The 139,441-nt window shown below is 47.2% G+C and overlaps 10 protein-coding genes and 1 pseudogene across 25 annotated transcripts in view; 4 read left to right on the forward strand and 7 right to left on the reverse strand.

Annotated features, from left to right (window-relative positions):
• Positions 1 to 394, reverse strand: part of LOC147267347 (band 4.1-like protein 1) — an 82,512-nt gene extending 82,118 nt beyond the window's left edge. Inside the window, exon 1 of one of the 6 annotated variants that reach the window (XM_086197606.1) lies at positions 106 to 394. The gene's annotated coding sequence lies outside the window, so the exon portion shown is untranslated. The remainder of the gene's footprint in view (positions 1 to 105) is intronic. The other 5 variants (XM_086197616.1, XM_086197627.1, XM_086197636.1 and 2 more) reach the window with 5 other exon arrangements.
• Positions 395 to 24,905: 24,511 nt separating this feature from the next.
• Positions 24,906 to 32,974, forward strand: LOC147267348 (bactericidal permeability-increasing protein-like). 2 transcript variants are annotated; one of them, XM_086197689.1, is made up of 16 exons: positions 24,906 to 25,296; positions 27,010 to 27,119; positions 27,202 to 27,316; positions 27,405 to 27,536; positions 27,631 to 27,786; positions 27,901 to 27,964; positions 29,453 to 29,513; positions 29,950 to 30,041; positions 30,132 to 30,308; positions 30,382 to 30,441; positions 30,531 to 30,698; positions 30,793 to 30,860; positions 30,951 to 30,993; positions 31,067 to 31,130; positions 32,589 to 32,665; positions 32,759 to 32,974. In XM_086197689.1, exons 2-16 carry the CDS (start codon positions 27,011 to 27,013, stop codon positions 32,801 to 32,803), a joined length of 1,431 nt encoding a protein of 476 aa, XP_086053815.1. In that variant the 5' UTR covers positions 24,906 to 25,296; position 27,010; the 3' UTR covers positions 32,804 to 32,974. The 2 variants fall into 2 exon arrangements, with proteins under 2 accessions (XP_086053815.1, XP_086053807.1); XM_086197681.1 differs by having other exon boundaries at positions 27,007 to 27,119; positions 32,759 to 32,973.
• Positions 32,975 to 33,020: 46 nt separating this feature from the next.
• On the reverse strand, positions 33,021 to 39,439 carry cdk5rap1 (CDK5 regulatory subunit associated protein 1). The gene is made up of 13 exons (XM_086197671.1): positions 38,527 to 39,439; positions 38,334 to 38,437; positions 38,147 to 38,181; positions 37,960 to 38,060; positions 37,680 to 37,890; positions 37,470 to 37,590; positions 36,483 to 36,713; positions 36,254 to 36,351; positions 36,118 to 36,173; positions 35,825 to 35,955; positions 35,584 to 35,733; positions 33,733 to 33,861; positions 33,021 to 33,288 (listed from the first exon to the last, which is right to left on the reverse strand). Exons 1-13 carry the CDS (start codon positions 38,801 to 38,803, stop codon positions 33,187 to 33,189), a joined length of 1,746 nt encoding a protein of 581 aa, XP_086053797.1. The 5' UTR covers positions 38,804 to 39,439; the 3' UTR covers positions 33,021 to 33,186.
• On the forward strand, positions 38,967 to 42,717 carry ghrh (growth hormone releasing hormone). Of its 7 annotated transcripts, none has more exons than XM_086197720.1 (6): positions 38,967 to 39,573; positions 40,764 to 40,841; positions 40,983 to 41,073; positions 41,569 to 41,658; positions 42,219 to 42,323; positions 42,424 to 42,597. In XM_086197720.1, the coding sequence occupies exons 2-6, from the start codon at positions 40,802 to 40,804 to the stop codon at positions 42,554 to 42,556; spliced, it is 459 nt and encodes a 152-aa protein (XP_086053846.1). In that variant the 5' UTR covers positions 38,967 to 39,573; positions 40,764 to 40,801; the 3' UTR covers positions 42,557 to 42,597. The 7 variants fall into 7 exon arrangements, 6 of the variants coding, with proteins under 6 accessions (XP_086053846.1, XP_086053827.1, XP_086053836.1 ...); XM_086197701.1 differs by having other exon boundaries at positions 40,195 to 40,841; positions 42,424 to 42,596; XM_086197710.1 differs by having other exon boundaries at positions 40,663 to 40,841; positions 42,424 to 42,596.
• A 1,123-nt stretch (positions 42,718 to 43,840) lies between these two features.
• On the reverse strand, positions 43,841 to 58,167 carry rpn2 (ribophorin II). 2 transcript variants are annotated; one of them, XM_086197761.1, is made up of 18 exons: positions 58,047 to 58,167; positions 57,570 to 57,760; positions 57,382 to 57,477; positions 56,919 to 57,094; positions 56,698 to 56,773; positions 52,903 to 53,037; positions 51,944 to 52,120; positions 51,737 to 51,855; positions 51,140 to 51,245; positions 50,947 to 51,038; positions 50,753 to 50,867; positions 50,394 to 50,588; positions 50,224 to 50,310; positions 50,033 to 50,128; positions 48,669 to 48,744; positions 46,446 to 46,575; positions 45,849 to 45,956; positions 43,841 to 44,413 (listed from the first exon to the last, which is right to left on the reverse strand). In XM_086197761.1, the coding sequence occupies exons 1-17, from the start codon at positions 58,057 to 58,059 to the stop codon at positions 45,905 to 45,907; spliced, it is 1,932 nt and encodes a 643-aa protein (XP_086053887.1). In that variant the 5' UTR covers positions 58,060 to 58,167; the 3' UTR covers positions 43,841 to 44,413; positions 45,849 to 45,904. The 2 variants fall into 2 exon arrangements, with proteins under 2 accessions (XP_086053887.1, XP_086053896.1); XM_086197770.1 differs by lacking the exon at positions 45,849 to 45,956.
• Positions 58,168 to 58,848: 681 nt separating this feature from the next.
• Positions 58,849 to 63,959, reverse strand: mybl2b (MYB proto-oncogene like 2b). 2 transcript variants are annotated; one of them, XM_086200541.1, is made up of 15 exons: positions 63,905 to 63,959; positions 63,539 to 63,635; positions 63,340 to 63,411; positions 63,173 to 63,265; positions 62,654 to 62,874; positions 62,439 to 62,568; positions 62,278 to 62,337; positions 61,949 to 62,149; positions 61,544 to 61,816; positions 61,324 to 61,466; positions 61,148 to 61,247; positions 60,960 to 61,070; positions 59,886 to 59,999; positions 59,656 to 59,787; positions 58,849 to 59,573 (listed from the first exon to the last, which is right to left on the reverse strand). In XM_086200541.1, the coding sequence occupies exons 1-15, from the start codon at positions 63,922 to 63,924 to the stop codon at positions 59,445 to 59,447; spliced, it is 1,896 nt and encodes a 631-aa protein (XP_086056667.1). In that variant the 5' UTR covers positions 63,925 to 63,959; the 3' UTR covers positions 58,849 to 59,444. The 2 variants fall into 2 exon arrangements, with proteins under 2 accessions (XP_086056667.1, XP_086056666.1); XM_086200540.1 differs by lacking the exon at positions 63,905 to 63,959 and adding an exon at positions 63,830 to 63,881.
• A 684-nt stretch (positions 63,960 to 64,643) lies between these two features.
• LOC147267353 (uncharacterized) lies at positions 64,644 to 66,016 on the forward strand. Its single transcript, XM_086197804.1, has 2 exons — positions 64,644 to 65,014; positions 65,399 to 66,016. Exons 1-2 carry the CDS (start codon positions 64,993 to 64,995, stop codon positions 65,866 to 65,868), a joined length of 492 nt encoding a protein of 163 aa, XP_086053930.1. The 5' UTR covers positions 64,644 to 64,992; the 3' UTR covers positions 65,869 to 66,016.
• Positions 65,966 to 70,586, reverse strand: ift52 (intraflagellar transport 52 homolog (Chlamydomonas)). Its single transcript, XM_086197780.1, has 14 exons — positions 70,015 to 70,586; positions 69,847 to 69,934; positions 69,593 to 69,722; positions 69,392 to 69,467; positions 68,598 to 68,669; positions 68,382 to 68,508; positions 68,202 to 68,285; positions 68,059 to 68,127; positions 67,819 to 67,973; positions 67,655 to 67,742; positions 66,909 to 67,017; positions 66,684 to 66,829; positions 66,534 to 66,600; positions 65,966 to 66,386 (listed from the first exon to the last, which is right to left on the reverse strand). Exons 1-13 carry the CDS (start codon positions 70,131 to 70,133, stop codon positions 66,559 to 66,561), a joined length of 1,305 nt encoding a protein of 434 aa, XP_086053906.1. The 5' UTR covers positions 70,134 to 70,586; the 3' UTR covers positions 65,966 to 66,386; positions 66,534 to 66,558.
• Positions 70,587 to 70,765: 179 nt separating this feature from the next.
• On the reverse strand, positions 70,766 to 75,180 carry acot8 (acyl-CoA thioesterase 8). Its single transcript, XM_086197793.1, has 6 exons — positions 74,966 to 75,180; positions 74,548 to 74,684; positions 72,779 to 73,004; positions 72,347 to 72,504; positions 71,882 to 72,073; positions 70,766 to 71,048 (listed from the first exon to the last, which is right to left on the reverse strand). Exons 1-6 carry the CDS (start codon positions 75,163 to 75,165, stop codon positions 70,930 to 70,932), a joined length of 1,032 nt encoding a protein of 343 aa, XP_086053919.1. The 5' UTR covers positions 75,166 to 75,180; the 3' UTR covers positions 70,766 to 70,929.
• Positions 75,181 to 108,330: 33,150 nt separating this feature from the next.
• LOC147267356 (scavenger receptor cysteine-rich domain-containing group B protein-like) lies at positions 108,331 to 118,120 on the forward strand. 2 transcript variants are annotated; one of them, XM_086197818.1, is made up of 6 exons: positions 108,331 to 108,408; positions 108,549 to 108,639; positions 108,749 to 108,826; positions 110,816 to 111,121; positions 115,890 to 116,228; positions 117,233 to 118,120. In XM_086197818.1, the coding sequence occupies exons 2-6, from the start codon at positions 108,624 to 108,626 to the stop codon at positions 117,238 to 117,240; spliced, it is 747 nt and encodes a 248-aa protein (XP_086053944.1). In that variant the 5' UTR covers positions 108,331 to 108,408; positions 108,549 to 108,623; the 3' UTR covers positions 117,241 to 118,120. The 2 variants fall into 2 exon arrangements, with proteins under 2 accessions (XP_086053944.1, XP_086053951.1); XM_086197825.1 differs by having other exon boundaries at positions 108,549 to 108,600.
• A 15,770-nt stretch (positions 118,121 to 133,890) lies between these two features.
• On the reverse strand, positions 133,891 to 135,113 carry LOC147267357 (uncharacterized; annotated as a pseudogene).
• Positions 135,114 to 139,441: the final 4,328 nt, after the last annotated feature.

Raw genomic sequence — 139,441 nt, forward strand, 5'->3', positions numbered from 1 at the left:
CGCGTGCACGCGAGGAATCCCGGAGACATTCAACAAATCGTTCAACACAAGCAGCCTGTCAACCGCATGAGCAGCTGACGGGAGGGAAAGAAGACTCCAACATACCGTCCAGCCAGAAGGAATCCAGGGAGGAACATGGAGGTGCGCACCGGAGGCGTCAACCCTGCTCCCGCCGCCGCTCCGCGCCTATTCCCCGGTACAGAGCAGAGTGAGTCGGTGCTCGCCGGTGAGAGAGGGAGGAGGAGGAGAGAGAGAAAGAGGGAGGGACGTCGTCAGAGGCAGGCGGGCAGGAGGGTGTTCAGGGCCAGTGACAGCCAAACATGGCTGGTGTCATTTTTTAAAAAACGTCAACAAGTAGCCCGGCTTATCCACAGCGACCCGGAGGAGGACGACCGGGGGGTGGGGGGTCCAGTTCCCCTTTGTACCCCCCAGCAGCGCTCCTCGTCGCACGGCTTTCACCTGAGTATGAGGCTCCGGAGGGGCCGGAGAGGATGGACCGTGTGTCCACTCCGCCTGGCCAGTGACGGTCCCCCTTCAATTTGTGGCCCCATAAAAAAATCCTCTATCACTGACAGATCAATTCTTGACCACAAGATGAAAAGAGAGCTCGCTCTCCCGCTTTGATTGATGTGTTTAATTTCTATATTCGGGCCACAAATTAATTTCATAGATGGAATCTTCATCTCCCGACAGCAAAACAACTGCATCCAAAGTAAAATTAATGTCATGTGACCTCAAAACTCTGTACTGACTCAGTCACATCTGAATAACTAAACTGTGGGCAACTGAGTTATTTCTCATGGCATCTGAATTAAGAAAAATAACTAAACTGAGCAAACAAGTTGTATCTTGTGGCCATGAAATGTGGACGTGTTCTCTCTCTCCGTTGCCACTGCAGGGCTCCATTAGTGAGCGAGGGAAATGTTTTCTTCTCGTCTCTTGCTGTGAATAAAATATTAAAAGGCTCCCTCCACATCAGAGGAGCTGCTGCTATTTCATGCAGTGTCGTCAGGCACAATCCTCTTGATTTCATCACTTGTGTCCAACAGCTCTGCGTTGCTTCCTCACCTCTGCACGCACACACACACACACACACACGCGCGCACACTCACACACACACACGCACACACACACACACTCACACACACACACACACGATGAGACTCGCTGGCTCAAAGGCTGCAAATCCACGTTATCCTCAGTTGGAGACAAACTGAGAATAAGCCACCCCTGATTAGTTTGATACGTCTGAACGGCGCTGCCGTACCTGCAGAAGTACAAGTTCACCACCAGAGGCAGACGGAGGCGCACAGTGAGCATGTGCCACAACTTCTGCAGGCCCCCCCCCCCCTCCCCCACCACCATCACCACCATCACCACCACGGTCACTCAGCTGACTCCAGCTGAGTGACTGAAGATGGAAACCCTCATTACCGTCTGAGCTGACGCGCTTGAACAAGGCTCTTATTTAATCTGCCACTGGCTTGTTTCGGATATTAAACATTGTTATGTCATTTAAAGCTGTTATAATCCGGAGCTTTATATTAACGAGTGGTTTAGTCATGTGACCGCCGTGTGAATGTGGCTGGGGACGAACCCACAGTGTGAGCACCCGACAGCAGCTTGGTCAGCTCAGCTGAGCTCAACAGCTTCTTCCAGCTCGCCGCTTTCATGTTTTTTGGCCCACAACTTTGCTGCTGCGGTTCACCGCTCTGGCCTGTGAGGCCCTGGCCGCACCAGCAGGCCACTGGCCACTTCCTGTCCTGAACCAGAGCACCGTCATGCTAGCGACCAGATGGAGAAGTAGTCCAGCCTGAAGAGATGCCAGAGGCCAAAAATAGAGCTAATAGGAGGAAGACGATCGGACTGTCATTCATCTGGTGGCTCTGCTACAAACCAGAGGCTACCAGCTCTTACTGCTCTTCAGCACCTCCACCAAGCGTCACCACCTTCCACTGAGGGGGTGATGTTCACAGTAGCGTTGGTTTTTCTCTCTGTCAGCAGATGTGATGGGTCAGGGGCGTCATTTCTGAGTTCGAACCTGCTGGGGGGCAGCGTCCCTGGACGTCGTAGCTGCACTGACTCATTTACAGTTAAAAAATAGAGGAGAGTTTTCAGAGAAGTCTGACACAACTTTCACACGTTTACCTCATTCTCTCAAACTTTTGGCCACATTTCACATGTCGTCACCTTCTTAAAAGTTTTTCAGCAAACACAAAAAACTGGAGTCAAAACATTATCAGGAATAGATTTAGGCAAAAAAAATTGTCAAAAAATTACTTAGGCGATTATTTCAAGAAGGGGCGGCCCGGTGGAGCAGTGGTCCTCCCTGTGGCCCCCAGCAAGAAGGTTGTGGGTGGAGCAGTGGTCCTCACTGTGGCCCCCAGCAAGAAGGTTGTGGGTGGAGCAGTGGTCCTCACTGTGGCCCCCAGCAAGAAGGTTGTGGGTGGAGCAGTGGTCCTCCCTGTGGCCCCCAGCAAGAAGGTTGTGGGTGGAGCCCCGGCTGCAGCACGGGGTCTTTCTGGGTGAGTCTCCATGTTCTCCCTGTTCCTGCTGGGTTCTCTCTGGTACTCCAGCTTCCTCCACAGTCCAAAGACATCAAGAGGGACCAGGTTAATCCAGACTCTAAATTGACCGTAGGCGTGGCTGGGAGAGCCAATGGTTGTCTGTCTCTATGTGTTGGCCCTGCCATGGACTGGTGACCTGTCCAGGGGGAAGGCTGCTGGGATAGGCTCCACCCCCACCACCCTCAACAGGAGGAGAGGGGGAACATGGAGGGATTATTTTAAGAAGGCGATGATGTAATTTACAGAAGAGCAGTGTGGAAAAGCAGAACAATAAACTAACAAATGACGGTGCCCAGCAGCTACCGAGCCTCCGGTCCAGGTCTACCAGGTCCCTCATGATGCTGGTCAGACCTGTTTGAGTCCTGCATGTCTGACAGGTTCATCCAACATCTCCTCTACAATTAGCTTGAGCTGCGGCGACCGTGAGGGTGGTGACACCTCTCTCCTCATCACACCCATGTGAGCTGAGTGGAAATCTACTTCCTGTCTCAGATATTCAAGTTCTGCCTTTAGTTTGTCAGCCCTCCAGTCGACGCGCGTCTTTTTCACGCAGTTGCATCATGAAGACTTCTCCTCTCAGACAGTTGCATAAATCAACTGGTTTAGCGACATAAAAGTGTCTTTCTCATGTAAAAAAAAACTTATTTGGATCTCAACATGAAAAATAAACTGTACATGAGAAAATGTTGCAGTTTCTGCCTCACGGACATCCAGGACCACTTGAGTTTGACTGGAGCTCCTGATCGACCGTCGGTCTGAAGGCTGTTGACAGAAATGCTCGGGACCATTTGTCCAAGCGAGCGTGGCGTCCAAGCCAAGCGCTTGTTGATCAGCCAACAAAATGGAAAGAATTGGGTATTTGTTCTTTGAGCTGTATTTTGAGGGTCTTCTTGGGGTCGTTGGAATCAGATGTCGACAAAGCTGCTTCTGATTTCATTCCACCGGGCTTCCATCCATCTTTTTTTAACTGGACGTTCATTTTGCACAAAAAAAACCTCAAACTTTGTTTCCCTTCTCATCACCATGGAGATGTAGCAAATTCTGACATTTTTTTCCACCAGAAACTGTAACTGGCCTCCACATAGGCGGATCTTTGATGAGGGCCCTGAAGAGCCCAGGAGCTGAGTTTAAGTCATAGCGCCACCTGGTGGTGACAGGAAGTCAGATGATGAACAAAACCCCTCAACCTTGGATTACATACTTCCTTTAACACAAATCAACCTACTTCAAAGGGCTTTACAATTGAATAAGAGATTGAAAAAACATAATAGTGTCTTCGCCTTGAGCACCTTCAGGCTCAGGCCCTCATAATGTAGTAATCAGCAGCGTAGACGAGGAGACGATGAACGTTCAAAGTAGAGAAGTATTCAAAAAACTGCCTCAATTTATCATGAAACACCAACAACGAAATAATCATAAAACAGGTCAAAGTGATAGAAATCAAGCGTAAACAGATTAGAACTGTAAAATTCTGAAACACTGCATAAAAGCCAGATTGTTTGAGTGTGGAACAGCTAAAAGAGGAGAACCAGCGGATCTGAGGGGCCTGGACAACACTGTGCTGTCTTCATGCGAGGTGAGCGGCGAGCCCCTGAGTTCCTTCACGCTAAATCACAGCGGTGTGGTCCGGTCTCACCTCCCTCCGTGGAACAGAGACACACTCGTGGGAGGTACGCGCAGTGTTACGGTGGGCAGGCAGTGAGACACATTCCTGCTCTTGAAATTGCGTTTCTGGTCTTTTTATCCCTGCGTGGCTGTAGGCTCACACCTGCATCTCAGCAGAGCTGACACACTGCAGACAACCAAAACAGCTGGAACGTCACAAATCCCGGTTCCACATCATCGCCTGCGTTAACATATCACTCTTGAAAAGCATCTCTCCCAGCGCAGCTGCGAGGCCGCCCTGCCGCTGCTCCTCCAAATCGGAGCTGATAGCTCGTCAATGGACGATCCTCTCACTGGGTTGTAGCTTCATGTTAGCATCTGCTCGTGGCTGCAGGCTGTTAATCCAAGACTCCTCAGTGTGAGCTGAGATGCTGGAGATGCTGGAGATGCTGCTGCTTCCAATTAGGTTTTTAAATAGGACGGAATATCATCATTATTTCATTCGCTTCTCCTCCTTCCCCCGATGAACAGTTTTACGAGCTCAGCATGCGGTAGGTGAGTGGAAGGCTGGGAAACACTGGCGAGTATGAAGACCACACGGCAATCGCGGCGCGACAGGTGCTCACGGTCATGCTGGAGGTCGGGAATACATTTAAAACACAAATGAACTTCATGAGGCTTTGTGTTCTGCCTCATTCAACAAATGAGAAAGACATGAATCCGGGGGTCAGGGGTTTTGTGACCGACGGGATAAAAAAGGTTGATTTGGGACAGAAAAGGTTTCAGGTAGAATAAAACCTTCTGCCTCAGGCTTGAATGGAGCGCTTCAGCTGTGCACTTCAAAGTGCACCATTACATCCTCCAGCATGCATTTATGAATTGATTCCATAATTTGAGAGGACGCAGGTGTTCAGTGAGAATTCCACCCTCAATTGGAACAGTGCCGCATGGAGCTGGTACATCTGAGAGGCCATCAAACACTCAGCTGGGGGCGGGTTGGCGTCATCCGTATGTCAACTATTCTCACACTCAAAAAAACGTTGTGAGTGGGCTGCTGGTGAGATGAGGAACTCTGGACTGCTGATGAGGACGAGACTCAAGCTGGTGCAGACATTTAGGGATGATGGTGCCGCGCTCTCCGGGATGTGAAGCTGCCTCTTTAGTAATTCTGCCTGCTAGCAAACAACATCAGGAAGAGTCAGCCCAAAAGCTGCTGTGTGATGGGATGAACTAGCAGTGAGGCAAAGAACTCCCAACTGTTTCATAGCTGCTGAATAAAGAGTGGCAGACGTTTCAGTTACACTCATGGAAAAACTATGAGAGTCAATGCCTGTGTGCTACAAGCTAATAAACCACACACAGCTAGCATGGCCTGGATGTGAGCTACCATCCAATAAGACAGAGAACCACATTCATGAAGTCCACAAAGCTTTTCATCACTAGGACTTTAACTCTAGTGTTGGTCTCCATCAGCCTCAGACTAACAGACACCTCAGCCCTCAGCTGGATGCAACAAGATGCTGGTAACTGTAGATTTTTGCTTTATTGGAAGTTCATCCAACCATTGTGGGTGTGGTTTTCAGGGTATGACGACCAGCTGGCTCCAACCCCATGCTCCCTGACGTGACTCGCTGGAGCCCTCACGGTGAGCACGAAGCGGGGTTTCAGTCAGGGACATGCTGGGCCCCTAATTCAGCCCAGGAAGGAGAGCTGCAGAGGCCCTCGCTGGCGCGCGGTGCGCTCGCTATCCATCACATCCACGCCACAAAAAAGCTGACTGAGACTGATTGGGATGAAGGAGAAACGAAACCAACTGAGCCAAATAGCCAATCAGATATCAGCAAAATTAGGTCATTCTCAGGCAGCGCCACACCGACACTCACAGTCGCGTTAACACTCCGCGCACACGCGCGTGTGTGTGTGTGTGTGTGTGTGTGAGTGACAGGCTGGCCCAGCATGTTGCTTGCTCTGTGACATTATTATGTGTGCTGCTACAGTGCTGCCTTGTTAAAAGATAATCTTGTCAATTGGAAAATATTAATTATTATACACACATACATTTATTTTTTTTTAAAACGGAAAAAAACTGGAATGACCGTTCAGGCATTCTCCCACTTTTCCCAGTGGCCAGCAAGTCCCTGGTTCCAGTGTTGTTGTAGCTGCCGCTAAATATTAGCCAGTTTCATTACTTCAAGATAAGTCACAGTTTTAAAATGTAAGATGCACAGCTGAGCTCCATGTCGTCGTGCTCCCCCCTCAATCAGGAACAACAGAGCAGCCCACCATTGGCAGGCAGAGAACCGCAGCCTCCAGCTTGGTGGTGCTGGCTGCAAAGCACCCGGGGTCGCCGGATCGTCATTGCGCGTGGAACTGCAGCAGTGGCCCCTCACATGGAGCAGTTACAAGTTTCACATATTGAACACACAATCGATAATAAGAACCCACGACTTTGTTGACTCTGTTACTTTGGACACAGCGTCGTTCCTTGTTGGGAGTCTTTTTTCAGTTTCATGACCCTATTTGACACAATTGAACTCAGAATGAAACAAAGCACTTGCTGATTCTGCTGTCAGACGAACACCACTTGTCATTGTCCTGAGAGGTTTGAGGCGTCTTTCAAGCTTTTTTCAGGCGTTCACGAGCGGAGCAGTGAACCTCACAGGTGTATTTTTTGTAGTCCAACGGGACGTTAGCATCTCCAGGGGCTCCTCAACAGCTGATGGGATCGTTACATTGGATTTGGATCAAAGTTTATGGGACTTCCAAATAAATCGTCTTCACCACTTTGGTGGTTTGTTACTGCAATGCTGCGGTTACAAAGCTAACGTTATGATTCTAATGAACTACATCCCAGGCGTGGCGTTGCCACAGCAACTAGCTTCATGTTTATGACACACAAAGCTTCTAAATGCACCGCTGTCCTGGACATATCCGGAGCTGTAGAACTAAACAGTCAACTTCTTAAGCTGCAGTCACAAGCGCAGAGCTTTTTCCATACATTTAAACAACTTTGTCGCTATTTCAGGGTTTTAGGCTCATTCCTGCTCAATGCCACAGCGCCATCTGCAGGACATTTACTCTCCTACTTTAGCAGCATCTCCTTAGTTACACACAGTACCTGAGAAGATACTGCGTGTCTCCTTTGACTCTCTGATAGGCTGTAACCCATGTTTCTGTAAAACAGGCACATCCCCAACGATTGTCCTCCCTACGAGACAAAGTCTGGAGCCAAATGATGGCTTGAGGCCATCTCTCTGATTCACGTTGTTTTGAAAGGACGGGGAGGAGCGCCGGAGCATCCTGTCTCCTCCCCGTCTCATCCTTTTATCAAGCTGTCCCTCGCTGCTATCTGTCGGCCCGGACGCGCTTATTTCCCTCTCCTCATTTGTTCCACCATCACATGACCTTTTCTGGGGCAGAGGAAGCTACTGTGACTAAAAGTTAAAAAGGTTACAATTTTAAGTGCAGATGCAACACAAACAAATCTATTAGCGTCACTAAATAAGTCCACAGATGTGTATGTGTTTAATAAGTGAGCGTTTCATACATCCGATGAAAGAAGGTGTCAGAGTGATTGATGGTGACATTAAAACCCATTTTGGTCGGTCAGAAGAAGAACTGGACTGATAAATTGGCATTCAATCATCTGTGTTTCATACCCTAAATAATCAGTGAGACTTTTTGAAGAGAATTGAGCTGGTTGACGCTCAGATGTAAAGAATTAGTTCGGTCCAGCGTAAACACCCACTGAAGGAAGTTAGCTTCCCTGTGTGTGTGTGTGTGTGTGTGTGTGTGTGTGTGTGTGTGTGTGTGTGTGTCCATCCCAGGTTTTGCCTCTCATCCTAGTTAGCTCAGCACAATGAATGGTAGTGGAAGACAGGAAGTGGGCCAGTGATTCATGGATTGAGGGAAAACTACGGAGAATGAGGGCTGTATTTCTACTACATTGATGCTCCTTTGCCTGGACTCACCAAGAAGTCAGTGGTACTCTGGGGCGACACTAGATTTTAAGAGGGGGGGCTTAGCCCCCAACAGACGCACAGAGCGCACCAGCACTAAATTTCACCGAAAACAAAGCCTGAGACATTGCTTTTCAACTTTTTTGGACAGATTTAACAAAGGTCTTTACTGTGTAAACCTCTGAGGCCACCAATAGATTGGCTGATTTATTTTAGTTGTTTTTTTTTAAAAAGCACAACAACATGATTAACAATAACAAGAAAAAATAATAAAATCATCCACATATTGTTACAGCACTGTGAGCCAATGCATCATTTTTAAGTAACATGGCTGCAACCGCCAGTGACTTGGCGGGTGGGAGCATCAAAGAATGCCGTGGGTTTTCGAGGGTGGCGAATCGGTCTGTCCCTTTGCTGAGACTCTGATGCTGACACGCTTCTTTGTCAATGGACGCGGCTGTCGGACTGTGGTTCCTTAGACTCTCCTCTCCTCAGTGGCGTGTCCCCTCTCAGGCTGCACTCCTCTGCACTGACCCCTACAGGTCAACTGGGGTGTGGGAGTGAGCATTATGAGTGTGTTATTATTTCCACTGATGACAGTCACAGGTCATTGAGCGCTGCTCCCTTTTTGCAGAGCTAAAACAAGTGACAGAAATCAACATCATGCTAACAATTTGGCTTGGTGTGCTAGCCAGGTTTTTATTCATCAAAATGGGGAGCACCTGGTTCATTAATTACACGGGACTGTTAGCTGGTAGCTGTTAGCTGGAGCTAATTGTCACTACCAACAGTTATAAAGACGTCCTTTCTCCGGCTGTGTGTAGCAGGTATGCTGCAGGTACTGCAGGTGCAGCTGCGGCAGAGTGGAAGGTAACGGGGCATTAAGGAGGTTTATGAATACTTTAGGGAGGCCCCCCCCAAAGTAGACCTATCCCATGGTGGTACTACCTCTGTATGTGATAAATGCAATAATTATCCTCTGATTTAAAGTTTATTTTGTACTTTCTGATTCAAATCAAACATCTTCCCACCCGCCCGTTTATACCTTGAATTAAGAGAGGAAGGTTGTGCTTCATCAAATGAAAAGCTGTCGCAACTCAACTCTCTCAGTTTTCTGTCATCATTGGGTCGTCTAAGTAGTTATGGAGTAGTCGTAGTAGTAGTAGTAGTAGTAGTAGTAGTAGTAGTCGCTATTTACTCTTTTTATTTAGAATGAAGTTAACACTGCAACAGCAATTTATCGCCTCACAAATTTTGTGGCTGCACAGTCTAGGCAGCAGCCATATTAGCATTCATGTGGAGTTGTGTGTCGTTCCTACAAAGAAACAAATGTTATGCTGCATTTATGAGCGTCTGGCCGATAGCTGGCAAAGGAACCGGCTTCCCTCAGGGCCTAAAAGTCTGATCACCAGAATCGTGTCTTTTGGTCTTCACTGTGTTTTTGGTAAATGTATCAGAGACGGATAGCGTGTACGTTGATGGAAGCTAGTCTGACTTATTGTCATGAACCTTTTTACCAAGATGGACATAAAATAGCTTTCACTTTCATTGAAAGTGGTTCTAAATGGGTCTCAAAAAAGTGAAAACCTGAAACCAGCAGAACCCTGATTCAAGAGCACAGATCCACCTCCCGGCGCTGCTGGGAGCGTCAGAGGCGGCCCCAGCCTACCGCGGTTCATTCCTATTATTTACATTTCAACTCGTCAAAAAGCAGCCATTTCAACCTTTTCTACATGTAAGTTGGATTTTTACCACATGCTTATGGATGTTACTTAACAGCAGTAGCAGATGTGGCTGTTTTGCAAATCATTGTGCAGCCTGCAGTGTTTTGGCCATACAGGGAGGACTAACAGTGGAGCAGAGGGCATGGATGGGTGCCCAGGGCCACAGCTGCACGGCGCTGGGGCACACACAAGCCCTCACTGTGGGGCACATTGCTCCTTTTATGCCTGACACACTGAACCATTGATGGGAGGCTCCCTCATCTGTGCTGCACCAACAGATCTCAGGTCAGACCTCAGCAGGGCTTAGTGGACACAATATCTGACATGGCTCATAACAGTTGTCCCTCTGGTTCAATATGCAGAGAGTGAAATATTTGAGAGAAGAACACGGCAACCATCAAGGAGAGGCGGTGAGAGGAGGCGAGGTGAGACAGGCAGGAGGACACATGGACAGACAGTTGCAGAAAAGGGAACTTGCACACTAACTTGCAAGATAAAATTAATTTAATCACACAAAGGTGAAATACTGGAACTTTGCAAACAAACATTAGTTCATATTAGGTAGTGAACCTTCAGTAGGAACGCTGCTGAAGTAGAAACATGATATCACAAGAGAGTGTGAAGTAGAAACTCTTCTGACAATTTAAACACACTTGTGGGCGCCACCTAGTGGTACCTGACCTGGATTGTAGTTCAAGTTCGTAGTGCCAAAACCCAGCTGAAGCCACAAGACAGCGGTGACCTACAGGTCAGACAAGTGAGCTGTAATCAGGGGGTCGTTGGTTCAGTCCCCGAGGCCCTCTGAGTAGTGAGGGTGTCGACCAACAGCCCCCTGAATCGGAAGGAAAAAGACGTTAAAAGCGGCAGCTGAATGGTTACAGCAGTTGTTTCAAAGTCTGATCCTCAGTTACAGCATCTTTTTATTTCCTGGTCAACTGAGCTGCTCCTGGCCTCCCGCGTTCTCTCAAATGATGCAAAAGCATCAAAAAAGTCAAGTCCCTCTTCATGACTTCGGACCAACGCAAAACACCTAAGTATCTTTTTGTCACCAGATTACAGACTAGCATTCATCAGGATCAGATTTTATCATCCCAGGGACAAACGTGCCAAAGCAGCCTAATATTGGTGTTTTACAGCCAAGTCCACAGAAGAGTGTCCAGGAACCTGATGGCCTTGAGTGTCATGCTCATTCTCCTCCATTCCCTGAGCTTGTAAAACTCTAACAGGCAAACTATCAAGTCTGAAAGTCAATAGTCTGGATCTCTGTCTCTCTCTCTCTTTCTTTCTCTTTCTTTCTCGCTCCCTCAAACACACACACACACACACACCCACGCACAGACACACACATACACGCACACACTTATCAATGGCCCAGAGATGCCTGATTGATATTCAGAGCACCGACTGAAGCAGCGACCGCTTTACAACCTCAGTGGGAGGAAGCCTGTCGATATGAAGCTTCCTCCCAGCCACCGACGGTTCCAGGCATGGCCGTCCCTGTGAAAGCCCTCACAAACGCCTGAGTGCTTGGCATCAGTACACTGCTGTTCAGCTCATCAGCCCGTAAAAGTTCCCTTTTATTTACACAGCTTGTTCTGATGATCTGACATGATGAAGCATCAAGTTATGTTCAAATGAAATGATAACATGTATAAAATGCACCATCAGAAGATAACGCTATCATACATGCGCATCATGAAAAAGCAGACGCTCTTTAAATGTTTGTGACGTCTCTGCAGGCCTGGACGGTTGTCAGACGGAGTTACACACGGACGAGAGGCTTTGCTTCCCGTCTGTGAGACTAAATTGTGGGCTAAAAACCTCGTGAAGTGAGTGAGACAAATTTGTGCGAAAGAGCCCCTAATAACTGAGGCCCGTTATCAACCCAGTAGAGAGAAACAGGATCCTCCTGTAACTGGTTCCCAGGGGAGAACCCTGCCCCGCCCAAAACTGTGTAGCTGTGTTACAGTTCTGTTCAACATCAAGGTTAAAAATGCTGCCAGGTTGGATCGCACTAAAGCGGCACTTCACCCAGTAGTGCATTTTGCCTTTCAAGTACTCACACTCAGGTGTCACTCAGCTCTCTGGGGTGTTCCCTCACAGCCGGCCACGTGTATTTAGCGCCAAGCTAATGGAGCTCCAAAGCCATCAACTACAAACAGCAGCTAAACCTGCTGACCTCTAGAGTGCCGTGGCTGCATAGAGAAGATGTGGTTATAGCAGCTGATACACCTGGGAGTGTGGAAAAAGATGTTTTTGGACAGGTTTGCTGGTGTTAGGTGGAGCAGTGGTCCTCACTGTGGCCCCCCAGCAAGAAGGTTGTGGGTGGAGCAGTGGTCCTCATTGTGGCCCCCAGCAAGAAGGTTGTGGGTGGAGCAGTGGTCCTCACTGTGGCCCCCCAGCAAGAAGGTTGTGGGTGGAGCAGTGGTCCTCACTGTGGCCCCCATCAAGAAGGTTGTGGGTGGAGCCCCGGCTGCAGCACGGGGTCTTTCTGGGTGAGTCTCCATGTTCTCCCTGTTCCTGCTGGGTTCTCTCTGGTACTCCAGCTTCCTCCACAGTCCAAAGACATCAAGAGGGACCAGGTTAATCCAGACTCTAAATTGACCGTAGGCGTGGCTGGGAGAGCCAATGGTTGTCTGTCTCTATGTGTTGGCCCTGCCATGGACTGGTGACCTGTCCAGGGGGAAGGCTGCTGGGATAGGCTCCACCCCCACCACCCTGAACAGGAGAAGAGGGGGAACATGGAGGGATGGATGGAGGGATGGATGATGGATGGATGGATGGAGGGATGATGGATGGATGGATGGATGGAGGGATGGATGATGGAGGGAGGGATGGATGATGGATGGATGGATGGAGGGATGGATGATGGAGGGAGGGATGGATGATGGATGGATGATGGAGGGAGGGATGGATGGAGGGATGGATGATGGATGGATGCTGGTGTTAGCAGTCAGGGTGCACTAGCTTCAGTCTAGATGGACGTTGCTGTCTCTCTCCACATCTGGATATTAGCAAGTACTTGAAACTTGAGCACTGGATAACTGGACTGCTTAGGCATTTAGTTCTATACATACACACACACACACACACACACACACACACACACACACACACATATATATACACTGTGGTCCCTCACTATAACGCGGTTCACCTATCGCGGCCTTACTGTTTCGCGGATTTTTTTAGTGTAATTTTGCATGCTTTTTTTTTACAGTGTACAGTATGAATGCGCATTGTGTTCTGCGTCCTGATTGGCTAAGGGAGTACAGAACGTGTTCGGCTAGCCAGATTTACATGAATGTTCAATCGCTAGCAGTGTGACTTTGAAGTGTTGTGTGTTTGCAAGTTTTCTACTTAAAACTTAAAAGTTTAAAACTTGATTTCAGGTAGAAAACTTGCACCAAAGCCTTCAGAGGAAGAAGTCGTTACAGCAGACCAGCGCCAGGACAAAGAGGCACCGTCAGAGGAACTGGGAAATACGCGGGAGTCACTGGTAATGATTTCTGATGTGTCAAACCTCGTAGATTGATCATAAAATTAAATGTTAAAAATGTTCGGGCTTGAAAACAGGTTTTGATCTTTGGTTTCATTTCCTAATATTGTACTTATTTTTTTAAATCTGCAAAAGTTTGAACTTTGAGAGTGTTTAAATAAGAGAGAACTGTGAGAAAATGTTCATGCCTGTCTGAGAAAAGTGTATAAAAGTGTGTGGTCAGGGGTTTTACGGCCTTAAAACATGGATAATAATTGTAAAAAATAAAGCTGATTACTTCGCGGATTTCGTCTGTTGCGGTTTATTTTTAGAACGTATCCCCTGCGATAAACCAGGGCCCACTGTGTGTGTATATATATATATATGTACACAGTATATACATACATATATACTGTGTGTATATATATATATATATATACAGTATATATGTATATACTGTATATATGTATATATATACAGTATATATATATATATGAAATAAACTGTTGCCGGTTTAGAAGCACACTGAAGCAGGTACAGCTGGTACAATGCAGTACAAATACTGCACTCTCTGCCCTCTACTACGACATTACTCCTACACCATTGTGCTGCCCCCTGGATCAGCTAACCTGACTTCATCAGTGATTATCTGATCAGCTCCTAGGCCCAGCCCAGGCACCACCACCACCTGGAGTAGCAGGCCAGCTCCTAGGCCCTCCTCACTCCTGACAATGCCGCCCAAAAAGGCTGAAACTAAACAAGAGGACGAGCAAGTCTCACTGGAGCAGGTAAAGAAATGTTCACAGCTCTGCTCCAGCAGCAACAAGACAGTTTTCAATGCTTTGTCAAAATGATCCTGGACTCATTAACATGAGAAGTGCAGGATTTTAAAACCAGCGTTCAGTTTACACTAAAGGAGGTTGACGACATTAAAATCAGCCCAATGCCCTACAAGCAGATATGAAAATCTGTGACAGTCTGGTGATCGATGGCATTGCAGAGTCACCAGGTGAATCTTGGACGGAGTCTGAGGAGAAAGTGAAAAAAATCTCAGAGAAGCTGCAGTTGCAGAGAGAAACTGAGGTAGAGAGGGCACATCGCACTGGGAAACCAGCGATGGGAGAGCGGCCCGGGCCCATCGTGGTGAAAGTCTAAGACACAAAGACAGATCTGCGGTCCTTCAAAGAGCAGCGTGAGAGAAGGGAGCTGCTGCCTTCCTCAGGCATGATGAACGGATCATCTCCCCTCGCAGCAGCGCTCCCAAGCCCACCATGAACACTTCATGGCTGGGCAGAGATTCTTGCTCCAGTCTCTCTTTCACACTCCATGGCTGAAACTTCTACAAAAAAACACAAATCACAGAGCAAAGGACTAAAGATTGCACATGTCAACATAAATAGCATCAGGAATAAAATGCATGAAATTACTGAGATACTCTATCATGATAATATACAAATACTAGCAAATCTGAACACTCTTGGATCCCACATTTGAGGACAATGCTTTAACCCTAAGGGGGTACAACATAGCAAGGAGGTGGGGTTGCAGTCTTCGTTCAAGAATGCAACCTACAAAACTTAGAGAGTGCCTGATGAACTTTGAAATTGAGGTTCTCTGGCTGCAAATACCTCTTCCTCATCTAAAACCAACGTGAGTGGGCAGCTGCTACCCACCACCAAGTGCCAGTTCCAGGTACTTGGATAGGATACGTCAGATGGTGGACTACACCAGTGCTTTGGGGCAGGAAATATACTTGACAGGAGACTTTAATATTGATGGGTTCGCTCACAACTGGTCACAAAACAACACACTGTCAAGTACCACTCCTGCCTGTGGCTTCACCAGATAACAAATAAACCTACTGGGATGCGTCTTAGACGTCAGGCCACCAGACCTCAACATGGATTGGCCCGATATTCACAAATGCTCCTGAACTGTCTCACACCTTTTCAGTGTCTCCTGCTAGCAGGGATCATAACATGGTAGCCGTAGGAAGGAACGCAAAAATTTCAAAGACCGGAGCTAAAATAATTTTCAAAAGATCATATAAAATGTTTAAAACTGAATGCTTTAAAGAGGAGGTAAAGAACCTAGGCTAGGAGGAAACCTAGAATGAATGTGATCCACATGATGCTTTGAAGAAGTCTGAAGAAGTCTGAAGAAGTTTGAAGAAGTTTGAAGAAGTCTGAAGAAGTTTGAAGAAGTTTGAAGAAGTTTGAAGAAGTCTGAAGAAGTTTAAAGAAGTCGGAAGAAGTTTGAAGAAGTCGGAAGAAGTTTTGAGGCCTGGAGTTGACAGACACGCTCCTCGCAGGAAGTTCAGGGTCAGAAGGTCAGGACACCCTGGTTGATCACGAAACCAAAGAGCACTGGAAACACAGAGATCAAGCAGAGAAAACAGCTTTATGAACGGGATATGAGTCAACGATATACCGCAAATTAAGAAATGAAATAGAATAAAAAAGAAATTATACGATGAAAATAGGGTTACTGATGTTAAAAATGATAGCAAAAAGTATGGAAAACCCTGAATGAACCAATGGGCAAAAATTCTCACCAAACACCATCATTTTTAGACGTGGACGGCAGCTTCCTCACGCTACCATCAGACACTGCTTGTTATCTTAATAGATCTTTCATAACCACAGTTAAGGGTTTCAATAATAATATGCCCCCTGTTGACATTAGAAACATGTCTGACCTGTTCATAAAAAACAGAATTATGAAGGATAAACAATGTTCATTTAAATTTGATAAACTAAGCATAAAAGCAGTAGAAAATGTATTAAAAGCTTGTAAAAATAAACCTCCAGGCACTGACACCTTGATGGTAAACTATTAAAAGTGGTTGCAGAGGAAGTCGCACCTCCAATGTGTCACATTGTGAATTGAAGCTCTTCCAGCGGCCAGCGTCCACTCAGTGGAAGCCTGCTCAGACGGTTCCACGACCAAAAAACAAGAAGTTGTCTTTGTCAGGAGCAAACAGTCGTCCAGTTAGCCTTCTACCGGTCTGAAGTTAAACTATGGAATGTATAATATTTGCACAAATGACAAACTACTTGTCTAGAAATAATTCAATACCAGATCTTCACCATGCATGTCGCAAGGGTCATTCCACAACATCAGCCTGAACTCCGATGACGGACGACTGGCTGGGAGAAACAGACAGAAAGAAGAAAATTGTTGGAGCTGCGATGTTGGATTTCTCAGCAGCATTTGATCGGACTGACCACAGTTTATTGCTAGGAAAACTTGCACGTTATGGTGTGAGTGTCTTCATTGTCCTCTCTGAGAAGTTCTCTTTAATGGCTGCTGTTCTGATGAGAGTGCTGCATCGTGTGGCGCACCATGAGGGACTTGTTTGGGACCGCTAGGCAAGGCAAGGCAAGGCAATTTTATTTGTAGAGCCCGTTTTCACCACCAGTTTGTCTCCAGGCTTCATGGCATCATAACAACATCCTCTGCCCTCAGACCCTCACATCGACTGAGGAGAAACTCCATAGAAAACCTTTAACAGGGAAAAATCTGAGAAACCTCAGGGTGAGCAACAGAGGAGGATCCCTCACCCAGGACGGACAGACGTGCAGGAGATGTTGGTACAGACAAGAAAACAGTTTACAATACAAAATGTGGGAAACACGGAAATGTTAATAACAGCTGAAGAAGGAAGCTTCTGGAAGGGGAGGCAGGGAGAGCAAGCCAGCTTGATGGGGGACTGGATGGCAGACTGGTTCATGGAAGGGGAGGCAGGGAGAGCAAGCCAGCTTGATGGGGGACTGGATGGTAGACTGGTTCATGGAAGGGGAGCGCAGGCCGGTGTAACAGTAGGGAATAAGAGGGGGGGGCAATGCAGGCGGCGGTTGGGGCTCTGGTGGATCTGTGGAAACACAGAGAGACTGCGAGACACCAAGGCCAAACTACAAAGTGCAACAAGTAATGGTAGTGACAGTTCCAAAAATGTGCAGGGAGGAGAGGAGGAGAGAGGGGGAGAGGAGAGGAGAGGAGAGGAGAGGAGGGAAGGGCTCCATGTAACCTGATGTGTCCCCCAGCAGTCTAAGCCTGTAGCAGCATAGCTATCAATGGTTCAGAGCTACCTGAACCAGTCCTAACTGAAGGCTCTGTCATAGAGGAAGGTCTTAAGCCTGGACTTAAAAGTAGTCAGAGTGTCTGCCTCTCTGACCCATGGAGAGATGCTGGTTCCACAGTAGAGGAGCCTGTAACTAAAGGCTCTGCCTCCCAGTCTGTTTTTATTGATACTGGGAATCACTAACAGACCTGCATTCTGGGAGCGGAGTGCTCTGGTCGGACAGTAGGGACTAATGAGCTCTTTCAAATAGGATGGAGCTTCATCATTGAGAGCCTGATGAGTCAGCAGAAGGACTTTGAAGTCGATTCTAGATCCTACAGGAAGGAGAGAAGCTAAAGTGGAGAGATGTGTTCTCTCTTCTTAACTCCCGTCAAAACCCTCGCTGCAGCATTCTGGACCAGCTGGAGACTCTTTAGGGAGTATTTAGGACATCCTGACAGGAGAGAGTTGCAGTAGTCCAGCCGAGAAGTGATAAATGCATGCACCAGTTTTTCAGCATCACTCTGGGAAAGGATGTTCCTAATCTTAGCGATACTTCGCAGATGGAAGAAGGCGGTCCTAGTCACATGATTTATGTGGGAGCTGAAGGAAAGCTCCTGGTCAAAAATGACTCCAAGGTTCCTTGCAGTTGTACTCGAAGTTAGGGTGATGCCATCTAGAGTAGAGATCCGATTCAAGAGTGTGTCCCTGTGGTGTTTAGGTCCAAAAATGATTACCTCAGTTTTATCTGAATTGAGCATTAAGAAGTTAGAAGACATCCAGGATTTAATGTCTTTCAGGCAGTCTTGCAGATGAGTAAACTGGCTTGTGTCGTCTGGCTCCATCGACAAGTAAAGTTGTGTGTCGTCCTCATAACAGTGGAAGTTGATCGAGTGCTTCTGGATTATGTCACCTAATGGGAGCATGTAAAGAGTGAAGAGAATCGGTCCTAAAACTGAACCCTGTGGTACACCATATGTAACTCTGCTATACTCTGAATGGTCATTATTAACATTAACAAACTGAAACCTGTCTGATAAGTAGGACTTAAACCATTTTAGGGCAGGTCCTTTAATCCCAATGTCATGGTCTAGTCTCTGTAGCAGGATGCTGTGGTCGATGGTGTCAAATGCAGCACTGAGGTCCAAAAGGACAAGCACAGAGACAAGACCTCTGTCTGAAGCTGTAAGAAGATCATTAGAGACTCTGACCAGTGCTGGTTCAGTGCTATGGTGTCCCTGAATCCAGACTGGAAGGCTTCAAAGAGCTCGTTGCTGTGCAGATGTTCATGTAGCTGCTCCAGGACAACCTTCTCAAGGATCTTGGAGATGTAGGGGAGGTTGGATATCGGCCTATAGTTGGCTAACACATCTGGGTCAAGAGAAGGTTTTTAAGTAAAGGGTTGATGACAGCCACCTTAAAGGCCTGTGGCTCATAACCTGTGACTAAGGAAAGATTAATTTGATTTAATATAGAAGTGTTGACTAGAGGGAAGGCATCCTTAAGGAGGCTTGTTGGGATGGGATCCAGCAGACAAGTGGCTGACTTGGAGGAACCGACTGCAGAAGTCAAGTCTGACAGGTCGATGGGGGAGAAGCTGTCCAAGTATGCACCAAGTCTGGGAGGTGCTTCTATGGGGACTGTAGTCTGTCCTCCATTACTGGCAATCTTCGTTCTAATATTCACAATCTTTTCAGTAAAGAAAGAAAGGAAGTCTTCACTGCTGAGAGTTGGGGGATGCATGGCTCAACAGCACTATGGTTCTTGGTTTGGGTAAACAAGAACAGACGAGGGTTGAATGTATCCAAAACCAGCTGCACGGTCATTGGCTGTCATCGCAACAGCAGGAGAAACCCTCAGTTAAATCTGAAACTGAAAGAGGTACCCACTAGACAAGTGCCAGAGACCAGACAGCTGGGAGGTGCAGTGGATGAGAACCTCTTATGGAGAACACATATCAATGAAATTGGCATCTCTGTCACCCAAACCAACCAAAGGAGCAACACAGGCTTGAAGACGATCACCTCTTAACGACTGCCCAGTGGTAGGAAACAGAGCGGCTGGCGTTATCCTTGGTTGCCATTGCAGGACAAATGTTTTACAAATGCATAGAAATCTCAGCTGCTCAATGGTAAGTGAAATATTACTTTATTCCTTATTAATATTCATAAGAAATGTTTCTATATCCAAAACCCCACAAGTTCTACACAAAAAAACGATGCTACAGTAGAGAGAGTCCCAGCCACAGCAGGAGCCATGCTGCTGAGGTCCCTGTTCCCAGTAACAAGGGAGCGATGGCGGACGGCGGTCAAAGGATGTGATGCACGGAGCGACGGAGGAATGGAAGTGACTTCCTAAACACCTCCAGCAAACAATGAGAATGAAGGAATTTAAAGATACATTTTAAAAACCTGTTTCATTGTTATGAACTGAGGACTGGTTTAATAAAAATGGTTACTGGTTTACGTTATGATGACTGCATTGTTTGACTTTGTGGATGCTAGTTCTTGAGTACGGTTGTGTTGACTGCATATTGTATCTGGATATTTAACGGAGTATCTCTACGCACTGTAACTTCAAGATGAATGTCTAAAGTAGTACTGGTATTCTTTGTCAGTGGTCAAACATGTATTTTGGAGCATAATATCACTTTTGTACTTTTTGGTCTTTTTTCTAGGTTTTTATGTTTATTTTTATGTTTACTTTTAATTTTGGTTGTTGGAATGTTCTGTATATTCTGTGTGAAGAATGAGTTTAGAAACTAAAACCAAAACGCCACACTCACTTTTGGTGGCTGATCTTATTTTGACGACACATCAGGTTTCAGGCCTTTGTATTTATCTAATTGACCTCAGCTGATAGTAAAAGAGGCGGGCACCCATCACATGACAGGAGCCAACTTCTGCAGTGTGACTGACGCTTCTTTGCTGGAGACACCAGCCGTCCTCCCTTCAACACTGCATCAGGTCAGTAGGAGGAGAGGCGCTCGACTCCAGGCCTTCTCAAAATGAAAAGCATCTTTGTGTGAAGAAGAGTGGGACGGCGCCTGAGGGCCATCACACAAAACTATGAGGGGTTTCCCACCGTTTTCTTCAGGGTGATACGGTTGAACTTTTGAAGTATTAATCAATGTTTAGAAGTGCAGTATTACTGCTATCAGACGCAATACTGCGCTTACAACCACGTATCAATCCTTTATGAAGGGGAGGTGACGTGTTCAGTGGTCATGCTCATCAAAGGTTTGGTGGCTCCTCAAAGCAGCACCAGACATTTGGGGATGCTGGTTCCAGGAAGTACGGGGACCAATCACTGGCACAAACCTCCTCAGGATCTGAGAATGGCGATACTTTAGACATGAATTAAAAACAAGTCTGGATTTCACGGTTGTTGTTGTTTTTTTTTAATAATGTTCCAGTTTTGACACATATACTCATTCTAATTATGTTTACTGTTCTTTTTAATTGGCATAAGATCAATAAAATAGTTTAATCAAGCACTGTTTATTCACTGCTGTTCCGTTCGATCATTCGAATCACGTCCTTTAGGCTCAGGTATCGCCTCCAGCATCAGAGCTGCTCTCCTTTGATTCCTGTCTTAAACTTCTTCTCCTTGTGATCGTTCGGCGAGCATCCAAGCCAACGAAAACATTCCTCTTCTTTTTGTTCGGCTCCCAAAGCTTTGTGAGTTTCAGTAAATGTGATTGAAGGGTTCTCCATTTGTTAATGATGATTCCTTTATAACTTGAGTTCTAAATATTCACCATGTAGGAATGATCGAAGCGAAGTAAAATCTGGTCAACTGGACGTAAGTTTATCTTGAAGACGTTTCACCTCTTATCCGAGAGGCTTCTTCAGTTCTAGTGAAGAGTGTGGAAACTCCAGCTTATAAACCTATGTGGGAGTGGTCAGTGCTATTGTGGTGGAAACGACCCTCCCGAGACTCACCTGGCCTCCCCAAACGACAGTCGTTGTGCGGTGTCAGGGAGTTTCAGGGGTGGTCGTTAGGGGGTTTCACCGACCACTCAGATGCTAATGGGCTGTGCTGGCATCAGCCGTTCCACATGGGTCTTTCAGCTGAGCTCTTTGGGGAAGCTTTGAAAGGACTTGGTTGTAAATAGGAGAAAGTGAGGTGAGGCCTGCACGGATCTCTACATAGGGGAAACCAAACAGCCCCTCAACAAGCGCATGGCCCAACATAGAAGAGCCAACTCTGGAGGACAGGACTCAGCGGTTTTCCTCCACCTCAAGGAGGAAAGCCACTCCTTCCAGGACGACCATGTCCAAATCCTCGACAGAGAGGACAGATGGTTTGAAAGAGAAGTTAAAGAAGCCATCCACGTCAGGATAGAGAAACCATCTTTGAACAGAGGAGGTGGACTGCGACATTTCCTTTCACCTATTTACAACCAAGTCCTTTCAAAGCTTCCCCAAAGAGCTCAGCTGAAAGACCCATGTGGAACGGCTGTTGCCAGCACAGCCCATTAGCATCTGAGTGGTCGGTGAAACTCCCTAACGACCACCCCTGAAACTCCCTGACACCGCACAACGACTGTCGTTTGGGGAGGCCAGGTGAGTCTCGGGAGGGTCGTTTCCACCACAATAGCACTGACCACTCCCACACAGGTTTATAAGCTGGAGTTTCCACACTCTTCACTAGAACTGAAGAAGCCTCTCGGATGAGAGGTGAAACGTCTTCAAGATAAACTTACGTCCAGTTGACCAGATTTTACTTCGCTTCGATCTACGATGACCTGGATGAATGAGAACCTACACAGACATGTAGGAATGACGTGTACTTGCTGAGGGCTCTGGGTCTCCAGAGATTGGAACTCCTCTGCAGGCTCCATGCTTCTTGACAGATGGTGCAGTTCTGCCTTCAGCCTCGGGGGGGCAGCAGTGTTCCACCTTTGAGGGAACAACTACACATCCACAATTTATAAAGGAGGGGGCAAGACAATTAACTCTGTGTGAGTACTTCAGGACTTCCACCACCTCTGCAGAAAATCTTGCAGCCTCCAACCCCCCCCCCCCACACACACACACACACACAATTTTAGGTCAAAGGTCACTGTGGGAGGCATACAACTGCAGTATTTCTGCTTGTGTATGTTTTTAAATCTTCACCAGGAGGAACCTCACTGAGCTACGCCACCTGCACCCACACACTGATTGATCACACCTGCTGATGGCTGATGTTGGCCCATCAGTTGTCATGACGACCACATAACCAGGAACAGCCTCGCACAGAGGGTGCAGGTGAGGAGGAGACCTGGGTCATGTTCTGGAACTCCATCCCTGACAGGTGCGGCTCCAGCTGGGGCCGCGACGCTCGCTCAGGAATGTTTGGATGCTCACAGCAAACCAAGCAGGAAGCTGCAGTCGTCCACAGCGCCGCGGGTCGCTCTGACGCTGTTCAACCTACAACCTCTGGACAGAAACACAGACGGTGGCGGGGCGAACATTCACAGGCTGATTCCAAACGCTGTGTCGCAAAACTTTCCTCCTCTACTTGACGCTTCAGTCATGAGACACAAATACTTCCTTTTTCCTAACTGTGTTTGAGCAACCTGAGATCGCCCGCGGTGGCTCAACATGAACGAGGTCACGGGGGTCAAGGTCACGGCAGAACCGTCGCTGTCACCTGAGGGAGCAGGACCTTCCAGCACGTCAGTCCCCGATCACACAAGCAACCGATGTTCTTCAAAGCTGTGGAGGAAAGTCACCGTTTTCCCTTGAAGGACCCTCAGAAATCTTGGCCTCATCGTTCACGTTTTTAATGAATTTGTGAGGACAGAGAACGTCGTATAAAAAAAGACAGGAAATGAACCTGACATTTACTGTGACCTTTGTGATCATGCATCAAAGAAGTTATGTCATCAGGAATTGAGAAAACTCCTTGATGTCAGCTGCAGATATTAAACTGAGATGTTGTCAGAGTTTCAGAGAATGAAGGAAAGGTCCCTCCACGCCTGCGGGGCTCGTGACTCCTCCGGGCCGAGTCCCTCCACGCCGCTGTGGGGCCAGTGACTGCTGCACCTTTTCATGATGAGGAAGTAAAACCTGAATCTGGATGGTTTCATCAGACCGGAGCAATCTGGTAACCAGCACCCTCCTTCAGGCCACGTTCCAAGAGCAGGCTGGGCAGAAAACTGACGATCGGGAGGAAAGGGGGTGTGCCGGGCCCGGCCGGGTCCCACCTCTGACCCACGTCTGCTGCTCCTTTGCCTCACCATGTGTTGCCACTTTTGAGGTTTTTCAAGGTTCAAGGTTCAAGGTTTTTATTTGCCATTTGTGCATAAACAGACAGTCCAGGCACATTGGAAATCTTGTGCAGTATTTCTCCTCGTCGACCCAAACCCCCCCAAAAATGTCAATATACAGAATAAAAAAATATAAAGTAAAAAACTGTGAAATATACAAATATACAGAAACCTATATAAATATATACAGTGAGAGAGAGAGAGAGAGAGAGAGAGAGAGATTGTAGTATTGTTGTAGTACTGGAAAGTGCTTGCTCTTGTATTGTGAGGGGGTGAATTTGCACATTTATCCAGGAGTATTGTCCATAGTCAGTGGGGGGGGGGGGGGGGGGGGGGTCTCCCTCTGCTCTTTTCTTTCTGCTCTTTTTCATTCAGAGTTTTGAATTGTTGAAATTGTGAATTCTGGATCAAAAAGACATAACAAGGCTAAATAACTTTGATGCTGGAATCTTTACTAATGAGTTCAATCATCAATACTTAATGAAAATCCATCCATTGTCTTCCGCTTGTTCCTTTCTATTAAGGGTCGCGGGGGGGGGGGGGTGGAGCCTATCCCAGCAGCCTTCCCCCTGGACAGGTCACCAGTCCATGGCAGGGCCAACACATAGAGACAGACAACCATTGGCTCTCCCAGCCACGCCTACGGTCAATTTAGAGTCTGGATTAACCTGGTCCCTCTTGATGTCTTTGGACTGTGGAGGAAGCTGGAGTACCAGAGAGAACCCAGCAGGAACAGGGAGAACATGGAGACTCACCCAGAAAGACCCCGTGCTGCAGCCGGGGCTCCACCCACAACCTTCTTGATGGGGGCCACAGTGAGGACCACTGCTCCACCCACAACCTTCTTGCTGGGGGCCACAGGGAGGACCACTGCTCCACCCACAACCTTCTTGATGGGGGCCACAGGGAGGACCACTGCTCCACCCACAACCTTCTTGCTGGGGGCCACAGGGAGGACCACTGCTCCACCCACAACCTTCTTGATGGGGGCCACAGGGAGGACCACTGCTCCACCCACAACCTTCTTGATGGGGGCCACAGGGAGGACCACTGCTCCACCCACAACCTTCTTGCTGGGGGCCACAGGGAGGACCACTGCTCCACCGGGCAGTCTTTCAATGAAAATATGAATGCTAATTAATGCTCATGTAAGTAAAGCATGAGTATGGAAGTCGGTGGAATTGTACCTGTACTTAGCCTGACCACAGCACCTCCTGCTGGCCACTGTTACAAAATTTGAATTTTGTGTGTCTGAAACACTGCTTCCTTGTCGTTCTAAGGTATCTCAGCTGTTTAAGCCGCTCACATTTGGCCCACACGTAAAGCAGCCCTCCATATCAATGTATGACGCATCTGCCTACTTGAAACTAGACGTCACTGGAAGTAAAGAAGCAAAAAGAAGTGCCAGGTGGAGATACGATTGGATCGAAGTCGTTTTTTTGCATCACTCGGTGAGGCAACAGGGGTTTCACAGACATGTTGTGGACCAAGTGCGCGCAGAGTTGCTGACTGCGGGACATTCCCCTGCTCAGTTCCTGATTGACTAAGTGAATTAAAGACCTCGTGTCTCTTCTCCTCTTTCACTTCACTTCGAGAACATCGAGCACAGCAGGAGGAACGCCCGCTACACTGCCCTGTCAGGTAAGAGCGTCCAGAGATGGAGCACATGCATGTGGGGGGATCGTGACTCACTGACAGGCGTTGTGTTTCACAAGGATCCTGCAGGGAACAAACGGTTGTCCCCCGTTCGTCTGGCAGTCATTTCAGTCTGCTTTGACCAGTATTGCAGAGAGAATGTTAAAGTTATGGATTTTACATCCAGTATGAGAAATGATGACACACTCGCTATGATGGGAGGCTGCAGCTCTGAATTAGGTGTATTTAAAGTGTAGCTTGTGGTGGGATGTAGATTTGAAGTGAAATATTACCTCGTTTTGCAGTATCACTTGATGAACTCTTGATGTAGTCGTAGTACTGTTCAGTAAAGTAGTATTCCAAGTAAACAACTCACCCTTGGCCTCAGTAAACTTCTAGGCTGGCTAGTCAGGCCTCACTACTTCGACTGAGTCACATGCTTCACGTTACATCCCTTGTGGAGGAGGCCACGTTCACCATTCACACAACAATCAAACCTAAAACCGAAAAGAATCCTGAGAGACCAACAATTCTGGTCCATCTCTCCGCTGTGTGGGGGCAGCGTGCGATGAAGTCCCTGTGCCAGCGTCTTCAAGCCTATTGTCCTTCAAATACTCACAAATCGTCTCTAAAGCTCAGAAGGATGTTTTTCCCTCCTGCATCTCTTCTTTGGCACAAAGCCCTTCAGTGGCCACACAGAGAAAAATACAAATATTACCATTATTTTTATTTTCAGACCACCGTGTACAACTGAACTTAACTTGTGGCCTACCAGCAAGTACTTCAAGAAAGATAAAATAACTAAAGAGAGCGAAACTGACGTTTTTGAATCAGCTAGAAACTCATGATTTTACAAAGAAGTAATGCAGGAGGGCGGCCCGGTGGAGCAGTGGTCCTCCCTGTGGCCCCCAGCAAGAAGGTTGTGGGTGGAGCAGTGGTCCTCACTGTGGCCCCCAGCAGGAAGGTTGAGGGTGGAGCCCCGGCTGCAGCACGGGGTCTTTCTGGGTGAGTCTCCATGTTCTCCCTGTTCCTGCTGGGTTCTCTCTGGTACTCCAGCTTCCTCCACAGTCCAAAGACATCAAGAGGGACCAGGTTAATCCAGACTCTAAATTGACCGTAGGCGTGGCTGGGAGAGCCAATGGTTGTCTGTCTCTATGTGTTGGCCCTGCCATGGACTGGTGACCTGTCCAGGGGGAAGGCTGCTGGGATAGGCTCCACCCCCACCACCCTCAACAGGAGAAGAGGGAGAACATGGAGGTTAGGGAGGGAGGGAAATGCAGGAGTCTTTTTTTAGTTCAAGACACTTTTGAATCTCTCCATCCATTTTCTACCGCTTACCCTGATAAGGGTCGCAGGGGGTGGGGGTGGAGCCTATCCCAGCAGCCATCAGGAGAGAGGCGGGATTCACTCTGGAAGTGAATTATCACTTTAATATCAGGCCACTGAAATGAAGCTGAAACCAGACCAACCCACATTGACAGTTCACTCTCTCACAAGTCCGACCTCGCCGGGAATCAGGACGCGCCCTGACAGGTGAAAGAGGTTGCCCAACAGGAACTGAAACAAAGAGTTTAGAGGGAACCTCTGACAGACACTCAGCGGAGTGACGAAGAGGGAAGTAACCTTATATAATAACTCTCCCAGAGACAAAGGCTTTTATTCATTTCATGTGAAAATTTAAATTCCACTGGTCTCCTCTTTTTATCTTCTCTAAAGAAGAATGACGATGTTCCTGTACCTCTGGGTGGCTTGGGTGGCTTTAGCCCATGTGACCTCCGGCACCAACCCTGGAGTGAAGGTCAAGCTCACACAGAAAGGCCTTGAATATGGTAGGGTGGAAGATTTGCCATGACTCTCTTGTTTTTCAATCCCAAAACAGTTGTGGCATCAAAAGGTCTTATCTTTTACTAGGCAGACAACTTGGGATGGCCGCCATCCAGAAGAAACTCAGCACCATCCAAGTGCCCGATTTTTCCGGGCAGCAGAGAGTCTCTCCCATCGGCAAGGTCAAGTACAGCTTAACAAAGTAAGGCCACTCCCTGTCCACTCGGGGTCTCTGCTGGTAACTATGGGACAGTTTCTTTGGCCCTTGACAAACGTGCTGTTTCTTCCAGTATAAAAATCGTGGATGTGGGATTACCAGGGTCTGCGGTGACTCTGGTGCCGGGGACCGGAGTCAGGCTCTCCATCAGCAATGCCTTCATCAAAATGAACGGAAACTGGAGGGTCAAGTACCTCAGAATAATGTGAGCAACACAAAACTCCTCCGCTACCTTTTCATGAACATCTTTAAGACGTTTCCAGCTGCTGCAGCATCCCCCCCCCCTCCTCTCTCAACAGCAAGGACAGCGGCTCTTTTGAGCTGAGTGTGAACGGACTCACCATTGCTTCAAGTATTTCTGTCCAGAGTGACGAGACGGGCCGACCTGTGGTCAACACTGCTGGCTGTTCGGCCGCCGTCAGCAGCGCAAAGATCAAATTTCACGGTGGAGCCAGGTGACGGGAACCAAAACATAGAAGTGCACCATCAGGAGAGGGAATGCCCTCTGAAAACAGGATACGAGTCACCAGAGCTTCTCATCTCATTTGTCTGGTTTCTCTTTGTTTTAGCTGGCTGTACAATCTCTTCAGCAAGTTCATTGAGAAGGCTTTACGCAGTTCACTGCAGAGCAAGGTGAAGAGCCCTCGGCACACCTGGTGACCCCCCTGCCTCTCTGCTTCACCCAGCATCTCACTGTACCTGCAGACATCTTATTTAAAGCTACAGTGATTTCCACTTCCTTTTTTGGGGATGAAATATGCTCCAAAGTGTAGCTCAAAGTAGAACAGAAGTACCAAAGGATTTGACGAGGCCCACTCATGGAGCAGCTTGTAGTTTGTACACAAGCCCCGCCCCTTTGACCAATCAGGGAAGGCCAACAGCAGTGGGAGTTCATGGCTGTCAATCAATGTGTAAACACACTCGAGAAAAACTTCCCAAAACTTCCCAGACTAAACCAACCCAGCTGCCCGAAGCTGGACAAGGTTCTGACTTGCTGATGAACAAAAGGGACTATTATTAACTCACTTTAAATCAAAGTGTGCATTTAAAGGTTTGTTGTCTCTTTGTTAACTGTTGATTCATTGAGCTTAAACCCATATTGTAGAAATCTTACCGTATCAACTAGCTTAGCCAGAGAGGAGCTTCTTTTAGCCTCCATGTCCCATCACCTCTGAGGAATAGATGGCAGAGCCGTCACAGTGGTTTCACCATTTACCTCCATTTATTTTAGCTTCCAAGCTTGAAGGCGCACCAAGCGTTGTTGCCTGATATCACTTCCGTTGACGTTCGTAGGAAATACCAAAAAAGGCACAGAGCAAGTCCCCCCCCCCCCCCCCGTTTCTGTGAATGTCATAAACGTGCATTGACATGGAAAGTAGAGCTGTGCTGCTCTCGCTAAGATGAGTGAGCAAGCTCCAGCTCCAGCTCCAGCTCCAGCTCCAGCTCCAGCTCCACACACACACACACACATATCTCACTGGATGGATTTGGAAATTAATGACTTTTATCTTCACCTTTACCTACCTGTCAAGTAAGAACTATGCCAACTGTGCATGGGACAGGAAGCCGTTCTGTCGGCCGAGTTCTTGCCACCTCTGAAAGGGTTCCCAGTGTGAATGCGGGGCTTCGTTCGTTCCTTCTCAATCTCTCCTCTTCTTGCCACATATTCATCTGAGGCTCTTTTCTATGGTTGTGCCTCGGCCGATTCCCAAAGTGTAACAGTCGTTAGACGCCGTCCAGCCATCTAGCAGCTTGCTGCTGCGCTAATCAGTCGACCCTGCTTGTCCCCCAATGTATGCACGCGCCCTAAGTTGCCCCCCATCCCCAACCATCTTGTTGGTGATTGGCCGGAACGTGGTTTGTCATGTTTATGTGCACTCAGTGTATGTTTGCCGTTTGTGAGTCCTTTTTCATCGTGGACTCCTACGATTTGAGAGGAAAATGAAACCACGCTGAAACCTTGCGACAAGGCTTCGTGCACCTTTAACATTAAAACACCATTAGCCATCAGGTGCTGAGGATGGCGAGGCGTGAGCGTCTTTCAGCTTTGACAGGTGTCTTCTGCTGTCTCACACTCATTTTCCAGTGTGAAGATCATTTCTGTCTGTCTCACTGTTTCAGCTGTGTCCCCTGGTGACGGAGGCCATATCAGATTTGAACCCCAAGCTCAAGACTCTGAATGGTAAAACATTCTGTTTGTCACATTAGACTACTGTGTTTTTGTAAGCTAACGCTGAAGTTAGTGTCGCCATGGTTACCTCCACCACAGATCAGTGAGATTGCAGACACACATTTGAGAGCAATCATCTGACGCATTCTTTAGTAGTGCGACGCTGACGTCACCCTTTGAAGGAGTTACGCCACTGACCCATGACCTCAGCGTCACTGTAGCCAAGCTTACGTTTCTGTTTTCACCCTGAGGACATTTGTCGTCTTGTTGAGCTACTTGTTAGCAACCGCTGTTTTCAAACACCGATGTCTTTTATTTTTGTAGCTCAAGGTCTTAAAATATATGAAGCAGATGTGAACCAGATGTGTTTTTGTCAGGCCCTCACCTAAACCTTTGGTTCAAGCTGTTTCAGTGTTGCTGAATGTCTGCGACTGTCTCCCCCCTGCAGTGCTCGCTCCGGTGGACCGGTACGCTGAGATTGAGTACTCCATGGTGTCAGCGCCCTCCGTTTCAGCTGCTTCCATTGAGCTGAACCTTAAGGTTAATAATCATTTATCCACTGGCTAGAAGCTCAGTTCAGCTCAGTAGAAATACGTTACCCATGTTCCTCTGCATCGCTCGACTGTCCAGGGGGAATTTTACAACATCGGGAGGCACCAGGAGCCTCCGTTCTCCCCTGTGGCTTTTTCTCTGCCACCTCAGCTCAACAGCATGTTGTACATCGGCATATCAGCCTTCACTGCCAACTCTGCAGCCTTTGTCTACCACTCGGCCTCCGTCCTCAGCCTCAACGTCACCGATGACATGGTGAGCTGCGTCCTACTGGTCTGTCCTCCCGTTTCGTGGCTTCACACTGACCTGCTTGGCTGTGCCCCAACAGATTCCATCGAGTTCTCCCATCAGACTCAACACCAGAACATTCGGAGCCTTCATCCCCCAGGTGACAAGAACTTTCACAACACACTCATTCAGGAAAAGCTTCCCCCGATTGACAAGTGACAGCTGATGTGTCCCGGGAAACATTTCCAGATCAGCAAGAGTTTCCCAGGTCTGATGATGAAACTGTTGGTGAAGACGGTAAAAAATCCCAACGTCACGTTTGAACCCAACAATGTGACGGTCGGCGCGAGAGGCACAGTGACAGCTTTCGCTATTCAGCCCAACGCCACTCTTTCCCCTCTCTTTGTGCTAAACATGGTAAGTCCCACTGTCGCACTTTGTCCTGCAGATTCAAAATGGCCTCGTGTTATTTAGGACAACATTAAAAGGCCAGATCATCTCCAATGTACAGGAGAGCAGTGTCAGCGCCTCTGTGTTTGTCAATGGAACAAAGCTGGCAGGAGCTCTCACCCTCAACAAGTGAGTCAAAGAATCACTCCTTGTTCTAGCCAGTGAGGCCCAGAGGTCCATGTGAGAATCAATGTCACCAACTGTATCTAATTTGCACAGAATGCTTCTGACCCTGGGGACAAGTTACGTGGGAGACTTTCAGGTGAGAATAGCGTTCTACCTCAGGTGTGTCCCATCAGTCAACTTCTCTGACTGACCAAACTCTTCACACGCAGGTCCGATCTCTTGACAACGTCCTGAATCTGGTCCTTAGGGTGGCGGTCCTACCCCGGCTGAATGGTGAGAGCCTGACAACATTACACATTAAAGATTCATCCCAACGTCTCACAGCTACAGACGACGTCAACGGGACCCAAGAATACAAAAAAGACTGACAACATCAATCACGGTTGATTTATGGAGGCGTCGAAACGTCACAGACAATCCTGAGTGTCCAGGAAGCTCGGCCTTCGTACAAACAGCCGCTGGTTTGGCTTCCTACGGGCACAGTCGGTCTGCAGGTGGGCCAGTAAGTGTGTTGGTGTTGCGGTGGCTGGACTAGCGCCTCCTTTGGTTGGCTGGGGCATTTTTTTCAGTTTTTTTTCCTGGGCAGAGAGGAACTGGTGGTGATGGCATGACTCTCCCAGGCTCTGGTGAAACTCACAGGTGAAAAGATGCAGCTGATGAGTCCGCATGTGACGGAGAAAGCATGTGATAGTAGAAGGGGCGGAGCAACAAAGATGACAGGACGCACCACGCCTCCACAACTTCATGACAGGAGGCATTTTTACGCGACAGGGAAACCACTGATTAAGTCTTTTGATGCAGGAAAGCGTTAATGTGACAATACAGAAGAGCTTCGACTGAACACAAAGTGAAGTCAAGAATTTGCTGACTTGGCAATTCAAACGACAAGATTTCTGTCTTACATGTTTTGGAATATGTCCAGGTCATGTTTTCAAAGAACGGGCTTTCGTTTGTTGGCTGTGAGTTTTTCATGAGAGTATTTCTCCCTGGCCACTCACGGCAGTCCAGACATGAACCGGTGCTGGCAGTCCAAGAGGCTGCTGGTGCTGGGATGGATCTCTTCCAAGGTCCCAAAGGGGCCTTCTAGTTCAGCCAAGCACTCACTCGTCACCTGGTGAATGAAACTGATGCTTCTCGAGAGAACCTGCGAATTTTGAATAAATGAAATTAGAATTTTCTATCTTTATGAATTATCTTGAGAATATTGGTAATAAATAGGTATTTGGTTGAATATTCCCACTGACTGCAATTCCTTCTGGAGACTGTGCATCAATCGCCCTCTGCTGGGAAAACTAGTAGGAAAGAAAGGGGATTTTTTTTAAGGAAGCTGAGAAAAAGAGCAAAAAAACAGTGTCATGCTAGCCGTTAGCACCCAGATCTGGACTGTGGCTGGAGCCGTCTTGGCCTGGTTACTCTGGGGTCCTGCATCGAGCAGAACCTCTGAAGCAGAACCTCTGACATGTGACGTGGACGCTTCTCAGCCCGAATATAAGAAGACTTTCAACCCACTCATGCAATGGAAAAGCTAACTTGTCAGCATCAGTGTTTGATTTTTCCAAGTTTTGATGTGTAAAAAGTTTAAGGGTTTTTTTGAGTTTATGATTTACAGCAACACTGCAACCGTCCCCCAGTTACACTTTATTTTATATTACACAATGAAATAATGAAATACAACCCTGTACCTAAATAAATCCATGAATTTGTGTCTAAGGTGTGAATTCTGCTTCACAGTTCAGCTTGCCAGAGGCTACCCACTCCCCTCTCTGGGAAAGATGGCGCTTAGGAACGTCCAGCTCGACGTCCTGCAGGTCGGAAACTACAACCGTGTGTATTTGAGGTTTACTTCCTGACTTGAATGAAAACACTCTTCTTAAAAGTTGCTGTGCTGTTCTCGCCCGCAGGACTACGTGCTGATCGGGACTGATGTTGAGTTTACAGGTGAATGAAGAGTGTTGACTGGAGGCGACATCAGTTGCTGGTGGAGACTGCAGCTCACCGGTTGTCATTCCATTAAAGCAGGGGAGGGCAGCCGTGTGGATGCAGGTTGTCCTTCCAACCCAACACTTTAACAGGTGATGAACACACCTTCAGCCACAGAGGAGTGTTCATCAGTGGAAGCACCTGTGAAAGCGTTGGCATCCACACGGCTGCCCTCCCCTGCACTAAGCTGTCCATGACTTGGCCCACACTGCCGTGCCTCCACCACAATAAAACAATGACAGAAAATGAAGCAGAGAGTTGTTTTTTGAACATTTATACAAGAGTGAGGACATCAAAATAGCTGGACTTCTCAGAAATAAAGAGTTTGTTTCCCATGGTGCCACGGGTGTCAGTCATGCTGGCGTCTGAGGTCACGTGTGTGGGCGGAGTCTCTCAGGGAGCTGTGACACAGGACTTGACCTTTCAAGCTCTGGGAGGTGGCCGACAATATCTAAGAGAGAGACAGCAGACATGAAGGCACTGGTCACTGAATCCCTTCAAGACTCCGGCGGACCACTTCGACCGACCAGAATCAAGTTCCTGTGAACGAAGTCTCTCAGGTCAAACGTACGAGCACTGACGTGATTCAAGTCATGACAAACGATGTGGTCCGATGGTGCATGAATGTGTTTGAGTCACTCGTTACCAACCAGGGGAGGTTTCACTTACTCATTCCTGACTGAACCACGTATTCTGACATGCTGGTTTTTGAGAGTCTGTTTTTAGGACTTGGCCATAATTTCCTAGCTTTAATAACTTCAGTTCGATTTCAGAAAATTCCCTGCAGGTCCAATAATTGGGATTTTTAAATTCCAGGTTTTTCATCTCCATCTGAGACCTGAACATGAAAAAACAAACTGAAAGTGATGAGGATGCACCGAGAAGTGAGACGCACCTTCACCAGCACGTAGTCTCCAGCCCTGATGGCTGCAGGTCCCGGAACAGCAACATCCTCTTTAGGGAAAATTACTTTCATGTTGCCATCCGTTCTTCCACACAGATCAACAGCTGATCTTTTACTTTCCTGCATGGAATGGAAAGCAGACATCAACACTGTTGCCTTGGCAACAGGTTACAGTAACCCAGCACCCAAGGGTGGAATTCATGCTTCTGCTCATAGAAGCATTGTTACATGTGATAAATCAATTTATGGATTTCTAGAAAGAGGGACACAGTCATCCTCCTACAACCCAAAAAGAAGGACATGACCTTGTGCTCTTGTTCAGAATCATCTCACACACACACACACACACACACACACACACACACACACCCTGCAGGCCACAGCACTACCACACACAGTTGACCAAACAAGCGTAGACAAAGTCATCATCTTCTTGTGTTTCAAACAGAAGTCGCTGGGAAGAAGGAGTCGGTCTACATATCAACTTCACGGCCCCTCGAAGCGACAGCGCTCGTCCAGACGCACTCTTACGAGTTGGTCTGACATCACACTTGGTTTCCCGCCATTCCTCAGTCTGCCCAACCACAGCGTTAGACGGCCCCAACAGTAGCCCTTTTCACATCAAAACGTCGTTATGCCAATTTACCCTCCTCTGATTGTGGTGGTTTTGCCAGACCAGTCCGCCCACTCCGACAGAGTTTCGGAGCGTGCTGATGACGTAGCCTATCCAGCGGGACTTTAAAAACCACATGAAAACAAAGGGACGACACGGGAGGGATGAGAAAACCTTCCCCTGCCAGTTCCAAGTTCAAGAAACTGCCAACATTTTGGAAGATTGCCAGCTGGAGAGACACTGAGACCTGCGAGCTCCTCAGCCTCCGTGCAGACGTCACTCACCAGAACAATTCAGGAACGGGGACAGTCGGGCCAGGAACGCCGCTTCCCTCGCAACAGGGCGCAGGTTGTTTATCAACCGAAGACTTTGGACACGCCTAGCATCACGTGACGTGTTATCAGGATGTGCCACTGGGCTACACCTCCTGCTGCCGGCTGCGGCCCCCTGGGGAGAAACTGCAGCTCGCGTTCACATTATCCATCGGGCCAAAACGCCAGATACTCCGCTACGGCAATTCATAGGTCTTTGAGTCTGAAACTGCTCATGATAATGGTCGGCTAACGTGAACCGAGCGAGGAGAGTCCAATGATGTAAAAAATAAATGAACGACATCCCAGAACCAGCTAGCAAGCCGAAGCTGCCGTGCTAGCTGCAGTTAGCAAGCTGTCAAAATTAGGCACAGGCCAGCAAACCAAATGTAGCTGACGAGCGTGAGGTTAGACAGCTGGAGGGAGGTTCAGTGTTTCTCCAGCAGTTCTTCTCATCTCTCACCCTGCTGACGCTGATTGGCTAACTGGGATTCCGCCTGGGTCAGACACCAGACAAGAGACTTTCAGAACCTTAACCACTTTAACAAGATTTGGAAACTGTGCATTCATTTCTCCACATTGTAACATCAGACAACTTCTGTCTGCAGAATGTTTAGTCGTTCGTCACATTGGGAATATTTAGCACTTCCAGGAGTCCACAGGAGCATCGTTGTACTGATGCAGGCAAAAACTCCACAAATATGTTGGACAAAAGTGTATTTGATGACTTTTGAGAGAACGACAGCTAAGCTAACTAGCGGCAGCTGTCCAGTGGAGGTCTGGAGGGAAGAGAAAGGTCTCCCCCGCTGTCAGGCTGGAACTATGATGTGGCAGTTTCTAAAATGAAGGGATGTTCTGGGTGATGAATAAAGTCTCGTGTTCCTCCTTTTAAAAGTGAACGAATGGTGCAGTACTCACTCCCTCCACCAGGACAAGCTGTTTGCTGCCGATCAGAGCGGCATTGACCCGTGCAGCTTCCTGTCTGAAGACCTTGATACACTCCTCCAGCCGCCGCTGCTTCACCTCCGCTGGCACGTCGTCTTGTAGCAGGTGGAAGGCGCGCGTCTTCTACACATGACAACAGGAGGACGAGCAGATTCTTCCCATCAGAACATTTACGGGATTACAGACCAACGAGGCAGTTCCCCCGCGTACTCACCTTTCTCATACTGTAGGCAAAAAGGAAGCCCACATTGTAGCCCACCTCTCTGATGAGAGACAAGGTCTGCTGGTGGTCCTGGTCCGTCTCACCACAGAAGCCTGAGATGAAGTCGCTGCTCAGACTCACGTCTGACACACAGACAGACATGGCAGTCAGCATCAACACGCCACACACTCTACTGTCACACTACCCGAGCAAGACTGTGACTGATGGGGGTTCTCGGGTCCACCTGGCCTGCTAGGACCTATCTACCGTTCGCATTCTTCAGGGTGAAACCCAGGAGAACCTACCTGGGATGTTTCTCTTGATGTTGTGCACGAGCTCCAGGTAGGCCTCTCTGGTGTAGCTGGAAAACAGAACAGAAGCCCTTGAAGGAAAAGCTTCAAACCAGCAAAGAGCAGCAGAGGCTCTGTCGCGCTCTATTACCCACGACGCATGGCGCTCAGGACCCGGCTGCTCCCGCTCTGAGCTGGAAGATGGATCTGCTTACAAACGTTCCCTCGCTCCGCAATGAGATGCAAAACCTGGAACGAACACACGCACACACACACACGCACCCCCCCACACACACCTGGCATGTTAATACAAGACAAGCTCTTCTCAGCCATGAACGGAAAGAAGCGCCTTGCTCTTATATCTGTGTGTGAAGCAGCACCTCATCAGGAAAGTCTTTAGGGTGAGGTGAAGTGAATCGGATCCTCATATCCGGGTCAACAAGTGAGACCCGGTCCAGCAGGGCGGAGAAGCGCAGACCTCCTTGTTTGGTCCGATAGACAGTGTTGAAACCACGGCTCAGCTTGGTCGGAGCAGCGCCACAGAACTGTTTTTCTGACATGTCCCGGTAGCTGTTCACATTCTGACCCAACAGCGTCACCTCCTTCACCCCCTGACACACACACACACACACACATTTTACTGTACAGTTTTCTCTATGAGAACACTCCACACATCCCGTGGTGTTGCAGTGAGGTTGCGAGACGGTGGAGTCACCAAGTAGAAATGCTGCTGGAGGGTTTCCTCCTCCTCCCTGGAGAGTAAAAGCCTGGTTTGGGATTCATTTCTGATCAAAGCTCTGATGAACAGAATGTAGATTTACGGCCGTTAAAACATCAATAATGGAGATTTGTTGAAGCTGTTTTATCAAACTGGTTGAACAAATCGATCTGCGTTCCTGCTGCTGATCAAGTTGATTGATTTTTTGATTGATTTGGTGAACAGCTGAGTGGTGTCACTGTTAGAGTTGCTGGCACAAGGGATTGTGGGACAGCATTTGTCTCCTAACTGTCAGATAAGCTGCTCGACAGAACCCTGACAGCACCAACCGCGGCGGCCACAGGGACACCTCTGGATCACATCAAGCAGATGGATTCCTTTTCAACAAAACTGACTACTCTGACGCAGCCGCATAGTTCCTCCACTGGAACCAGCTCCACCAACCTGCGGCGTGTCCAAAAGGACGCAACGCTCCACCTGCTGGTGAGGAGGAGGAGGAATTACTCAGACATCTGAATGAAACACATCTTGTTCTGTGTCGTTTTCTTTTTTTACTTCAATTGTGAAATTCTAGCCTGAAAGTGGCTCCAAACCAGTCAGAGCTCCGTACAGGTGAGGAATAAAGACAGCACTGAGCTGATGGACTCACCTGGTCAGAGAGCAAACGGACTTCCTCCAGGATAGAGCTGATGGGTCGACTCCTCTCGCGGCCTCGAGTGAAGGGAACGATACAGTAGCTGCACATGTTGTCACAACCCCTCATGATGGAGCTGCCAGAGACGACGATGCACAGAAACTCCTCACAGGTGGAACGTGAAGCTGCGTGGAGGCTGAAGAACGCCGATAAAAACAAACTTACATGAAAGCGCTGCGTCCTTGGGGGGCGTGGTGGACGGGCATGACGTCAGCGTAGGTCTCCTCCAACGAAAGCAGCACGTTGCTCGCCTGTTGACCTCCGTCTGCTATAGTCAGGAGGCGGGGAAGGTCCCGGTAGGCGTCTGGTCCGGCCAGAACATCAACAAGCTTTTCCCGCTCCAAAAGCTCCGTCTTCAGCCTCTCCGCCATGCAGCCTGGACGACCTCAGGCGTTAACACTGAGACAACTGCAGTCTTGAAGACCTGCCCAGGTGTGACACTCACCCAAAATCCCTATTTTCATCGGCATGTGGGACAGCAAGCGCTTCTTCTTCATTGCTGTCAGTTGTTGTAGGCGATTCCAAATTGTTTGTTCAGCCTTTTCTCTTTAAAAAAAAGTCTTTTTGTGAATAAATGAATATTACAGTCAAGAAAGTACTAATTGTTCCTGTTTCTGAGGGCAGCTTTTTACCTTATGGAGCACGTTACAAGGAGGACGACATCTGCCTGCAGTCCAACGCATTTGGAGACATTTGTGTTTGCAAAATTACAACGGTAAAGTCATACTGTGAAGGGATTCTTAGATATGTTGTTTATTTTATTTGCCTGCATTAAAAATGATCATCAAAACAAAAATGGAGAACTCAAGCTGGTGGTACCTTCTTTAAATCCACTGTGCGTTGGTAGCCTCTCTTCTGGAGGATGGCCCAGGCGATTTCTGTGTCATTCACATTCATCTGACACCCATAGGTTTCAAAATACACTGGAACACAGCAGCAACAGCACACAAGCTTAGTATCGTCCCCCCACTGCCCACGTCAGATACTTGGTGTGCAGAAATATAGTTTTCACCTTTTCGTGAGTTCCCCCTCTCCACGTCCTCTGACAGATAACCGTGCTTGTATTCTTCATCTGCAATAGGAGTCTTCTCCACCGTCACGCCTCCCTTGAGGAAGTCCTGAAAACGCGGGCCAGATGATAGCCGCGTCTTGAACTTCTCCAAAGGTGACCTCCTCTCTACCGAATCAGAGTCACTTAAATGAGAGCAATACGTGGACCAGGTAAACCTGACAGGTAGGCGGTGTGGGAGGGCCGCCAACAGAGGTTTGAAGCTGCTCAGGTGCTTCATGGTGGATTAGCGAGCTGCCCCTGACACCCCCAAGGTCTCCTTCTTCCCTGCTAACTAATGCATCACTGCCATTAGTTAGCGAACAGTTAGCTAACGTGCTGTTAGCACTGTTCTTGTTCGTCACTTTCCTCGCTGCGAAAGAGTTCCAGATAGAATCAGAAAATGCCACTGGAGCGTCGTTCGTGCTGATGGAGGCGAAGGTGATTTCAGGTCGAGGACAACTTCCGCTTTCCAACGTAAACGTCATAAAAATCCGTAAAACGGTGTTAAAGTGTCGCAACCTACGGTGCCAACGCCGACTGCTTAAACTAGTCGGGAGGGTTCAGCGAGTGGAAATAACCGGAGCTTTGTAAATGAATATACTGTTGATACAAATACAGGAACAGCGTAGATAATGAAGGAAATAGAATGGGTTGTTTTTAGGTCTGATAATATTTATATCTATGCTGATAAGCGACAGCAAGCGAGCTCGAAAGCAAACTTCCGTGTCCGTCCAGCAATACGGTCCGTCTATTGAGATAAAGATCAAGTTCCGAATGGCCTTGAAATGTAATTTTGGCCCGCAATGTGGATTTGATTTTGGCAAGATACTGAATCTCAAATAGCTCCTGATGCCCTGTGATGGACTGGTGACCCGTCCAGGGTGAACCCCGCCTCTCGCCCAGTGTCAGCTGGGATAGGCTCCAGCCCCACCCCAACTCTTAACAAATAAGCGGTGCAGAAGATGGATGGATAAAGGACCGAGTATGCATCCTTGTGGGGCTCCACAGGTGAGTTTTTATGCATCCTGCCTCTGCGAAAGAGGATCAGAAGCTGCATTTTACTTATTTCGTCTTGGCAGACCACATGTTGTGATATAAATACATGGTCTCATGTCCACTCCTTGTGGTTCTGGTCCAAACAAACCTCCTCTGCTGGTTGCCTCTCCTTGTTGGTGGTTTCCTAGCAGCTGTTGGACCATCAAGGCCTGATTGGTGCCGTCTCCTCTGAACCGTTGGTGCAGAGACGTGTCTGCTACCAGAACTCTGAGGCGTTCATCTGGGCTCCAGTCTGAGGAGCTGTTAACTGGTGGTTCCTGAGGCTGGGGACTGGGATGAACTCCTCCTCAGCAGCAGAGGAGACTCTTGGTCTTCCTCTCCTGGGCCGTCCTCATGTGAGCCGGTTTCATGGTGGCGCTTGATGGTTTTTGCGACTGCACTCGGGGACGCATTCAAAGTTTTTCCAGTTTCCTGGACTGAGTGACCTTCAGGTCTTAGGGCACTGATGGACGTGGTTCCTCTCTACTGAGCTGATGGTTCCTGCCATGACATGAATTCTAGCAGTGGTCAAACAGAGCTGTCAGCTGGGGAGCAGCCTGACTTCTGCTCAGCTCAACTGATGCTCCCAACCAGGAAGAAGGACGGAAACTCCACCACTGAACCCTGACAAGGTGAACCTGAGAGGGGGAACCATTTCAGGTGATGACATCATGAAGCTCCCTGAGAGAAGGACGAGGGGTTGCAGCGCTGCAGCGAAGCAGAGGGAGGCGACTTTGAGGAGCTGGAATATGAAACAGGTTTACAGTTCTGAACAATTCTGTCTTTGCTGCATGATTCCATTGATCTGCTTCAGAGATTTGATGTCTTCAGGATGAAACTACGATTCAGAAAGAAGTAAAAATAAAGGATAAACATAGAATGAGAAGGTGTCCAAACCTTTGATTGGTGGCGTGTGTATATTTCTATGTTCAAATGTATACACTCACACACACACGTATGTGCAATATCTCCACATTGAGAATGTCTTATGTTTTTCTATCTTTTTTTAGCTTGTCTAGGTTTTATGTGTCTGTTTTATTTTGTGTGTGTGTGAGTAATAAGTTGAGCTCCAAGAGGGGAGAGAGAGAGAGAGAGAGAGAGCGAGAGAGAGAGATCATGTGACTGGGACACACTGGTTCAGTCTAAACTGACCCTGGATGCAGAGATAACCAGATGCGGTGCTCCAGCCAGCGTTGCTTGGATGATGAGAGGGGAAGGACACGCACACACACAACATCCAGGTAACTGGCAATGATGCGAAGTGTTTGGTTCTGAACAAGTTGTGATGCTCTCTACATGTGGGGCCGCTGGAAGGAGAGTGAGGGTTCAGCTGCGTCTCTCATGAAATCTCTCCTGCTGCTGTCGTCCACACTCTTGTCCAGGACGAGCTGGGAGGATGGAGAAGTCTGCTCTGCTGCTCTTTTGTTGCCTGGTCATGTCTTCATCGGGCTCACCGCTGTACCCATCCATCAGGTGAGTTACTGCTATCATTCATCTCCTTTATTGAATCCCAATGAGTGACAACATGGACACTGACTGTAACAGTGAACCGACAGGTAAGGCGCCTTAACAGGTGAACTGAGAACACATCTGATCTTATCTGCTCCGACGGCATCGGCACACAACACTCAGTGTTCTGGCTTGTTTTAGTCACTGGGCAGTAGAAGATCAAGACGTCTGAACGAGCAGCTTAATATCTGTGTGACAAGGAAAATTCTTTATTTTAGCAATGTAACACCGTGAGTGTGTGTGTGTGTGTGTGTGTGTGTGTGTGTGTGTGTGTGTGTGTGTGTGACTGCTACCAAAGTAGAGAAAGTGCCACAAAATAAGGTGTCTGCATTCAACACACAAAGAGGGAACAAAATGAAACAATATTCATAAAAGCTCTAAATTACTTTTTTTTTTTTAAATGGGCCATCGGCAGGTGAGCGATGGAGTCTCACCCAAGGTTCTCCTCTTGTTCCTCAGGTTCGGTCAGAGGGACATGTCCATCCTGATGACATCATCTATAAAAGGCCAAGAGGACCCCCGTCATCGTGGGGACAGAGCAGAGTCACGGTCAGTGGATGATCCTGCTACTGACCCCAGACCAGACGAGTGAAAACATCACAATCCACCCTGCTCTTTTATGTGCACTATTTTGCTGCCTGGGCAGCAGGGTGGAGCAGTGGTCCTCCCTGTGGCCCCCATCAAGAAGGTTGTGGGTGGAGCAGTGGTCCTCACTGTGGCCCCCATCAAGAGGGTTGTGGGTGGAGCCCCGGCTGCAGCACGGGGTCTTTCTGTGTGAGTCTCCATGTTCTCCCTGTTCCTGCTGGGTTCTCTCTGGTACTCCAGCTTCCTCCACAGTCCAAAGACATCAAGAGGGACCAGGTTAATCCAGACTCTAAATTGACCGTAGGCGTGGCTGGGAGACCCAATGGTTGTCGGACTGGTGACCCGTCCAGGGTGAACCCCACCTCTAACCCGAAAGCCGCTGGGACAGGCTCTAGCCCCCCTCCTTCGACCCTGAACAGGAATAAGTGGAAGAAAATGGATGGATTTCTCTGCCTTTGAGCTGCGTGACAAACCCAGTTCGTCTGAAGTGTTGTCTCATTGTCATCTCTGCTCTCTGATTTTAGCTTAGGACGCCATGCTGACGCCATCTTTACAAACAGTTACAGGAAGATCCTGGGCCAAATCTCTGCCAGGAAGTTCCTCCAGAATATAATGGGCAAGCGTCTGGGGTAGGATTAAGACTTCCCTCCAACTGTGTATAAATTCAGCCTAGGCAACATGGAGTACTCTCAGTGTACCTCAGTGAGTTGTTGCTGTTCTCGTCTTCAGAGGTGACAGCGAGAGCTCCACGAAGCGTCACTCTGACGTCTACGAGGGAACCTGCAAGGAGGACCTGACGTCCGTCTGGAGCAGTCAGAGACACAGACGAGTCCCAGGAAGGTGGCGCGGCTCAGGTGCGTAAACCTCACAATGGAAGACAACCCTCAAAGACATCCACTAACACGATTCTTGACTCTTCCCAGGCTGAAGAGCTGAGGCGACCCCAGGCTCCTCGCCACCACCTCCTTCCAACCTGAAAACGATCCTGTCGTTTTTAAATACTCATTAAAGCTGTGAAGGAACTGTAGAACAAGCGTGGTACTGTGGTCTTGCTGCTCTCACATTTCTGATCCAGAGGGAAATTTTCACCCAACATCCCTGATGAGAAGAAACTCTGATGTCATGTTTCTCAACCAGATTCACGAGGGAACTCAGTTTTGTGATGCAAAAATACAACTTATTCAGTTTTACTTAGACCCACAATCAGGCTGCCAAACAGTGACCAAGCTGCTCTTAAATTTAGCACGACAGCTTATTAGGGAGTTGGGAAAAGACCCTCAGACATGCGGAAGAGTTTCACGGCCAGGGAAAGAAAAAGAAAGAAATATATTTAAACAGGAATTTCTTTACTAATTTGATCATGTTGAGACTTGTCAGGATGTTTAGAAAAACACCAAAATGTGATTTTTAGAATTCAGTCAAAATCTTAAGAAAAGCACATTTTGATACTCAGGTCCAACGACTAGCAGCAGTGGATGTAGCTGCATCTACGTCACACCTGGTGTGGCTGCGCCAAAGAAATTGTCTTCTTGTGCATAAACTTGGGGGTATTTTGACTTTATTCTTTACATTCTTATGAAATCAGGTCTTAAAATGTGGCCTCAGGTTAGCAGCAGACGAGTGTTTCTGAAATAAAGTGACACTTCACCCAAAGTGTATTTTACCTCTCAAGTGCTCACTGACAGGCGTCTGTAGCGCAGGAATTCCCCTCCTGAATGACTCCTGCACGACTCCACATTGCACAGCCAGCCACGTACAGTTCGCTTGAAGCCAGGTGTCTGGAGTTATCCTTTGTTCATACAGGTGATCTCTAGTCACGTGTCACTGTGATGTCACAGGAGAAGCAGCTCGGCTAGCAGTTTGGCACCAAATTTATTGCATTAAAATTCAGATAACTTGTCTCTGTGGTTTCATACACAAATGCAATGTCCTTCTATTGCAAAGAAACTCTTTAGGGTTAAAACGACGTCTTCACAATTTTAGCCAGGGCTCATAGTACCTACTGAAGTACGACTACACCCACAAGCACGATGTACTTGATTGTACTCCAAACAAGCTTTGATCTGACTGTGGTGGAGTTACTTTAAGGTGTGGTTTTGGCCTGTAAAAATACACAATTCCTTCATTCACAGAAGACACAAACACATTCACCTCAATTTCTTTATTTCCTCTTCATTACAAAAACATGTCCTCAAACTGCCCATCTTATATTATCAACAATCCAAACTTGATATCAAATGGGAAGCAAGGGTTGCTGCAGACACCGGCACAGTGAGCGGGCATCAACATCTCAGTGCTACTGCAGATGCCCTCCTATCATCCACTGGAACATGCTGGGCAACAACCTCTGCCAGAGATGAGAGGAGCATCGAGGGACGACAGAGAGGAATGTACAAAAAAAAATCCATCAAGAAATCGCAAATAAAAAAAAGAACCTCCCAGCTCACACGGGCACGTTGGACGATAAGAAAACAAATCTCACAGGAAGATGAAGTGCAATGATCAGTAGCTTTCCAGCCCTCAGCGGAGAAGTCAGAGAGCTCCATACTTTCTTTCCTTTTGGCAACACACACAGACACACACACTGTATGGAGTACTGAACCGCTGTGCCAATTCTAAAAGTCTGGTTTGACGTATCGTTGAATGACCCCTTTGGACAAAAAATATGAGCTTCATCAGTGTCTTCCTTGAATGTTCTTGCAGTTATTTTTTCTCAATCCTGTGGAGGAGAGACAGATGGTGAGTCAGCAGCTTGAGACGCAGGCTTGCTTTATCAAAGGAAGACACCAACTTATTGGGAAATATGCTAATTTGATATCCTCCGTAGAAACAGACAAATAGGTGCTCGTCTGTGCTGCATTAGGGAGCTGAGCGCCTTGCTAGTTAGCTTAGCCCAATGGCTGGTAGTGGGTGGGAAGTGTTAGCATCAGCTAGCTCAGGTCCAGGATGCTGGTGTGTCCAGCAGGAACCCTCCTCCTCCTCATGATCAGTAGCAGCAGTCGCTCTTCTAGTCCTCAACAAACCTTTGGTTCTGTTGACCCAAGTTCCAGTGGAGCTGTGGAGGTGCTGCGTCAAATCACTGCTCCCAGTGAGGAAAGTAGTTCCGGCTATGTGTCTGATATCTCCATCCATCCCTCCATGTTCCCTCTCTTCTCCTGTTGAGGGTGGTGGGGGTGGAGCCTATCCCAGCAGCCTTCCCCCTGGACAGGTCACCAGTCCATGGCAGGGCCAACACATAGAGACAGACAACCATTGGCTCTCCCAGCCACGCCTACGGTCAATTTAGAGTCTGGATTAACCTGGTCCCTCTTGATGTCTTTGGACTGTGGAGGAAGCTGGAGTACCAGAGAGAACCCAGCAGGAACAGGGAGAACATGGAGACTCACCCAGAAAGACCCCGTGCTGCAGCCGGGGCTCCACCCACAACCTTCTTGCTGGGGGCCACAGGGAGGACCACTGCTCCACCCACAACCTTCTTGCTGGGGGCCACAGGGAGGACCACTGCTCCACCCACAACCTTCTTGCTGGGGGCCACAGGGAGGACCACTGCTCCACCGGGCCACCCAGGTAGCGAAATAGTGCTACAGTCCATAGTCTACTAGTCTTTCATTATTTTCTCATACTGCATGTTACCACCTGGTGTAGAAAAGTGCATTTGATGACTTGACGGAGGGCCGCCAACAGTTCCCATCCACCACCATTCGTTGTGCTAAGCTAACTAGCATCAGCACAGAGAAGTGAAGGGCCTCCATCTTCTTGTCTGGCCCTGGGGACGATGGATACTTCCTAAAAAGTTGGCGAGTCCTTTTTGAACACATGGTCAGTGACAGGTGAAGAGGCTGATCATGCAGTTCAATGTACAACCGTCCACAACAAACAACTGGAACATGTAATCTCATGACCGACGGCAACAATCTGAACGACTTTGACTGACAAACACACTATTTGACTCTAATGTGATGGGAGCCCAGAGCCATGGGTGTTAGACCACGATGGAGGGGTTAGCAGCACAGTGTGGGCATGGCTCTGGTGGGGATGGTCACGGTGGGATGAGTGAGGAGCAAACCAGCGGGCGGTGGGCACATGAGTTAGGAGCACACAGCCATGCACGCTGCCAGCCAGTTTGTGTGGACAGTCTAGGAGGAAGCCCTTACTTCAGCCTGGTAGCACAATCGACTTTTGTTACAAACGGGAGGGGAGGGGGGGGCTTTTATCGTAGGCTCCTATACTTTGCCAACCTACTACTTTGCTCTGCAGCAATCCTGAAAGAGGAGTAAAGAGACAGCGAGGTGTGAAGAGATGAGATTAAAGAAGAGGACAGGCAGGAAAGGAGGACGACAAAGTCCACACTGGAGAAAAAAGTGACATTCAGGGTCATTAACTGAACGTTCCCACTTGTTTAAAGGGCTTCAACGGGCAGAGGAGCTGTCAGTTACTCAGAGCTAAAAGGTGCCATCTTGAATCAGGAGACAAAGTGCTCACTCGGAACCTTCGAGAGCCCTGGCATCTTGACGGTGTGAAGAACTGGCCCATTAGATCAGCTCAGCTCAGCTCTTAGCAGAGAAATCAGGCTCCGGGGACCGAGCGAGGCACCACATGTAGAGCAGACACTTTTCTGCTGGTTTGAGGTTAAGAACCACAGAGAGGCCTCAAAGCTCCCGAGTGCTCGTGGTCTGAAATTACCTCACCATCCGCTCTGCGATTAAGGACTCTTGAGGAACAATTTGTACACGGCACCATTGGGAACGTACCTCTTCACTGCTTTCTGGGCCAGCATGCGGTTCCCGGCAAGGAACGTAACACCGCCAATAAAAGCCAAGTACTTCAGAGTCTGGAACATGTTCAGGTGGGTCCAGTAGATGTACATCAGGCCCAGCATGGCTGAAACAAAACCACCACATAGGTTTGAACAGAGGCACTTGTTACAAACGGTTACCAAGCAACAACATCAACTAAAACATGCAAGTGTGAAGATGTCTGTGTAGGTTCTCATTCATCCAGGTCATCGTAGATCGAAGCGAAGTAAAATCTGGTCAACTGGACGTAAGTTTATCTTGAAGACGTTTCACCTCTCATCCGAGAGGCTTCTTCAGTTCTAGTGAAGAGTGTGGAAACTCCAGCTTATAAACCTGTGTGGGAGTGGTCAGTGCTATTGTGGTGGAAACGACCCTCCCGAGACTCACCTGGCCTCCCCAAACGACAGTCATTGTGCGGTGTCAGGGAGTTTCAGGGGTGGTCGTTAGGGAGTTTCACCGACCACTCAGATGCTGATGGGCTGTGCTGGCATCAGCCGTTCCACATGGGTCTTTCAAGCGCAAGTGCAAGTGTGAAATGTACATGATGCTAAGTTGTGAGGGTCATTCTGAGGTAGGACACTTCTTGAAGTTGGAATGAAATCAGAACCCCATTTCCTTCAGCAAACATTTGCCAGGATCATCCCGAGCATTCATCCAGAGAGATTCTCCGTCAACCTGTCAAGGAAGCGTCTCTTAAAAGATGGACATTTGATGACGCTTCACGAACGCCGTCAAAGTGATCCTGAGACCGATCCTGTCCGGATGCAGGATTACGTAGAAAGGATGAAGCAGATTTTCAGTAAACTTGTTGGGGCAGGATGCAGAACTGGCTGAAGGAGAACCTGCTGCAGTGGGGAGCCGATCTGTCTGAGGTTTCCAAGTCTGTCTGGCAGGAGCAGAGTTTCAACCGCATCCACGTGATGTTGCTTTTACTTGTTATATCAAATGTGATCACAAAAACCCTCTGATCGATGGATAGATGGATCCACTGATAGGTAGCCGGTCACCATGGAAATGTTGTGCATTTGCCTGAGGGGAAAAAAATCCCTGTTTCTTCTGAATTAATGAGATAATTCACTCTTTTGGGCAGAAAACAAAGAAAGGAAAAAAAACTGGACTTTTCTTTTTTTTAATTCCATGAATTCAGAATGTGGAGTTTTTCTCTCTCAGGTGGATGTAACACCTGGAGGCTTCCTCACTGGACACTGGCGCTTCAGGATCCAGGCTTCATGTAGATCACCAACACCCAGCGCAGCGCTCAGAGCGACACAGAATATCTGCTAAACTGTGCGATACGCACGATTGAAACGAGGAAATGGAACCGCAGATGTGGCTCGGTGAGAGGGAGGAGACCAGAAACCTGAGGTTCACTGAAGCAAACCTGAACACACGGTGCCCACGTGGCGCCATCTGCCAACCATCTGCAGTCGCTGAAACTTGCTAAACCGCCACTTTACCTGCTTTCTTAAACGGGCTTCAGATACCAGACGTTTGTTTCTGTTTTTCTCCACACGAAGACTGGTGGGTGAAACGAACCTTCACAACGATCTGTGGCTCTGACGACAACACCACATGGCACAACTGGAGTCCCTTTGCCTTCATTTACCACCTGATGCCAGCGTAGAATTGTGTGATATCGCTATGACAACCAGCTACAGCAGCGGAGAACCAGGAGTAGAAGACAAGTCCTTGAATCAAAAGCTAGCTAAGTTTCATGTTTTGAAAAAAACAACGATGGCGTGACCTTTTAACCTCGAACCTTGTTTTTCTCACGTGACAACCAGGACTGGAACACAGGTCCCGCTTGGCTACAACATTTCAGATCTGCCCTTCAAATAATGCTCATTTTTATTCATTTTCCTGAGAAAATATTACAGATGAAACACAGCCTGCCCACATTTTACAGCGTGACCTAATTACGTTTGATGGGAGAGACACGGACAAAGAGCGAGGGGTCAGGTGGTCATCACCGGGTTGGGAAGGGGAGACCTTTCGTACTGAGATTTGATGTGTGGAATTTTATGAACAATGAATAATGCATCATCATCAATTATGATTATGCACAATGTCTGCAGCGACCATTACTGCGTCATCAGGAACAACAGCAGGCGAACAGGAGGTGAAGAGGCTGTGAAACAATTGAGTGTTCAAGCTTTTACATAAAAGGCGGTGACTAACCTGCGTGTCCAGCGTGGAAGAGAATGGTGCTGGGAGACAGGCTAACGTTGGAAATGTTGGCTCCCAGCTTGATCCACTGGGGGGGGAATAAAAGACAACCTTATTGTCATTCTGTGCAAGAGCTGCAAACAAAGAGGCTGGAAAACTGTTTACCACCTAAAGCACAAAGATGTGATCAGCTGCAATGATAACTATTACTCACAGCTTTTGTGCTTTCAAATTAAAACAAGCCTTATATTCACGCCACTGCCACGGCGGCTCCAGCGATGAGAGCTAGGCTTTAGGCTTTGATTCAAATTCCCTGGAATCACAAATTGCCTGAAAGAGTTTTACAATCCGTACGAGGTGGAGCATCCTCAGACATTCGTTTCAACAACCGAGGTCACAGTATGGTCTAATGCAGTTTTTAAATTGCAGGAGGAAACAAAACTTTTTAAAGGCAAAATTGTCAGTCAAAAAACCATTTTAAATCATGTCTAGAAACCAATCACGATGAATTCTGCCATTAAAAAGTGAATTCTGACTGCTATCACAAGCACATTCTTGTAATTTTCCCCCAGGAGCGTCCTAGTGGGTCTGATAGCAGCAGTTTAACTGTTTTCAAAAAAATGAGAAACATTATTCAAACTTTACCATTCCCTCTCTAATCATGAACAATATCACCACTGCAATATCTGCCAAACTGGTGCAGTCCGAGTCTCAGCTCATCCTTCCTGCTGTGGGTCCAACAACTCAGCAACAGGACCACAAACAGGAGGAGCCAGTGATGCTAGCTTAGCAAGGAAAGAGCTACAAACAGAATTGTCATGCCCCCCCCCCCCCCCATTAGATTATTTTCAGAATAAGGCTCTCAAAGCTCTGACAAAACCAACATCATGATAACATCTTCACAGTGAAATTGTAACCTCTCTAATAACGTGACATCATGGCTGAGCGCTACGGTGAGCAGTGAGACTACAAACATGGCGTCAGTTATGTTTTACTGCCCATGTACAGGCTTCAGGACCCTTCAGGTTGCAGTATGGAGGCGTAAATTTATTTTGTTTCAAAGCTGGTCTCTGTTCCAACTCCAGCAGGGTTCTGCGGGCTTCTCCTGACCTTCCATCGGCACCCCGGGGAGTCGATGATGGCTGAATGTTCATTTTTGGGTGAGCTATCATTTAAAGGGAGAGGACAAGTATCCCCAACAGATGACAGCAAGTCACAGAGACACTCCAAAAAAATTGCATTGAAATTGTGGTTGTTTAATTTTGCATCCGTCACTGAAAGTTGAAAAATTGTTACGTCCCTACTCGCAATAAGGGGAAAAATAAAGGAAAAAAAAGAAGAGTTGTAAAACACAAGACCAAAGTTCGCAGACTTACCAGGATGAGCAGAAGCAGGAGGGGCGACAGGACGAGAGCAGTGAAGGTGTTGGAGACGACTGTAGGAGGCTTCTTCTCTGGTTCCCTGAACGAGTGCTGCAGAGAAGAGACCGGTCAGAGAGCTGGACAGACAGCTGCTGCATGCCGCCGCCGCCGCCGCCGCCACCATGCAGCACACGAGGCATCATTACCTGGATCTCTGGTTTGGGTACGTAAAGAGTCTTGGGCTGGATGGTAGCTGGCGCCTCCTCATCCACAAACTTCAGCACAACATCAGCCTTTCAATAGAGATAAAAAGTCAACATGGACGTCCGAGTGGCACCGGTGAACATCCCACCTCCATATCCATATGGACACTCACCACGTTCCACAGGATGGGATTCTCCAAGGTGGCGTCCCCGACCATGAGGTACAGGGAATAGGTCCCGGAGATGGAATCAAACTCAGATTTGCGCTCTGCTGTGTCCAACTCAAACTTGTAGAGACTTTTGCTGTCGGGTTCGGCAACAAACACCACCTCCTGGCCAGTTTTCTGATTGTGGAGGCGCACGAACGTCTGTGACAGGCACATTGAGGAAGGTTTCACGAATGCGTCACAGTGAACGGCGGTCAGGAGAATCCTGGACAACTAGCTTTTCTCATCACAGCTACAAGAGTGATGATTAAGCAGTCAGCAATGTGGTCAGCAATGTGTGTTTGTCTGTACCCCAGATTACACACCTGGTGAGGTGTCAGCTCAACGCCAGTGTTGACGTCCACCAGCTGGAAGGACATGGCGAAGTTCTGGTGGCTGTCTGCTGTGAAGGAGCCCTTTGCTTTTGAGGGATAATCCACCCTGGACGGGTCAAACACAACGCTTAGTTCTCAACCAGGGTGCAGCTAGAGTTTGTCCCTTACTAGTCTGGTTTGCTGACCTGGTGGTCTTGGTACCGATGCTCTGGTCCTTGTCCACCACAGACAGGTCCATGTTAGTGATGGCCACCTCAGTGGACACTTTCACTTTCAGCTACAGAGGAAGGACAAAGGTCAGAAGTTATGGCCCAAAACAGATGAATACGTGTTCATATGTTGATGCGCGTCAGCTGAACGTGAGCTAAACCGTCCCACCTCCACATGACTGGCCACCAGTCGGCTGTCCCCTGTCACAGCAACAGTAAACTGGTAATAGCCACTGGCTGGTTGGCTGGACATGAAGTTCAGTTCAAAGACGCCACTGGAAGGAAGGAAGGAAACAATCATTTCAATGCGTTTGGCTGCAAATAATGAAGGACTGAGATTACTGGAATGTCTCCAGTCTTAACTGAGAACTGGTAGGTAGCCCAGCGTGGAGTGTCTCGCCACAGGGTATTTTTACACGCTACAGTTAAAGGCTTTTGCTTTTGCTCAGAGTGAACACGGAAGAAATCCTGTACAGGATCATTACTGACAGACAAGTCTGAGAATCCTTCAACGGAACATGTTTTCTGAAAGTCCAGGAGCAGTGAAAGAAGAGTGTGTGTGTGTGTGTGTGTGTGTGTACTAGAGGAAACACTGTCCCCTGCATTCTCCCCTTGTATTGGTCTGGTTCCAGTAAGGTGTGTCCTGGACAGTTATTTAAGCGTGTAAACAAACTCACCTGAATTAACCTGTTCACAGATTCTACCGTCAGTGAGAGACATTGGTTTGATCCTATTATTGCTTGCTGCGCCTCACTCAGATACGTACTCGTTCAGGGTGAAAGGGGCTTGGCTCAGTATGATGCTCTTGGAGGCGACAGTGTGTGCAGATTCCACCAGCACGTTAGCAGAAGCCAGCGGTTGAGACATAACATCAGTCACAAGCAGCTGGGAATCAGAAACAGTGTCACGTGACTGACATGATCTTCGAACTCATGGAGGGGGAGCTGGCTCGGGTGACGGTCAGCATGTGTACCTGCAGAGTTGGTTGGCTGTGGGACACTGTGGCTGGGCCCTGAGTACTGACCACCACTGGTACATGGAAGCGATTGTTGGAGAGGGTGGCGGCGGCGCTCGCCACACTGAAGGCCTCGGCCAGGGAGTCCCAGGATTTCTTGCTGAAAATGGAGTTCACCAGCTGGATGACTTGGTCCTGCAGGGAGAACACATCTGCAGTTTAGCTCACTGCATTTATGTGGATTTTAAAAACCTGGATAAGCTCACTAAAAACCCTCAATTGTCCACTTTCATCCTGCGAATAGACAAGTTCCTTTGTTTTTGTTTTTTTCCTCTTGTAATGTCAAACATGACGTAAAGAGAGTAAAGACGCCGCCAGAGTAGAAGGCAGGTGGAAGACCATGACCGTGGTTAATCTGTAGGATCTTTTCCCAGGTCAGGTTTTCAAACTCAGCTCTAAAGCTCTGCAACTTGAAGACAGACAGGTTGAATTTGTAGCTGAGTAGATGGAAAAGTAACAAAAAGGTCCCTCCTTTTTTTGCCAGGTTTTGTGTTCCACCATTGCTGATCAAGCAGAGCAGATAAATATGCAAGACCACTGCAGGGTCATGTGACCTGGGAGTGAATTCAGATTAAACATGTTCCCACTGCAGTCCAATGCCTGATTAGCAGGTTTCTTGGCCCGTTGAAAAGAGCCTCGAGTCTCTGAAGCTCTGCTCTCAATGTACATGGAGGCAATGAAAGCCTGCTGCCTCTGCTGGTTCCTCCTGCTACGAACAAAAGACATCAACTAGTAACCCCAGCCACTTCCCTCCATGCTGCTTTCTACCACACTGGCTTGACTATTCCTGATGTGACCCACAAAAAAAAGAAATTAGGATTCGATTTGGGTTTAAAACAACAACACATGATCAGATACACGGGTGTGTGGTGGAACTGGGGCACAAGACCCACGTAGAAAAGCGAGAGGAATCACACCTCCTTAAGAGGGGGTTCCATGTCCACGTGATCTGACAGAGAATACGCAGCAGTCACAAACATGGCGGTTGCCTCAAGTCCCTCTTCAAACTGGAGGTAGATACCACCGAGGTCATCAAGGCGAGCTGTCAGATCCTGAGAGACAAAGCAAACAAAATCAGAAAAATAGTCAAAGAACAAGAGAGGCCAGGATCCTTCAACGGGCCCCCCAGTGGCTCATTTTAATGACAGGTAAACAGTCATTAATTAATTTTTGTAGTCAGCTGAGACACAATAAAAAAACAAAAAGTTACTGTAAAATTGTTATCATACACGATAATAAGCCTACGTCATAATCCAATGAATACTACGTATGTAACAATGACGAATAATTAACAAGTATGCGGTCAACTCCACCCAGATGGTCATGACTTTTGAAGTAAACATGAGCGGACATCAACTGTGTTAACAATTTAACTGTAGCTTGGCAAACAAGTTGGGTCACATTAGAAAAAGACAGGATGTCAACATATCCTTGAAATAAATGCTGATTACGTGACATTTCCACATTAGACAGGATATGCAGAAACATGTTTAATCAGTGCCTCAACACAATTGTGGTTTACTGGTTGGAACACAGAATTTGCTTCAAGTCCTTCCATGGCCGATGAGACTATTTAGCCTGTTCCACTGATCTAAAAACAGCCCAGATGTGACACACAACTATTAACTGAAATGAAGGAGAAACACTAGAGTGAAACCTGCAGGACATTCTTGCACACTGCGTTTCATCACTACATTAGAACTTCTGTGCTTCTGAGTTGGGTTTGCTGTATTACTGTATATGGTGATAAACTACAATTAAAGCTGCAAGCAGCGTTGTGAGGGCCTGAGCCCCTGGCCTGAACCCCAGGGTGTCCTGGTCCAGTGTGGAGGCCTTGTAGTTGAGGAGTTAGAAGCCTGAGTCTGATCAGAGAGTGAGAGCAGAGCTGAGAGCTGGCCCTTTAAGAACCCCTCCCCACTGCTCTGTCTTTGATCTGTGCTAGAGTGAGAGCAGAGCTGAGAGCTGGCCCTTTAAGAACCCCTCCCCCACTGCTCTGTCTCTGATCTGTGCTAGAGAGAGAGCAGAGCTGAGAGCTGGCCCTTTAAGAACCCCTCCCCACTGCTCTGTCTCTGATCTGTGCTAGAGTGAGAGCAGAGCTGAGAGCTGGCCCTTTAAGAACCCCTCCCGCACTGCTCTGTCTTTGATCTGTGCTAGAGTGGAGAGCAGAGCTGAGAGCTGGCCCTTTAAGAACCCCTCCCCCACTGCTCTGTCTTTGATCTGTGCTAGAGTGAGAGCAGAGCTGAGAGCTGGCCCTTTAAGAACCCCTCCCCCACTGCTCTGTCTTTGATCTGTGCTAGAGTGAGAGCAGAGCTGAGAGCTGGCCCTTTAAGAACCCGTCCCCCACTGCTCTGTCTTTGATCTGTGCTAGAGTGAGAGCAGAGCTGAGAGCTGGCCCTTTAAGAACCCCTCCCCCATTGCTCTGTCTTTGATCTGTGCTAGAGTGGAGAGCAGAGCTGAGAGCTGGCCCTTTAAGAACCCCTCCCCCACTGCTCTGTCTTTGATCTGTGCTAGAGTGAGAGCAGAGCTGAGAGCTGGCCCTTTAAGAACCCCTCCCCCACTGCTCTGTCTTTGATCTGTGCTAGAGTGGAGAGCAGAGCTGAGAGCTGGCCCTTTAAGAACCCCTCCCCCACTGCTCTGTCTTTGATCTGTGCTAGAGAGAGAGCAGAGCTGAGAGCTGGCCCTTTAAGAACCCCTCCCCACTGCTCTGTCTTTGATCTGTGCTAGAGTGAGAGCAGAGCTGAGAGCTGGCCCTTTAAGAACCCCCCCCCCCCCACTGCTCTGTCTTTGATCTGTGCTAGAGTGAGAGCAGAGCTGAGAGCTGGCCCTTTAAGAACCCCTCCCCCACTGCTCTGTCTTTGATCTGTGCTGGAGTGAGAGCAGAGCTGAGAGCTGGCCCTTTAAGAACCCCTCCCCCACTGCTCTGTCTCTGATCTGTGCTGGAGTGAGAGCAGAGCTGAGAGCTGGCCCTTTAAGAACCCCTCCCCACTGCTCTGTCTCTGATCTGTGCTAGAGTGAGAGCAGAGCTGAGAGCTGGCCCTTTAAGAACCCCTCCCCCACTGCTCTGTCTTTGATCTGTGCTAGAGTGAGAGCAGAGCTGAGAGCTGGCCCTTTAAGAACCCCTCCCCCACTGCTCTGTCTTTGATCTGTGCTAGAGTGAGAGCAGAGCTGAGAACTGGCCCTTTAAGAACCCCTCCCCCACTGCTCTGTCTTTGATCTGTGCTAGAGTGAGAGCAGAGCTGAGAGCTGGCCCTTTAAGAACCCCTCCCCCACTGCTCTGTCTTTGATCTGTGCTAGAGTGAGAGCAGAGCTGAGAGCTGGCCCTTTAAGAACCCCTCCCCCACTGCTCTGTCTTTGATCTGTGCTAGAGTGAGAGCAGAGCTGAGAGCTGGCCCTTTAAGAACCCCTCCCCCACTGCTCTGTCTCTGATCTGTGCTAGAGTGAGAGCAGAGCTGAGAGCTGGCCCTTTAAGAACCCCTCCCCCACTGCACTGTCTCTGATCTGTGCTAGAGTGAGAGCAGAGCTGAGAGCTGGCCCTTTAAGAACCCCTCCCCCACTGCTCTGTCTCTGATCTGTGCTAGAGTGAGAGCAGAGCTGAGAGCTGGCCCTTTAAGAACCCCTCCCCCACTGCTCTGTCTCTGATCTGTGCTAGAGTGGAGAGAGAGGAGGAGCACCAGGACTGGAGTGGGACAAGACGAAGAAGTCGGCATACGCTGGTCCAGAGGGACACAGAACACCATGTTCTTGGAGGGGTTTTTGTCAGGAATGCAGTGGTGTGGTTGGTAGAGCTGTGGGATGGATGGTGTAGACGTGAGAAGCGTTTGTTTGACAGTATGTACCTGAGAGGACACCGTCTCCCCTTAGGCTTCCATTGGAAGGTGAAACGTGTCTCCCCCACTTTGACGGCTTATAAAATGGAAACCAAGTGACTAATATAAAAACTTTTAATCAGCACAGTTGGAAGAGTAATGTGTGAAAGTTTGGAAGCGATAGCATTAACAGCCAAGGAGGAGATAGATTTTGTTGGGGGAGTAAAAAAAAGTGCTAATTTTGACAGTTTTGTCCAATTTGTGGACATTCTGTTGTAGACAGGTGAGGGGTCAGAGTGGAGGAATTGTTGGTCTTGATGAGACGAGTCCAACGGTGTTGGTCCCATGTTTGTGGGACATTCCTGGGAGGAGTTATAGCACTCCAAATTATCAAAAGTTATCTTTTAGTTGTGTGGCTCCCTAGGTGGCGCTATTGACTTTTGTGGTGTTTTTTTTTTTTTTTTTTAGTGAATGTTTAGCCAGACCAGACAAGTGTGGTGAATTTCAGTGAATTTCATGCATGTTCAGGGGGTGAAATTAGATGATGCTCATATTGGGCGCTCACTGACAGCAAGAACAGTCCAGGACCAGGTTTTGAATGGTGTGGATGTGAAAACCGGCTCCAGGCCATCTGGCCCAGTTGCCTCATGGGTGTTGGGGGGCTGGAACACTGTTTAGTGGGTGTTTGTAGTGTTTTTAGTGCTGCTGCTGAGCAAACATAATAGTGAAGTACCTTCAGGCTCAGGCCCTAATAAACTGACTACAAAAAACATTTATGGCTGCTGAACCATCGTGGAAGAAGTACCCCCGCCTGCCACTGGATGCTACTGATGAGCCAGCAGGTTTATCTGGGCCTGATGGCATGGAAGAGGAACAGCACCACCTGGTGGACATGAAAGACCTCACCTCAATCTCCTCCAGTATTCCCCCAAGTTCAGCCTGCTGGGAGAGGCGGGCGGCTGTTTGCAGAGCCGAGGTGATACTGCAGTGAGAGAACATGACCTCCTTATTACAGTCACACACACACACACACACACACACACACACACACACACACACACACACACACACACACACACACACAAACAAACACGCAGTTACAGCAGTGTCTCTCTAACACAACTTACGCCATCACATTGTCCTCTTTGTTGATGCGAGCTGTTAAGGCCCCGACAACCTCCTGCGAGGCCAGAGGGAGCCCCAGAGAGCTGAGTGTGCTCACAGCCCGATGGATCTGAGTCATGGTGGAGTCCTCACTGACTGCTGCCAGGAGGATGTCTCGAGTCTCGTTGGACACAGGGATCTATGGGGCAGGCAACAATCTTATAAGCCTGTTTGGCAAAATGGCAAAGATTCAGTCAGTCAAACTGTCATCTCGTTACAATGATGCAATAATGTGGTGAAGCATAGACAAACATCGCAAACAACAACGGGATGCTACACTGAGCAGCCCCACAAAACAAATATGCTCATTACTATACTTTGGAAGATGCAGAAGGACAGTGAGGCAAGTGACGTGTGTGTGTGTGTGAGTGGTGTGTGTGGGATAGGGTGAGTGGGGTGGGGTGTGGGTAGTGGTGGTTGTCAGACCTCACAGTCCGAGATGGCTTGACTCGTCTCTGCAGCAAAGAAGAGAGAGTCGATGCTGGTGGGATCCAGCTGGGCTTTGAGAAACTGGCAGACTGCCTGAAAATACAACACCATGGAGTCAAACTGAGAACGGACAGTAATGAATGAAATGACACTGATCATGATGAAGTGCAGTGGTGGTTTCTCGCCTTGTGATCCGGGGAAGTCGCTCCAAGTTTAGTAAGTCCCACCACAGAGTAGTAAGCGGACTCCAGGTCTGTGAACTCCTCGCTCAGGAGGCTCTGCAGTCGGGCCACATCGGAGAGGGACAGGTAGTGCCCCGGGGTGAGAGCCCCAGCTCCGGCCAGGGCCAGGCTGAGCAGGAGCAATGCGAATAATCCTGTGAAGACACGGCGGACATTCACCGTTGAAGCTGGAATTCGCTAAATGTGTGTTCTTGACTAACGTCATGTTTTCTTCATTCATTGGCTGGCTCAGGCCAGGAGCGAGCTAGCGAGCTAGCAGACTCGGTTAGCTACAGCTAGCTAGCAAGCTAGCTGACAAGCAGGAAGCAGCTTCTTCATAACAGCGCGAGTAGGACACAAACACAACGCAAACTAACCAAACAGCGTGAAACCCGCACAACATTAACGACGGAATCAACGGCGGAGCACTCGGTAACTCACCAGGCCGGTCCATGTCTTAGTCTAACGCAGCGTCACCAAAACCCACGAGTGCTTCCGGTGTCTCTCAAACCGACCTGTCGTAACATGCGTCATATCCGGCTTTTAGCTTTTCACAATAAAGGCGCACCTAGGTTTAGTTTCTCTCTATCGCCTGGCGTCCTCCCGTCTTAAACTGTTTCTCAGGATTCAGACAAATGTTCGATCAAAATTTCATAAAATATGGACAATGATCTTTTGAACGTCCCAATAGTTTCAAGAGAAAAACCATATATTCTTTGATTAAAAAATAAACAAAAATCCTCACAAACAAATAAAGTGACAAAAGACTATGGCTGCAGTTTGGTGGAGAAATTATAAACAAGTTGGACATATTTTGTGTTTACGGAATAAAGAAAATTGTAAACTTTAAGAATCTGCAGTGTCAATTTCCAAAACGTTTCCATTTTGTGACATTGCAAAAAAAAATAAATAAAAAATCACACATCAAAAACAGATCCTGGTCCAAAAGTCAGAATTCACCAATACAATGTGGAACTTTGAAGCCAATATTTTAAAACAAAGTTTTGCTGTTAGTGGATATTTACCAATGTCATTATCTGTAAACATAAAAAAGTTAAAGTTACATTTTGCACTCCCTGAATAACATGTTATATATTCTGTAAGGCCACTTGCTTGAGAAGGAGTCAACAGACAACACAAGTATAGACTTCAGGCTGAAAGCGCCCTGATCCGATGCGGCAACGCTGCAGGGATACGAACAGCTTCTATTCTGAGTGCAGCAGCAGACAGAAACAACCAAGGCCCATTTAGTGCAGCTCGTATTTAATTCCTTAGGAAAAAAGTTGTTTGATGAAGTCAAACCATACAAGGCTGAAATATTTACAGAGCCAGTAAACTCACTTCATGTCCCCACCTCCAACATCAGACAGCCAGCTTCTATTAAGTCACCTTCATGGAGAATATCGCTCTCTCTCTCACACACACACACACACACACCCTTACAAGGCATTCCAACATAGATCCCCGCACACACTACTGATCATTTACAGATTTATTTTTCAGATACTGAGATGTTACCTGCACTCTCCTCAATCACAGCTGCAAACACTGTTAACGACACATTATGGGGTGTAAAAGCATTCTGGCTGGTAGCAAAGATTAACAGGCGTGATTTGTTCCCTGCTGTTCTCTGACATGGAAGGAATGATGGCTTGGGTTGGTTTGGGGTTTTTTTTTGGCTTCTGGAACGAGACCTAAATCTAAAAGCACCATCAAAAGTGGTCCTGCTAGTTATTGATAAAACTATCACAGTAAAGGTTTGACAGGTTCAAAAACTGGATTAATTCTAAAGTATGGTGGCGAGGAGACGTCCTGAGGTGAGGTGAAGACCAGAGCGTCTCAGGACAACACCAGGGCTCTGTTGGGAGTGTGGGATTTTAGCGAGCGAAGGTAGCGCCGGGCCTTCTCTGTCATGATGAGCTGGTCCTTAGTCCGCCCACACACAACCGTCTCCCACTCTTTTGACATCTGAGGGGAAAGAGCACTAGAATTAGAGAAGTTCCATTAAAGACGTGTCCATTGACTCTTGAAGGTTACACCGTGGCCGTACCAAGGTTGGGGGCACCGTGCTGGGAAAGATGGCGCTGTCACTGGGCCCTAAAAGGAAGCCCTGGTCCAAAATATTCTCATGCGCTTTACTGCAAAAGGATGAGGCGTTGAGAGGGACGATCACAGTCTCATCCTGTGAGAGACAAACAAGGACGCAGAACCACAAACCCTCATTATAACAATCAGGCGTCAACGCCAGCGGCGGGACAACCACACCGTCACAGTTATCACCTTGAGGCCCAGTTTGACTTGACTCTTGGATTTGCGTTTTGATGTGGGCATCACCTGGCAGTCCATGACGTCAAGCGCCAGTGACTTACGCACTTTCTTCATGGGAGGGCGATGCTGCGGAGGAACAACAGCAGGTCTGAGGTGAAGAACAGCAGCAAACAGCATCTGCTCTCCACACGTCACACACATTTTTACAAAATTATTTCACCACTTTCATGAGCAAATATTCTCAGAGTTCACCATGACAAATAAACATGTCAGAGTTTACCAGCATATATCCAACTACAATTTAAGAAAAGCAGTGAAGCAAATCAGTAGCAACCAGGTTTTCTCATGTCGGTGTGAAGCCTGAAGTATGGGAGTTGCAGTGTGGAGCTAAAACCAGCAGCAGAGTCCCAGTGAAGGGACGAAGGATTCGACACTCAGCCGTTATTGCGTAGCAGCCTGCTGGTCGGCGACAGCAACGCTTTGTGAACGCGAGTGTGAAAACGCCAAGCACACAGAGACCCAGAGAAACCTACTGAGCAGTCAGAGAAAGTCAGTTCTAACGCACATCCTTACGCTAACATTCCGTTAGCTGTTGTGGTTCAGTACAATGTCAATAGACACCTTTCTGATTTTAACACAGTGATTTAATCATGAGACATCGTGACTGTACGTGTTTGGGTTTAATTTGATATTCTTCATCTCAGCATAGATTTGATTGAGTATGCGCTTGGAAATGTTGACAGTTTGGTTGATTTGAGGCCATGAGATCTTCTTTGCTGTATTTTCATACCTGTTCACCAGTCTTCAGTGCAACAGTCTTTGTTGGAACTATCCTGTTACACCGCTGCTTCTTCTGCGGTAAAACAATTACACCGATTCTATTGATGCCTTCCTTGACCAACTCTACTGTTGAGCTGCTGTTCACGTGCAGAGGGATCAATAAGGTCAATCTCATCTATTTTGTTCCCCCACTTTTGTAACTTTGAGGCCAAAAACTTGTTGGGTCGTTTTTTTTAAAAATACATTTGGAAAAGTCTCTAATTGGCTGAGTCAGGCTCCATGTGTAGTGCGTGTTTAGGTTGTTACCATGGTTTTGCGCCTTTGCTCAGGCAGGGTGGAATGTTCCAGCACCAGGTCCATGCCCGCTTCCCGGAGGATGACCTCATTGATGTCGTCTTCGAGGTTGGGAGTCTGAGGCTGAAGCAACATGGCAGCAAACACTGTTAGCATGGGGCCGAGCAGTCGTCCCTCCCCATGAGCGCTTGGATACTCACCAGGGGCTGCAGGGGGCCGTACTTCTCCAAGGCAGTTTTGAAGGGTGTAGGGGTGCGTGGAGTCGTACAGAGCTCTGATTTGTGGTTGGGGGTCACAAATCTACACAAAGCCATCAGGTTAACAGTGAGACTCAAACGTTACACACAGATTCAGATGCGAGCTAGAGACCCCTTACACTGAGTTTTCCTTCTGGGTGAGGGGGGTCTTGTCCCGCTGTAAGGGGGTAGTGACAATGGCTTTCTGACTGCACACTGGTGTGGATGTGAGGGATGGGTTCTCCAGGTCATGACTGTCCTGCTTCGTCCACATGTTGAGGAACTAACATGACATTGGTGGGTTAGAGGACGTCGTCACTGAGCAGCGAGACCACTGCGGGGCCCCGGCAGAGAGCATACCTGAGATGGCGAGAAGGGCAGGATCTTGACCGGGGTGCTCTTGGGAGTCATGGAGTTACTCGCACCAGGGGATAGTGAGATGCGTCTCCGGCTGCGGTGGTGAAGTATGGAGGGTGGCGTGACCCCTCCCGGAGAGATCGGAATGAGCTCCCCCTTGCTGCTTTTACTTAACTCCTGTAGGGTGCTGCCCTCCAGCCGGAACTGGTGGCGCTCAGGGCTCAGGCTGTCCTCAGGCAGGTCGAAGGCTGCCAGGTTGCACCAGCCATCCAGGTCCTGAGGACACAAACATGTCAATGAACGACAACCATTAGGAATCGTTACCGTGAGGCAACCACACCAGCAGGGCCAAGCCAGCTTTAGCTACGCAGCAGGTCTGGCATCTAGCTGGAGCCTGGGTCTACTAACCCCATCCACCAAGTCCAGTACTTCCTTCAGTACCGGGCCAGTGGGGGAGAGGAAGCCAGTACTGTCCACCACCCAGCTGATAATGTTGGGGTCTCCTTGGCTGTCTGCCTCTGTCCTTGGACTCAAACTGTCCTTGAGAGGGGGGACAGCGTGAGAGGGACCTGCCTCGCTGGGCTCCATTTTGATGGAGATGGTTGTTTCCTGAAATGAATGGAACAAGTGGGTGACCAAACAAATACCAGCATTACAAACACGATAACGGCGTTGGGACAAAGACATTTTTGAGTCACATCTGCCGATTGATGTAGAGGCTAAAACCAGCTGCTTACTGAGGGGGGTGTTTTCTGCTCGGAGTCCTTGTCAGCACCATCTTGAGAGCAACTGGTCACCTGTGTCACCAGAAAACAAGAAAGTCAACAAAAGTGTATCATATATGCACATATATCATACCTGAAGCAGAGCACGCACACATTTAGGAGAGGTGGCCCACCTGCACATCTTTAACACAGGCCAACAGCTCCTCCAGTTCCTTTGGAGTGAAATCTTCCCCAGCATAGAAGCCCATCTCTAACTTGCGTTTGATGGTTGAGTTCCAGTGGTTCTTCACTGCGTTATCCGTCCTGTCAGAAAATAGGATCAGGTTGGTTGTTTTTAGCCACGCACACCCAGCCTCCTCACTACAGGTTAGCCTCAGCACCCACTCACCTCCCTGGGAGCAGCTTTGCGATCTCAGCCCAGCGGTTCCCTAGCAGGCAGTGAGCCTTGTAGATGATGAGGTCCTCCTCCGCGGTCCAGGACGACTTCTTCACGCTGGGGTTGAGGTGGTTGTGCCAGCGCTCCCTACACTGCTTCCCTAGCCGGCCCTTCAGGTGCTTGGCTACCATGGCCCACTGTTTGTTGCCGTAGAGATTTACAAGCTCTATGACCTGAGGGATGGGGTGGGGTGGGGGGTTTCACATGCATTCAGGGTTCCAGCAGAGTTCAGCAGGATCATCCACAACTTCTAACAGACCATCTGAAGACGTGCGTAGTTGCACTACCTGCAAAAAGGTGTGAAGGAACCTCCCACGCTGGTTCCATGTTGCTTCATATGCACTCACATTGTTGGAGGACCCATCAACTGAACCGTTACTGTACAGTTCATTTTACTGTCCAAACCCACCCCACCCCCACCCCCACACAAACCAATCATTGCCAGGCGCTCCTGGCGATGGAGTCACCCACCTTCTCATCCTCCTCTTTGGTCCAAGGGCCTTTAACCAGCTCTGGATCCAGGACCTTGAACCAGCGGTGCTGACACTGGTGTTCGGTGTGACTCTGAGGGCAACAAGCACAGATGAGACGTCCAGATATCGAGCAGCTCCGGTGGTGAGCAACGGAAGCAAACTCACTGGTAGGCAGTTGGCCACAGATTTCCAGTCGTTGGGTCCCAGTTTCAGCACCAGCGCCTTGAGCTTGTCGTCCTGCAAGCAAACACGTGACTTCTTTATCTGAGCTGTTTTTGTAAACAAGTAATCTCCTGCTGTCACCAGAGCAGATGTCTGATGCTGTCGAGCTCCTGCCACCACCGGGACATGTCGGGACACTCACCTCCTCCTGCGTCCACTTCACCTTCCCTCTCCCCCCGTCTCTCTGCTCCGCCACATCCGAGTCGGTGTCTTGATGCATGGCCTCCTCTCCATCGTCACTGGGGGAGGCACACACAAGCGTGTCACTGCATCAGTGGCTAACGGCTAACGCTGCACCTCGACTAGCATAAATCCCTAATGTTCCTAGGACTTCAGCTGCTGCTGGGTTCGTTTAGGGGACGCGAGTCTCTCCTGGTACGGACACAGACCAGAGTTCTGACATGACGTCAAACATAAATCCCCAACAACTGACCTTCTGACGTTAAACCGCCACATCTGCTCAGGTGGGATCGGTGGAGGTCGATACTGCAGACAATAAAGATCTTACCCGCGCGGCCACCAGGACATTTCCTCCTGTTTCTGTTGTTTACGGCCCGTCAGCGGTTTGATCCTCGGCTCCCGCACGTCATGTGCGTGTTTATTCGGTGTGAGTAACTACCGGTCGATCGGCGAAGGTGGCTCGGTACCGTTCTGGTGTGTTGGTACCGTCTCGGACCTGGACCCAGCTGGAGGAACGGCGCGCCCGCTCGACTTGTCCGCGCTCCCAGATTTCTATCTCGCGCCCTTCCCCAGCGTAGAAACCCGGGTGATGACGTTATGCGCAGAAGATATGCGCGTCATCAATATATAATACTTCCGGTTGGACCGTCAAAATAAACTACTCGTCTTTAACGATGTTAATTCCAGTTTTTTTCTGAAAACGAATAATTTACAAGATAAAGTATAAACATACGAGCGAAGGCGTTACAAATGACAGCTCATAGAAAATAAATAAGTAGATATTAGAAAATTAACTACTTTGAGTTTCTATTACGGTGAGGTTCTTTTATATGTGCTGAGGTCCGAGATATTTACAGCACTGAGAAAGTCTCTATTGAAACTGGCAAAGAGGTTTTGTTGTCCTCGGTTTGAAAGTTTAAATGGGTGGAGCAGAGGTCCTCACTGTGGCCCCCCATCAAGAAGGTTGTGGGTGGAGCCCCGGCTGGAGCACGGGGTCTTTCTGTGTGAGTCTCCATGTTCTCCCTGTGCCTGCTGGGTTCTCTCTGGTACTCCAGCTTCCTCCACAGTCCAAAGACATCAAGAGGGACCAGGTTAATCCAGACTCTAAATTGACCGTAGGCGTGGCTGGGAGAGCCAATGGTTGTCTGTCTCTATGTGTTGGCCCTGCCATGGACTGGTGACCTGTCCAGGGGGAACCCCGCCTCTCACCTGAAAGCTGCTCAGAAAAAAGCGATGTTTTGAACAAAGTGTAAAATATGCTGTTTTTCCAATGCTCTACTGCATTGCAACCTTGCGAGTTGGAGGCGGTGCCCGCCCTCCCCAGTCTCCCGCCTCCAGCTGGCTCAATTAACAAGAATCTTCAAGAGGCTGAAACCCACCTGGTGTCCATCTCACACTCACCGGCCCGCAGCAGACATGGAAACATTTGTCATTAAAGGTGAGCAAACACATTTTTGTCCTTCAGATGTCTGTCACCTCCCCCCACTGTAGTCACTTTCCTTCCACACTGTGCACCCCTGCACACATATTTATAGTACATATGCACACACGTCTACAGCTGATGTACACATTTATTTATATATTATTTATCTAAATACCTCCAACCCTCCACCCATAGTTGCAAACCGTGTGTATTTTGGAGTCTTGTATCTAGTATGTTGTACTTATGCAACTTAGTTTCTAATGTTGTTCTTTTCTTGATATTTTAATTGCTATTTCTTATTGAAATTGAGCTGTGGTAACACAAATTTCCCCGTTGTGGGATCAGTAAAGTTCTATTTATCTAAATATTTCCAGTAACCTCGAACCATTGACCTTCCAGATATGAAAAGCTTCGAGTGTCCATCACCGTCAGAGCTGGACAGGAAGTTTTTGGGGGAGCAGAGTTTGCCATCTGCTTTGTCCCTGGACCAACTATCCACATCCAGAGTGTCAAATGACACATTAGCTGATGGCTCTGATGCAAGGCTGTCCATCATGGCTCCTCTGTGCATGTCTGCAGACCCAATATCTCCCTCACTGGTCATGAACGCTCCAGAGACTGACAGCTGTCGCCTGGCCCTGCCATCACAGGGCAAGTCCTCGACTCCGTACGTCCTCCTCCAGAAGCAAACAAAGCCTAATTGCTTTGACCAGTCCGACAACGACCTCGCAGACACTCACATGTCCTGGGACGTGTCTCTGATCAAGTCTGAGAGCAGCAGCCCCAAACCCAGTATGGAGACCAACAGCCTGGAGGCAGCGAGTCCCAGAACTCAGTCGGCACACCCGAAAGTGGATGTTTCTCCATGATTTCGTTGAGTTCCAAAGGTTCTGAAGAAACGACTTGAACATGTGACCTGCTCACTGTAGAAGTTTAACCATTTTTTTCCAATTGTGTACACTGAAAATATTAAGACGTGGATATCTAAATAAAAGTGTGAATTTTATTTGCATCTGTATTTACAATGTCTTCTCATGTGTATGATACATAAAAGATGGTTATTGTTATCAATATTACATCCATGTTTAAATACACTTTCTAAACATGACAAATACAAAACACTAGAAGACACGGAGGCGGCTCAGGGAGATGCATCATCTGCACGGCTGCCAACCAGGAAGTGATGAAATGATGATTTGTCAGTAGAGTTACAGGATGCAGTCGAGCAGTAAGTGATCCAGCATTCTGGCTCCCACCCTGAGGTTGACGCCAGGGGTGCATGTGCCATCTGAACCTGGTCTGTGGTGTCTCTGGAAGAAGGTCTGTTGCCACGGGCGACTCGGGTTCAGTCTTCCTGAACTGGTTTCCGAACCAGAAACTGTGCCGTCTAGATTTTTCAGGAGAAGGTAAGTGAACTCCATTGTTTCAAGAGCTCCTCCTCTACAATAATCAATCAGTTTCTTCGTGCCACAGAAGCATTTTGATAAACCAAAACCACTGTAAATCAAGGCCATTAAATACCCAACATACTAACATCAGCGGGGTGTGGATGAATCCGCTCATAATGGAGTGAACTGTGCCGCAGCGTCGCCATCGTGCTCCTGTAGGCAGGGAATTAATTTTTAGACACGGCCTTTTTTTCATGCATCAATAAAATGGTGCATTTTTTTAAAACTGCTCTCACCTGATTTAGTTTTTTGAACTCCACAACTTGGAATAAAATGTGTTCCAAGATATGCTTCGCATCCCTCTGATCGTTCTCCAACTTGGGTGTCACCCCTACGATTTCCCCACATTTGCGGATGTAGAACTCCAGATCATCGTCTGTGCCTGTGAGCACAAGCAATTAAAAAGATGAAGTCTCTACTTTATGATACCCAATACTTGTCAATGATGTTGCTGAACATACATTTATTGGTGATCTGTGCAAGGCGCACTTTCTCAGAGGAGAACTCTTCATCTAGATCAAACAGGTCCAACATGGGTGGAGGCAAATCACTTAGAGCAGGTGGAAACACCTGGAAGACAAGACAACAGCTGCTTCAGGCGGAGAACCTCAGGGCGCGTTCACGCCTATCGCTTGTAGTCTGTTTGAACTCCGGGCCGTTTGCTCTCTTGGTGCGATTTGTTTTGGGGGTGTGAGTACAGCAAGTGAACTTGGACAGGGATCAAACACCTTGACCGAGACCTACTTTAAAGGTCTCGTTGCAGTTTGCCTTTGGTATGAACGCGATCAGACTGTGTGCTGGTTTAAAGCAGCTGCTGTGGCTGCTGCATGGCCCGATGACGCCAGTTCTGGCCGCTGTCAGCGAGCTGTTAGCTGTGCAACTCGAACCAAGGACCGACCTTGAGCTTGCATTTCTTTGAATACCTCAACATAACCCTCATGAAAAAAAAAGGGGTGCTTTCTCAACCCACCAAACCCTCGTGATTCTGACCAGTGAACAGGTGACAGCTCTCACAGGGCTTTAGGGGCTACATTTAGGAGTGCGTGACGTTTTGCCTGTGTGAAACCAAATCGATCAAGGAGGGAAACGCATCGACTCTGCCACTCATCAACTGACTCAGACCAGAGCAAACAAACTACAGGCGTGGAAAAGCCCTGAAAGTTGTTTCTCATAACATTTCAGCTCTAAATTATTCCAGCAACCTTACAGCGGGTTGAAGCTGAGGCAGAGGAGTCTCAAACTGGGGTGTGATCAGCTGAAGTGGCTCGCCCTTGACATTCAGCTGCTTGTAAGCGCTGCAGAAAAGAAGCATTTAGCCCCAGAGAACAGGAGAGAGGTCATTATGCTCTCAGTTGTGGTGTGGTTTCTCACCTGATGACTTGAGGCAACGTGTCAGTTGACAAACTGAACAAAGACATATCAAAGAGAGAGGTAAAGTCCCGGGGGTTCTCATCCCCCTCCTGCAAGCACACTCGGAGCTGTTCGGACAAACACCCGATGTCTGGCAACAAGGTGTAATCAGTGATCTGGGGGACGAGAGGGACATGAGGATTCAGCTCCTTCAGAGACAAGTGATGCTGCTATCCTGGGGAGGAGCTTCCATGTCCTCACCTCGGGGTCCTCTGCATCGATCTGATTCAGCTGGATATTATCAGTCATGAGCCACTGCAGCACAACATCCTGCCATGACACAGTAGAGCAAACTTGAGCCACATATCAGAATGCACACGTAGTTCCAACGGGACCTGGCTTACTGTGATTTTACTGTTCTCCTCTTTGTCGATGTACTGGTCACAGAACATGTGGCAGGACCCCAACACAACCAGTTTACCCGCCTCCTTGAAAATACACAAAACATCTTCAACATCACCTCACTAGTGCACACACACACACACACACACACACAGGTATTAAATGAACGAGTGGGCTCGGACCTTCCCTTGATAGAAGGCCATGACGGGCCTGTTGAGGGGGAAGCAGACGGAGCCCGTTGAAAGAGCAGCCACAGCTGGCTTCATCACGCTCAGAGTGGCGCCGTACGGGTACACAAATGTCAGCGCTCTGCACAAATACAGAAAGAAAATGTTGCTTTCAAACATCCCTCCATACCACTAAAGGTAGTTGGGAAGATAGAAAGGCAAATTCCTTACTGTGTGTTGTTTCCAACATTTTCATCCTCAGTCACTCCTGTGATCACTTTGCCGGCAGCACGACTGATCTCTCTAAAAGAAGAGAGAGGCAGAGAGTACTGGCTTTGATGTGCATCACCTTATTGGCTCTGTAATCTAAGAGTAGTAATCTGTTAAAGTAATATAAATTCCATCCATCCATTGTCTTCCGCTTATTCCTACATTAAGGGTCATGGGGGGTGGAGCCTATCCCAGCAGCCTAAAGGCAAAAGGCAGGGTTCACCCTAGACAGGTCACCAGTCCATGGCAGGGCCAACACATAGAGACAGACAACCATTGGCTCTCCCAGCCACGCCTACGGTCAATTTAGAGTCTGGATTAACCTGGTCCCTCTTGATGTCTTTGGACTGTGGAGGAAGCTGGAGTACCAGAGAGAACCCAGCAGGAACAGGGAGAACATGGAGACTCACACAGAAAGACTGTAATTATCAAAGTCAAACATCGGCTGATTCCAGACTCTTCAGTGTCAGGGTTTACTGCTATTTTGGTCATATGACAGGAAGTGAAAAGTCTTGTGTTTGAACAATTGATTGGACAAAAAAAAGTAGACTGGTCACTTTGGGCTCTGGGAAATTGTGAGGAGCATTTTACAAGACTAAATGATCAGTTGTTTATTGGCAACAGAACAACAGGCAGATGAATAGAAGATGGCCACCATCGTTAACAGTTAGAGTCCTAAATCGAGGCCTTACTTGTTGGTCGATATACTGCATATAAAAAGTAAAAAGAAGGACTATGAATGTGTGACACCAGACCTGTTCAATACACCATTGGACACGAGAGCCTCCTTCGGATGGAAGTACTTGTAATACACATTCCTGACAACTGCATCTGCAGCGTTGAATCAGCGGGAGAGCACAGAAACCGAATGAGTCAACAAACGTCCAAGTCAGAACACATTTACCTATAAAGGCAGTGGGGAGATTGGTTCCTGAGAACAGATTTATATGACGCACCATTGTTGACCACAACTCCAAACTCTTCCAGTAGAAAGTTGATGTTTGTGTCATACTTCAGTTCTCCTCCCTCACCGAGCATGACGAGGACATTCCCCCCTCCATCCAGGTAGTGCTTCAGGCTCTCCAGCTGCAGTGAGAAGGACATACAAGCCAGTACATCTGGATGTCGTTGACGGTCTTTCCGTTCTCACACGAATACAGAAGCTAGAAGGCGGTGCCACCGCGGTGAGGCCAGTGCTGGCCGACCTCACCTCTGATGCTGTGAACTTCTCCCTCGGACCAGCAGTTATCCACAGCTTGATGCCCTTCAACTTCTCCAAAGTCAGCTCCTCTTTCATACTGGGAGAGACGGTATCGATTGTGAACGCTAGACACCGTAACAGTTCAAGCCAACGCAACGAAGACACGCCAGAAATTACCTCTGGATCCTCCACTGCGCCCTCAGCCGCCTCTGCAGGGACTTGAATCCACTGTTGGTGTTGAACAGCTCCCGCTTCGAAGCGTTGAACACCACCGTGTTGTGCTGCTCCTTCTCCATCTTGTCACAACTCAACTAAAGGGAAACGTGATGAACACCACCTTGGATCCCGTTTAATGAGCGGAGCAGCTTGGCTTCAGTCTCGGCGTGGCAAGAAAGCAAAACCCGCTTGTTAGCAAACCTAGCCAAGAGGCTAATCAGCTACTCATCGGTATTATTATTCGCCACTTAGCTAAATAATGGGTTACGTTAGCGCTCTGGCACGTTCAGTTCAGTTGTTTTGACTCGACAGAGCCGCGTTTAATATTTACACAATCATTTTTGGCTGTGACGGGAGGCTATTCAGGAGACTGTGTTCCGATTTCTGCAGCGGTGCATTGTGGGGGATCTTGGTAACCACGGACTCTACAATCAGATCGCAAGCGAGTAACCATTATGTCCACAGACATGTCTATGGCAACTGCTACGATGCTTCTTCGTTGGTGACCTTGTAGATGCCAGCCTGTGACGCCGAATCACTGCCACCCACTGGAGTTGTGCGTTCACTGCATTCCTACCAGTCAGGATGTTCTCATAATCGTGTTCTTCTCATTCAGAGAACATTTACGATTCCTCCACTTTCTCTTCATCCCAGCGCCGCCGCCGTTTACCCCCCCCCCCAGACACGTCTGCTCATCTCATCAATCTGCTGACTAAACTATTACTATTAAATCTGTAACTGCCTGGACATGTTAAAATGTTTTGTATAAAATATCAGATTAGTAATGTTACTGGTTTGTGTTTTATTAATTAAATAAATTAAATACATATGATTACATTGTAAAAATAAAAACTTAGCAAAGTTGTAGGAATGTGCTTATAGTTTGCTGGAGTCTGTGACATGTTTCACTCTCAGGACGCCCTCCTGGGAACAGGAGGCAGCCAGCACCCCATCCCTTCTCCACAGCCGACCTTGAACCAGCCCTCTGCTGCCCCCTGCAGGACACAACACAGAGAACACTTGGATGTGGCATCATGCAGGTTATTGTATAATTTAACTATGAACAACTGATACAGCTGTTAGAGAATAAGCAAACAAATGCATACGAAAAACATACTACTTATACAACAGTACTTGGCAAATTGGTAATTTTGTGTTGACACATACACATTTATATATTTATGTTCCACTCATGACATGTGGACTGTACATGGCAACAGATCTTCCAGCAGCTCATTTCAGAAAGGAGGCCAGTAAACTCTGTGTCTGAGTCTAACCCCTGCTGATTTACCCTGACCACAGAAACTGAGGTTCTGGTTTCAGAGCAGCTCATCCTCTTTTACTCAACTCTTAGTAGGGTCATCGGGAGTTAAGCGCACGCACCAGGACTTTAAAAGGCCAGCATAAATGGAGCCCTGATACTGTGATTCACCATGGTGACCGCAACAAAAAGAGGTCAGCTTACTTGAACCCTCTGGAATTAGAAATCCTCACGAGTACATACAGTGCATATGAAGATATTTTTAGGGGAAAATAAGTGCAGACAGCGGCAGCAGAAAATGTGTAAGATAGAATTTGTCTACTCATTCAATATTTAATCACAATGTTGAATGACAGATGCGATACCATTCTACTGGTTTTCATCCAAGATGATTTTTCATCCAGGTGTAATCATGTAGGCGAAAAACCTGAAACACTGAAGCAGCTTCAAATGAAACATTAGCATATTTAATATACCGAGACAAACATCATTCAGCGGCTATTTCAACGCTGTTGGTGATGTGACATAGAACCAAAGAGAGAGATGGGAAGTGAGCGGCAAGCTAACCTGCCCACGGACTCTCGCACTCGTATAACATCCACTCATCAGTGCGGAAAGGGCTGTGGAACCACATGGCGTGGTCCAGGGAGGCGGAGAAGTGGACCCTGTAGTTGGGGAACGGCAGCAGTGCAGTGCCCAGGAAGGCAAAGTCGGACACATATGCAGCAACGCAGCAATGCAACTTCATGTTTCCTTCACCTACACAGACACACACATCAAACACATTACCAGAGGGGGCCTACGCTGCATGATGAGCCCATGTTCCCCTGCTTATCAGTTTCCATGCTGTTATTGTTGTATGTTTAGCTCTGAGCGCTAGGGCTGCCCTGTTGCCAGGTTGTGGGGTTTAACTCTTCTTCCTGAAGTGAGACATAGTCTTTGGTTTGATAATTCTATGTTTATAGATTCATCTGTTGAGAATTCCCTACAATCAGTGAGTGTAGCGTCTGGAACTGTTTAATCGCATTTTACCGATGTATCCTCGTGCTCGCACCCAGAACAGCTTCTTTGGCTCCGCTGCAGCCAACCGGTAAAAGTGTGGCGGGTCGACGGGCTTTATCTCGATGGGCACCTCGCTAGCCAGCAGGTGGGTGAGGCCTCTCTTAGCGTTCTCTGCCAGGTCTGGTTTGCTATACACCAAGAGCAGTGGGATGAAGATAATGATGAGGACCCTCACGCAAGGTCATCACAAACTCTTCTGTTACTTTGATTCCATGTTCTGAAGCCTCCGATCTCCTGCTACATAAAGACATACAGACTGACTTCTGTTACAAAGCCTCGCCAACGTGATGCCCTCAGCAGAGCTTCAGCCATCACAGCTGAATGCTGCATGCAGGTCTTCTGAACCCTGGGGCGCAGAGCTGGAATCAGTGCCCAGCTCTGCGCCGTCCTGAGGTACTCTACCTGAGATAAAGCTGGATAAGCTGCTCCGCAGTGAGGAGGTCTTCAGGCTGGGGGACCACCGGCATGGTGAACTGGTGCTGCACGGGGCTCGGCTGCAGCATATGGAAGGACGCTTGGCAGATCAGAATAGGGTGTCCATGCTGGATGGCCTTCACGGAGCGCACTGTAAAACTGCGGCCATCTCTTGTGCGGTCCACCTGGTAGAGAACTGGAACCTTAGGGTCCCCTAACAAACCCCCAAGACATAGGGGGAGAACCAGTGAGTGGTGGATAGATGAGGGACTTCCTGTACCCTCTGCTACTCAACAAGGTCCCTGCCTTGAGGGGATTGTTATATTTCTATAAATATATTCACGGGGGGGGGGGGGTTAAAGGTCAAGGCCACCATCACAGTAGTGTGTTTTCTCCAGTCATCACACAAAGGTACACACTCTAATGTATACTATGTATGTACAGCTGTACCAACACAAGTCATTTAACATCTCTGGAACACCTTGAAGGAATATCTTCCAGTATAAAATATAAAAAACTGTCAAAGGTCAAGGTCATCGTGACAGGCACACATCCCAGTTAATGAGATGTAGTTCGCCTCATCTGTACTGGACCACAGCTCCACCACTATAGACAGCGTCAGCACCCAGAAACAGATCACCATGTACCCCAACCAGTAGCTTTGGATGGACCGGGATGTCCGTCTCCTGCTGAAGGCCAACACCGCCTTCAGGTCAGGGGCCTACAGTACAGCCAGGGCTGAGCTGAAGAGGGGCATCAAAAAGGCCAAACACCACTACAAAGGGAAGGTAGAAGAACATTCCTCCAAGTCCAACCCCCGACGTATGTGGCAAGGACTCCAGATCATCAGACGACAGGACCACCAACACCTCCCCACCTCTGATGTCTCCTTCCTCAACGAACTGAACAACTTTTATGCTCGTTTTGAGAAGGGGAACCAAACAACTGCAACCAAGGCAGATGTGACTCCAGACCTCCAACTACTGACTCTCTCCCACCGATGGAGGAGCGGTGCTGAGCAGGACTGAAGTACACAAGGCTGCAGGCCCTGATGGCATCCCTGGACATGTTCTCAGAGCGTGTTCAGGGGAGCTGGCAGGAGTGTGATGGACTTATTCAACCCGTCCTTAGCCCGCACTGTGGTACCAACCTGCTTCAAGACCACCTCCAGTGTCCCAATTCCCAAAAACGCTAATCCATCAAGCCTCAATGACGACCGTCCAGTAGCCCTCACCCACATCATCACAAAGTGCTTATAGCGGCTGATCCTAGCACACCTCAAATCCTGTCCCCCCAAGGAGCTCATCATGGACTTCAAGAGGAACGCTGACCCACACCCACCCATCCACATCCGGGGGATGGTGGTGGAACGTGTGAACAGCTTCAAGTTCCTGGGAGTCCACATCTCTGAGGATCTCACTTGGACGACCAGCTGCTCCAAGCTGGTTAAGAAGGCTCAGCAGCACCTCTTCTTCTTGAGGACTCTGAGGAAGAACCACCTGTCCTCAGACATCCTGGTGAACTTCGACCGCTTTATAGTTGCTAAGCACTTCTGAATGGATGTAAACTGCATTTCGTTGCTCTGTACTTGTGACGTGCATGAGAATAAAGTTGAATTCTATTCTATTCTAGTTTCAGCATTTTGAATTTAGTTCGTAAAAGTGCTGACAGCAACATGAAACACCAAAGGCTCCGTGACTGCAAACGTTGCCCCAGACACAGACCGCGTCACCCTCCCAGACAATGATACAACTCACCTGCTCGAACGAAGTAGCAGTGCAGCGAGTGCGCCTGCAGGTGGTCGCTGACGGATTTGGCAGCAGCCACGAGGGCTTGACCGACGATCTGGCCCCCGAACAGCCGCTGAGTGCGGGGCACCCAGTGGTGCGTCCCTCTGGGGAGGGACAGACACATATCCACGCTCATACGTCACAATATTCCATCTTTTAAGCGAGGAAATGTACATAGGTAATAGAAAAAAAAGACCTTTTCCAAGCTGTCATTCCATAGTCGAACCGATCCAGGCATGACAAATCAAACTTATCCAGACTAACCAGTGTTATAGTACAGATGTCAAGATGGCTGCTGTGAAACAGAAACTACAAGTTCCCTAAGAAGGGAGATGCTGTATGCTAGCATCTGTGCTAACACAAACGGCCCGGCTAGCTAACTCACCTGTACAGGTCCACGTCGAGCCTCTCCAGGTTCAGGACGCTGGTGACCAGGATGCTACGGAGGTCCCGGTTGGCTTCGGTCGCTGGACTCTCCGGGCCTCCATCCTCCGGTGACTTCGGTGACACGGAACATGAAGAAGAATCAGAAATGTTCGCTGAGCCACTAACTTCACGGCGTTTCTCTGCTTCTCTTCCTGCCATGTTTGTTTACTGCTTTTTTTCTTCTTCTGTGCTTTGGCTTGGTGGGTGGCGACCGGCGTAATGGTGCACTACCGCCACCCACTGGAAGTGGTTCAGTAAAGTGATTTTTACTTGGTCAGAATATCCGCGTCCTTGTGTCAGAGATTTTATAACGTCTTTAATTCCTCCTCAATCAGGTTTGGGCAACGGAACTTGCTACCTTGTTTGGTTTAGATGAGAATTTGTTTATCAGGCAACTTAACAACAGTTTTGTTGCCAACATTCGACAAGAAATATTTATGGCACGAATAATCCACGGCAAACTTGTCCTGCTAATATTTTTCTTCTCCTGCGGACATTTGGCAGGTGTTATACAACAACATTCACCGAACTGCAGCTTGAGATGACAAGCTACAACAAATAAAGGATAAGAAACGTGTCAACCATGTGGACTCTCCTCTTGATCCAATTTTTTCTCTTAAGATAATTAAATAAATTTTGTTGAAACAGAGTCTTTTTTCCTAGTTGCTGAATTCAGGCCACATAAATCACACAGCCAATGGTAGTTTAGTTAAGGGTAAAAAAGATTCAGTATTAGATGAGTATCGACGGGAGAAGTGCGCTTTTAGTGTGACACTGTATGTAATCAACTCAAGTAAATTAAGTTTTCAAGTGTGAGTCTTTAGTCTGTGAAATTACTGCTTGAAAACCTGTAAATACTTGAACAGAATGAGTATTTGTCCTTCACAAAGTAAAAGCACATAATCAATGTAAAGTTTCTAAGTGACAGTAAAGGGAAGAAGGGTTCTTGTGCTTCCAAAAGCCTCAGAATCCTCTGTCACAAATAAACCAGTTTGATCTTTTCCCTCCCCCTCCCCCTCTGATTGGATCTTACTTCTCAGTCCCAAACAGGGCACATCCAGCTTGTCCAGTCCCTCCTGGGTCAGTAGAACAAGACCCTTTAGTGCCTGATATGTTTCCTGACTTGCTCAAATGAAGACGTAAATACTTGACTCGTCCTACTGTGGATGCTAGACCAGCAAAAGTCAGAGTTAGTGCAGACGGATCCACATGCTGCATCAGCCAATTGTTTCTGATCAAACAGGAGGCTGAATAAAGTGTGCACCTGTAAATAATGCTGCCACATCTCATAAACAGGCTGCTTCATGGTTCTTATCCTTCATTTCTGAAGCAGGTTTACAAATACTGCAGAACATCACGGTTGTTTGTGTGTGGAGGTCAGGATACGAAGCAGGAGAGGTCAGCTGTTTGGAAAGGAACCACTTTTCTGACATGTTTGGGCGTACAGAGGTCCAGAAGGAGGTTTCATCTGTCTATCACACAATTTATTTGATGTTCTTCATCGATGAACAACACAGTATCTTCCAGCACAATTGTTTTCCTGCCAACAATTGTCTTAATATATCTCTCATATTTATGCTATTACTGTATACTTGTCAAGTCAAGTCAGGTTTATTTGTGTGGCACCAAATCCCAACCAAAGTTCTGTCCTGACTCTGTCCAAGTAGAGCAGGTCCAGCACCTCCCTCCTTCAATGAACCTCCACCCAACAATTCTCCATCAGCAGCACATCCTGCAACAGCAGCCACCAGAACCTTCCTTTACCAGCAGGAAGGTGGAGCAGATCCAGGATCAGTGGGGACGGAGAGAGAGCAGGAGAGCAGGACAGAGACAAAGACAGAGAATGGAGGAGGACAGAGAGACAGAAGGAGAGAGAGGGACAGAGAGAAAGAGAGAGAGACAGGAGGAGAGACTGATGGACAGAGACAAAGACAGAGAATGGAGGAAGACAGAGAGACAGAAGGAGAGAGAGGGACAGAGATAAAGAGAGAGAGAGAAAGGAGGAGAGACTGATGGACAGAGACAAAGACAGAGAATGGAGGAAGACAGAGAGACAGAAGGAAAGAGAGGGACAGAGAGAAAGAGAGAGAGACAGGAGGAGAGACTGATGGACAGAGACAAAGACAGAGAATGGAGGAAGACAGAGAGACAGAAGGAGAGAGAGGGACAGAGATAAAGAGAGAGAGAGAAAGGAGGAGAGACTGATGGACAGAGACAAAGACAGAGAATGGAGGAAGACAGAGAGACAGAAGGAAAGAGAGGGACAGAGATAAAGAGAGAGAGAAAGGAGGAGAGACTGATGGACAGAGACAAAGACAGAGAATGGAGGAGGACAGAGAGACAGAAGGAAAGAGAGGGACCGAGATAAAGAGGGAGAGAAAGGAGGAGAGACTGATGGACAGACGGGGACGTGAGCAGGTGGAGCTCCGGGTGGCAGCTGGAGCCTCTTCAGGTCTGGAGCCTCCTCCAGCAGCACCAGGATCTGGGATGAGGGGAGAAGAAGAGGGGTTAGGAACACATCTGAGGACAGGAGGAGGAGAGAGAAGCCCAGTGCATCATGGGAGATCCCAGCAGTCTGAGCCTATAGCAGCAGATCTAAGGGCCAGCCTAAGCAGTCCTGACTCTAAGCCTGATCAACAAGGAGGTCTTAAGTCTGCTCTTAAACCTAGAGAGGGGGTCTGGGTCCTGGACTGAAACTGGGAGACGGTTCCACAGGAGGGGAGCCTGATAGCTGAAGGCTCTGGCTCCCATTCTAGTCCAGCCTGGTAGGAGGGAGGTGCAGTAATCCAGCCTGGAAGTGACAAAAGCAGGGACTAGTTTTTCTGCATCTTCTTGAGCCAAGATGTGTCTGATCTTAGCGATGTTACGTAGATGGAAGAAGGCGTCCTGGAGGTTTGTTGAATGTGGGAGTTAAAGGATCCTGGTCAAACAGAACTCCTAAGTTCCTTACAGTGGTGCTGGGGGCCAGGGTGGTGCCATCCAGGGTACCTGTCTCATCAGATCAGGTGGTCCTCAGGTGTTTGGGCCCAGCACAAGAACTTCAGTTTATCAGAGTTTAATAAAGGAAACGATGGTCCTCCATGTTTCCTGTCCTTCAGACAGGCCTCCAGTTCAGTCAGCTGGTTTGTTCCATGTGGATCATTGATGAGTTCAGCTGAGTGTCGTCTGCATAGCAGTGAACATTAATGGAGTGTTTCCTGATCATGTGACCTAGAGGAAGCAGGTACAGGGTGAAGAGGACTGGTCCAAGCACAGAGCCTTGTGGAACACCAGAACTGACTGTAGTGGTCTCAGAGGAACCATCATTAACTAGTGCCACCTGAGATGACCTAGTATATATGACCTGAACCAGTTTAGTGCGAGTAAGTTTACAAGCTGTTTAGCAACTGCTTTCTCCAGAACCTTGTAGAGAAAAGGAGGATTTGATGTTGGTCTGTAGTTGGTAGAACTTCTGGATCCAGGCTTGTTTTTTGAGGAGGGTTTAATTCCTGCTACTTTAAAGGACTAAGGGACGGAATCAGGATGTGTGGAGTCTCCATGTTCTCCCTGTGCCTGCGTGGGTTCTCTCTGGTACTCCAGCTTCCTCCCACCGTCCAAAGACATCAATTGGGGACAAGGCTGATTGGATTCTCTAAACTGACCGTAGGTATGAATGTGAGTGTGAATGGTTGTTCGTCTCTGTATGTTGGCCCTGTGATGGACTGGCGACCTGTCCAGGGTGAACCCCGCCTCTCGCCTGTAGACGCTGGGATAGGCTCCAGCCCCCCCCATGACTTCTTGTGGCCATTGTCTTCCGGAGACGCACATATTTGTCGCGGAGGTCCTTCCACCTCTTAATACACTCGGCAACCTCCTCTGAGCCAAGCAATCACAGTCCTTGATATTCACGTCACAATGTGTCAAGTAGTCAGGATTTTTTGGAGGTGCACATCAGGCTATGGCGTAGGGTCCGCATAGATGTGTAGGTACGGCATCATTGCGACACAGAAGCGTACACCATGCGTACGTCCTGGACACGGAACAAAGTATCAACCAAAACTTACTGGTACATAAGCAAAAAAGGAACGGGGGGGACTGGGAGCCTGAGGCTCTGAAAAAAATCACGAAAGGCACGAGACATGAGACAAAAGACAAGACACAATGACCCGACGCAGACAAAGGGAAACACTGAGGTTAAATACACAGGGGCAAACAAGACATAGGTGGTGCAATCAAATAGGTGAGACACATGAGGTAATCACAGAAGGGAGCACAGGAAGACAGGACATGACTACAGAGGAAACAAGACAGGGATTATGACAACTATGAATCCAAGGAAACAAGCACCTTGGTACGGTTCTGGAACCTGACAGCTTCAACAAGAAACCAGAAATTGGAGAGAAGATGGCGCTGCTCCAAACTGGAGGAGTCACATGTAGTCTGGCAAGATGGCCTTAGAACCGAGAAGAAAGCCCTTGGTAGAACCAGAGCAGCCGACTACTCAGCACTAATAGAGGAACACAAGAACAACCCAGGTTCCTCTTCAGTCCTGGAGCCAGACTGACAGAGAGCCACAGCTCTACTGAACCAAGTAGTCCTGTTTCCCTGGGCAGCAAAGAGTTCATGGACTTCTTTAACGACAAAATTCTCCTGATTAGAGAGAAAATTCACCTCCTCCTGCCATCAGCTGACAACATGGCCCCTAGAACCCAGACCCTTAGAGGCAGCTGGAGGACCAGACACACACTTTGACAGTTTTTCTACCGTTAGCCTTGATGAGCTCAGTTCAATCATTTCCTCCTCTAAACCATCCACCTGTCTTCTAGACCCCATCCCAACCAAGCTACTTAAGGACTCTCTCCCCTCGTTAGCCCCTCCCTCTTAGATATGATCAATGTGGCGCTGGTATCTGGTTCCGTCCCTCAGTCCTTTAAAGTAGCAGGAATTAAACCCTCCTCAAAAAACAAGCCTGGATCCAGAAGTTCTACCAACTACAGACCAACATCACATCTTCCTTTTCTCTCCAAGGTTCTGGAGAAAGCAGCTGCTAAACAGCTCTGTGACTTCTCCACAGCAACAGCCTATTAGAGGATTCAGTCAGGTTCCAGGTTCAACCTAGCACAGAAACAGAACTAGTCAAAGGTACCAGTGACCTCCTACTGGTACCAGATGAGGGACTGGTCTCTGTGCTGGTCTGATTAGATCTCAGTGCAGCTTTGGTACCATTGACCACCATATCCTTCTACAGAGACTGGAACATGTCACTGGTATTAAAGGAACCACACTGAACTGGTTCAGGTCAGATTTACTAGGTCATCTCAGTTTGTACTCACTAATGATAAACCCTCGGAAACCACTGCAGTCACTTATGGTGTTCCTCAAGGCTCTGTGCTTGGACCAACTCGTCACCCTTTATCTGCTTCCTCTCTGTCACATTATTAGGAAACACTCCATTAATTTTCACTTTCATCCACATGAAATAAATCAGCTGACTAAACTGGAGGCCTGTCTAAAGGAGATAAAAACTTGGATGACCCTTAATTTCCTTTTATTAAACTCCAATAAAACTGAAGTCATTGTCCTGGGCCCAAAACATCTTAGAGACACCCTGTCTAATGAGATAGGTACCCTGGAAGGAATTACCCTGGCCCCCAGCACTACCATAAGGAACCTAGGAGTTCTCTTTGATCAGGATTTGTTCTTGCATGCCCACATTAAGCAAATTTCTAGGACTGCTTTCTTTCATTTACGAAACATTGCAAGGATCAGACACATCCTGTCTCAAAAAGATGCAGAAAAACTAGTCCATGCCTTTGTCACTTCTAGGCTGGATTACTGCAATTCCCTCCAATCAGGCTGTACCAGTAGGTCCCTAAAGACTCTCCAGCTGGTCCAGAATGCTGCTGCCCGCGTGTTGACGATAACTAGTAGAAGAGACCATGTCTCTCCTGTACAGGCTTCTCTGCATGGCTCCCTATCAAATTCAGAATCAAATTCAAAATTCTCCTTCTAACATACAAAGTCCTCAACAGTCAGGCACCTTCATATTTGACAGAGCTCCTAGTCCCCTATGATCTAGCTAGAACCCTTCACTCCCAGGATGCGGGGTTACTGGTGGTTCCTAGAGTTTCTAAAAGTAGAATGGGAGCCAGAGCTCTGTGCTATCAGGCTCCCCTCCTGTGGAACCATCTCCCAGTTTCGGTCCGGGATGCAGACACCCTCTCTACCTTTAAGAGCAGACTTAAGACCTTCCTTTTTGATCCGGCTAATAGTTGGGCTGCTTAGGCTGGCCCTTAGATCTGCTGCTATAGGCTTAGACTGCTGGGGGATCTCCCATGGTGCACTGGGCTTCTCTCTACTCCTCTCTGTCCTCCTATATTTGTCATACATAAATCATACTCATACATATTACTAACTCCTCTTCTTCTCCCCTCATCCCAGATCCCGGGTGCTGCTGGAGGAGGCTGCAGACCTGAAGAGGCTCAAGCTGCAACCCGTAGCTCCACCTGCTCACGTCCCCGTCTGTCCATCAGTCTCTTCCTTTTCTCTCTCTCTTTATCTCTGTCCCACTCTTTCCTTCTGCATATCTGTCTTCCTCCATTCTCTGTCTTTGTCTGTGCCCCGCTCTCCTGCTCTCTTTCCCCCCAACCAGTCAAAGCAGAAGGTCGTCCCCATTGAGCCTGGGTCTGCTCGACGTTCCTGCCTGTTAAAAGGAAGGTTTTCGTCGCCGCTGTTGCAGGATGTGCTGCTGATGGAGAATTGCAGGGTGGAGGTTCATTGAAGGAGTGTGGTACTAGACCTGCTCTACCTGTAAAGTGTCATGAGATAACTTTTGTTGTGATTTGGTGCGATACAAATAAAATTGACTTGACTTGACTTGATAGCTGACTTCATCACCCTTCGTGCTTTTGCCCTCAATCTTTTATATTCAATAGCTCTATTTTCTGTCGGATATTTCCTTCGTGCTCGATATGCACAATTTCTATTTCTCACAGCTTTGGTACACTCACTATTCCACCATGGTACACTGATTTTCCTTTTTGACATTTTCCTTATTGGAATACTTTTACTTGCACTATTCATGATCATTTCACACAGACTGTTATTCCACTCATCAAGTGATCCTTCACCTTTCACCCTTACAATGGCTTCATTGCAATTATCCCTGAACGATTCCCAATCTGCTTTAAAAATCCTGGACTTTTCTATTCCAAAAGATTTGGCTAATATTTATAATATAAATGATGGTCCTATCACAAAGGAAATAAAAGCAGATTTGCTCAGGTGGGCTCCCTTAACACTAAACCTGTATAATCGAATAGAAACTATAAAAATGAACATATTACCATGATTGTTGTTCCTTTTTCAATCTCTACCGGTAGAGATACCAATAAAACAGTTCAGTGAATGGAAGCGAATGATTTCCAGGTTCATCTGGAAAGGGCAGAAGCCGAGGGTGCGACTGAAAACACTTCAATTGCCAAAAGAAAAAGGAGGAATATCCCTCCCATGCTTGGAAGACTATTATAAGGCATCACAATTAAAATATTTAGTCTGTTGGTGTATTGAGGACTACAATGCGAAATGGAAAGAGCTAGAATTAAAACAATTAGATATTCCCCTGCAGTCCATGCTGGGGGACAGAACCACTAGGACTCTGTATTCAGATAAATTAAGTCGATGGACAATGGTCCCCCTCAATATATGGTTTCAAGACTGTAAAAATTTAAAATTGGACAGAAACATACGGTTGTTGCGGTGGGTAGCATATGACAGAGATTTTAAGCCAGCAGAATTAGATTCTAGGTTTAAACTATGGATGGCGAAAGGCATAACAACATACAGTACAATCTCAACCACCACATGCTTGAAAAGTTTCCTAAGTCTTTGTGACTCCCATAACTTGGATAAACAGGATTTTTACAGGTACCTGCAACTTAGGCACCACTTTGACAAAAATGTTAAAATTGATGGAGAAAGTGAAGTGAGCCTCGTTCATGTTTTGACGCATATAAAGGAAACATCAAAAGGAAACTAATATCCAAACTATACTCAGCTATTCAAACTTCTAAGAATCACTCTACTTTCTATATTAAAACTGCATGGGAAAAGGAGTCAAACATGGTTCTAACAGCAGAAGAATGGTTAAATATATGTAAAATACAATCCAGCACTTCCAGCTCTGGCCAGTGGAGAGAATTTGCATGGAAGAATATTATCAGATTTTTCATTACTCCAAGAAGAAAGTTTAGACAGAGCGGCAGGCCAGAAGCTGGATATTGTTGGAGACTTTGTCACAACCCATCAGCTGATCACTTTCATATATTTTGGAGCTGCCCGTCAATCCAACTATACTGGCTAGAGATAGTAAAAGAAATAAAAGCAATACTGGGTTTTGAAATTGAAGACAATTTCAGTACTATATATTTAGGTAATATTTCACCTTCTCTTAATGCTCATGACAAATACCTTCTTAAAATACTGCTTGTATCTTGTAAAAAAAACAATCACTAAGAAATGGCTCAATAAAGAACCACCAACAAAAGGAGAGTGGATTTCAGTTGTTAAAGAAATATGTGATATGGAAAAGCTCACCTTTTCTCTGAGACATTGTATAGATGCATTTCAAAGAAACTGGTGTAAATGGTTTAAATATATGAATATGGACACAACATAAAACTGATGCTACATATATTTTATTTTATTTTCTTGCTCCTTTAAAGTAACCCCTGACATGATATTGTACTCAGAATGTGTAAAACGTTGTGTATTAACCTTGACCTGTGACCTGTATGTTCTGTTTTACTAAAACAAAATAAACATAAAGTATAAAAAAAAATAAAATCCTGGACTTTTCTGCCTCTCTACTTGTAAGGACTTGTGCATGAAAATCCCCTACCCAGATAACTGGGGTCTCTATCTGCTCCATGATGCTCTCTAGTTCAGGAATATTGAACTGTTTACCAGGGTTATAGAAGCTTACAATGTGTACCCAGCTGTGTTGCCCCCATACCCTGACTGCCACACATTCTAAGGTAGACTTTAATGCAACCTTCTGATATTGCAGATTAGATCGAATAAATGTTGCACACCCCCCTCCTGATTTCTCATGTCTGTCAAATCTGACACTTTCATACCCTAGAATCACAAAATCAAGCTGTGGTTTCAGCCAGGTTTCCTGGACGCAGATTATCTCTGGGAGACTCTTAAATTCATCTACAAATCTTTTAAATTCTAGGCCATTTGCTATTAAACTCTGTGCATTCCATCTAGGATAAAAAACATTAATAATTCAACAATCATCTTCAAAAGCGTCTTCCATACCTTCCTCACACATCAGTTTCTATTAAACATGTTGGTTTATTGAATGTCTGATTCTGTGTCTTTGTTGCCTTCACATCTGTAGCAAAGCAGGTGGAAATGTTGCTAAGAAATGGAGGTGCCACTGACCCTCCAGACTCTCGGAGTCAGCGTGGGTGGTGGCGACAATCCCCCCCACAGAGGTGCTGCCCGTGACTGCCACCACCCGCTGCTCAAACTCCGTCAGGTGCCCCTCTCCCTGACCCCCACCTGTCTGGTCGGCACTCCTCCAGAGGGCAGCTGTACGCCGCTTCACCTCCACCTTGAGGTCCTGTTAGTGCCATTTTCCATGTTGTTATTTAAATTTAGCGTGAAGCCAGTTGATTATTGCAGTTAATGTATTTAGTGATTGCGCAGTGTTTAACTTTAGCCAATAACAGGTCCAACCACTTTTTTTTTGTCTCGCAGGGTTGCGTTGCTCTGAACCCTCCTGGTTCACCCTCTCACTTCTTATCCCACTCACAACCTTCATTGTTCATCCTGACACCACTGGACAGGCTGACCAACAGAATCTGCTGTCTCTCCTCCACCTCTCCTCCCAGCACCTCCAGCTCCACGCCGTGAACCTCTTTTTCTTTAACGTTATTTTGCGATTGCCGACAGCGGAGACCCTCTTTAATTGAATTTGAGTATTTATAGGTGGACGTGACGGGGGCGGGCCCGGTCCTCCGACATCTGTGCTCAATTCCACGCTGATTGGGATGTATCAAGGAAACGTGCGTGGATAAGTAGCTGATTCTGAACAAAAGATTAAGGCTTTCAAGTGTGTATTTCGTCAATGAAATGTACACACAGCAGGACATATTTCACCACTTTTTTTGGGGGGGTGGTGATATTTTAGCGGAAGCTGAGCTTCCCTTGCAGTCTTAGAGCAATCAACACTAACACCAATGGAATCACTTCCTTAATTCCAGGTGTGGTCTGATCAGACAAAAATCTAGAAACTACAGTTTTCCTGAGGAGTATAGTCGATAAGTAAAAATTTAAAAGTGATTATTTGATGGTCAGACAATAGCTTCAATTCTGTAAGTCAGGAAGACGTGGAGGATGTGGTTGTGACAATGAGTGGGTTCATGAACAGACTGATGGAAACCAGTTGATTCCAGAAGAGAAATAAATAAATCTAGGATCAGACTGTGGTTATCAACATTCACATGAATTTTGAGGTCACCTACTGTCACGATCCCTGACTCTTAATTTCTTTTGGATTGTGAAGTCAGTGTCTTGTCTTCCTGTGCTCCTCCCTGTGATTACCTCATGTGTCTCACCTGTGTGATTACACCACCTGTACCTTGTTTTCCCTTGTGTATTTAACCTCTGTGTTTCCCTTTGACCACGTTGGGTCATTGGCTGCGTCCGAACTGCCAAGTGGCAACCTACAGCCTACCCCTACAGCCTACCCCTACAACCCAAACACGGCGGCACCATTCAGACACCCTAGAACACAGGTGTCAAACTGATCCAGTAAGGGCCGGTGTGGCTGCTGGTTTTCATTCCAACCGAGCAAAAGCAACACCTGATTCAACTTAAATCAATCAAGCTGTGTCCACACAGCTCATTTGTTGGATCAGGTGCTGCTTTTGCTTGGTTGGATTGAAAACCTGCAGCCACACCGGCCCTTACTGGATCAGTTTGACACCCCTGCCCTAGAAGATTGGTGGTGAAGCACGACCTCTGCTGGCAGAGCACAGATACCGCAATTAGATAGACAGCACCAACGAAAGCCCCACCTGCTGGCCTGACTGTGGTACTGCACTCCACTCTGAACGCACCTTTCACTCATTCTCTATTATTAAGCACATTAACGCACCAGTAAAGGTGTGTTTACATGTGTCGTGTTTGGTGTGAACACGCCTTTAGTCATCAACAATGACTATAAATGTTCGTGTTGCATAAGAATGGGAGACTGTTGGTGGCACAAAGTTGGATTGCGGGTCCACAAGTTTTTAGGGGACAAAGAAGAAGTCCACGGTTTATCGTGGACCATAGGTTGCTCCGTAGGATGCACCTGAAACCGACCTACAATGTGGACATGTTTAGGCTGGAATTTAGGTCACGAAGTAGGTCGCTACTCGCACCAGTTGTGGTTTCGGACAGCCTACGACCTGCTCTGAGACCTATGATCCGACCTACTTGGCAATTCGGACGCAGCCATTGTCATTAATTTTGTCTCAGTTGTCATGTGTGTAGCATGTAGTTGATGTCCTGTCACACATCTTTCTGTTGCCAGTCATGAGCCTTCAGTCCCCCATCTCAAGCCTCAAGCCTCCAGTCCCCAGCAGTGAGCCTCCAGTCCCCGTCATCAAGCCTCCAGGCCCCCGCCTCAAGCCTCTAGTCCCCTGCCTCGAGCCCCCTGCCTCCACTCAACGAGCCTCCTGTTACCCCCTCGTGTTCCGTGCAAGTCTCATAATTATTATACAACCGTCTTATGAACTCTCCTTGTCCTTGTCTGCTATTGGGTCTACTCTCTGTCAGCCAAAACGTGACAACCCACAATAATGGCTTTATCTGATTTGAGAACTAAACTGGATATAAACTGTGAGAATTCAGAGTAAAGACAGGAGCGAGGAACAGAATAAATACAAGTGTTTGTATATATATGTGTATAAATATATGTATGTGTGTATTAGTAGATATATTCTCACACACACGCTGATTATAAGTATATGAGAAGTATGTGGGCGTGGGCGGAGTGTCTGATACCAGTTCTCCCATCAAGCTGATGGAGAAGTATGTGACATCAGCAGTTGGTGGGAACCAGAAAAGTGTCTTCTTGACAATGTCCCATCATTAGTGAAGCATGTAGACAGAGGCCAAACCCATCTGACTTGGCAGGTTAATGATCTCTTATCCTGTAATCATGGAGACAAGACAAAGTAACATTCATTCTCCACAGCAGCAACATTAAAGAAGACACAAAAATGCAGCTCTTCTGGAACATCTTGATATCCTTCTACCTCAGTTGCCAGAGGCAGAGAAACTGTTCATAGCTCTGCCAGACGCTGCCTTCCCTTGATGTTACATGTTCTATTTGCTTCTGTCCAATGTTGTTCTTCAAGTTGAACTTTGTGTCTGAGCTTTGGCTTCTTCTTTCTCCTTATTCCACTGAATGTTATGGTTCTTAAGCAGTGTCTGTTTGACTGTATTTACTGTATATCACACTGGAAATTCTTGTTTCCAAATATAATCATATGTGTATAAATAACTGCATTTCATTTCCTGTATGTTTGATGATGAAGAACATGTGTGCTCTGACAAATGTCTGATGGACAAAAATGAAGTGAAAACTGCGAAGAAATACAGAAGTCTTTTTCAGTTCAGAGTTTTCCAGCACCTTGCAAAGACATGATTGGGCGAAGGTCATCCTGCACACTGTCTGATTTTGTAAAGAGGATTAATGCGCTGACACCTGCTTCAGCAATACGCTATGTTCTTGAAATTGTCTTTAGTTCTTTGAGTTGTTTATCAGCCACTATTAGGGGAGCTTTGATTGTAACATCTTGGCTGGCGGAGTAATTTCAAATGAGTGAGTAAGCTTGAGCTGAACTACGATTCAGGATTCAAGGATTTGTATTGTCATACAATTTCATATTTCCATGGTAGTGGTACAAAATTCATAAAATACAAAAATGAAATATAAAGAGTCTGAACATGTAAACAGTAGTTTGAGGGATATTGCATTTAATGGAGGAGACATTGCACCAATCATGGAAGAGGATGGGAGACCACAGATTACGGCTCAACTTCAGCAGTCTGACAGCTGCAGGAAAGAAACTGTTCCTGAGCCTGGTGGTCTGGCTCTGGATGCTCCTCCAGAGGGAAGAGGCAGACACAGATTGTGGGCGGGACGGTTGGAGTCCTTCATGATGCGTAGGGCCCTCCCCTTGCATAGCAAAAGTGTAGAGGTCTGAGATGGTGGGAAGACTGCTCCCCACAGTTCTCTGTGCTGCCTTTACCACCCTCTGCAGAGCCTTCTGTTCAGCAGCAGTGTAGCTGCCGTGCCACACAGTGATGCAGGTGCAGAGGACGCTCTCCACCACTCAGCGGTAGAAGTTCCTCACGACGGAGCTTCCCAGTCCAGCTCTCCGCAGCTTCCTGAGGAAGTAGAGACACTGGTAGGCCTTCCTGACCAGTTGGGAAGTGTTGGCATTCCAGGTGAGGTCATTGGATATGTGCACACCCAGGTACCTGTAACTGGAGACCACTTCCACAGCTGTGCCACCAATGTGCAGGGGAGGGTGCTTGTCCTTCCAAAAGTCCACCACCATCTCCTTAGTCTTCTCCACGTTGATGCAGAGGTTAACTCTGCCTCATCGCTGTGTCATCTGCAACAGTCATACATCAGCAAAGTGAACAGGAGGGAGCTCAACACACAACCCTGTGGTGAGCCGGTGCTGAGGATGATGGAGGAGGATACAGTGTTTTGGATCCTGACGGTCTGAGGTCTGATGATCAAGAAGTCCAGGAACCAATTCCCCGAGGTGGGACTCAGTCCAAGGGAGGTGAGCTTCTGCTCCAGGGTCTGTGGATGATGGTGTTGAAGGTGGAGGAGAAGTCTAGGAAGAGCAGGCGGATGTAGGAGTTCCTGCTCTCAGATGAGTGAAGGCTGTGTGGACCACAGATGAAATGGCATCATCAGTGGAGCGGTTTTGCCTGTCGGCGTACTGGTGGGGGTCCACAGTGATGTCAATGGAGTCTTCGATGTGGGCCTTAACCAGCCTCTCAAAGCACTTCATTACTACTGGGGTGAGTGCAATGGGTCAGTAGTCATTTAGGCCTGTCACTGTGGAGCACTTGGGGACAGGAACAATCGTGGCAGTCTTTAGGCAGGTTGGGACAGATGACAGCGCCACTGAGGTGTGGAAGATGTCTGCCAGCACGTCGGATATCTGGTGTGCACAGTCCTTCAGTACCTGGCCAGGGATGTTGTCAGGACCTGTAGCTATGGGGGGTTTGATTCCCTAAAGGGTCTTCCCCACGTCTGCTGTTGTCACACTGAGGGGCATGTTGTCAGGTGATGGTCTGAGTCTGGTGCTGGGGCATATCATTGTCCTCAAAGTGGGCACCGACGAGGTTGATTGCATCTGGCAAGGAGGGGTCCCTTGGGCATTGCGCATCCCTGGTGTTGTATTCTGTGATGCACTTGATGCCCTTCCGCATGCACCGGGGGTCATTTGTGTTGAAGTGACCCTGGATTTCCTGGGCGCATGTGGCTTTAGCCCTCATGATGCCTGCATTCAGTTCTTTCCTTGCCTCTCTGAGTGCTAATGCCTCACCTGCCTTGAATGCAGTGTCCCTGGCATTCAGCAGTGCTCTCACTGTGTATTCAGCCAGGGTCTCTGGTTCTGGTAGCGGTTAACTGTCCTGGTGGTGGTGACATCATCAGCACACTTGGAGATGAAGCCGAGGACTGAGAAGTTGTATTCCTCCAAGTCCACCTCTCTGAAGACCTGCCAGTCTGTGCACTGAAAACAGTGAGCACAGGGCCACACAGTGACTGTCTTCGTTGTTGGCCTCATATGTCTCAGCAGGGGGTGGTACACTGGCGCCAGCAGGACGGAGACGTGGACGGAGAGGCCACGATGAAAGCGGAGAAGAGCTCTTAATGTTGCTTTAAACACAGTCCAGAGTGTTGGATGTCACACTAAAAAACCGTGGTCGCAAGAATCGCGAAATTGGTGTTCGCACAAAAAAATCCGGAGATGCACATATGAGTAGGATTTATATTCACCACACAGGAGGACAGAGAAGAACGAGAGGAGGAGACAGAAGCCCAGTGCATCATGGGAGATCCCCAGCAGTCTGAGCCTATAGCAGCAGATCTAAGGGCCAGCCTAAGCAGTCCTGACTATAAGCCTGATCAACAAGGAAGGTCTGAAGTCTGCTCTTAAACATCGAGAGGGGGTCTGGGTCCTGGACTGAAACTGGGAGACGGTTCCACAGGAGGGGAGCCTGATAGCTGAAGGCTCTGGCTCCCATTCTACTGTTAGAACTCTAGGAACCAGCAGTAAACCTGCATCCTGAGAGTGAAGGGTTCTAGCTGGATCATAGGGGACTAGGAGCTCTATCAGGGATGAAGGAGCCTGATTGTTGAGGACTTTGATGGTAGAAGAAGAATTTTAAATTCTGTTCTGAATCTGACAGGGAGCCATGCAGAGAAGCCAGTCCAGGAGAGACCTGGTCTCTGCTACCAGTTCTAGTCAACACGGGAAGCAGCGTTCTGGACCAGCTGGAGAGTCTTTAGGGACTTATTAGTCCAGCCTGGTAGGAGGGAAGTGCAGTAATCCAGCCCGGAAGTGACAAAAGCAGGGACTAGTTTTTCTGCATCTTCTTGAGCCAGGATGTGTCTGATCTTAGCGATGTTACGTAGATGGAAGAAGGCGTCCTGGAGATTTGTTTAATGTGGGAGTTAAAGGATCCTGGTCAAAGAGAACTCCTAGGTTCCTTACAGTGGTGCTGGGGGCCAACATCCACATGAATACTGAGGTCACTTACAATCATGACTTTATCTGATTTGAGAATTAAACTGGATATAAACTCTGAGAATTCAGAAGAACAATAAATACAAGTATATATGTATGTGTGTGTGTGTGTGTGTGTGTGTGTACATACATGTGAATACACACACACACACACACACACACACACACACTGATAATGTCATAATTATATAAGTATGTGGGCGTGGGCGGAGTGTCTGATACCAGTTCTCCCATCAAGCTGATGGAGAAGTACGTGACATCAGCAGATGGTGGGAACCAGAAAAGTGTCTTCTTGACAATGTCCCATCATTAGTGAAGCATGTAGACAGAGGCCAAACCCATCTGACTTGGCAGGTTAATGATCTCTTATCCTGTAATCATGGAGACAAGACAAAGTAACATTCATTCTCCACAGCAGCAACATTAAAGAAGACACAAAAATGCAGCTCTTCTGGAACATCTTGATATCCTTCTACCTCAGTTGCCAGAGGCAGAGAAACTGTTCATAGCTCTGCCAGACGCTGCCTTCCCTTGATGTTACGTGTTCTATTTGCTTCTGTCCAATGTTGTTCTTCAAGTTGAACTTTGTGTCTGAGCTTTGGCTTCTTCTTTCTCCTTATTCCATTGAATGTTATGGATCTTAAGCAGTGTCTGTTTGACTGTATTTACTGTATATAAAGTCTTTTTCAGTTCAGAGTTTTCCAGCACCTTGCAAAGACATGATTGGGCGAAGGTCATCCTGCACACTGTCTGATTTTTGTAAAGAGGATTAATGCGCTGACACCTGCTTCCGCAAGACGCTGTTAACCTGAAGCATCCATCCATCCATCCATTGTTTTCTGCTTATTCCTATTAAGGGTCACAGGGGGTGGGGGGGTGGAGCCTATCCCAGTGGCTATGGCCGAAAGGTGGGGTTCACTCTGGACAGGTCACCAGTCCATCTTAGGGCCAACACATAGAGACAAACAACCATTCACACTCACATTCATACATATGGTCAATTGAGAGTATCAGTCAGCCTCGTTCCTATTGCATGTCTTTGGACGATGGGAAGAAGCCGGAGTACCGGACAGAACCCACGCAGGCACAGAGAGAACGTGCAGACTCACACAGAAAGACCCCGTGCCCTAACCGTGACTCGATCCTGAATCTTATTGCTTTGAGGCGACAGTACTGACCACTGCACCACCGTGCTGCTCCCTGAAGCATCCAGCTTGAATGAAAATGGTGTGCTTGATTCATTTCTTGAAATGTGCCAGGAATTTTGAGACTTCCAACAAAGACAATAAAAGAGAACAGGAGAAATTCTTTTGGTATGTTCTGGTAACATTTCCACCTGCCTCAGCAGAACCACCCACAACACACTTTTACTTGAATTTATCTTCTGTCCCAATGCACATTTTACTTTTTTAATTTGTACATCATCCATCCATCCATCGGCTCTCCCAGCCATGCCTTTGGTCACCGTGGGCTCCACCCACAACCTTCTTGCTGGGGGGCCACGGTGAGGACCACTGCTCCATAGATTGTAGGAATTTTTCAACAAGTCATCATTAATCAATCAGAAGGACCCACAGAGTATATGTATTGCGCTGTTCCAAATCCGGAGAGGACACCTTCCAGTTGGTTCAAAAGAATTTTTTCAGATTAAAAGGAAAGAATACAGAGCTCTGGAGATCGTCTTCCCCTATGCTGGAGTCAGCATACGCAGCTGCGTCGTCCCTGGCGTTGGGGCAAGAAGTCCAACGACCTCACTATCTTCTCCAGTTTTTATGTGTTACAAGGAGGTGCTTATGTGATTGCTTCTGTGTGCAAGTGTGTATTTTTGATCTTTGTGTCTGTTGCAGGATCTTCTGTCTGACCCCATGCCAGTCCCTTCTGGTCCATCGTGGCCTTGTTGTTGCAGCTGTAAAGATTAAAATCTCTTTCCGATTTACGGCCATGCTCACGGCCTCATCCCACCATAGAAATTCTTGTGGACTCTGTTCTGACTTAATTAGCTTGAGAGAGTGATGCTAGCATGAGCTACACTCCCGCTATTCCCTGTTGTGACCTTTTCACCTGTCCACTCTTAAACAGTCTGGTCTGTGCTTCACTGCTGATAGTAAGTGTTCTTCTGTTGTCTTATATCTTGGAACGTCGATCTGTGTTGTCTCCAGTATTTATAAGTTCCCTCCTAGAGTCGCAATGGCACCAACTAATCCTGGTGCTTTGGAGATTTGTAGGACCCCTCTGTAAAACACCTTTTACTACTTCCAGATGTTCACGAGGTCAAATAAGGTGACTTGCAGCTAAGTCATTGATTCTACCTGGGATGCATGAGCAGGAGATCCCGGTACCGCTACTAACACTAAAGAAGTACATTGATGAACTGAATACAGTGTTGGAACCTTTCCTACCTCTTTGGGAACTGCCACAGAAACATCTTTATTACAACTACCTTGTGTGTCCTACATTCTATTTTAAGTGAATGTATGTATAAATTTAACTACAGTTTAAGCAAATATATATAAATTTGTCTACATTTCCCCCTGTTGAGCACTTCTAAGTGCTCACCTTTTCAGCTGGATAAATTTATAGCTGATCATCCAATTGTGGGGTCTCATCAGTGTACTCATCTACCCAGACGAGCTCAAGTCCATACTCATCCAGGGGAGGAGCTGAGGGTTCAGTGGTGGTCAGCATCTGGTATGCTGGCGGAGGCCCATTCTGCATATTAACTTTCTTCTCCACTGCTGCTGAAATGACACGCTCACACATAGATCTGATTAGTGGGATACAACAACAACCAACAATAATCAATAATGCAAACGCAACCAAAATACCAGAGAGAACACTCTTAATCATTCCTGACCATTTGCCCAACATATTTTCAAGCCAGCCTGTGAATGGATCATCAATTCCTGAATGCTCCTTTTATTCTATCGACAGCGCCCTCAGTCCATCTAATGCTCTGGTCACTGATCCGTCTGGGTTTCAGGTCAGTCATGTTGGTCTCTGTTGTCATCATTTGGTATGTCGGGGAATACCCTGCTGCTTGCTTTGCAGCCATATCTGCAGCTTGATTTCCCTTAGCCACTATAGTTTTGCTTGTATCATGTCCCTTGCACTTCACGACTGCAACTGTTTCCGGGAGCATAAGTGCTTCCTCTAATTCTCTCATCATGGTCTCATATCTGATTGGTGTGCCTGTGGAGGTGCAGTAGCCTCCTCTTTTCCATTCTGTGAGTTGCACATGCGTTGTGTTAACCGCATATGCTGAGTCCGTGTATATGTTCACTCTCTGTCCCTTCCCTAATTTGCATGCCTCAGTGAGTCCCACAATTTCTGCCTTCTGTGCTGAGGGGCCATCTATGTCTTGCCCTGTTGCTAGAGTTTCATAAGTTCCATCTGCAGATAGTTTCACTACCGCCCATGCTGCGGAAAGTGAACCATCATGTTTTCTAAAACAACATCCATCAGAAAACAATGTGCATGTGGCGTCATGATTAGGTGTTGCCGTCAGGTCCTCTCTCAGTTTGGAGTCTTGTATGGCTCTCGGGGCGCACTCGTGCGGTTCCCCTTCTGTCATGTGATCTGCCATATTTATCCCCTCGTGGGTGTAAGTCAAATTAGGTGCCAACAAAGCTTTCTCTATTCTGGACTGTCTTGTTCCTGTCAGAGTGAATGCCTCAGAGGACACCAACCCCACAACTCCATGAGAGGTCAAGATTGTACATAGGTGTCCTGCTATGAGATGTTCACTTTTGTGTAATAATTTAGCCAATCCTGCTGCGTATCTTACGCAAGGGGGTTGTTTGGTTTCGACTGTGTCTAATGCTACACTCAAATGCTTTAACACTGCTCGCCTACCACCCCCTGTTTTCTGGAAAAGAACACCATTCATGGTGTTGCCTCTGGTGTCCACACCAAGGGATTAAACCTTTTCTTCAGTCCCTGTTCGTTAACTAGGTGGCGAAGCGGGGTCGTCTTATGAGTGTAGTCGCTAATATGATGACGGCTGTAGCCTGTGAGGCCCAGAAATGACATCATGTCACGAACTGTTTGAGGCTTGGGATATCTCAGAATAGCGTTACGATGCTCTGCAGAAATGGAAGTGGCATTACCGGCAACTAATCTTCCCAAAAATGTTACTTGGGAGCACGCACATTGTAATTTGGATTTTGACGCTTTAAAGCCTCCTAAGGCTCGGGATTTCAAGCATGCCTGGGTGGCTTGTAGACACTCAGATTCAGTGGGTGCGGCAATGAGAAGATCGTCTACATACTGTAGTAACATGCAATCTGGCGGGAGGTGGAGGGTTTTAGATAAATGTTCATGTAGCGCACGATTGAACAGGCCAGGTGAGAGAGAGAATCCCCGAGGTAGAACGGTGTACTGATATCTGTGTCCGTTCCATGTGAATGCAAAGTATTTGTGCAGTTCAACTGGCAGAGGTATTGAAAAAAATGCATTTGCTAAATCAATCACTGTGAAAAACTGTTGTGTTGGAGATAGTTGAGACAGGGCAGTGTGCGGATTTGGAACCGGGATAGGAGGCGTGATTACACGTGCATTAACAGCTCTCAAGTCATGAGCCATTCTCCAATCTCCGTTGGGTTTCCCTACAGGTAGAATAGGAGTGTTCCAGGTAGAGGTGGAAGCCTCCAGAACACCTTTTTGTTCAAGGTCCTTGATAATCTGAGTGATGGGCCCGACAGCACCGGGCTTAGGTGGATATTGTGATATCCAAACGGGCGGTCCGGGTGACACTTCAAATGTTACTGGTGTTTCAGGGTCACAGTATCCTACATCTGTTCTACCTCCTGACCACAACGAAGGCGATATGGTACTGAGGAGTTCTGTAGTCATGTCACTATCTGAATTTTCACGTCCATGTTGTCTCGTCAACTCACACTGTTGCAACACCGATGGGGTCACAGTGTGATGAGCGATGCGATAAGTCTCTAGGGAGGCTGAATATGTTAAGCCTTCCACCTGTGTCTGTTTCCAGTTGATCCCTAAATGAGCCGCTTTGGTCGTTGGTCTGAGATCCTGAGCATCCACTCTAATTCCCACCAACAGTGAGATATGTGGGACTGAGGTATCTGACATCTGGAACCATTCATCTTGTTCGGGGGTCAACACCACATGGGCTGCCACTCCTGTTTTATTTACATATATACAATCTGACTGCAGCATCCAGTGTGAACCATTCACTTGACCAAACGCCTCTTGATATACCTCATTAGTCTGATATCGATCATAGAGGAGAGTACAATGATACGGATCAGTAGGAGGATCATAGGGGTGCATGGAGTTAATCTATGGGCGCCATTGATGGAAAAGAGTCATCAGACTTTGGGGACCAGGTTCATCTAGACACAGTTCTGCCCAGTAGATGGTAGCGTTCACATTTTCTTTAACTTCAGGTTCATGCATCAACCATTGTCCAGTCACTGAGGAGGCCAGCACCGAGTTGGTAGGTGTCATCTTTATTCCATCAGTGAAAGATATTTCCAGTCCCGTTTCACCACACAAGATGGAAGAAGGCGTCCTGGAGGTTTGTTTAATGTGGGAGTTAAAGGGTCCTGGTCAAAGAGAACTCCTAAGTTCCTTACAGTGGTGCTGGGGGCCAGGGTGCTGCCATCCAGGGTACCCGTCTCATCAGATCAGGTGGTCCTCAGGTGTTTGGGCCCAGCACAAGAACTTCAGTTTATCAGAGTTTAATAAAGGAAATGATGGTCCTCCATGTTTTTATCTCCTTCAGACAGGCCTCCAGTTCAGTCAGCTGGTTTGTTCCATGTGGATCATTGATGTGTTCAGCTGTGTGTCGTCTGCATAGCAGTGAACATTAATGGAGTGTTTCCTGATCATGTGACCTAGAGGAAGCAGGTACAGGGTGAAGAGGACTGGTCCAAGCACAGATCCTTGTGGAACACCATAACTGACTGCAGTGGCTTCAGAGGAACCAACATTAACTCGTACCACCTGAGATGACCTAGTATATATGACCTGAACCAGTTTAGTGCGAGTAAGTTTACAAGCTGTTTAGCAACTGCTTTCTCCAGAACCTTGTAGAGAAAAGGAGGATTTGATGTTGGTAGAAGGTATGTGCCATGTATATGAAGGTAGGTGTAGTTGGTAGAACTTCTGGATCTAGGCTTGTTTTTTGAGGAGGGTTTAATTCCTGCTACTTTAAAGGACTGAGGGACGGAATCAGATACCAGCACCACATTGACCATATCTAAGAGGGAGGGGCTAACGAGGGGAGAGAGTCTTGGAGCAGCTTAGTTGGGGTGAGGTCTAGGAGGCAGGTGGAGGTTGAGAGGAGGACATTACAAATTCAAAAGTGATTGATTGATGGTCTGATAAGAGCATTCTGTGGAAATACAACTAGATGTTCAGCTTCAGTTCCACATATTCGGAGGAGGTGGAGGGTGTGGTTGTGACAGTGCATGGGTTCATGGACAGACTGATGAAAACCAATTGAGTCTAAAAGAGATATGCAGTTCAAAGACTGTCGTTATCAACATCCACATGAATACTGAGGTCACTTACAATCATGACTTTATCTGATTTGAGAATTAAACTGGATATAAACTCTGAGAATTCAGAAGAACAATAAATACAAGTATATATGTATGTGTGTGTGTGTGTGTGTGTGTGTACATACATGTGAATACACACACACACACACACACACACACACACACTGATAATGTCATAATTATATAAGTATGTGGGCGTGGGCGGAGTGTCTGATACCAGTTCTCCCATCAAGCTGATGGAGAAGTACGTGACATCAGCAGATGGTGGGAACCAGAAAAGTGTCTTCTTGACAATGTCCCATCATTAGTGAAGCATGTAGACAGAGGCCAAACCCATCTGACTTGGCAGGTTAATGATCTCTTATCCTGTAATCATGGAGACAAGACAAAGTAACATTCATTCTCCACAGCAGCAACATTAAAGAAGACACAAAAATGCAGCTCTTCTGGAACATCTTGATATCCTTCTACCTCAGTTGCCAGAGGCAGAGAAACTGTTCATAGCTCTGCCAGACGCTGCCTTCCCTTGATGTTACGTGTTCTATTTGCTTCTGTCCAATGTTGTTCTTCAAGTTGAACTTTGTGTCTGAGCTTTGGCTTCTTCTTTCTCCTTATTCCATTGAATGTTATGGATCTTAAGCAGTGTCTGTTTGACTGTATTTACTGTATATAAAGTCTTTTTCAGTTCAGAGTTTTCCAGCACCTTGCAAAGACATGATTGGGCGAAGGTCATCCTGCACACTGTCTGATTTTTGTAAAGAGGATTAATGCGCTGACACCTGCTTCCGCAAGACGCTGTTAACCTGAAGCATCCATCCATCCATCCATTGTTTTCTGCTTATTCCTATTAAGGGTCACAGGGGGTGGGGGGGTGGAGCCTATCCCAGTGGCTATGGCCGAAAGGTGGGGTTCACTCTGGACAGGTCACCAGTCCATCTTAGGGCCAACACATAGAGACAAACAACCATTCACACTCACATTCATACATATGGTCAATTGAGAGTATCAGTCAGCCTCGTTCCTATTGCATGTCTTTGGACGATGGGAAGAAGCCGGAGTACCGGACAGAACCCACGCAGGCACAGAGAGAACGTGCAGACTCACACAGAAAGACCCCGTGCCCTAACCGTGACTCGATCCTGAATCTTATTGCTTTGAGGCGACAGTACTGACCACTGCACCACCGTGCTGCTCCCTGAAGCATCCAGCTTGAATGAAAATGGTGTGCTTGATTCATTTCTTGAAATGTGCCAGGAATTTTGAGACTTCCAACAAAGACAATAAAAGAGAACAGGAGAAATTCTTTTGGTATGTTCTGGTAACATTTCCACCTGCCTCAGCAGAACCACCCACAACACACTTTTACTTGAATTTATCTTCTGTCCCAATGCACATTTTACTTTTTTAATTTGTACATCATCCATCCATCCATCGGCTCTCCCAGCCATGCCTTTGGTCACCGTGGGCTCCACCCACAACCTTCTTGCTGGGGGGCCACGGTGAGGACCACTGCTCCATAGATTGTAGGAATTTTTCAACAAGTCATCATTAATCAATCAGAAGGACCCACAGAGTATATGTATTGCGCTGTTCCAAATCCGGAGAGGACACCTTCCAGTTGGTTCAAAAGAATTTTTTCAGATTAAAAGGAAAGAATACAGAGCTCTGGAGATCGTCTTCCCCTATGCTGGAGTCAGCATACGCAGCTGCGTCGTCCCTGGCGTTGGGGCAAGAAGTCCAACGACCTCACTATCTTCTCCAGTTTTTATGTGTTACAGGGAGGTGCTTATGTGATCGCTTCTGCGTGCAAGTGTGTATTTTTGATCTTTGTGTCTGTTGCAGGATCTTCTGTCTGACCCCATGCCAGTCCCTTCTGGTCCATCGTGGCCTTGTTGTTGCAGCTGTAAAGATTAAAATCTCTTTCCGATTTACGGCCATGCTCACGGCCTCATCCCACCATAGAAATTCTTGTGGACTCTGTTCTGACTTAATTAGCTTGAGAGAGTGATGCTAGCATGAGCTACACTCCCGCTATTCCCTGTTGTGACCTTTTCACCTGTCCACTCTTAAACAGTCTGGTCTGTGCTTCACTGCTGATAGTAAGTGTTCTTCTGTTGTCTTATATCTTGGAACGTCGATCTGTGTTGTCTCCAGTATTTATAAGTTCCTTCCTAGAGTCGCAATGGCACCAACTAATCCTGGTGCTTTGGAGATTTGTAGGACCCCTCTGTAAAACACGTTTTACTACTTCCAGATGTTCACGAGGTCAAATAAGGTGACTTGCAGCTAAGTCATTGATTCTACCTGGGATGCATGAGCAGGAGATCCCGGTACCGCTACTAACACTAAAGAAGTACATTGATGAACTGAATACAGTGTTGGAACCTTTCCTACCTCTTTGGGAACTGCCACAGAAACATCTTTATTACAACTACCTTGTGTGTCCTACATTCTATTTTAAGTGAATGTATGTATAAATTTAACTACAGTTTAAGCAAATATATATAAATTTGTCTACATTTCCCCCTGTTGAGCACTTCTAAGTGCTCACCTTTTCAGCTGGATAAATTTATAGCTGATCATCCAATTGTGGGGTCTCATCAGTGTACTCATCTACCCAGACGAGCTCAAGTCCATACTCATCCAGGGGAGGCGCTGAGGGTTCAGTGGTGGTCAGCATCTGGTATGCTGGCGGAGGCCCATTCTGCATATTAACTTTCTTCTCCACTGCTGCTGAAATGACACGCTCACACATAGATCTGATTAGTGGGATACAACAACAACCAACAATAATCAATAATGCAAACGCAACCAAAATACCAGAGAGAACACTCTTAATCATTCCTGACCATTTGCCCAACATATTTTCAAGCCAGCCTGTGAATGGATCATCAATTCCTGAATGCTCCTTTTATTCTATCGACAGCGCCCTCAGTCCATCTAATGCTCTGGTCACTGATCCGTCTGGGTTTCAGGTCAGTCATGTTGGTCTCTGTTGTCATCATTTGGTATGTCGGGGAATACCCTGCTGCTTGCTTTGCAGCCATATCTGCAGCTTGATTTCCCTTAGCCACTATAGTTTTGCTTGTATCATGTCCCTTGCACTTCACGACTGCAACTGTTTCCGGGAGCATAAGTGCTTCCTCTAATTCTCTCATCATGGTCTCATATCTGATTGGTGTGCCTGTGGAGGTGCAGTAGCCTCCTCTTTTCCATTCTGTGAGTTGCACATGCGTTGTGTTAACCGCATATGCTGAGTCCGTGTATATGTTCACTCTCTGTCCCTTCCCTAATTTGCATGCCTCAGTGAGTCCCACAATTTCTGCCTTCTGTGCTGAGGGGCCATCTATGTCTTGCCCTGTTGCTAGAGTTTCATAAGTTCCATCTGCAGATAGTTTCACTACCGCCCATGCTGCGGAAAGTGAACCATCATGTTTTCTAAAACAACATCCATCAGAAAACAATGTGCATGTGGCGTCATGATTAGGTGTTGCCGTCAGGTCCTCTCTCAGTTTGGAGTCTTGTATGGCTCTCGGGGCGCACTCGTGCGGTTCCCCTTCTGTCATGTGATCTGCCATATTTATCCCCTCGTGGGTGTAAGTCAAATTAGGTGCCAACAAAGCTTTCTCTATTCTGGACTGTCTTGTTCCTGTCAGAGTGAATGCCTCAGAGGACACCAACCCCACAACTCCATGAGAGGTCAAGATTGTACATAGGTGTCCTGCTATGAGATGTTCACTTTTGTGTAATAATTTAGCCAATCCTGCTGCGTATCTTACGCAAGGGGGTTGTTTGGTTTCGACTGTGTCTAATGCTACACTCAAATGCTTTAACACTGCTCGCCTACCACCCCCTGTTTTCTGGAAAAGAACACCATTCATGGTGTTGCCTCTGGTGTCCACACCAAGGGATTAAACCTTTTCTTCAGTCCCTGTTCGTTAACTAGGTGGCGAAGCGGGGTCGTCTTATGAGTGTAGTCGCTAATATGATGACGGCTGTAGCCTGTGAGGCCCAGAAATGACATCATGTCACGAACTGTTTGAGGCTTGGGATATCTCAGAATAGCGTTACGATGCTCTGCAGAAATGGAAGTGGCATTACCGGCAACTAATCTTCCCAAAAATGTTACTTGGGAGCACGCACATTGTAATTTGGATTTTGACGCTTTAAAGCCTCCTAAGGCTCGGGATTTCAAGCATGCCTGGGTGGCTTGTAGACACTCAGATTCAGTGGGTGCGGCAATGAGAAGATCGTCTACATACTGTAGTAACATGCAATCTGGCGGGAGGTGGAGGGTTTTAGATAAATGTTCATGTAGCGCACGATTGAACAGGCCAGGTGAGAGAGAGAATCCCCGAGGTAGAACGGTGTACTGATATCTGTGTCCGTTCCATGTGAATGCAAAGTATTTGTGCAGTTCAACTGGCAGAGGTATTGAAAAAAATGCATTTGCTAAATCAATCACTGTGAAAAACTGTTGTGTTGGAGATAGTTGAGACAGGGCAGTGTGCGGATTTGGAACCGGGATAGGAGGCGTGATTACACGTGCATTAACAGCTCTCAAGTCATGAGCCATTCTCCAATCTCCGTTGGGTTTCCCTACAGGTAGAATAGGAGTGTTCCAGGTAGAGGTGGAAGCCTTTAGAACACCTTTTTGTTCAAGGTCCTTGATAATCTGAGTGATGGGCCCGACAGCACCGGGCTTAGGTGGATATTGTGATATCCAAACGGGCGGTCCGGGTGACACTTCAAATGTTACTGGTGTTTCAGGGTCACAGTGTCCTACATCTGTTCTACCTCCTGACCACAACGAAGGCGATAGGGTACTGAGGAGTTCTGTAGTCATGTCACTATCTGAATTTTCACGTCCATGTTGTCTCGTCAACTCACACTGTTGCAACACCGATGGGGTCACAGTGTGATGAGCGATGCGATAAGTCTCTAGGGAGGCTGAATATGTTAAGCCTGCCACCTGTGTCTGTTTCCAGTCGGTCGCTAAATGGGCCGCTTTAGTCATTGGTCCGAGATCCTTAGCATCCACTCTAATTCCCACCAACAGTGAGATATGTGGGACTGAGGTATCTGACATCTGGAACCATTCATCTTGTTCGGGGGTCAACACCACATGGGCTGCCACTCCTGTTTTATTTACATATATACAATCTGACTGCAGCATCCAGTGTGAACCATTCACTTGACCAAACGCCTCTTGATATACCTCATTAGTCTGATATCGATCATAGAGGAGAGTACAATGATATGGATCAGTAGGAGGATCATAGGGGTGCATGGAGTTAATCCATGGGCGCCATTGATGGAAAAGTGTCATCAGACTTTGGGGACCAGGTTCATCTAGACACAGTTCTGCCCAGTAGATGGTAGCGTTCACATTTTCTTTAACTTCAGGTTCATGCATCAACCATTGTCCAGTCACTGAGGAGGCCAGCACCAAGTTGGTAGGTGTCATCTTTATTCCATCAGTGAAAGATATTTCCAGTCCCGTTTCACCACACAAAATAGAAGCATTGCATTTAGTCAACAAGTCTCTTCCCATCAGGGGAATAGGACAGGATGGAGAGTACACAAACCGATGCTGCAAAGTTTGTCCACTGACTGCTGTTCGGAGGGGGTGGGTAAATGGGATGGCAGTTGGCTGTCCATTAAAATCCACTAGTTCCACTTTTCTGTCAGAGATAAGAGCTTCTGGGAGGCTATGATTTATAGTAGAATATTTTGCTCCTGTATCCACCAGCATGTCAACAGCTACTCCCTCTACTCTCACTCTTAACAGGAGGTCAGCCAATCCCCCTGCTGTTGGAACCGGGCACCCCTATTGTGGCGGCAGGTACCAGTCCTCCCTTTCCCACTGAGGCATCTGGTATTGTTGTGGAGTCAGGTATTGTTGTGGTGCCCGATGGTCCTGTGGCGGTCCTCCCTGACCACGCCCACGTCCCCTCTGGAATGGAAGTTTATTAGGACAGTTAATTGCCCAGTGATCTAGTGCCCCGCAGACATAACATCCCTCCCCCTGCGGCGGCCCCTGGTTACCGTTTCCACCTCCCCGACCACTGCCTCCTCCTCTCTGTTGAAAGTATCCGCGCCCTCTGCCTCCTCCTCCTCGTTGGAGATGGGCCTGATAGTACTGAGGCTGGGGTCCAGGTGGAGCCCACTGGTACTGCAGTGAATAGTACGGGAAAGCTGGTACCACAGGTGCAGGCATTACTGGTGCCGGTGGTGCAGGTGTAGCCTGCTGTTGCACCATCTGTTTCTCTGCTTTGGCAGACCTCTTGGCACCGGTTGCTTGTTCTCTGGCTTGTGCTATTTGGAGTTTAGTCAGTTGCATCTTCAAGTCCTCTAATTCTTTATTAGATTTAGCTGAGTCACTGTCTTCTTGTCTGAGTCTGTGAGTAAACACTCTGCACCACTGTACCAAGTTATCTCCACTGCAATGAGGATCATTTTCCATCTCACTGCGCACCTTCTGTGACACTCCTGTTAACAGAGCCATTTTAAACTGAGTGGCTGCTAGTGGGGAATGATTTGGTCTTTCTCCTGTTCTGTTCTCCCACTCATCCTCGCATCTGTTTATGAAGGAGGAGGGAGACTCACCAGGCTGTCTGGAAAACACTGTGTGAGGGGCTGTGCATGAGGGCGGAAACGCCCTTCTCAGCGCATTTCCCCACACTCTCGCTATTTGTGTGTAAGGCATGTTATCAGGTGCACCGTTAGTGTCAGCTTCTGTGTCGATGTCATGTACACGCGATAATGAAGTACACGCTCCTACCAGGGCTCTCATGTCTCCTATGGAGAGTGTAGTCCCCGCTGTCAGGGAATGTAACGTTGTCAGCCAGGGTCCTGCACCCTCATCCCATAAACTGGGGAGGCGTCTAACCAACGTGTCTCTGTCAGCGAGTGGCCACGGTTTGTATATCACTTCCCCACCCCCCGGTTGTTGTATCAGCGGCATAGCGAACGTCGTTGTTTTGCTACTCCCGCCTGTAGATTTACTGCGTGTGTGATCAGACACAGGGCTAGCAGAACGGCTTCCTGGTCTACTGGGTGCTCTACTGGGTGGACGGCTTTTTCGTGCTGGCATGTCATCATCAAAATCTTCGAGCTCAAACACAATGTCGCATCTCAGTTTTCCTGGCACAGATTTGTGACCTTTATCACGTGGTTTTTGTGTCATTGAAGGTCTATCAAGTAACATCTCTCTGGGATCCCATCCTCTGGAGTGAGGCGAATGATATTCTACTCCTGTTCTTGTCTGTAGTTTTCTGACTGACATCCATCTTTCCTCAGTACTGGGCTTTGCCCACTTTTTAGGGGACTCAGATCTGCTTGTCTTTTTCGTAGGGGCGGGTTTGTCAGCTGCGTCATGGTCAGTTTTGTCCTCCTGTGGTTTGTCACCATTATTCTCTAGTAGTCCACCACCATATTCTTCTTCTGTGTCTCTATATGCTTGCTCATCTCTCTCTCTCTTCTCCCTGTCCTCTCTACTTTCCCTGTTTCCACCTTCATTTCTCAATCTCTCTTCTTCTAGTCTCCTTCTAGCTTCTTCTAACTGCTCTCTCACCTCATTGTATTCTGACTGTCCCTGTCCACCAGAGGCCTCATCCTCCTCTTCCTCAAACTCCACCTGTACATCTCCCTTCACCGAGATAACAGGCATCTGCAACACTGCCGCAGGCGCTGGAGGTGCCGACAGACCTGAGTACGGAGGAGGTTTCTCCTGCGTCCCTTTCAGCGTCTGTATATGACACCTGGTTCCGGCTGCCATGGCCATCAAATGCAACATTGCTCTCCACTCATCTTTCTTCTGACCTGCTTTAGCATGCTTCTGCCGACTCAATCTGCCTGGTTTCACATTGTCATGATCCATCACTTCATCATACGCCGCCTTCTCATCCACACACAATCTGTCCCTAATAGACTGGAGTCCACCAACTCCCCACCACTTCTGTCCTTTACATTGTTTAGTGTATTAATCAAGGTTCTGTCTCAATGTTTTCTTTCCCTTGTCATCACCACAATAGCCAGATATCGCCTGCGATATTAGGCCTTTCCACCACACCTCCCACTGTTCACAGTTAAGTTTATCATTGTTTGCCATGGTCTTTCACAATTGTAAACACACAACACAGTTCAAATGTGGCCACACACACTTATAGAGGTGTCAGTGGATCTTGTCCTCCTCAGTTGTCTCTCCTCATATGCTTCTACGCTATCCAAGATAGTGCGATGAGGAAACATAGGTCTGAGAATTTTACTGACTCCTCACCAAGTGTCCAATCCCAAAATTCCCACAGACCCCAGAGACACACAGACTGGGTAAGTAATTGTAATCAGAGAGGTTGCAGTTTTCCCAACAAGCTTCTACCACTCGATTTTACTGAGGGGCGGATGTTACTCACTGCAACAGTCTCATTACTTATTCTTCCCACTTCGTCTGTTTTGGATGCCTCAGAAACCACCCACACAAATCCCCGTGCACGTTTTTTATTTTTTATTCTTTTTTATTTTTTCTTGACGTCTTTTACTTCTCTTATTCTTCTGTGACTTCTTCTTTATGAGTTATTACCTCAATGGACTCCGACCCTTAAGCCTGTCAAGCCCGTAGCACCAATTTACCGCTGTCCAATTAATATTCGGGGGACTCTATTGCCCCGGGCCTTGCACCTACTAGCGCCGTTTGTCACTATATTGGACCCTCACTCCAATATTTCAAATCGGACCCTCTCTCCGATTAATTCAAAGTCGAACCCTCTCTTCGACCCTTTATGTCGGACCCTCACTCCGACATTTTAACTCGGACCCTCTCTCCGATTAATTCAAAGTCGAACCCTCTCTTCGATCTTTGATAATTTCTTTTCTGTTAATCTTTGATGTGTCCAATTCACTATGAAGGACGGTGGTCTTCACAATTCTCTTAATTTGGATTGTCCAATGGCAGTACTTCGATACAACAGGTGACTCCTTACCTTATTTTATCGGCGCCGTCAGAGAATTGAGAAGTCCGAAGTCACTCGGGATGGTCCTCAATCGACCAAGTTACCGATGTCTCTCCTCCAGATCACGTCGGGGTCACCAAGTTTCTGTAGGAATTTTTCAACAAGTCATCATTAATCAATCAGAAGGACCCACAGAGTCTATGTATTGCGCTGTTCCAAATCCGGAGAGGACACCTTCCAGTTGGTTCAAAAGAATTTATTCAGATTAAAAGGAAAGAATACAGAGCTCTGGAGATCGTCTTCCCCTATGCTGGAGTCAGCATACGCAGATGCGTCGTCCCTGGCGTTGGGGCAAGAAGTCCAACGACCTCACTATCTTCTCCAGTTTTTATGTGTTACAAGGAGGTGCTTATGTGATCGCTTCTGTGTGCAAGTGTGTATTTTTGATCTTTGTGTCTGTTGCAGGATCTTCTGTCTGACCCCATGCCAGTCCCTTCTGGTCCATCGTGGCCTTGTTGTTGCAGCTGTAAAGATTAAAATCTCTTTCCGATTTACGGCCATGCTCTTATCTTTCACGGCCTCATCCCACCATAGAAATTCTTGTGGACTCTGTTCTGACTTAATTAGCTTGAGGGAGTGATGCTAGCATGAGCTACACTCCCGCTATTCCCTGTTGTGACCTTTTCACCTGTCCACTCTTAAACAGTCTGGTCTGTGCTTCACTGCTGATAGTAAGTGTTCTTCTGTTGTCTTATATCTTGGAACGTCGATCTGTGTTGTCTCCAGTATTTATAAGTTCCTTCCTAGAGTCGCAATGGCACCAACTAGTCCTGGTGCTTTGGAGATTTGTAGGACCCCTCTGTAAAACACCTTTTACTACTTCCAGATGTTCACGAGGTCAAATAAGGTGACTTGCAGCTAAGTCATTGATTCTACCTGGGATGCATGAGCAGGAGATCCCGGTACCGCTACTAACACTAAAGAAGTACATTGATGAACTGAATACAGTGTTGGAACCTTTCCTACCTCTTTGGGAACTGCCACAGAAACATCTTTATTACAACTACCTTGTGTGTCCTACATTCTATTTTAAGTGAATGTATGTATAAATTTAACTACAGTTTAAGCAAATATATATAAATTTGTCTACAAGATGCAATATACCAACTGCAGGACCAAATCAGATTTTTGGGATTCTGTTCCCCTTCCATGTCACCCCAGTGAGCACATTACTCCTCTCCTTTTTTATTGATACAACCAAAGTGAAAAAGTCAGCAGCCGTCACCTGCATATAAACAGGAGTGCCAATGTCTACATTGTCCTGGGGAGAACCTGACCAAGCTTTCTGGGTGAACTGAAGCTTGAGCTGCACAGTTCCCTGAAACTGTTTCCCTGCACCTGAAGCAACACCAAGGAAGACACACCAACATCCAAACATCTCAGTAGCACTGCAGCACCTGGGCAGTTTTAGAGGCGTTCTCATGCTGTCATTGTCGACCACAGTAAGTCTCTGCATGTTGCCTTTGTCTATGCAGCCGAGTTTAAGCAGGGAGCAGAATGCTCTACCTACAGTTACCTTCACGTTAACAGAGTACATGCCAAATTGACAAGCTTGAATATTAGCTTGAGCATATATTTTACTGCAATAAGAGTTTTACAGTGGGGAATGTACCCATCTTGTTTTTCTGCTCGGAGAGGCAGAAAGGATGTTGACTACCTGACAAAGCTGCTGATATCCATGAACAGAGAGGTGACTACAAACGCTGGCCCCCAACACCACTGTTCAATTTCTGGGCAGTTTGATGATCAGAGAGAGTTGAAGACAACAGAGGCCTCAGGGTTTCCAGTGGTACTCAAAGTAAGTCTGGGCGTGACAGCTTCTATCAAAGTGTTTTGATTTGATACAGATTTAATTCTGTCACTCCCGCATGAGTTTGTGATGAGTCACCTAACAAGCTAATCAACTTTTTTTTTAAAATGTGACTGTATATATTTGTGTTGCTGAGACATTTGCAGAAGCTAAGCTTGGCTGTGCAAGTGATCTGATGCTGACAGCTCCAAAAAGCCTCCAACAAACTCACCATCTCTCACCTGGTAAAGGTAAGTGACCAATGATGTCAAGGATGATGTGACAGGGTTTGCCATTAACATTAAGGTGTTTGATCATTTAACCCTGGTTGTTTTGGTATTACTTCCATAAGTAACTTGTAAATTCACATCATATGTTTGGTCACCAACAGGCTTCCGCGCTGCCGGTCTCATCGATTCTTTCCCTCAAAAAGCCACTGCAAGGCAAGTAGACAGACAGGAAAATAATGGTCTCATCTACCTGTAAGTAGTAGTACTTGATATTTATTGAATTTGTATTTCGACCTAAATCAACCCCAGAGAAAGTCTGAACTGATGAAGTTTGATGTAAAATCTCCTGTGTCGTTTCCAGCAACTTTGCATCCCATGATGAAGGTGCTTCAGGGGACGCTGGTGCTCCTGCTGATGCAGTCTGTCAAAGGAAGCACAGGTAAAGTGTCTATCATATTTTCTCTCTTTACAGCCAAAAGAGTCCCAGCCATGTAGGGACGCCACGCCTGGGGTGGACACATCCGGTCGGTTGAAATGGTTTAATTGTGTGGTTCATTCATCCTTCAAACTGTCATCTGACCAAAACTGACAGCCCGCAATTATCTTTCTTTAAATGGTTTGATCACTTTATTGACACAACAATAACATTTTCCATCCATCCATCCATCCATGTTCTCCCTCTTCTCCTGTTGAGGGTGGTGGGGGTGGAGCCTATCCTAGCAGCCCTCACCCTGGACGGGTCCCCAGTACAGTAGCAGGGCCAGCACATAGAGACAGACAACCATTGGCTCTCCCAGCCACAACCTGGTCCCCTCTTGATGTCTTTGGACTGTGGGAGGAAGCCGGAGTACCGGAGAGAACCCATGCAGGCACAGGGGATTTTGTTGCGTGACACTGACAATGGGGCAGTGATCCCTGATATCAAGGGGCAAACGTCTGAGGGTGGTTTGTGAGTATGAGTCAGTTCAAGTGGACTTTGAAGGATTTTTGAGGTGAGGCCTAGGTTTGTCTATAAGTTGAAAAAGGTTCAGTTCTAGTCACTATTCTTTTAATTTGCAAGAGCTTTAGTTCTCCCATAATTCATAGTTCAGAGGAGGCATGCAGTGACAAAAGATGGGCAATCTCCTCCACAGCATCTAAATACACTGAAGGGAGGCAGGAAGTACCAGTAATGGTCGCAGGCATGCCTCCACCAAGACTGACATCCAACACAATATATTCATGATTTTGGCATAAAGTAAGAAAGGATTTCTTGTACAGAGAGGCAATATTAACAGAAATGAAAACTCCGCCCCTTTTGTCCCCCAAAACAAGACCTGACCACACAGACAACTGTCTTTATTCGGGGTGTGAGGGCGAAGCCATTTCTCAGACACCTGGTTAGGGTTCATTTTTGGGAACAGGCTTGGAGTGTTTAGATATAAGAGGCTTCATGGTCTTCAGCAGGAGGACATGTCAGATCAGACACAGACACAGGAGGCTAAAAAAGGTTTTCTACACAGACAAAATGAAGTTGACTTCTCCGGCTAGGAAGACGGTCAGAATTACAAGCCACAGGAAAGTTGTAGGCAAAATATTGAATATAATTAGAAGAGTTAAGTCCTGGTTCATGAAGGCAGGTTGGTTGGTGCTGGGGCCCAGGGGGACTCAACAATGAAGGGACTGGCCTGAACTGGTGTGCTGAATGTTTTTAATGTTATTGATTTCCGTAATTTCCGGACTATAAGCCGCACCTGACTGGAAGCCGCACCAGCAAAATTTAGGTAAAAAACAAATGTGTACATATACAAGCCACACTGGACTACAAGCTGCAGGTGTTTTAATGTTTCATCACCAAATGTAAGGTTCGTGCACAGAGGGGATGGTCAGGGAAGAGATGCTGTTTGGGGAAGCTTCCGATTTGTTAACATTTCCTACAAACAACAAGTTGCATATCTGCATAACTTATACAGTAATAATAGTAGGGAACATGTACCTGCTGTGTAAACTGTCCTGTATCACATGACACATCACGTTTAAGACACACAAACTTTCACAGCATTCGAAAAGTATTGACTGTGCAGAAATAAACGGTGCTCTCAGCTCACGTACCATAAACAAAGCTTACAGCGCTCGTCGAGGCAATGCTTAAATTCAGTGTTTTTTAAAAGTGCTAAATTAAAAGTGCCTGTAACAGAGCAGTAGGCCTAAAGGTGCAGTAACATCTGTTTGAAATATAACCAGCCTACCAGAAACTGCCAGCTGCACCGTTGTATAAGCCGCAGGGTTCAAAGCAGGGGGGAAAAGTAGCGGCTTATAGTCCAGAAATTACGGTTATTATATCCACCATCCGTACATTTTCTATGCAGCTTCACGGAAAAGCGGCATGGGGGCCACCCCTTTATTTATCAAATGACAATTATTATGATCCTTTTTTCATTTTCTCCAGTGAGGCTGGTCAACTCTGACAACAGCACATGTTTTGGACGAGTGGAGGTCTTGCACAACAACCAGTGGGGGACGGTGTGTGACGACCTCTGGGGACTGAAGGATGCCGAAGTGGTTTGTCAACAGCTGGGTTGTGGCCAAGCTGTGGCCGCACCACGTGAAGCAGTCTTTGGGGACGGCAGTGGACCAATCTGGATGGATAATGTGAAGTGTGCCGGAGACGAGTCATCACTATTTGACTGTCCAAAAAAAGGCTTGGGGAGGAACACCTGTGGTCACAATGAAGATGCCAGCGTCATCTGTGAAGGTACTGGTTTAAATACACGTGAGCTTGATCTGATGATATCGGAGATCCTGTTTGACAACTAAATTCAAATGAACCAACAGGTGGTTCTTGGTCCCAGTGGGCTCCAAGTGGTTCGCTTTGTGTTTGTGCTGTGTTCAGCTTCATTTTTTTACATTCAGAGGGCATGTAATCAGTGCACAAACCATGGTGCAAAGAGGCAGGGCGGGACCTAATTATTCTTAGGTGTGGATCAGGCATGACATCACTCAAACCAACCAGAGTGCCTCGTATCGTTGCCTTTAAAGCCCAGGGTATGCCAGGATTTTACATGTTGCCATATGAGAGACGCACCCATTTCAGCTCAGGAGGAGTAAGCGCTTCTTATCTGGAGAAAGTGACCTCCTTGTGTGCCGGATGAAGGCGGGCATTCAGGTCATGTTTAGAAACAGGAGCAGCTGGAATCCACTGAAGCCATCTGAGGTGCAGCAGGCCTGGGAGGAAGTGGCGGCCGCTATTCCAACTTTGTCCGGCATCAATAGAACTGCATTGCTATGTTGCACATCTGCTCATCTGATTGATGCGCCCTTTAAATAGCGCTTGAACCATAACACGATTGACCAAAGACCAACCTCTTCTTGTTCTATGGTGCGAATTTATTCTGGTATTCTAAAATGTCAGTGCAGCATGGTTGCACCACACTACACCTCATTAACATACTTAAGCACCTGTTGGCACAGTTGGAGTGCAAGTTCATTTGTTAGTTAAAGGGCGAGGGCTCTTGACACTAAAACATCATTTTAGCTGGCTCGAAACTATGATGACGCTGACACTTCACCGGGCGCCAGCTTTTAGATCACTTAAATAGGGCCCATAGACTGAGGAACACTCAGGTACCGTTCAATCTTTTTTGTAAAACAGCTTTTGCCACTGGATGCCAATATTGACTCACTTTAGCCTCTGGTATGCCACAGCTGGCAGGATGAAGGAGTCCAGCGGGTTGGAGGGAGCTGCTGTTGTAAGCTACTCAGTACTCAGTTGATAGCCAGTGGATGTAGCTGATGTAAAAACAATGGATGAATCTCATGGAACTGGCCTTAATCAGGCTGCACTCATTGTTCCTGGTCTACTTGTGATGCTGCAGCAGCAGCTGCTCTCCCTCCTCCCAGAACTGATCTTATGCCACTGTTCCCTGTCTCTGCAGATCTGGTCTAATTTCATTGTTCTCCTCGGTCTAAAAACAAATGAAAAATGTCACTGGGTAAGACCTCTAGTTTGCAAACTGACTTACTGCGGTCTGCCATCATTACTTCAATACAGACAAGAAAAGTGTCTGGTCCTTTTCCTGAGCACCATTCATAGGAAACTCAATATTCATTCAAACTTGCCCCCCCCCCCACCCCCCATCAGCCTGGTGAATCAATGACCCACAACTAACCCACAATACCAGAATACTGGTTGACTCTGTTAGAGGGTCACACCCACACAGAATTATAAAGGACTGCAAGTCACCACCAGTGTCTTAGAACTGAAGAAACCTCTTGGTTGAGAGGTGAAACGTCCTCAAGAAACCTGAAACAGTTCAGTTGGCACAGCACATGAGATACCAGGACCTGGGAGACTGAGAGTCTTCAGAGGAAGACAAATGTTGATTTCATTTTCTTTAGACTTCAGAGGTTTTGAATGCTGTCTTGTCTAATTATAGGTCAAGTCAAGAGTTCATTTCAAAAACAGAGCCTTCCTAAAAGTAAAACATGGATATGGCATTAAAATGCAGGATTTAATTTTGCTGGCTGCACGGTCGCCTCACACTGTGGCCCCCCCAGCAAGAAGCTTGTGGGTTGGGTCCCCGGCTGCAGCAGGGGGTCTTTCTGTGTGGAGTCGTCCAGAGAACGTGTGCTTGCAGTTGAACTCAGAAGGCTGATTGTTTCTGTTATTTTTTCTGTCACACCAAAAACTGTTGAAATGAGTGTAAAGAAGGTGTTCTCGCTTCATCCTTCCATTTCACTTGTGTCCCCCCCTCACCACCCAATGACAGCAGCCGTCTGTGTGCTGTGTTGGGTGATTTAACACCCTCCTCCAAAGGCGTTCAGTGCAGGCCTTTGGTACATCACATAGCTTGTGCCTTGCATTTTTTGCCTCCAGTATTTTGCATCCTGAGGTAAAAACCCCCATGCTGCATATTGTTGTGTGCTGAAGAGCGAATTGGTCAAAAATAATGATAATCGATAATTATGAATATAATTAATAATATATATTAACAATTCGGGGCACCACCCTGATGAGTTCAGGGAAACTATAAGACAACCGAACTTGTAACAGTTACTAGTCTCTAACAGAGTTTATCTACTAACAGTCAATATCCTGTAACATCAACTACCAAGGGAGAGCTCTGATGTTGGAGGAGGAGGTCCGAGCACTGCTGTTGCTGAGACACGTGACCACAAGTTGGTACACAAAAGACACTACGACTTCTCTCATGTAATAAAAATATATTCATTAACACAGTGCATCCATCAATCAGCAACACGGTGGTATAACGGTTTATCTAACTAAAAGATATAAGTGATAATATGTGTGTGTGTAAACGTGTGAGTGAGGGAGTGAAGAAGGGGAGGGGGAGTCTGGTTGCCTAGCAACCAGTTAGCGTCGCAGCAGGGTTAACAGCTAGGCTAGTTAGCTGACGCTAGCTAGCCGCAAGTTAGCACCGTGGAGGTAGAATTTGTGGAATGTTAATAACTAAGCGGAGCGCTTAGCGATTGAAAGAGAGAGAGAGAGAGAGAGAGGAAAGGACAAAGTTAAAACCCAAAATGTGTGTGTTACCACACTTGTGCAGTATTAATAACAGGTAACACCTTCTTGAGAGGTCACGGTTATTAATAACTAACATCAATAAATAAGGTATAATTCTATGTAATTTCTGCTAATTACAGGACTTCGTCACGTAAACAGAGCATTCATAGACATCATACAACACACTAAGCTATTTCTGTGCCCAGAAAATGCCTAGTTAAAGGAATCCTTACTTGACCCGGTGGAGCGGTAAGGGATTCGATCTCCGTGATCCAGAGCGCGGTTCGGCTCGACTCGGAGGGCAGCAGAGCGGCGGCGGGGCAGCCTGCAGGGTCTGTTGGAGTTACTGGTGGAAAGGTGAAGAAGCTGGAATGGGCTTTCTTTCTCCTGGGACCAGTTCACGCGGGTTGCGTGGCTCGACGGTGGCTTCTCTGGACGAGTGGACAGGAGGGAGAGAGGTGTCCTTGTGGAGTCTCTGTCATCGCTGCACTGCACTCGAGGTCCGAAAGTGGAGAACCGGAGAGGCTGAATCTTCTGAAGACGTTGCAAACCACTCAAGAGGGGAAAACCACTGAGAGAAGAAAATCACCGAGAGAGAGAATCTTCTTCGCGCTGAAGTTTCTATGTGGAGGCCGATGATGTCACTTCCTGTGGGATGATACTGGCTCTCAGCCAATAGCATCCCACAGGTTCTTGGATGTGGTCAGTGGCCAGGTTCTCAGAGGGGGGCCAGTGGCCAGAGTCATCACACCGCTTTTATGACCCTTTGTTCAAGAACGTGGTCACTTGAATTCAGGCTTTGTAAAGCGGTGTTAGGCCTCACAGGCCGAAAGCCTCTTCAGCTGGACTGATTGTCACATCTCTGAATTAATCTCTTGGTCTGGTTGAGTTGGCACAACAATATTCATCAAGGCAAATGTGCTGAGTCAGTGTTTGCTATCGTGCTCATTTGAGAGACAATCCTCAGTGTGCACCCTTAGCCCACCTGTTTGCAGGCGTTTGTGAGTGATGTCAATTCGTAGGTTTTACAAGTGAATGTTTTGCGAATCGGGTGCTTGTTGGTGGACCAAAACAGAGACTGCTGCTGACAGGTCAACGAAGACGGCTGCTAATGATGAGAATGTAGCAGTGGGTTCAGTAATGACAAACCCCTTTAGAGATATCAGAGGATCAGGAAAAACAGAGAGATAGAAACCAAATTACAAGAGAGTCCAACACTTAAATGTTAAAGGTCAGACAAGGTGTCACCACCAGGCTTGGACACAGGCGCAGGGTTCAGGTGTGTCAATGAAGTCTTTATTGAAGGTTTCCAGGTGACTCCAAGTTCTAGGAACAGAAAACCGGCTACGAACCTGTCTTACAAGATCACCCCTCTCCTGTAGGGGAAGAGGCGTGGCTATGAGAAATATATTAAAGAACACTCCTCTAAAAATGCTACGAAAAAGTCAGGAAACAAAGGCTATAAAAATGTTAATTAAAAACTAGACTAAGGTTGAAAAATTATCAAAATCTCTTCCTTGGTGGTAGGAAAACACAAAACACCGATCAAGGCTGTGGTCAAAGGACTGGGGTGAACCCACGGAGACGGAACACTGGCACAAGACAAAGGGAGACACTGACAGCATAGAAACACAGGGTAACAGGGATCAGATGGAAGCACTCCGCCATAAGACCAAGCCACAAGAGGAAGGGCAAGTCAGCTGAAACAAGAGGACAGTTACTTTTCAAAATAAAACGGTAAACGACAAGACAAAACATGGAGACGGGAGAAAAACCCAACTTGACCTCACAGGTGACACCAGGAGCTGTGACGAGATCATTTTAGTTATTCTACTCACCTGTAAGTTCTCAAGTCATGAAAAACACTGACTTCTTGTAATCCTAGATTTACTGTCTGACTCACGGGAACCTTGAAGATTCATACAGTGCCTTTTTCCATAATTTCCAAAAATGTGGCAGTAAAACTGGTATTTACAAACTTTTTTTTCCATTTTATCAGGCGCTGACAGCACTTCGGCACCAAATCCTCCAGTGAGGCTGGTCAGCTCTGACAACAGCACATGTTCTGGACGAGTGGAGGTCTTTGTAGGCGACCGGTGGGGGACGGTGTGTGACGACCTCTGGGGACTGAAGGATGCCAAAGTGGTTTGTCGACAGCTGGGTTGTGGCAAAGCTGTGTCCGCACCACGTGAGGCATACTTTGGGGACGGCAGTGGACCAATCTGGATGGATAATGTGAAGTGTCAAGGAGACGAGTCATCACTATTTGACTGTCAACATAAAGGCTTTGGGAGGAACAACTGTGATCACAGTGAAGATGCCAGCGTCGTCTGTGAAGGTACTGGTTTAAATACACATTTCCGATTTCACCAACCGTACAATGAGAGTAGAAGTACATTTTCTCACCATAACATTGACAGTTGTAAATAAACCCAGCCTGCAGCACCAGTCAGTAAAATGTGATACTTGGGTCTGCTTAGGAGGGGAAGATATACAGGTTTGATTGACCAAGGATGGGACACCTTCCACAGTCGGTCCACTTCACCTGCAGCCCCCTTGACAAGCTTGATCCGATGATATTGGAGATCCTGTTTGACAACTAAATTCAAATGAACCAACAGATGGTTCTTGGTCCCAGTATTCCAGTCACTACCACTCAGCTACACAAATGGTGTAATTTGTGAGGGCTGGAAGAAATTTGGATTTTAAAAATAGAAAAAGAACTCCCCCAACCAACAGTTGTCCTGAGGTAACAGCTTCAGTAGCGTTCCAAAGTCGCTCGTGTACTGCTGACTTTTACTCCTGAAATTGACTTTGCCGATCAGGAAATATCTGCTTTGTGCCTCTGGAAGTGAACGTCAACCATCTCAAAGCTGCACCCAAGCTTTTAGGTCTCCTAACATAATTTAACCAACAGGGACAGAAAGAGCTGAAGTGGAGCATCAAAGCCTTGAGACCAACCAAAGGAATCCTAGTTTTGTTTTCATTCAGCTGCACGTGACTGTTGGTAGCATATGGGTAATATAAGAGGGTGTGTTTAAAACGCCCTTGTTGACGTGGAGGTGCCTGACACCTGCAAGTCCTCAGAATGGTGACTCAGGAGCAGTGATTAAATCTGGTCAGTGGAACAACAAGGTGTCTGTGGGGTTGAATGTCACTGTGATGAGCGTCACTGGTGATGCAGAGTAGGAGCACCTTTATGATGGTAATTCAGTCCCCTCACAGGTTTGGAACGGATTCATCAGCACTGTGTATTTTCACATCTACAGAAATGCTAGGTGGTATTTCAGGACCAGGAACAGCATTTATAACCATGCTTTCTTTTCATTCTTCTATTTTTAGGGCCTTAGTGACTTGGTGTTGGACCGGCCTGATAAACTCCCTGCAGCGACCCTCCTGATCCAGTCTAGTGTTTCCAATATCAAATGTGGTTGGTTTTTGGTGTCATGACTGTCAAGGTACTTTGTGGGGTATCCTCAAGCTGGCTCTGTTAGGCTCACTTGTAATGGAACTCCTTCATCCTTTCCTGTTTTCACTGGGACAAATTTCTCTGTTCTGTTTTGGTGAAAGTTAAACAAATGGTGTAACTTGATCTCAAGGGTCGTGCTGTTGACATTAGTAGTTAATCAGAGGAGCCAACTAGGCAACATCTAATTTGGGTTCTTCAAATTGGGGGAAGTGTGACAGTCCTGTTCTGACTGCTGATTGTCAGTGAGTTCATTTTAAGAAATTCATCTGTAGTCATGTGGTTTGTTTCAAATTGTCAGCTTTCTTATGTTGTTCTCTGTCCTGGTTAATTCCTGTTTTATTTTGAAATCACAGGTGTCTGTTTTCCCTCCTTTTTTCTGGGGACTGTACCATGAAACAGTCAGCATAACCAGGACATTTTCTCACTGTGGTTTGGCAAATAACATCAGTCAGGGATCAGCGGTAAAACTCAGTACATCAAGCCAGCATCTCGTCTCCTGTTTGTGTGTGTGTGTTCACATGAAAGGGGCGGAGCCAGCACTAGGTGACCGTCCTTCAACATGGAAAGGTGGAGAGCGGTGTGTTTCACTCCAGAGGAACATATTATAATCCTTCAGGCAACATTTACCCATTGTACACATTTTCTGCAGCCAAAACAGGAAGGAGCTGATTACAAATGAATGTATGAATGAAACTGTGAGAATGATGAAGCTGTAACTCTTAATTTCTCTCATTTAATAAATCACGTGGATGGCATATTCATTTCAGCGTCAGTGTCATTCTTTCAGCTGCAGCTGGGTTTGAATTCGTCAATGCGCCAGCCGTGTAGAAACATGGCGGGAGACCCTGTCAGACTTGGATCCATCCCACTGGCTGTAGAGACATGTTCCACAAGCTGCCAAATAAAAATAGGGGAAAATTCAGTTTGTTCAGAGAGACGTCTGTGACTGAGCTCAGCTGTTCAGGACACGGCAACTCTGAAGATGTGGGTTGAAGGCAACTGGATTGTTTCAGCTTGCTCGAAGAGGTTCAGCCTCTCATCCAACAGGCTTCTCCAGGTCTAAGTCACAGGTGAGAAGTTGAAGCTTTAAAGACTGTGAGGGCGTGACCCTCAGCATGTTCCCACAGTGTAGGAAGCAACCTGGGACTTTTCTGGCTTTTTCTTTTTTTAAAACTTTTTGTTTTTATTTTTATTCTTATAGAAGACACATCAACAATATGAAACAGAAGGGAGACACACATTTTAAAAAAGGAAAAACACTCAGTCACTTCTCCACCCATTCAGATGTTATACTGATGGATTTACACTTCCCATGATGGCTCAGAGAGCATCTCTTCTAGCCATCTATTAATCTATCCATCTATTTGTCCCAGTGCTGCTGATATTTATCAGTCCTTAGATTTAACCAGAAGGTCATCCTTTCCATAGTTTGGATACTGGTCACGATATCAATCCAGTCCCACTCTGTTGGAGGTGTGGCTTGCAACCATCTTGGAGTTCCAGTTTTCTTGCTGGTTGCTAATAATATTTAGAGAAGACAATGTTTGTCTTGCCCCAGCATTCGAGGTGCAATATTTCCAAGGTAAATTGTGGAAAAAGAACTGTTAATTTCATGGTCAAAATTTTTTTGTGTTCCATGCATAATCTAAGCCAGTAGGGCTGAATAACTGAGCAGCTCCAGAATAAATGAAAATGGTCTGCTGGCTGCTCACCACAGCTCCTCCAACACAGCCCCTTGGCCTTCTCCCCTGTCTGCAAATGCTCCCATAGGTGGTCTTTCCTCACTAGGATCAGGGCCCTGCCGTGTTTGTACTGACAGTCAGTGTGTGGTTGTGTGCGTGCGTGCGTGCGTGCGTGTCTGTGGTCATGTGGGTTGGGAAGGCCGGGTTCTTAACATTTATTGTATTGCTTCATTGCTTTATATCGTATTTAATGTTGCCTGTTTTTCTTTTATTGCTGTGAAGCACTTTGTGTTGCAATTTTTGTATGAAAAGTGCTGTATAAATATAAATATAAATAAAGTCAAGTAAATATTTTAACTTAGGAGTTTTGAAATATCTAACCAGAGTCCACCAACAAAAACCTCTCCAGAGACCAGAACTCCTGGACTGCACAGAGCAAATATTCCACCACTCTTCCTCTGTGACGACCATTCCAGATTCTTTCTCCCATTTGAATGGAACCTTATCTGTTGACTGTTTCTCATTAGATCCAATACTGGAGTACAGTTTAGTTTCTAACTGTCCTTATTTTTGCACAAGTCAATAAATATGTCAATCAGGCTGGCCTCACTTTCCATGAGTAGTTTTATCTGAAAATAAGACCCGGTTTGAAGATTTCTAAAACAAAAATCATTTTTTTCCTAACACATATATGACTGACATTTTTGAAAATGATCAGATTCTCTCTTTGATGTAACTGAACAGTATGAGGTGATTCCCCTTCTATACCAATGATTAGACCTCCCGTCGAGCCGTGCAGGCTTGAAATCAGGCTCAAAGGCCATCCATCTCAGTTATTTGGACTGACTTTTGAGCAATGGAGACGACCGTTCCTTAAACCAATTCAAAGGCAAAATGTAGACCATTGATTCAGGCCTCTGAAATGCTGCTCGTACAGTTTTTTACTGCCCAATGTTGATTGTAACGGCATATCTCCCAGCCGTTTCATCCAGCAGCGTGTACTGTTAGCACAGAGGTGTGCCTGAACATTTTATTAATTCTGACACTTTAATTTTCTGGTGATGAGAGGAGGAGAAGTTCTGACTGCTGCCAAATATACAAAAGACACGAACAACTGAAGACCATCATGACTACAATTTCAGACACATCCTGGCTCAAGAAGACGCAGAAAAACTAGTCCCTGCTTTTGTCACTTCCAGGCTGGATCACTGCACCTCCCTCCTACCAGGCTGGACTAATAAGTCCCTAAAGACTCTCCAGCTGGTCCAGAACGCTGCTTCCCATGTTGACTAGAACTGGTAGCAGAGACCAGGTCTCCCCTGGACTGGCTTCTCTGCATGGCTCCCTGTCAGATTCAGATCAGAATTTAAAATTCTTCTTCTACCATCAAAGTCCTCAACAGTCAGGCTCCTTCATCCCTGACAGAGCTCCTAGTCCCCTATGATCCAGCTAGAACCCTTCACTCCCAGGATGCAGGGTTCCTGCTGGTTCCTAGAGTTCTAACAGTAGAAGGGAGCCAGAGCCTTCAGCTATCAAGTCAAGTCAAGTCAATTTTATTTCTATAGCGCCAAATCACAACAAAAGGTCTCTCAAGAGACTTTACAGGTAGAGCAGGTCCAGCACCTCCCTCCTTCAATGAACCTCCACCCAACAATTCTCCATCAGCAGCACATCCTGCAACAGCAGCCACCAGAACCTTCCTTTACCAGCAGGAAGGTGGAGCAGATCCAGGATCAGTGGAGAGAGAGAGCAGGAGAGCAGGACAGAGACAAAGACAGAGAATGGAGGAAGACAGAGAGACAGAAGGAGAGAGAGGGACAGAGATAAAGAGAGAGGGAAAGGAGGAGAGACTGATGGACAGAGACAAAGACAGAGAATGGAGGAAGACAGAGAGACAGAAGGAGAGAGAGGGACAGAGATAAAGAGGGAGAGAAAGGAGGAGAGACTGATGGAGAGAGACAAAGAGAGAGAATGGAGGAAGACAGAGAGACAGAAGGAAAGAGAGGGACAGAGATAAAGAGAGAGAGAAAGGAGGAGAGACTGATGGACAGAGACAAAGACAGAGAATGGAGGAAGACAGAGACAGAAGGAAAGAGAGGGACAGAGATAAAGAGAGAGAGAAAGGAGGAGAGACTGATGGACAGAGACAAAGACAGAGAATGGAGGAAGACAGAGAGACAGAAGGAAAGAGAGGGACAGAGATAAAGAGGGAGAGAAAGGAGGAGAGACTGATGGACAGAGACAAAGACAGAGAATGGAGGAAGACAGAGAGACAGAAGGATTGACGAATCAATCACAGGCTCCAAACTGATCATGGATTGACTCCTCACCAGTGGCGGTTCTACAGTGACCTGCTCCTTGGGTGCGACACCCTCCAGGTGCCCGCCCCCAACCAAAAATTAAACCCAATAAAATTTAAATTTTGCTGAATTTATTTATCATATCACAATGAAAATATGTGTGATGAATACATAAAAAGATGTTATATATTTAAATAAATATGCATAACTAGCTGGCTAGCTGATGGCAGCTCATCCTGAAGGGTTGATACCAGGTGAGGCCTGTGTAGCTGCTGAGGTGGACGACTGCTCCTCCTCCTGAAGCACAGGAGTGGAGGCGGTTCCAGCAGAGTCCTGTCCAGTGGTGTAAAACAGGCTCAGTGATTGTTCATGTCTGCGCTGTCATGGCTGGGTGGCGCTGTGGTCACGGCGTTGCAGTGTGTCGTCATTGCTGCGGCCGCACGTTCACGTGACAACCACAAGACTGTTGTCAGAGTGGCGTTCTGTCGTCTCTCACCATCCGTGTGCATCTGTGAAACAGAACCACACACACGCACACACACACACACACACACACACACACACATACACCCATACATACACCTACACACACACACATACATACATACACCTATACACACACACACACACATACACCTATATACACACACACCTATACACACATACATACATACACCTATACACACACACCTATACACACACACACCCCTATACACACACACACCCCTATACACACACACACACACACACACCTATACACACATACATACATACACTTATACACACACACACCTATACACACACACATACACACATACACCTATACACACACACACCTATACACACACACACACACACACCCCTATATACACCCACACACACACACACACACACACACACACACACACACACACACACACTCCCGCATCATACATACGCCTGTGTGTGTGCTCCTATCTGCTGTTATAAAGAGTGGACAAAGGAACTGCTGCCTCAGCCTTGCCGCCTCCTCCCTGCATCCTTCCTCCTACTGAACATCCAGGTCTTGAGGCAATGGCCTGGCCGACACTCCAGGCTGTGTGGCGACAACATCTGAACCTTTCTCCTACCCTGTTCCTGTTCACGTTCTGATTATCTCTAACAACGCTCACCCACATTAACTGTCCTTTGAGCCGGATCGACACTTAACTCAATCTAGAACAAGATGGATGTCCGTGAGTAAGAAGCTTATGGGGCACGCCCCCAACACCAGATTGATTTCCCCAACCTTGGAGCTCACTGGCACCATGGACTCCCCAGGAGGGAGCAGCCGAGAAGACCACCCTCACCCCTCCGTGTTCTTCTCCATTACACCTGCTGCTGCACAGGGACGCTGCCCTCCAAGGAACAGATGCTAGCTACGTACCAGACCACCTGCTGCAGCATCCAGAAGAACAGCTAGCTCATCAGCTACATCCAGACAGTGGAGGAGAGAGGTCACGTGATCATCCTAATGCCCATCATGCCCCACACCACTCCATCTAATAACCTGCAGACTTCAGAACAGAGTTAAAAGTGTAAGAGGCACCTGCTTCAAGAATCACGGCAGCGAATGTCAGCGATTTGGAAGAACTAAGTTCAGTTCGCTCAGAAGTGGAACAGTGAGTTAACACAAACTCCACCAGCCATGAAACCTGTGTGCTGAAGTGCACTCGCCCCCTTTTCCTTCATCCCACTCCTCAGGATGAGTAAATCCCTTCGTCGGCGGAATACGTCTGTTAACGGTCAGCTGATTGAATCAATTTTCTTGTGACTCCATACCTTCCTGAGATAGCTGCTGTGTTAAGACTGTTTGCTACCAACTGTTGATCTAAACAGGACTTCACAATAACACTTAGTTTTGGCGCTGCTGACCATTAACAGGTGTACTTCGGCGAACTTCTTCTTCTACTCCTTCTTCTTCTATGTGGTTTAATGGCATGTTCGGAGCATGACCGCCACCTATGAAAAATGGATTTAAACAGCTGACTATTAGCAGGCGTATTCCGCTGACGAACTTCGATCAGCAATCGTCTTGTCGAGCCTTACCCCCGTGGCGTATTTCTGGTAGGAAAAAATATCGAGAGCGAAAAAAACATCCCGAAGCGAGCAAGCGTGTAAGTTAGAAGAGAGAGCGAGCAGCGCCACCGTCTCACAACTGCTCTCTGTCAAAATTTACATGCTGAGACAAAACTTTAATTGCCACAAGATTATTTTTGACCTCTCAATGTTATGTTTTTATGCCCTCAATTCCTGATCTTGTGCTCGTTTAGTTGGTATTTGCGCTCTCATGAGTTTGACAGCTACCTGACGCCATAGATGTTTTAACATTCCAGCATCCAACTGCTTCCATCAATTTGAGTGTTGTTGAAGGTTCTGTGTCACTGTTAAATGAAGTACAAGGGTAGGAATCTAAATGAAGGACAAGGGTAGGAACCTAAATGAAGGACAAGGGTAGGAACCTAAATGAAGTACAAGGGTAGGAACCAACACCCACAGATGATACCTGGACTCTGTATCAAGTGATGCCACCTTGTAACTGAAGTCTCTGTCAAAGAACTTCTTGCGTAAGTTCAATCACACACACACACACACACACACACACACACACACACACACACACACACACACACACACGTATGGACACAATAAGAATCTTCACTGTCTTTAGCTGTTAAGCTGGTTTCTTTCACTGGTACTATGTTCCTGACTCTGACTTGTCTGGATGATCTGCCTACAGGGCGTTGAGTTTCTCTCTGCTTGACAACTTAATGCCCGAGTGGTATTCTAGACGGCAAAGTGTGCTGATTGGCCAACAGCCCCACACAGGTCAAAGGTCACTCCCTCCAGGCAGACCAGTTTACTATAATATTGGTGACACCTTCAGTAGAGTTGAGTTAGGTTGAGTTGCGTGAGTTCAGGGTTCGGGGGCTCTCCCCAGCGCCTCTCGCCTGGCGCACGAGCTCCTGGAGCGGCTGGTCCATCTCCCCCCTTTTTTTCTATTCTGCTTAATTTTTAGGGTCTGAGCCAGAAGGTACTTTACTAACAAGTAATTAACCTAAAATGGGCGCAACTTCAATGAAGCCTTAAGGATGGCGGCATGTAGGAGTCCAAATGCACAATAACGTTCTCCTGTGGGAGAATGGATTGTAGAACATGGAATGCAATAACATTAAAGTTCAACTCCTCCACCTGACTTCCTCCTGTAGCCTGAGGAAAAAACATGTTACAGTAACATTTTGGAAGAATGGTTAGATTGTCCTTGGATACTCTATCCTAAGGAAAGAAAACAAATGCTAGAACTGTGTAAGTCCAATGGACGGTTCTGTCCATGCCAGTCTCTCTTGACCCTCATTACAAGTCCAGTTTCTGTATGGGTTTGGGTGTTCTGTATGGGTATCTTCTTTCTTTTGTCTCACGGTTCTCGTCTTCCTCCTTGGTATGCACAGTATTGTCTTCTCTTGTTTTGATGAGCTCCCGTCTGTTTCTCCTACACTGGTGTCCGTTTGCTTCAATCAGGTATGACCTTGGCTCTGGTGTTGGTCTTACCACTTTAGCTGGCTTCCACTGCTTACCGTCTCGTACTCTCACTGTATCACCTGTCTTAAGGATTGGCAGTGGGCGTGATCCTCTGTTGTAGTAGTGTTTCTCTCTGTCTTGGTTGACTTTCATTCTCGTCCGCACCCCTTTTGTTATTGTCGGCTGAAGCAGCTTTTGCATTGTGGGCAGTCGTGTCTTTGTTCTGCGGCCCATAAGCAGCTGCGCTGGTTAGGGTAGTCCATCCAAGGGTGTATTTCGATAGTCCAGGAGAGCGAGGTGGGGATCTTGTTTGTCTGCCTTGACTTTCTTCAGTAAGCTCTTTGCTATTTGTACGCCCTTTTCAGCTTTCCCGTTTGATTGTGGGTATGTGGGAGATGATGTAGTATGCTTGAATCCATATTCCTCACTGAACGCCTTGAATTCGGCTGAGGAATACTGTGTGCCATTGTTGGAGCAGACTTCATCTGGTATCCCATGTTGTAAGAACTGCTGCTTGCAGATGTTGATGACGGATTGGCTCGTTGTGGTGTTGAGCTTGTTTACCTCAATGAAGTTTGAATAATAGTCTATTAGTAAGAGGTAATTTTCTCCATCCAGTTCAAATATGTCGATGGCTACCTTTTGCCGAGGCCTGTCCGCCAGGTCGTGCCCAATCATGGGCTCTTTGAAGTTCTGTCTTCTGTACGTGTTGCATGTAGCGCACCGTGAAACAGTGTCCGTTATCTGGGCTGGCATCCCTGGCCAGAACATAACATCCCTTGCTAGCCTCTTTGTCTTTTCGATGCCCTGGTGACTTGAATGCAGTTTCTTTAGTATTTCCTTTCTCAGTGTGCCTGGGATGACTACTTTGTTGCCTTTGAATAACAGTCCCTGTTCAACTGTCATCTCACTCCTGTGGTCCCAGTAAACTTTGGCCTCATCCGGAGTTTCTGTCCTGTCATCCGGCCAGCCCTCTCGGATGAATTTTTTTACCACTGTGAGGGTTGGATCCTTGTCTGTTTCCTCGAGTATTTCCTGGAGTCTGGCGGGTGCTAAAGGTAAACACATCACTGCACACACTTGTATGTCGTCCTCATTTTCATTTTCGTCCGTGTCCTTTAGATAGTTCCTGCTCAAGGCGTCCGCCACGTAAAGTTCCTTCCCTTTCTTGTATTTTACAGTCATGTTGTATTTTTGGACCCTGAGGAGCATTTTCTGGAGTCGCAAGGGTGTCTCGGCCAAGGGTTTTTTCATTATAGTTTCTAGAGGTTTGTCATCTTTTTCAACTTCAAACTCTCGTCCGAACAGGTACTGGTAGAATTTGTCACATCCAAACATTATTGCGGCCAACTCCTTCTCTATTTGAGCATATCTTTTTTGTGTGTCTGTGAAGGCTTTTGAGGCATAAGCTATAGGACACCCTTCTTGGAGGAGTACAGCTCCAATTCCACAATTAGAGGTGTCTACGCTCAGTTTGACTGGCTTTGCCTTGTCATAGTACTTGAGTACTGGTGCATTGGTGATCATTTCTTGCAGCTTTGTGAAGCTCTCGTCCTGTTCCTCCATCCAGCACCATTCTGTAGTCTTCTCTAGCAAGATCCGGAGAGGGGCAGTTACAGTGGATAGCTGTGGTAAGAACTTCCCTAAGTACGTTACCATCCCTAGGTATACCTGTAGCTCAGTCTTGTTTGTGGGCTTGTGCATTTTCCTTACTGCTTCCACTTTATGGGGGTCTGGCTTTAGTCCTTTTGCTGTTAGGATGTGCCCCATGTATTTGACTTCTTCTGCCTTGAATGTGCATTTTTCTGCGTTGAGCTTTATGTTCTTTTCTCTTACTCGGTCCAACACCTTTTTCAGTCTCAGGTCATGTTGTTCTTCATTTTCCCCCCATATGAGGATGTCATCCACTATTACTTCTACTCCTTCCATGTCCTCAAACATCTCAGTCATGCGTCTCTGAAATATTTCTCCGGCGGTGTTTATTCCAAAGGGTAGCCTCTTGTATGTGTAGCGACCGAAGGGTGTGTTAAATGTGCAAAGTGCCGAACTTTCCTTGTCTAATTTTATTTGCCAATACCTGCATTGGGCGTCGATCGAAGAGAAGACCTTTGCTCCTGGCATCCGGGCCATTACCTCCTCAATCCTCTTCATAGGGTAGTGTTCCCTTTCGATTGCGGCATTCAGGTCCTTAGGGTCCATGCATATCCGGATCTTTTGTTTTTCCGGTTTCCATATTGTGACCATGCTGCTGACCCATTGGCTGGGTTCTGTGACTTTTTCAATAACGTCCAGTTATTCCATTCTTTTAAGTTCTTCTTTCAACTTGTGTCTGAGAGCCATGGGAACCTTTCGTGGGGCATGGACGACGGGTTGTGCGTCTGCTCTTATTTTGATGTTCTGCTCCCCTTCAAAACAGCCCAATCCGTCAAACACATCTGCGTATTCTGTCTGAACCTCTCGACTTGGCTGTGTTTTCACCTCACCGACGCGTTTTATGAGGCCAAGGCGCACGCACGTTGTTAGACCCAGCAGCGGTGTTGCTCTTTGTTTCAGAACTTGAAATTCGATGTGGTGGTATTTCTCTTTGTATTCTGTCAACATTTGGCATTTGCCTATTGGCTTTAAACATTGTCCTCCATAAGTCACCAACTTTGCTTTTGACTTCTCAAGTGTTGCACATATCTGCCTGTGGATTGACTCTGGTATGATGTTACATTGAGCTCCTGTGTCTATCTTGAATTTCACTTTCCTGTCATTTATTTTTAGTGCTATTTCCCAGTCTTCAGCATTACCGCTATTCGCTTTCACCATGTATGTAAATAATTCATCTGAATCTGTGTCAGACTGTTCTTCTTCTTTTATCTCCTGTACTGGCTTTTTTGTTGCATATGCTTTGGACAAACACCTTGATGAAAAATGATTCATTTTTCCACATGCCTTGCATTTTTCGCCGTAAGCTGGACATTTCCCTCTCTGGTGGTTTCTGCCACAGTATTTGCAGTCCTGTATCATGTTTTGCCGGCGTGACGTCTTAGACGATGTTTGTGAACTTTCTGCACGCTCCCGTTTCACTTCATTGATGCTGCACTCTGCTGCTTGTGCACCTACATTTTGCATTTTGTCCATTTGTGTGCGGCTTGCCTCTGCTGCGCGACATATAGACACAGCTTTGGCCAAGTCTAGATCTGTAGTTGTCAATAGCTTGGCTCTTATTTGATCATCTCTTATCCCCACGACTATTCTGTCTTTTATCAGACCGTCACTCAAATGTCCATACTCACATGATCTTGCCTTCGATCTCAGGTCTGTGACAAATTGGTCGATATTCTCACCGGGAGCCTGCACACGCGTGTTGAACACGTCTCTCAAAAGTGACATTTCTGTGGGGGGTAAAGTGTTCCTCAAACTTCTCCAGTAATATCTTGATCTTCATTTTGTCGTCTGGTTGGGCAAATTGAAACGTGTTGAATATTTCAAGAGCATCGTCTCCTATCACGTGTAGCAATGTGCTGCTCTGTATCTTCTGAGACTTGCTGTCAATGCCACTGACTGTCATATAAAGTTTGAATTTTTGTTTCTATCTCCTCCAATTCTCTGCAATATTTCCTTCCAATGTCAATGGCCCTGGTGCTTTTAATCCATCCATGTTGGCGAGGATTTGTCCGTTCTGACACCATGTAATGAGCTTACGACAGACTCCATTGACAGTTAAACAGTTCTGTTTTATTTTCGTCCCCTCCCGCCAAGCAGTGATTGAGCAAGTATTATACAACAGCGCCCTCTTGTGTCCTGGAGAAACCTCGCATATCATTACAGGAAGCCCATGGGGAGACGGTGTCCTCTCAGGTACATACTGTCAAACAAACGCTTCTCACGTCTACACCATCCATCCCACAGCTCTAACAACCACACCACTGCATTCCTGACAAAAACCCCTCCAAGAACATAGTGTTCTGTGTCCCTCTGGACCAGCGTATGCCGACTTCTTCCTCTTGTCCCACTCCAATCCTGGTGCTCCTCCTCTCTCTCCACTCTAGCACAGATCAGAGACAGAGCAGTGGGGGAGGGGTTCTTAAAGGGCCAGCTCTCAGCTCTGCTCTCACTCTAGCACAGATCAAAGACAGAGCAGTGGGGGAGGGGTTCTTAAAGGGCCAGCTCTCAGCTCTGCTCTCTCTCTAGCACAGATCAAAGACAGAGCAGTAGGGAGGGGTTCTTAAAGGGCCAGCTCTCAGCTCTGCTCTCACTCTAGCACAGATCAGAGACAGAGCAGTGAGGGAGGGGTTCTTAAAGGGCCAGCTCTCAGCTCTGCTCTCACTCTAGCACAGATCAGAGACAGAGCAGTGGGGGAGGGGTTCTTAAAGGGCCAGCTCTCAGCTCTGCTCTCACTCTAGCACAGATCAGAGACAGAGCAGTGGGGGAGGGGTTCTTAAAGGGCCAGCTCTCAGCTCTGCTCTCACTCTAGCACAGATCAAAGACAGAGCAGTGGGGGAGGGGTTCTTAAAGGGCCAGCTCTCAGCTCTGCTCTCACTCTCTGATCAGACTCAGGCTTCCAACTCCTCAACTACAAGGCCCAGGGATTTGACCAAGACACCGTTGGATTCAGGCCGGCGTCAAGGACACTGCTTGCAGCTTTAATTGTTTTTGTTGTTTTGTTTTTTTTAACTTTACACAGAACTTCTTTTCTTTCCTTGCAACAGCTTTTCCTTTAGTAAAGCTTTTTTGGTACAGGGAGTTGAACGTGCCTCTCATTTTTGAACTTGTGGAGGCATCGTTGTGCGTAGCATGTAAATTCTTGATTTTCTATTTTTGTGACTTTGTCATCGATCGCGGCTCACGGTCGTTAGACTGTTGACCTCCCGTGAGCCTCGCATCTCCATCCTGACCAGCAGAGAGAGGCCACCTTGTGCCTGAGAAGAGCATCGTGTCGAGCCAACCAGCAGCCTGAGACCAGACGGTAGTGAACCGACGTGCTTCCCTTCTCCATCCAGCGAATCCCAGCGGGAGCCACGGTCATTGAGGCGAAGGCTTTGGAGGCCGTCTTCCCACCAGTTCGTTGGAGAGGGACGGTATATCGATGGGAGCAAACCAGCTGAGAACGTAAGCCAGTCCTGTTGGTTTTCAAGCTGTCACAATGACAAAGATCAGCGCTGCATCTGTTCAGGCCTCTGTCTCTCTCTCTTAATACCGACTCCGCCTGACTCCTCAGAGTCTGCTCAACGTCTGTTCAATGGCTTTCTTTTATTTGTAGGTGACTAATCGTTCGTACCGCACACCTTCTCACCTGCTACCTTAGCCATCCACTTGAGTCTCAGATAAATCTTATAACTCATGTCCGATCCTCCTCACGTGCCTTAATTGCTTTGCTTGAACTGTTATTCTGTTTTACATGTTTTCTTTTTGTATTAAAATCGACATTAAAATTCCTTGAAATGTCCCAACTTGTTTTTATATTTGTATGCAAGCCACTGATCCGCAAGGCACTCATTGATGAGCCGTAATCTGAGACTGATTGTTTCTCGTGCAGTAACAACTGTGTAACATCCTAAAGATACATCATCATCATTGTCATCGTCCTCAGCTTTTCGAGTCGCTACATATTGTGGTGCCCCATGTGAGGCGGATCATGCTATGCTGCAATACTAAAACGAGCTGTGTGTGCATTATGAGCGCCCAAAGAGGCGCAAAACCGAACAAAGGCCTCTTACTTTGGTGAGCAAGGATTTCTGCAAAGAAACCCAGGAATCCGAGCTCACACCCAGAGACAGAGACAAAGATCTACCTGAGACCGGCTTAGCTACCCAGACTCGGGAGGTCGCGAATAAATGACTGTGCGCTCTGTAGGGCGAAACAAGCCGCCGCACCTAAATAAGGTGAGGAGAAATTATCTGCACATCGACAGTAATTTGAAGTCAAAGATAATTCTGCGAAGAAACCTAGATTACTTCAGTCCTGTATTTATTTTTAATATTTGAATCTTGTTTTTTTTATTTTTGTATTTCTTTTTACTTTTATTTTTTAGGGCCTGAGCCTGAAGGTACCTCATTTATGTATATATTTTTTATTTTTGTTTTATTCCCATTTATATTTTTTTGTTTTCAAGCTTTTGGATGCTTTTTTCATTTTAGTTTTTATTTTCACTATTATTTATTCATTTATTTTTAATTATGGCAGTTTTGGTCCTCCACAGTTTCGGCTATAACAGAACATAAGTGAATATATCCTTTGTTCGGCTTCATGGTTTATCCTGTGCCACTGATCGCTCATCCAGGACAGAGTAACAGACAGGAACCCACCATAACCACTGTTGATCAAACAAACTTCCCTACAGTGCCCCTTACAAAAATGTATACATGATAAAATACCCAAGATACATTTATTATACTTCCTCTCACCAACACAAAAACATTTGTGACAGTTTACGAAACCCTGTAGCATATAATCAGTGCTTGAGAAAGGCTTTCTTTGGCCAGAAAAATGAACAAGGTATGGAGGAAGACTTGAACTTCCAATCTCTCTTTGTTCAGAACCTCCATCCTGCACTGAATCGTCATCTTGGTGTCTCAGCTTGTCCCCGCACTCTTACAAGCCGAGCACTTTGTGACCTGGCTTTACGGGGATTTGCCAAACATAAGCAGACTGTCGCCAAAGAATCGGAGCTCACCATCTTGAGCATTGATGCCAACACACCACGAATGGTGTTGGAAGAAGCAAATGGACATAAACCACGGGCTCCGCCCATGTTGTCATAGTCACCCCACCTGCAAAGTAAGCAGTTGTCACTGCCCTCAGGTGGCCAGAGCCGTGAACCATCATGGCTACCATGGCGAGATAGAAATCCGAACCAACATAGACCTGACTGAGGACACCATTTTTCTGACTCACGACAGGTGAGGCCCCAGTCTAACAAATGGGAAAACCATCCTGCTCATGACAGGAATCTTGACTGACAAGTGCCATTCCAGCATGACCAACAACCTCTAAACTTTTCCGCTCAAAATTCCTTTGATGAAGAGAAGAATGACAAATGAGCGACACAAGACTGTAACTCAGCAGATAACTCCGATCTCGCTTGTTTAAGGAGGAAGGAGGTCACAGCCCTGGAGCAACAAAAGAAAAAGAAGGTTGACATCCTCGCTCTGAGCATCACAACAAATAGTGTCGACAACCCCACACCACCTGTTAGCCCTATACCCAGGGACGCACCTAGAAGAAAAGAGAAATATCTGCACACAGACACCCTTACCTCGAATGAAGACTCATCAGTCCTCCAGGGAAAGCCGATTCATGGCTAATCTCAGTAAAACAGGGTTGCACAAAAGGTCTATCTCCCTCTTACACTTGAAAATGTGCTTCAGTACGAAGGCCTCCTTGGTACAGCTGCAGACGTCACGGCCATGTCATCCTCCCTCTTTCCCAAATTGCAGTTGATCACACGCTCTGACCAGAACTTGAGGTTACAGAAGTGTCCTCTTAGTGTTCGGACATACTCAAACGTGGAAACAATGTTGATGTCTAAAGCACTTATTCATTTTTGCCTGGGACCAATGAGCTTGGTCCATTCTGTTTACGGTTCTCCTCTCAGTTCCATCCCTCGTCTAATAGGCAAAGACTTCCTTAAGCGATTTGAACCTTTGCTTGATTTCAAACAACGGAAGATATATGCACAGGTTCGCCAACCTCTGCCAATCACTTCTTCCCAGGCCACTGGAGCCCTCAGTCTTTCTCTCTTACTGCCGACTCCGCCTGACTCCTCATAGTCCTCAGAGCGTCTGTTCAACAGTTTTCTTTTATTTGTAGGAACTCATCGATGAGCCATAATCTGAGACTGATCATTTCTCGTTGGACTCGTTGAACAGTGATGAGGATGACGATCGCCCCCCACCACCGCCACCATGCTTTAAAGACGAAAGCAGCAACCAACACGTGATCGAGCACCTCAACAAAGTAATGGGTGCACTACAAGTAATGAAAACTGAGACTCTAGCGATTCAGAGCCTGAAGCCCGTCAGGGTTAGCCACCCTCCTCAGCCTCCAGCAGCTACTCTACCACAGCACCCCGCCTGGTCTGGGCTATTAGCTGGGCTAAGGTCGTTTACTGACACCATGATGGCTCTGAACTGTGCTGAAGTGAACTGCCCCAGTACTGGACTCACCCAACATCAGGCGTGGCGAAGGGACGGCCTCTGAGAGATTCTCGCTCCAGATCCAGTCACTGGCATGTTAAAGACATTTGGAGCTGATGGTGAAGTGGAACTGAAGTGCGGCTCTCATGTTGCCCATCTGCTCAGCAAGTTGCATCCGGAGCAGCAGACAGATTTCCACCGATGCAAATTCAGCCACGTGGGCACAGTCACAGGGTTGCAGCATGTACTCGTTGCTGCGAGACCGCATCACTTTCTACTGTGGGCCGCCATTGTCAGAGTAGCACCATACACAGACCTGTGTTTGTTCCCTATCTGCTGTAATGAAGAGTGGACAGAGCAACTTGCTGCCTTGTCCTTGCCTCCTCCTCCCTGCGTGCTTCCTCCCACTGAACATCCAGGCCTTGAAGCTGTGTCCTGGCCAACACGCCAGGCTGTGTGCAGTAACAGCATCTGAACAACTCTCCTTCCCTTTTCCCCTTTACATTCTGATTATTTCTAACAATCCTCACCCACAAGTGCAGAGGGGGCTGACGTTCGGCAATGGTACAGTTATATCTGTGGATATTCTCAGTCATCCAGGTCATGGTAAGTCTCAAAAAAGCATAAAAAATGGCAACTGGACTAACGTCGTGTGAGTAGAAGACGTTTCGCCTCTCATCCAAGACACTTCTTCAGTTCTGAATCCTGGTGGGGAATATCAGCTGTATATCTACCAGGAGGGTGGTGGCAAAAAACGAAAAACAACTGGTCGTACGACCCGAAACCAATGACTCGTCAGGTGTTAAAGAGAGTCGTTGGCCTGAAAACCAACCCGAAACCAATGACTCGTCAGGTGTCAGTGAGAGTCGTTGGCCTTGCTGGGCTGTCGTTACCTCTCCCAGTCCTCTCGGGAGGGTCGTTGGGTCACCTGGCTGCAGGTGAGAATGACGGCTGCTCCTCCTTGGGAGGGATCTAAACACAGCAAGTGATGTCTGAGGCCTCTTCCTCTATTCTAAGATGGCCGTTCTAGTTTGACATGAATGGCTTCCTTCACACCTCTCTCAAACCACCTGTCTTCTCTGGCTAGAACACGTACCTTGTGGTCATCAAAGGAGTGCCCCTTCTCCTTGAGATGGAGGTGGACCGCTGAGTCCTGGCCTGTGGTGGTGGCCCTTCTGTGTTGTGCCATGTGTTTGTGTCGTGGCTGCTTAGTTTCCCCAATGTACAAGTCAGAGCATTCCTCATTGCACTGCACTGCGTACACTACGTTGCTTTGTTTCTCCCTTGGAATTTTGTCCTTGGGATGCACAAGCTTCTGCCTCAGAGTTGCTGGGCTTGAAATGTACTGGGATCTGGTGGGTGTTAAAGATCCTCCTGAGTTTCTCTGAGACTCCTGCCACATAGGGGATGACAATATTGTTTCTCTTCCTGTGGCCCTTGTCTTTCTTATCTCCCCTGGGCTTTCTAGCTGTTTTGATAAAAGCCCAGTTAGGATAACCACAAGTTTGAAGAGCAGACTGAATATGTTTGTGTTCCCTTTGTTTCCCCATTCGCCTCAGATGGGATGTTCTGCGCTCTGTGTTTTAGAGTACGGATGACCCCCAGTTTGTGTTCCAGTGGGTGGTGTGAATCAAACAGGAGGTACTGATCCGTGTGGGTGGGTTTCCTGTCGACACCAATGTTGAGTTCCCCATTAGTTTCAATGCTTACTATGCAATCTAGAAACGCCAGGCAGTTGTCTTTGACATCCTCTCTTGTAAACTGGATGTTTTTATCCACCGAGTTAAGGTGTTTTGTGAAAGGTTCCACTTCACCCTTCCTGATGGTGACCCATGTGTCATCCACATATCTGAACCAGTGCCTCGGTGAGTGGCCACTGAAGGTCCTCAGTGCCACACTCTCCATCTCCTCCATATACAGGTTCGCTACAATAGGAGACACGGGTGATCCCATGGCACAGCCGTGTTTTTGTCTGTAGAAACCGTTGTTGTACTGGAAGTAAGTGGTGCTGAGGCAAAGGTCAAGGAGGTCACACACCTGTTCAGGGGAGAGGTTGGTCCTTTCTGACAGAGTGTTGCCATATTTTATGCTTTTTTGAGACCAATGGTACATTTGTATATCGGTACATAGCATGAATTCAACATTTAGCTCTTGCTCGGAGAAGTTGGCGTCTATCAATACAGCACACCGCCGTCACGCATCTCACTCCAAGTTACCATGCAAACTTGAGAGCCCTGACATCTAAGAAATCCCAGGGGCCCAACGTAAACCCAAATACTGGAAATAAAAACAATTGTAACACTTTTTTGTCAAGCACAAACTTTTTGTTGAAAAAGATCTTGTGTTTGTTGGGTTGACAGACAGTTGACTGACTTTCATTGTTTTGTCTGAGCACAACAAGCATCATAGCGAGAAGGCTAACAAACGACAGCGTTACACTAGCCCTTCCTTCATGACACGTAATCATACAGAGAGAACATCATTGCACACCTTTGTCAGGGCCTGAGCCTGAAGATACTTCAGGCAACACAGTAGCAGCACTAACAACACTACAAACACACACTAACAGTGTCCCAGCCCCCCCCCCCCCCAACACCCGTGAGGCAGCTTGTCCAGATGGCCCGGAGCCGGTTTTCACATACACACCCATTCAAAACCTGGTACTGGACTGTTCTTGCTGTCAATGAGCGCGCAATATGAGCTTAATGTAATTTCACCCCCTGAACATGCATGAAATTTGCTGAAATTCGGCACACTTGTCCGGTCTGGCTAAACATTCACTAATCTCACACACAAAAAAAGTCAATAGCGCCACCTAGGGAGCCACACAACTAAAAGATCATTTACAGATAATTTGGAGCGCTATAACTCCTCCCACGAATGTCCCACAAACATGGGACCAACACCGTTGGACTCGTCTCATGAAGACCAACAATTCCTACACTCTGACCCCTCACCTGTCTACAACAGAATGTCCACAAATTAGACTAAACTGTCAAAATTAGCACTTTTTTTACTCCCTGAACAAAATCTATCTCCTCCTAGGGCATTAATGGTATCGCTTCCAAACTTTTCACACATTAATCACACAATTCTGCTCTTCTAATAAGTCCATTTTACAAGCCGTCAAAGTGGGGAAGACACGTTTCACCTTCCAATGGAAGCCTAAGGGGAGACGGTGTCCTCTCAGGTACATACTGTCAAACAAACGCTTCTCACGTCTACACCATCCATCCCACAGCTCTAACAACCACACCACTGCATTCCTGACAAAAACCCCTCCAAGAACATGGTGTTCTGTGTCCCTCTGGACCAGCGTATGCCGACTTCTTCGTCTTGTCCCACTCCAGTCCTGGTGCTCCTCCTCTCTCTCCACTCTAGCACAGATCAGAGACAGAGCAGTGGGGGAGGGGTTCTTAAAGGGCCAGCTCTCAGCTCTGCTCTCTCTCTAGCACAGATCAAAGACAGAGCAGTGGGGGAGGGGTTCTTAAAGGGCCAGCTCTCAGCTCTGCTCTCCACTCTAGCACAGATCAAAGACAGAGCAGTGGGGGAGGGGTTCTTAAAGGGCCAGCTCTCAGCTCTGCTCTCACTCTAGCACAGATCAAAGACAGAGCAGTAGGGAGGGGTTCTTAAAGGGCCAGCTCTCAGCTCTGCTCTCCACTCTAGCACAGATCAGAGACAGAGCAGTGGGGGAGGGGTTCTTAAAGGGCCAGCTCTCAGCTCTGCTCTCCACTCTAGCACAGATCAAAGACAGAGCAATGGGGAGGGGTTCTTAAAGGGCCAGCTCTCAGCTCTGCTCTCACTCTAGCACAGATCAGAGACAGAGCAGTGGGGGAGGGGTTCTTAAAGGGGCAGCTCTCAGCTCTGCTCTCACTCTAGCACAGATCAAAGACAGAGCAGTGGGGAGGGGTTCTTAAAGGGCCAGCTCTCAGCTCTGCTCTCACTCTAGCACAGATCAGAGACAGAGCAGTGGGGGGGGGGGTTCTTAAAGGGCCAGCTCTCAGCTCTGCTCTCACTCTAGCACAGATCAGAGACAGAGCAGTGGGGGAGGGGTTCTTAAAGGGCCAGCTCTCAGCTCTGCTCTCCACTCTAGCACAGATGAAAGACAGAGCAGTGGGTGAGGGGTTCTTAAAGGGCCAGCTCTCAGCTCTGCTCTCCACTCTAGCACAGATCAAAGACAGAGCAGTGGGGGAGGGGTTCTTAAAGGGCCAGCTCTCAGCTCTGCTCTCCACTCTAGCACAGATCAGAGACAGAGCAGTGGGGGAGGGGTTCTTAAAGGGCCAGCTCTCAGCTCTGCTCTCACTCTAGCACAGATCAGAGACAGAGCAGTGGGGGAGGGGTTCTTAAAGGGCCAGCTCTCAGCTCTGCTCTCACTCTAGCACAGATCAAAGACAGAGCAGTGGGGGAGGGGTTCTTAAAGGGCCAGCTCTCAGCTCTGCTCTCACTCTAGCACAGATCAAAGACAGAGCAGTGGGGAGGGGTTCTTAAAGGGCCAGCTCTCAGCTCTGCTCTCCACTCTAGCACAGATCAAAGACAGAGCAGTGGGGGAGGGGTTCTTAAAGGGCCAGCTCTCAGCTCTGCTCTCACTCTCTGATCAGACTCAGGCTTCTAACTCCTCAACTACAAGGCATCCACACTGGACCAGGACACCCTGGGGTTCAGGCCAGGGCTCAGGCCCTCACAACGCTGCTTGCAGCTTTAATTAGGGACCTGAGCCAGAAGGGACATCAGGCGGAGACCCTATTATGTTTGTTGTTTCTCCTCTTCTTCTGTTCTTTATTTCCTAAAATGTGCACCTGATGACTTTGTCCATTTTCCATTCATGGTGATGTTCATTTCCCCCTCGACTCAACCACCAACAGACTTCTCATCCCCGACACTGTCACTGTCACTGACTCACGACCAGAAGTCAAGACTCATTGATTTGCTTTGAAGGCTGAGAGTGAGGCCATTACAGTCACGGCGCAGAAAAACAAGACGTGCAGGAATTATTGGTCTGTACTCATAAAGGTACGTGTAACTAAGAGAACGTCATTACTGAGGTCAGAGGTCAAGAAGACTTTGCCACATCAAATGGACTGATTTTATCACTTAGGTTAAAATGGGTAACCATGAGCAGGGTTACTCACATAGGGGCACCACACACTTTGATAGGACATTCAGCACTTTATGAGCAGAGATTTGCACACAATAATTTGCACATTAAATGGTTTAGCATTTATGTACTTGGGGATCCCAGTGACAGGACAGAACAGGTTTGTGGTTCCTGGAGAGGGGGGGAGTCTACAGCCTCCACCTGTAAGAGAGTGTGCCCAATATAATTGATCAGAAGTGAGTGGGCACCGTGAGGAATCAGTTAACTTTAAATGGTTCCCCTGTGGTAAAGTAAGGTTGGTAGAAAGTGCTAATCAGTGAATCTATCTGTGGGTGTGGGCAGGGGTGAAAGTGAACCGGAACCAGCCAGACCCCGGGGGTCCCCGAGCCAAAACCCCGACACAGAGACAGAGCTCCCTGGCAGAGGCTTTCCAGCCCCAAATCAACACTATCCAGGTCATCTGTTTTTCCACGGGGTTACTGGTGATTATTCAGCAGACTGGTTCAGTGGTTGTATATTCAGCCAGTTGAAAAAAAATCTTGCTTTACTGGAACCCCAAAAATCCAGCTACCCATATAAAGATAGGCTGTATACCTCAAACCTGAAATATGAATGTAATAACACTTTTGTTTGAACTGTTGAAGGAGTACGCAGCTTACAGTTCCAGACAATCATCGTAATGGTTTTGTCATTTCACCTGGATAATTCACAAAGAGAAGGACCTTCGACCGTCTCTGTGGTTGAACAGGAGGGTGTCAAGACACTTGAGCCCCACTACAGAATTCCAAGTAGGAAGTTTTTCATGGGAGAGGAAATCCCTTCATTGTATGAGGACAGTCGCTCAAAAGTTTTAAAAAAACCAAGCGTCTAGATGCTGCTAACAGTGTGGTATTGACCACTGGTATGTGGACATCAGGAGCCACGGAGGCTCTGGCCGAATCACTGATGAGAATCAGGAAACCAAGGCACATGTGCCAGAAACCGTCGTTTCTCAGACAAGCAGTGCTGACAACATTTGCTCGGAACTGAAAAGAATCACAGATTTTCCTAAAACTATTTTGCTAGTCGAAGAATTATTTTGTTTTATTTCCACTGTTCCATTTTGTTCTGTTGTAGTTACTGGAGTCAATTAAAAAACAACAACATTTGTATTGCCTAAATCTTTGTGCTGTGTTTTCCCATGATCATAATCAACTCACTCAAGGCAAAATCACAAAATTATTCAACAATCAATGATCCTGACGTTTCAAGTACAAAGTATTGGAATCAATATCGGTATCAGTATCGGTATCGCCGGTACTCGCCCTGCATTTACTTGGTATTCAATCGATACCAAATTCCCAGT

This window comes from Aulostomus chinensis, chromosome 3 (assembly GCF_037954235.1).
Source record: "Aulostomus chinensis isolate RoL2024-O1b breed Wild chromosome 3, RoL_Achi_v1.0, whole genome shotgun sequence".
Taxonomy (NCBI): domain Eukaryota; kingdom Metazoa; phylum Chordata; class Actinopteri; order Syngnathiformes; family Aulostomidae; genus Aulostomus; species Aulostomus chinensis.

Coding starts and splice junctions, on each gene's coding strand:
- cdk5rap1 (XM_086197671.1), bottom strand. CDS start 38,803: ATGAAGCACCTGAGCAGCTTCAAACCTCTGTTGGCGGCCCTCCCACAC. Junction 37,891..37,959: donor GATGAAAATAGGGATTTTGG/GTGAGTGTCACA, acceptor GAGGTCGTCCAG/GCTGCATGGCGGAGAGGCTG. Junction 36,714..37,469: donor TCCGTTTGCTCTCTGACCAG/GTGAGTCCATCA, acceptor TGTGTGTGTCAG/GGGGTGAAGGAGGTGACGCT.
- LOC147267356 (XM_086197818.1), top strand. Junction 108,827..110,815: donor GTCTGTCAAAGGAAGCACAG/GTAAAGTGTCTA, acceptor CATTTTCTCCAG/TGAGGCTGGTCAACTCTGAC. Junction 111,122..115,889: donor TGCCAGCGTCATCTGTGAAG/GTACTGGTTTAA, acceptor CCATTTTATCAG/GCGCTGACAGCACTTCGGCA.
- acot8 (XM_086197793.1), bottom strand. CDS start 75,165: ATGGCAGGAAGAGAAGCAGAGAAACGCCGTGAAGTTAGTGGCTCAGCG. Junction 73,005..74,547: donor CTGCTACTTCGTTCGAGCAG/GTGAGTTGTATC, acceptor GGGGTTTGTTAG/GGGACCCTAAGGTTCCAGTT. Junction 72,505..72,778: donor CTTATCCAGCTTTATCTCAG/GTAGAGTACCTC, acceptor CTTGGTGTATAG/CAAACCAGACCTGGCAGAGA.
- LOC147267348 (XM_086197689.1), top strand. CDS start 27,011: ATGACGATGTTCCTGTACCTCTGGGTGGCTTGGGTGGCTTTAGCCCAT. Junction 30,309..30,381: donor TCAACGTCACCGATGACATG/GTGAGCTGCGTC, acceptor GTGCCCCAACAG/ATTCCATCGAGTTCTCCCAT. Junction 30,994..31,066: donor GTTACGTGGGAGACTTTCAG/GTGAGAATAGCG, acceptor CTTCACACGCAG/GTCCGATCTCTTGACAACGT.
- LOC147267353 (XM_086197804.1), top strand. CDS start 64,993: ATGGAAACATTTGTCATTAAAG. Junction 65,015..65,398: donor GGAAACATTTGTCATTAAAG/GTGAGCAAACAC, acceptor TTGACCTTCCAG/ATATGAAAAGCTTCGAGTGT.
- ghrh (XM_086197720.1), top strand. CDS start 40,802: ATGATGAGAGGGGAAGGACACGCACACACACAACATCCAG. Junction 41,074..41,568: donor CCGCTGTACCCATCCATCAG/GTGAGTTACTGC, acceptor CTTGTTCCTCAG/GTTCGGTCAGAGGGACATGT. Junction 42,324..42,423: donor ATAATGGGCAAGCGTCTGGG/GTAGGATTAAGA, acceptor TCTCGTCTTCAG/AGGTGACAGCGAGAGCTCCA.
- ift52 (XM_086197780.1), bottom strand. CDS start 70,133: ATGGAGAAGGAGCAGCACAACACGGTGGTGTTCAACGCTTCGAAGCGG. Junction 68,509..68,597: donor AATGTTGGAAACAACACACA/GTAAGGAATTTG, acceptor GTATTTGTGCAG/AGCGCTGACATTTGTGTACC. Junction 68,286..68,381: donor TGGCCTTCTATCAAGGGAAG/GTCCGAGCCCAC, acceptor TGTATTTTCAAG/GAGGCGGGTAAACTGGTTGT.
- mybl2b (XM_086200540.1), bottom strand. CDS start 63,852: ATGTGGCGGTTTAACGTCAGAAG. Junction 63,636..63,829: donor TGGCGGTTTAACGTCAGAAG/GTCAGTTGTTGG, acceptor TGCCTCCCCCAG/TGACGATGGAGAGGAGGCCA. Junction 62,875..63,172: donor CCAAAGAGGAGGATGAGAAG/GTGGGTGACTCC, acceptor CCCATCCCTCAG/GTCATAGAGCTTGTAAATCT.
- rpn2 (XM_086197761.1), bottom strand. Junction 50,589..50,752: donor TTGAGCTGACACCTCACCAG/GTGTGTAATCTG, acceptor TGCCTGTCACAG/ACGTTCGTGCGCCTCCACAA. Junction 46,576..48,668: donor CTTCCACGCTGGACACGCAG/GTTAGTCACCGC, acceptor GTTTTGTTTCAG/CCATGCTGGGCCTGATGTAC.